At 32.9% G+C, this 144179-nt stretch overlaps 5 protein-coding genes across 8 annotated transcripts in view; 3 read left to right on the top strand and 2 right to left on the bottom strand.

Annotated features, from left to right (window-relative positions):
• The window catches only part of LOC134708356 (organic cation transporter protein-like), a 16203-nt gene extending 1968 nt beyond the window's left edge, over positions 1-14235 (bottom strand). The window contains exons 1-10 of one of the 2 annotated variants that reach the window (XM_063568825.1): positions 13956-14235; positions 13194-13354; positions 7933-8119; positions 6925-7028; positions 6372-6526; positions 5061-5229; positions 3308-3529; positions 2646-2872; positions 830-1011; positions 133-287 (exon numbers count right to left, since the gene is read on the bottom strand). In XM_063568825.1, the coding sequence (XP_063424895.1) occupies positions 133-287; positions 830-1011; positions 2646-2872; positions 3308-3529; positions 5061-5229; positions 6372-6526; positions 6925-7028; positions 7933-8119; positions 13194-13336 (1544 nt within the window). In that variant the 5' untranslated portion in view covers positions 13337-13354; positions 13956-14235. Of the gene's footprint in view, positions 1-132; positions 288-829; positions 1012-2645; positions 2873-3307; positions 3530-4398; positions 4568-5060; positions 5230-6371; positions 6527-6924; positions 7029-7932; positions 8120-13193; positions 13355-13955 lie in introns of both variants that reach the window. The other variant, XM_063568826.1, reaches the window with a different exon arrangement.
• A 19305-nt stretch (positions 14236-33540) lies between these two features.
• LOC134708355 (multidrug resistance-associated protein 1-like) lies at positions 33541-82286 on the top strand. 2 transcript variants are annotated; one of them, XM_063568823.1, is made up of 28 exons: positions 33541-33661; positions 34617-34745; positions 35095-35156; positions 35786-35920; positions 38223-38462; positions 39598-39778; positions 40513-40833; positions 42056-42193; positions 43170-43316; positions 47132-47216; positions 48302-48371; positions 49459-49585; positions 49946-50122; positions 51214-51381; positions 59933-60119; positions 60859-60955; positions 61230-61311; positions 66097-66111; positions 67812-68043; positions 70395-70705; positions 72743-72942; positions 75844-75964; positions 76879-76980; positions 77309-77452; positions 77884-78042; positions 78760-78926; positions 79360-79554; positions 79953-82286. In XM_063568823.1, the coding sequence occupies exons 3-28, from the start codon at positions 35149-35151 to the stop codon at positions 80731-80733; spliced, it is 4590 nt and encodes a 1529-aa protein (XP_063424893.1). In that variant the 5' UTR covers positions 33541-33661; positions 34617-34745; positions 35095-35148; the 3' UTR covers positions 80734-82286. The 2 variants fall into 2 exon arrangements, with proteins under 2 accessions (XP_063424893.1, XP_063424894.1); XM_063568824.1 differs by lacking the exon at positions 66097-66111 and adding an exon at positions 61471-61485.
• A 10602-nt stretch (positions 82287-92888) lies between these two features.
• On the top strand, positions 92889-98471 carry LOC134708354 (putative gamma-glutamylcyclotransferase CG2811). 2 transcript variants are annotated; one of them, XM_063568821.1, is made up of 3 exons: positions 92889-93445; positions 94324-94338; positions 97798-98471. In XM_063568821.1, the coding sequence occupies exons 1-3, from the start codon at positions 93263-93265 to the stop codon at positions 98146-98148; spliced, it is 549 nt and encodes a 182-aa protein (XP_063424891.1). In that variant the 5' UTR covers positions 92889-93262; the 3' UTR covers positions 98149-98471. The 2 variants fall into 2 exon arrangements, with proteins under 2 accessions (XP_063424891.1, XP_063424892.1); XM_063568822.1 differs by lacking the exon at positions 94324-94338 and having other exon boundaries at positions 92907-93445; positions 97798-98466.
• A 3782-nt stretch (positions 98472-102253) lies between these two features.
• On the top strand, positions 102254-109533 carry LOC134708353 (heat shock cognate 71 kDa protein). The gene is made up of 7 exons (XM_063568819.1): positions 102254-102430; positions 104349-104560; positions 105019-105224; positions 105608-105760; positions 106119-106674; positions 107209-107610; positions 108806-109533. Exons 2-7 carry the CDS (start codon positions 104353-104355, stop codon positions 109243-109245), a joined length of 1965 nt encoding a protein of 654 aa, XP_063424889.1. The 5' UTR covers positions 102254-102430; positions 104349-104352; the 3' UTR covers positions 109246-109533.
• A 6257-nt stretch (positions 109534-115790) lies between these two features.
• Positions 115791-142182, bottom strand: LOC134708352 (vacuolar protein sorting-associated protein 16 homolog). The gene is made up of 22 exons (XM_063568818.1): positions 142059-142182; positions 139740-139831; positions 138825-138925; positions 137963-138091; positions 137444-137588; positions 135430-135548; positions 134968-135087; positions 134610-134665; positions 131486-131560; positions 130462-130556; positions 129998-130074; positions 128611-128736; positions 127979-128106; positions 127526-127670; positions 126581-126715; positions 125872-125980; positions 124066-124163; positions 123468-123572; positions 121751-121998; positions 117077-117173; positions 116668-116771; positions 115791-116008 (listed from the first exon to the last, which is right to left on the bottom strand). The coding sequence occupies exons 1-22, from the start codon at positions 142100-142102 to the stop codon at positions 115864-115866; spliced, it is 2493 nt and encodes an 830-aa protein (XP_063424888.1). The 5' UTR covers positions 142103-142182; the 3' UTR covers positions 115791-115863.
• Between the last annotated feature and the right edge of the window lie 1997 nt (positions 142183-144179).

Here is a 144179-nt window from a genome sequence, read left to right as displayed (position 1 = left end):
GAGTTACTGATGAGTTTAATGTAGACAAAACGCGCTTCTGTATCAAATTATGAAAAAATCGCTTTTTTTTCGATTTCATTTACATTATACCGGGGTACATTATTTTTTATTATAAAGTACAAATGTACATACTTATTAAGAGTTTTTGCGTCTTTTATTGACTCTGGGAGCAGCGTTTTTACCGTTTCTGGTAAGGCGAAAGCAGCTAGAAGTCCTGCAACCAGTCCTACGGCTCCGAATATAATCAATGGTAAAGCTTTACCGAACTGTGTTGAAAAAACTGAGTCCTGTAAAATATAAACAAGCTCCAAAATATTTTGTTTTCTTTTCTTTAAAAATTCAATCTATAGTTGAGCTATCGCAATGCTATTTTAATATACACATGTATTTATAAAATCGATATAGTACAAAATTCTTAAAACCAATTATATAAGAGATGAAGTATTGTGTCATTTAAAAGAAAATTTAAAATCCATACCATTTATTTGTAATATACGTTGAATATTATGTGTATTCTATTTATTTTAGTAAGCTCTGTGTTCTGTGCAACTTGTCATGGCAGTCATTGTTAAACAATTTTTATTTTTTTGCTTTTCCCTTACTGACTTCATTTTCGTAATTTGTAAATTGTTCAATTTATTTTCACAAGATAATTTGTTTGCTTGTTTTTGTTTTATTTAACGGTGTCTATCCATATATTTCCTGTACATACTTTGAAGCCAAGTCGACATGACCATTATCAAATGCATCACGGGACAAGAATATTTGTCTTCTTGGTTTCTAAAACAGCAATAATTACACAATTAGAAAAGCAAAACTGAAAACTTACCAATTCTCCTATGTATGCTGAGGTTATTGATCCTATTCGACCTGACATGCTGCATAACCCAAGCGCTGATGCTCTTAATACAGTTGGAAATAATTCAGCCGTTATCAGATATGCGAAGAAGAAGGCAATGGTTGTAAAGAATTTCCCGCCCATTGCCAAAGTAATGGTCAACCAACTAAGAGCTGTAATTAAAAGTATACAAACATTATGTTGGATGTGTATGCGTGCGTCTTGTACAATTTGTAAATGTGGTATATTGAATTTCTCTTCAGTGTCGTAAACTTTTTTTCTTTTCTTGTATCGATAAAGAGTGGTATTTTGGAAATATGTCATTATTCGTTAGCTGATGTGTTCATTTGCCTGATGGGAGACGCTTAACCTGCCAATATACTGGGTCCCGTTTCATGCGATTCCACCAGGGTTTTTTTACCTCGATTTGCTACTTCTGAATTATATAAGTGTGTGGCACACCTTTTCAAAATTTTCGATTTCGAGATGAGGAGTCAGCATTTATCCTTATCATTGTTATATTATCTCTAAAATGATTATTTTCTGCAAATTTAGTCTATAAAACTGAATTATTATTAAAAAATTTAATATGTTTTCTTACCTAAGAAATAGATTGAATAAGCAATGTTTTCGGCACATTTCTTCAGAATTACGCTTGTTACAACTTCGTATCTGACTTTGCATTACAACTGTATGAACACGAGCGCCATTGATGAGTCTTATGTAGACGAAACGCGCGTCTGAGGTTTAAATTAGAAGCCTTGTATCTGTGGTGAGTAAAAATTTTAAAAAATGATGTTGAATTATCCAAGATTATCAATTTCTAGATATAAACTGCACTATCCTCCCAGAGCAACTAGATCATCTCCGACTCTTTGGTTAGGTTGGTATTTGACCAGTATTTCAGTGTTTGCCGTGGCATTTTCTTTTCATTTTGGACTTAAACAACTTTTTTATCAGTTTTTTACACAAGCTGACTGTTTTGATTTTTAAAGCTCTTAAACTTGTTATCTGATTCCGACTTCCAATGGGTTTTTTTAAAGAACCACTGGTTATTCGTGACAAAACGTCTAACGTACGAAATTACCTGCTTGATATCCTGGAGGTTTTATGTAATGTATACATCGGTAAAGCTACTACTGCCTCTTTTTTATAAATTGGATTCCCTTGTCAATTCACAGGCACTTGTCTCAGAAAACAAATATTCCTATATACCTAGGATTGCTACGGCTGATTCCAACAACAAAGTAGGCGTGTTATATACCATTGTGTAGATAAATCAATTAAGATTACGGCATAACACAAGTTAAGTACCTTGTGTTACATTAAGGTACACTGAGACAAGTGCATGAGGGCCAATTGCGTTCATATATCGAACGCGAGAATAACTGTGTTACACTAATAATTTTCGTTCAAGCAGATTAACTTTTCTATTCACTAACTTTATTCACCATTTTGATTGCTTTCTTCATTCCCCTTTTATTATGCATGTAAGTAAGTCAGATTAATGCGTCTCTCTCAGTTTTAGTTTAAAACCAGGATTTGATTTTTCTATCGATTTATGAGTTTCGAACAACGGTAAACTACTGTTGCCTTTATTTATTGGTTCCGGAAACCAGACGTTTACAAAATGTTTTGGAGGATTTTCTTGTATACTTGATACAGAGTATGTAGTTATTTGTTTATAATTTGAAATTTAATACATTTATAATTTGTAATGACAATTGTCCGACTTTTGTGGTTGCTCCACAGAAAAGTTGTTAAAAAATGGTCTTCGAACCCCTCGTTGGTGTCACCATATACTTACATTCAGACGCATAAAGAGACGGAAAAATAGTGCAGAAACATGTCAGACCTCCGATGACCATGGATGAACAGAAAAACACTTTCCGCCCAAATCGGTCTGGACCTAATAAACAAAAGAAACAAGCAACTGTTTCCACTGTACTAGATATCCCAAAGTTGACGTAAATATTTCCATCAAATTTTGCTACATTCATTGAAATTCCATAATATGTCAAACTGAGTGCAAACCTGTAAAACAAAATTAAAAAGATTTTCTTTCAAAGTGCTAATTCTTGTCACATGTTACATTTTTGTTATTATGTTGTTCTTACTATTTATCATATTTTCCGACCGAAAAGGCAATCATGATATTATTAATAAAACAGAAACCATCATTTAACCGTATGATTGGCTACATTATTGCTGTTACAGAGAATGTGATTGGTTGCAGTACAGTCATACTCATATGTTATAGTATGATACTTCTTGAAAACAATTCAGCATTATAGAGATATATATGCTACTCCGTATTATGTATTATCATTGTATCTTTTTTCTTGAAACAAATGAATAATGAAGATAAAAAAACGTACACAAAGCCATTTCATATTCTTAGCCAAGCATAATTTTGTTAACAATTTCATTTTCATTTCAAATTCACATTTTGAAAATTATTTTTCTTACCAGTTCAGTGCTACTATGCACAGTCGCATGCATAATATCTTCGATTTCATTAATGCTTTCACAAAGTTGAAAATTGATGCATTTTTCTCCTTGTGGATAGTTATATCTTCTGATGAAAGGTTTATGTTTTCTCCATTTGTCTTGGCAATCTTTTGCAGAATTGCAATTGCTTCTTTCTTCTTTCCTTGACTCAACAGCCAACGAGGTGATTCAGATATAAAACTACAAATAAAGATTAAGTAATTTCACTAAGGTGTGTTAATTCAATTTTACTTCGGATGATTTTAAAATGTGATTTACATTTTGCAAGAACTAACATTCAAGCATTTTAAACCCTACTTGTGCTAAAGTAAAATTACAGACCTTATTACAATGAGGTGCGTAAAGGCTAAGCTTAAAACATTGAAGTATTAAATGATCTGTATGTGGGAAAAAAATAATTGCTAGGTTTGTGATGATTTTAAGTTTGTTATACTTCAATTTTGAAAAAAAAACATAAAAAAAAATTAACACTTTTGAATTTCAATTGAAAGTAAGGCACACAAATGACCTTATCGCACCCTTTCGTTTACTTGTCCAAAAAGAAAAGATATAAATGTATTAATAATATTAAAATGTGAACGAACTTGCTCTCTTCAACAAAACAGTCAATAGCAACAACACATTATACCACAAGTTACATTGCAATGTATATGAAATAAAGACGAATGTGTACGGTCCTTTATGTTTTATGTTGTAATGGGGTTGTTTTCGAATTCAAGTGAAATTATATATAACTGAAGGTAGTGATTATAGTATATTAAAAAATTCATATGCTTACTTATCTTATTGTTATATGCATTTTGTTATTAGTACCGCCCATACATTTTTCCCCCTTTATTCCCTTTTTAGTCAATGCCCAATTTTCCGTTAGAAATTACTGTGGTATTTTAATCTGATTTGAATATTACGAAGCATAAAGACGCCTTTCCCCAAAAGCATGTTTAATTTTTAAAAATTGACATAACCAAGCACATATATGTCTATCCCCAAAAGCTTGTTTATTTTCAGCATTAGAAAATTGCTGCTTGATCCTCAGACATTATTCTTACAACAAAGTTATAATGTATCCACCAATAAGTACACTGATGGTAAACATTAAATGTTCCCAATTGCGGATGAAAAATGCCAATAAAAGTAAAATGTAGAAGCCAATACAAAATGTAAAATACACACAGAACGAGGCTAAAAGTCTGTGTTTAGGCCCAACGAGTTCTGTTGCTAAAACAATATAAAGATAAATAGCATAAGAATAATAACTGTAAGCTATCGTTAAATATATGAATGATGAAAAGGTAAAGAATATTTCTTTAAATTAGAGAGAAAATCATAATGGTCATATTCTTCTCCTTTTGTCATGAGTGGTTTAATATCGTAAGTTACAAGAAGAGTAGTAGTCTAATCTGATTTTTTTATCATGTTTTATGTTCCCGATTGTGATCTTTTGACTGTGAGTGAATTTGGCGAGTGATGCATGTATAACAAGAGACTATAATCCTTTGTAAACTCTCGGTCGCGTTTCATTTGGAGTATATTCCGTAAATTTTCGATGGCTAACTTAGTTTGTATATTCGATATCGACATAAGACATTTGAACAAAGATAAGCTAATGTTGCTCAAAATTAAAATAGTCTTCTTATTTGAACGGTACCACACCTCCTGATTTAAAATACAAAACAAAAACATCAATTAAAAAAAGACTGTGTATTCTTACAACAACACAATAATGTATCCACCAATAGGAACACCAATGGCCCACATTAGATGTTCCCAATTCCGGAAGAAGAATGCTAATAAAAGCAAAATGTAGTTGCCAAAACAGAACGAGAAATACACACAGAACGATACAAAAACTCTGTGATCCGGCCCTACCATCTCTGTAGCTAAAAATAGAATAATATAAGGCCATACAGCATAAACCCTGAGCTTCTCGGGCCCGTTGATTTTTTGCAAAATAAAACGGATCCTTGCAGCAGGTTTCTGTGAGGATTTCCTTTGATATAACCTTTTGACATAAAATAAAGGGCATATACAAGTAGTTGATTGGTTTGTTCCGTTTGATATGGGTTTTGTTTTGTCATCCGGAGGAAAATACTAATGTACCTTTCTGTGTTCCATTCTATCAATTTACGGGTGATGTACTCATAAAAATCCACAAACAACGACAAAAATAAAAGACTTAGCCAAGTAAGGACGAATGTACATCAGGAAAATTGGCCCTGGCTGATTCTTTTAACATTGTAATAAATATGATTTCGGTTTTCGGTTTATTAATTGACGTCACAAACTATGGGAATACCCGTAAGAGTCTCTGATTGATTAAGTATTCTTAGTTCTTGAAAAACAATATATCAGCTACAGTATAAGTAAATTTAGATTTCAAAAACTTGTAAATAATATGCATTTATATCAAAGCCTTTTTACTGAAGCATGATCTAATGTTTATACATGTATATACATATATTCTCCCATTCTTGAAGTACAGTCCTCTGGTCGGAATAATTTTGAACTGTTGACGCTCATGTTCGATGTGAGAAAATAACTGTGCTGATATATTTGCAAAAATATTGCATACAGAGCAACTATTTCCCGCTTCATAGATATAAACAAAATTATAGTCGCTAGAAAATTTGATTTATGGTATATCAGAGTTATTGTTTCATTTGAGCGAAAATATGTAAATTATACACAGTTTGAATAATAAACTTTCTTTGAATATGACCAGCACAAAAAATCTACTGAAGCAAAAACAAAAACGTTATTTTTTTATATGTCAGAGTTATGATATCTGTGCGGATATGTGCAAATGTGTGAATACCTTTCTAATATGTTTCGAAATAAGGTTTATTATAATTTGAAGCTAAAATATGTGATTAATTGTTTCAACTGTTCTAATATGTTTCTTGTATATATTGTGCGGATATGTGTATGATATATATTGCGCGGTTATGCTATATTTAAATACGTGTTATTGCATCCGCAGAATTCAAGTAGAAACGGCGGAAAACTAATTTTAATTTCTTACCTAGAATATAAGGAACTATGTAGTAAATAACACTCCCAAAACCGTTGAAAAACTCAAAGATCGTCACTACGTCTAAGCTAGGAATCATAGGTCTTACAGCCGTTGATATCAGTAATAGAGCAATTCCAAAACCAAGTAAAGGTTTACGACCAAATCTGTTAAAATAATCTTCACACTTAGTTTTCATGCAAACTTATCACCTTCAGAAGCCACAAAATAAATTTAGGAATATTTAAGGTTTAAAAAAGAAACAGTAGAAATATTTTCCTGATTACAACTGGATTTACAGTCAGACATTTGTTTTGTTCGTGGAATAACAACAAAAATGAAACAGATTGACTATCTTTAGTGTAAAAACGACTCCAGATTATGTACTGTAGTTCTAAAAACGATAAAGGTTTGTCCAGGCAAATTAATTCTGTATTTTTAATAACAGATAATTACGCACAACATTTTGTAAAAATGTATAACTTACATGGAATAATAGGGTAAACATTAATGATATTAACACCTCAAACGAGTAAAAGTGGGAAAAAAAAACCAGCATACTTACGTGTCCGACAGAAAACCAGTGAAAATTGATCCAACAAGGAGACCAAGATAGTGACTCATTAAGAAATGTGCCCGGTAAAACTTTTTGTCACACACAACATCAAACTGAAAGCAAAACGTTACGGTATAAATTTGTAATGTTTGATTCCCTATATTATAACAGATCACCAATGAATTGATGATCCTCTACAAAACTAGCTTTATGAAACAAAAAAGTGCCTGGATCGATCACCAGGTATATATAACCATTACATACCATGATATCTATTCTCCTTTCGTGTATTTTGGTACTAGACATGATCTATAAGAAACTTTTCTTAAATTGTCCGTTTAAAAACTAAGACTATTCTTCCCATGAATTTGGCTAATAATTTGTGTTCTTTTTTAACTAATTGTTCTTCAACTGGCTTGGTAGTAGTTGGTACAGATACATCCTTCGCTTTCAAATATTTTGATTTGAGCGTTCCGGAGGAAGGTAACTACTCTAGTTAAAGGACTCATTGCCATTGATAGATAGATATAAGCAGGTCAAATGATTAGCAATACAATATTTTTAAAAATGTCACAAATAAAGTGTTATTTAATTTTTTCTGCAATCAGTTATGATAGATTATCTTTGGCATTTTTAAACCTTGTTCTGATAATCATTTGACCTGCTTTCAGTCGGTATCATTAAACTATCGATCGAATAGCCTGAAAATTCAAGCTTCGGTTTTTACGGCACATGTTTTGTGACAGATATGCGGGTTAAAGAAATAGAACAGAATGGAAAGTCTTTTGAGCATATTATAAAATTGATAACTGCTTTAAGTATCTTTTTGCTCACTGAAACATTTACATCATTTATAGAGCTGTCAATCTTAATCGTCTGCCTCCTATTCGACAACCATGCAACAATTTGAAATCTTTTTATTATTTTCATTATATTTTAATGTAACTTTCTTCATTTTCTATGCTTATGCTATGTATTGATGTATAGATTTACAAGATAGTATAATTTCTACGTTACCTTAGATATGATGGTTTCTACAAATACACTTTGGTCATATACCCAACTACTGCATTTGGTTTCAGATCCATTAATAATTATTGTACATTCTGTCACATTATACCCGGTAACTTCTACAGATGTATTATCCCAGTATATTTGTGTGTGTAGAGATTCATTTCCTTCCAGATCATGGGGAGTTTGACACCTGTGTGAATAAAAGTAAAGATTATTCTTATCAACATATATATACAGTTACTACATTTCCAATTGTTTAGACAAAATGTAAAATAACAAAAATACCGAACTTAATGGAAAACTCAAAATCTGAAAGTACTTTGATGTTGTTTTATTCCTTGATTTTGCCATTTGATTAGGGACTTTCAGTTTTGAATTTTCCTCGGAGTTCAGTATTTTTGTGAATTTAATTGCAGGTTTAATCCACCATTTTCTACATTTGAAAATGCCTGTACCAAGTCAGGAATATGACAGTTCTTGTCCATTCGTTTTTGATGCGTTTTGTTTTTTGATTTTGCCATATGATTATGGACTTTCCAAATTGATTTTCCTCTGAGTTCAGTATTTTTGTGATTTTACTTTTTACTTTTTCCCATAACAAACGGCACTATCAAACACTCAAACACATTAAATGTATGGAAAACAACTGTCATATTCCTGACAGGTATAACCATATGTAGAAAATTGTTATTTTAACCTGGTACTATATCTAGCTAATCCTCTCACTTGTATGACAGTTGCATACAATTCCATTGCTAGTATATTAGCAACAATGTGTGAACAAAACAAACAGACATAATAGGTAAAAAAGTAAAAAATAGGGAGCCAGTAATCACCATCGTGTTATCACTTTAATCACTTTAAAAACAAACAAATATGTCAACAAAGAAAGACAAAAGATACCTTATTAGAAGATTTCAGTCTAAAAGACGGTAAAAGGATAAGTGTTATCAATTTTGGGAAGCTTATTACTATGGTGGTAAAGGTAAATTAAGAAGTCGAGTCAGGCGTCAGTAGTTTACTCATGTTGAAATTTCAAAAATCAATAGAACCAAAACCGGGTCCGTCGCCAATACAAGCATACACTTTTTAAAAACGTGTATCCCTACCCATCCGAGTCCAAACTTAGTCAATACAGTCTCCTACAATACGTGCATCACTCGTTATATAAATAAACACTTATTCAAAATGTTACAATCAGATTTAGAACCTGCATATCAAATGACTTCACTACAAATATAAGATCCCAAAAACATGTCGCTAGTGAGTTACGCATCATTGTAAATATAACGGAATTTGATGCGACTGTCATATAATAGAGAGCTTTAGCTAGCTATACAACAAGGTTTAATCCACCATTTTCTACATTTGAAAATGCCTGTACCAAGACAGCAATATGACAGTTGTTGTCTATTTTTGGTTTTGCCATTTGATTGGGGACTTTGCGATTGAATTTTCCTCGGAGTTCAGTATTTTTGTGATTTTAATTCATACAAATTTAAATTTCCAAGACAAAGCATTCTTTAGTTCTTGAATGAACGTATTAATTAAAGAAACGAATAACAATTTGATGTTACCAATATTTGGTTTTGTTTAAGTAATACTGGTGATAAAACTTAAATGTCTACTTAAAAAATTAAAGGTCAGTTTCATATTTCAAATAACATCTAGTCAGGCTCACCTTTTTTTTTAAATATTTTACTGCTCTTTTTATTTTTTATCATACAAAAACCCCATCGTTTTGTAAAGTTGTTAGCACAGGAGAATGCTACATCTGACTCACAAAAGAAAATAGTTTACTCTTTTAGATAAAGAAATGAAAAAAAAAACTTTATTGAAAATTCTATAAAAACATTCTTCGTGTAACATAATATTTTTCAAATATTGGTGTTTATTGTGAGATAGGAAAGATAGGCCTTGTATCCCGATATTATCGCCAAGATGTTATTGTATTGGTGTAACCTTGAGGAATCTACCTGTTTAACATTTGTAAAAAAAAGCATGTAAATAAACTCATCATAGATACAGGACTAAATTTAGTATATACGCCAGACGCGTTTCGTCTACAAATGACTCATCAGTGACGCTCGAATCCAAAAAAGTTAAAAAGGCAAAAAAAAGTACGAAGTTGAAGAGCATTACCCCAAAATTCCTAAAAGTGTTGCCAAATACAGCTAAGGTAATCTATGCCTGAGGTAGAAAAGCCTTAGTATTTCAAAAAATTCAAAAATTTGTAAACAGTAAATTTATAAATATAACCCTATCAATGACAATGATATCAAACTAATGATACAGCCTCAGGAAACGTAAATAAATAAATGTCTTAGTAACTGGTGACCTTCTGCTGTTTTAAAGTTAGAATAGCATAATTCATCAAACATACCAGTTTTTAAATTTTGTACGCCAGTCGCACGTTTCATCTAGTAATAATAATACTTTATGTCCGCTGTATCCGTAAGCAAATACAGCCTATAAGATTTACGCTATATAAATATCCAATAGACAATATACAGTTTGTTAGTTACGATGGAATAAAAAAAGTTTAAGACTGAGCAGTAAAATTTTGTTAAATGGTGCTTTAAACAATATTTTTCTAAAATATAATGCAATGTTTAGTTTTCAGCCAATTATGATGAAAGTTTATTTAAGTTGCGCCCATCCACTTTAATTTTAAGTTGATGGTTGATGTGTGCCATTTGGCATACAAACATGTACAACATCTCATTTTTGTAATAAAGAATAATCATTTCAAATTCTATATATATATTTAACATTCCAGTCTTTTCGTTGATTTTGAATTTGAAAATTACCTTAGATAAACAAGTTATGCTTTCTATCTTCTGATTAGTAACCAGTCTCTACATATAGCGTGGTCAATATGGCAGAAACTTAATTTTAGCTCTAATTCCTTGGTCGGATTTAGCAATACGTCAGGTCTTTTTTTTTCATTAGTTCTTTAAATACTAATATACGAAATATTGCCATGATATATAATAACCATTATTTTATTTAAATGTTTGAATGGCTAAATATTTCTGTTGTTTTTTTACACGTATGTTTTTACGTTCAGTATGTTCGCCTCTAACACCACTGAGGAGACATGTATGTCAAAATTTACACCCTGTACAGTAAAATGGGTACATTTAATGTTTTCAACGCTGTTGTGCGTTCAAGAGTGTTTATGTGAACAGGAAGTAGACAATCGAAGGAATTGAAAACGATTCAGAGGGGTTCAACCAGATGCTACCACATATAAAAATTGTATGACTTTTAATTGTTTAACAACTCGACGGAAACGTGTAATATGCGGAAAGCTAAACGTAAACTAGTGTAGCCTAAATTCATTTTGAGCTGATGAAAGTATTTGTAATATCTGTTCTGCTATATCTTGAGAAAAAATATGTTGATGATATATATCGAAAATTTTCATGCTGGTTTTTTAATAAGTTAAATATAGGAGAGGGATAATTATACAATAGTCAATTTTTGCACTTGTTAATTGCTAAAAACTGTAACTTAAAGGATTATTAAAAAATATCATCTTCTCAGAATCAGTGACATATTGTGAAAGGTCTTGGTACATGTTAAGATCTCAAAGTAGACTTTCTGTGGCAGTTTTAGTAGTTTTACATTATTTACAAGAATGTTAAGCCCTTAGGGTGACAAATAATTGTCTAATGATTAATGAATATCTGAAAAATGTAGTCATTTTAGATAAGGATTTTCTCTCCCAATCCACGTCAGTAAAGAAAAAACAACGTTTCTCCTGTATTACAGCAAAATGCATTGAGTGTTTAGCTAAAGGTAATATCTTGAATTACCTTGCTTGCTAGCTGAACCGTGAAATCGTTATTATGTTAGGTATACTACCCTCCTTTCTGAGTAGTCTAGTCCTTCAGACATATAAATTGGTTACAAGTCAGACTACTCTACTCTTAAATGAGGGTAGTATATCTTACTTAATAATGACTTCACGATTCAGATTTCAAGTTAGCAATCTTTCTAAAGGCATTTTGCTGTAAGATTAAATTAGAGTTATCACTCTTTGTACAGCTGACGCCCGACCTCGACTCTAATAAGCATCAATATTTTTATAAAATGTGCGTCAATCAGTGTTATATTTTTTTCTTGATAATATGTTTGTTAATTGCTTATGACTTCTGTGATTAGGTTTATGGTTAATATACTAGTATGTGTAATGCATACCGGTATAATAAGCACAAGCAAGTGGTCACATCTACTTTTGTTGTGGTAAAATTGTAAAGCATAATTAAAACTTCACAAGGAGCTTGAGTTTTTAAGAAGGTCAAGTAACAAATGATTATAAGCAATAAAACTAACCTTTTTTTGTTTTATTATTATTATTATTTTAAATTATCTAGACGATCAACATCTATACATATTTGTTAATAAATAAATGTCTACGCATGTAACATTAAAACGCTAGCTTATGTTATTCTTGTTATATTTTGTAAAGTATAACGCAATATAGAGCTACACAAACTTGCTTCATCGGGTGCATGCAGTTATAAAGGTGAACTCGGTTGGAAATATGAATTATGTAGCTAATCGCTGTGTAAACTGTAAGACGTCAAAGCCTTATCCGTTTGTAATTTATCATAAAACTGATCCTCATCTTTCATTTAGTCCATTAGGTTACAGTGTACAGAATGACAAATTAAAACAGCTGATGAATCAAAGTATATCTTATCAATGAGGGTCTTGAAATTGGGTCTTCGTGTCTGTATTCTTTGTTCTTTTAAGTCAAGGCTGGGTACTGACATAAATTAAATTATAATTTGGAAATAAATTCAAGATCATGAAATATTTCATTGTACTCAGTAAAAGGTTCATCTGTCCTGGCAAAGTTAATCGACCGTTTTGTGACAGTTGTTAGGTTTAAATGCTTGCAAATTTATTTTTGTACTGACGACTCGGATGTGGATGGAAATACTCAGGCTTTCTAACTCTTGTTTCTCGAACTTACCTGAAGATATTTAGGAAATAACATGCAAAAATACTGAACTCAGAGAAAAATCAAATCGGAAAATCCCTAATCACATAGCAAAATCAAATGACAAAACACATCCAAATCAAATAACAAGAACTGTCATAGGCATTTTCAAATGTAGAAAATGGTGGATTAAACCTGGATTTATAACGCTCAACCCCTCACTTTGTTAAAAGTCTCATCAAATTTCGTTATATTTACAATGATGTGTGAACAATTGGAATGGCCATCATGCAGTTTTCTATGTTCTTACCTGTGTTCATGCTCTCCGAATGTAAAATTCATAGCAAATGTAGTCAATGCATTAAATATGGGTGCTATAGACAGGAGGACGATGATCATCTTTTGATATTTACCAAATCCACCAATTTTGTTTACAATGGCGTCGTATTCCATGTTTCTGAATGTATTCCCCTAAAATACCAAATTTTTAAGATTTGTACCTAGCGTAAGACAAAGCAATTATCAAAATGTTTGGCTCTTCGCAGCATTAGTCCAATTAAATATGGCATCTGGAAACGCTATTTTTTTCCCGATACCCTTCGTGTGCTAGTGTAACGCCTACCTGCAAAGGAAGGTGTCAGCAAAACAAAATTGAAAAAAAAATAGCCTTTCAAGACTTCATAATTAACTGGACAATACTTTAGACTATGTTATGGTCATAGATAATTGCTATCTCGAGATTGCTTGTATAATGAAGATAACTACTACAAAATATGAAACTTTCTTGTTCTATTTTTAATCTTTTAATATACTTTCATATCTATTTTTATAAAAATCGACCTCATTACACTCTAGATTACACTACACACTTTTTAATGTAACCCTATCTTATATTGCTCATATATCATTTTATTTCTTTGTGTATTGTAGAGCTTATTGTTGGCAATATAAAGATCTATTAACGCTAGCACTTAACGTTACTCTAGCTTTAAGAAAAGTTAATAAAACGATGTGTGAACTAAATGCTCGTTTTTGTCAGTCCAAACTTTTAAATATCAAAATGTTCACATACCTTATTCAATATCTCTGTATAAACTACCAGTTTAAGGAATTATATGCGAAAGCGATGAGGAAAGCGAATATTTTACACTTATAACTTTTATTATACTGAACTTCTAATATCCTATAGTGATCTGACAACCTCTGAGGTGTCCTCGGTTTGTAAAGATTTCAAGCGAAACGATAGATTACATTGTCATATAGAGGCTTTGTTAATAAATATTAGGTTCATTTTCAGACGCCACAGGAAATAATACACGAATCTTGATTTTGTTGTATTCCACTTCACTTCACGCATCCTACAAACCGGTACAAACTTGAACAAACTAGTGAGATCGATCGATATGAACATACAAAGCATTGCAAATGTTTAAAAGTGTAGCTTGTTCAGAAATACAAAAAAAAACAATAATGAATTTCATTAATAGATACAGGCTTTTATTTTACATATAATATATATAAACGTGTTTGGTTTTATATGTTTTAATTATTTTTTTAAGAAAAAGGGCAATGTCTTCATTTTCATCCGTTGTTCGTAATCTTTCCTCCCTTCTTTAAAAATTGTAATATTTGTAATATGGGTTGAATTACATTTTATCTACTTCATCTGAATCATACCTTCAAAAGAATGTACTTAGGTGAGATTTTGGGATTTGTGTCACGGCTAAATGTTCGGTTTCCTTGGTGTTTTTTCCTACGATACAAGGTCAAAATTTTGCCCCATAAGCTGGGGTCACACATTCACGATTTTTACTACCGTCCTTGACAGGACCATTCCCGATTAAAATTTATTAAAAGTCTGATCAAGATCCTGTGAATCGTGGATGGAAATACAAACTTAAATTAAAATTTGTAAAAAAAATAATTTGATCACGACAACAATCAGATAGTGTTCAGGAAGCGCCGATATTCAACCGTTTCTAAGCGAATTAGTCCCGATAATCCCGTTCTCAATCAGCTTCTAATCCGATTTGTATTTTTCGCCAGGTAAAATTCGACCGAGTCTGACACGACTGCGTCCCGACTCTACCGAATGTAATCCGACAGAGATCAGACAGTGACCAGACAGTGAACCGACGTTGACGGAAGTTATCCGTTTAAAACTGTCGGCATATTCGGGATGATCAGGTACTGTCGGAATGTAATCCTATCACGGTCCGCTCTATCGCATTGCAAACGGCTTTGTCGGGTCTCAGTCGTATTGTATTCTGTAATTGTCGGGACTCTGACGTGGGTATCATTGACGAATTTCGTATTAATAACGGGACTGTTTCGTAACGGTTTCGGCAAAAAGCGGTTCGCAATCGTCAAGATCTGGATGCTATCTGGACTCAAACGGCAGAAAAACAGCTATGAAAAATTACTCCAGATCATTCCCGTTCCACAGGACACCGTCCAGAATACACAAGACATTGTTCGGAATTCGATCCGATACAGCAGAATCTGTCACGACATAGCCACGATTGTAATCCGACTAGACAAAATCGGCTGAGTTGCCCCGAATGTTACGGGACGCACCTAACTATCGGGGTGCTTTGCCGAACTATTCGGAACCTTCCCGACCCGTAGGAATCTATTACGAACTAAAACGACTGCGTTCAGACAATGATAGGACATTCCAGATAATTGAGGATATTAATCCGACTTTTTCACCTTTCGTGTCGTATTGTTGTCTGATCTCAAACGGGAGCAATAATCGGCAATGTGTGAACCCCGCATTAAAACCAATTTGTCTTTTCGTATAAGACTATGGGTGCATTTGAGGGCACTATAGCTTCGAGATATAGATAAAAGTCTAAAATAGGATTGTTTTTGTTCAATCATTTATGAAATTGATAAGTGAAATAAGGTAAATCATTTGATTGACTGGTTCGATCCACGAAAGTCACTTTTAATAAGGTAAAAAAGATGATTAACATATATTTTTATCTTATGAGATTAAACAGACCTAGAACATCTAATTGCACTATTCTATATATATATATTTATATCTATCTTTTTGTTTATATTCTTATATGGCCATCGGAGGTCAACTCGATAGTTAATTAGATATCGTCTAAATAAACTCATGAAAAAAAACTACATTGTATCGAGCCCTTGTCCTGTAATTTTGTTTGTTTTAGACTTTTTTTTATAATTTTGATAAATGTTTTACATTGTTATAAATCAAATATTTGAGTCAAATCGATGAAAATGAATTTGACAGTTAGTGCCCCTTAACAGGTAATTTACCAAATTTTAAGCATAATCTTGATTTAATGTCTTTGAGACACAAATAATACCAATGCCATTATAAGGTAAGTCCGAGTCAGCCATTTCCCGCCATATCCCAATAATCAAATATCTCGAAAAGGAGCTCCATGATAGTTATCAAAGGTACTAGGATTATAATTTAGTACTCGTGACCTACCTGATTTTGATACTTAACTAATGCTCTTCCGGCATATAGTATTAATTTTTAATTCTTGATTTATTTAATTTCACCTAAGTACATCCTTAAGATGAAGTTTGTGATTATCGTCTGCAGATCGTCCAAAAACTGTGGCTAAAGTTAACCTAAAGGTCAAACTGCAGTTTTTGTCTAATATTTCGAAAACTGCACATAACGAACAAAAGAAGAGAGAAACTGGAATGGTAAAAAAAATTGTCAGTTCTAGCTAATCCGATAATTTCAGAAAAAATCAGGTGACCATTTTGATATAATTGCCACATATCTGCAGTAACTTCTGCGGAAAGGGTTATCTTGTTTTCATTTTTATGTTTTTGATTTTTTCTTCTTTTTGTGTGTGGGGTAGGATGGGAGTTAACTTCTTCATACTTGGAGTAATGCATGTTAAGGATGTGTAACTGGCTGAATACATCAAAAATAATTAGGAATAATTAAGGTTATCATTCATTTTAATAGAATTTATCTTTTGTTGTCGAGACGTCTGCAAAACTGTGACAGATGCATTTGATAAAGGTGTACTAAACAATACTAAATATTAAATTCATTCATCGTCAATACTAAAGAATTATGACTTTTTTCTTTACGTTTGTATGTTCAAGCATACACAACAAAGTATCGGTGTACTTGGATCGTCTCTATTATAAAAAAAAGTGTTAGTCTAGACGCCATCTAATTAACCACCGAATTGACCTCTAAAGTCATCCGATGACCATATAAGCGATGTAAAGATAAATATAGATAAAAATAGATTAAGCAGACTCGTGCTGTTGAATTTTTCTAGTCCTATAAATTTAATTCTCTATTCTCGATGAAATATAAATGTTCATCATCGTTTTTACCTTATAAGAATGATTTTTTTGTGAATCGAATCAGTTTATAAAATGATTTATCTTTGTTTCACTTTCAATGTTGACATTCTTTTCCTTTAAATATCTTTACACAAACAATTCACGTGTTATCCATCTCAGGCTAAGGAATTACATTGAAGTTCACATGAATACGGATTCAATGAGGTCGAATTATTGACTTGCAAGTGAAAAATTCATAATCAATGTTTTTTTAGCTTATTTTGATAAAATTGAAACATACTGGCTGCTTAAAGAAAAATTATTATTTCGCTATTTGCATGATTTGCATTTCATAAATAATTGAGCAAAAAAATAATGTAATAGATTTTTTATATCTCTCGTTTCTATTGTCCCTTTAACACATCATACGAATTTTGGGTCTAAAAGAAAGCTATTATCTGGTACCAAACGAGGGTGTTTGTCTCGATGTGCATGGTTAGATAAATTTTCCATTGATAAAAGCTATGCAAAGTTTTGGTTTTTAAAACATTGTCACACTAACATTAAACTTGACAAAAAGTCTATAATTCTGATTTCAAGGTATAACATTGAAATAAAGTAAGTGTTTAAATTATCAGTTTATTTTCTTTGGTTACATCTTCGGACTTTTCTTGAACTGAATTTTAATGTGCATATTGTTATGCGTTTACTTTTCTACATTGGTTAGAGATATATGGTAGGGTTGAGATCTCACAAACATGTTTAACTCCGCCGCATTTTTGCGCCTGTCCCAAGTCAGGAGCCTCTATCCTTTGTTAGTCTTGTATTATTTCAATTTTAGTTTCTTCTGTTCAATTTGGAAATTTGTATGGCGTTCATTATCACTGAACTAGTATATTTTGTTTAGGGGCCAGCTGAAGGACGCCTCCGGGTGCGGGAATTTCTCGCTACATTGAAGACCTGTTGGTGACCTTCTGCTGTTGTTTTTTTATTTGGTCGGGTTTTGTCTCTTTGACACATTCCCCATTTCCATTCTCAATTTTATCATCATCACTGCTGGTGATCCGATGGATGAATCTGTTGTAAAGTTGTCACTGGCTCAGACGTACTTAACAAAAAAATATTTATTTTCTGTGAATGTATATCTTACATTAATTTGTAGGATCCTTTACTATAGATAATTTAGCGAGTGATCTATAAGAATAACATCTTCATGCCTTATATACATAGTATGTACTGTACTAGTATGTCGCTAGATTAAAACTAACGTGGAAAGGAAACACCCGGCCACCGAAAGCCTAGGCTACATTTTTATGAAGCCCATGCAGGTGGTCGTGTGGTCTAGCAGTTTATTTAGAAATTTTTACTCTCAATTCGAGTGTCACTGATGAGTCTTTTGTAGACATTGACGAAACGCTTGCTATATTGCACAAGGGTACAAGCCGGGTTATCAATTTCTAGGTCTACCCATATTCCTTTATTACCTGGGTTGTCTATTTGTTTTGGTTTCCATTCTCTCTAAAAAGAAATATACCAGTTATGTCACTTGATTGCTAACATGTATACATCCTTAATAGATATATTTCACACTTTAGTAGTGAATGTTCTTCAGTATTTTACATAATACATCGGTCTAAAAATGAAATAAATGGTACGTCATTGTATATGTATATGTTGTGTACAAGTTATCATTTTGTACAAATTTGTATTTTGACTGTACAAAACATGTCAGTACAAATTACAATTTGTACAAAATTTGACCAAAATTCACTTACAACTTGTACAACAGTTTGAATCTGAATTTTGGTGAACAATGCATTGATTCACACGATAGAACTGTAATATTAACTGACAACACACTTAACCTTATTAACAAAATACACCGTTTTTACACAACCACAAAAGGCATAGTTTGAGTGGGGGGAAAAAGTAAACAAATAAGATTTTTTGCAAATTGTTAAAAATATAAATTACTTTTTCTTAAAGAAAATATCATTCAATAGTGCTGCTTCATTAGGTCTTATCGTTATTTGAGGATTTTTTTTTGTTATTCCGAAACTTTGCAAAAACGATTATATTTGTAGATTTTGATATTTTGTATCGTTAAAGATCGTGTACAGCATTTTGATGATCGTGAAAAGGATCTCAAAAGATTCGTTTCCACTAATTCGTTATTTCAAAAAGTCCATGAAAACAATCAAATCTTTCTTGAAATACGTGATAATTTATATTTGAAATTGGTACATCAAAAGATTGGATGTACATGACTTATTCTGCTTCACTTTTGTTTGTGAAAAGATTGATGGTTCAATGCCATTGGGTCTGATGATTTTATAATACTACACCAACTAGTTTTCTTATAAAATAAAAGTCCGTCTCGACTCTGTCTACTCTGCATAAGTTTTATGTTGTTTTAAAGTTTAGATTGTCTCAACTGATTTACGTTAAGTTTATGCACAGTCACAGATATTCATAAAACAGAGATCCTTGTTGAAAAAAAACATTGATACAAAACGGAAGAAAATCAACTGACATATTCATGACTTTAGCATATTCATATTCCTTACCAAATGGGGTTATTAATCTCGCTTTCTTAATGGGATATTTATTTGTCTAAAAGTCTAACTGAAGCAGTGAAATACACATGTTTATTCACATCAACAGTTCCTGAGCTTCAACGTTCGCTATGTGAAGCAGTTAAAATGCTTGTAAAACAGGCCATCATCGATTTGAGAGTCAAAAGATGGTTTGCAATACCTGATTCCATAAATCACCAGTAAGATCACCTGCTCAAACGAATGTTAAAGTACAACTTTTGAATTTTGTAACTTAGGTGTACCGTGTGGGCATTTAATAGCAATTATATAATGTATATCAATGTTTTTTTCACCAAAATCCATATGATAAATTATTGTACAAGTTATAAGTGAATTTTTGTCCATTTTTGTACAAATTGTAATTTGTACAAGCACTTTTTGTACAAATAAGTAACTTTACAATTCGTACAAAGTCAAAATACAAGTTATAATTTGTACAACATTTTTGTACAAATTAAATTTTGTACAAAATGATAACTTGTACACAACATATATGTATATTTCCTATCATTTTCCGAGGACATGTTAATTAAAACAACGGTAGATGGGGGGGGGGGGGGGTGGGGGGGTATGGGGGTCCTGATCCCGAAATCACGGACTTAAAAAACGAAATCCCGAGGTCCCGAAGTTAAATATTTTTTTTAGTAAATCCCGACGTCCCGAAATCCGAAAAATAGGATTCCCGGATCCCGAAAGGATCAATCCCGAAATCCCGAGCTTAAAAACACCCGATCCCGGAGTCCCGATAAAGATCCTATCCCCCCTCACAGTAGTCGAAAAGATTTCCTCAGAATTCTTGTTTATTATATTTTCTTTTTGCCATCTTATTCATTTTGTTATTTTCTTTCAACAATGAAACTTCAAATAAAGCTAACAAACCAAATGTGCTCTATCTCGTTTAAAAAATTTATATAACCCAAGCTGAGACTACTATGTGTTATAGTAGTCTCAGAACCCAATATACAACTATTCTCTATTATATATCTATATTTCCCGCCGTTTTAAACTGGATCGAGTTACTAAGGGGAGGAAACCTATGCAATATAAAGCCAAAAAATAAAAATAAAAAATGGCACACGTGATAGTTTTACATATATATTTCGTGTAAACCAAGCGTGACATTAACTTATTATTTATACTATAACCACAAGAAAGCCAATGCAGAATGAAAGTATAAGTTCATCAGACAGGGGGCCGCCAAAAGATGCATGAAAAAACTGCGAAGTCAAACTGAAAGTGAAAGTATACCGACGACAAAGAGAGATGTCAACATTTGAGGAATTTTGTGGTAATTCCTCATTCTGGGTAAAGTTACTTTTTATCATATCTTTAATTTGGAGAACATAACAATATTTATTTATTTCTTATAATATAAGTCCTGTCTGATATGGATATAAATACTATGATCATCTATTATTTTTTTTTTTTTAATTTTGTGTATAATATTATACTGGACAGGTGTAGTCTACAATAAATAAGGATACATTTACAAGTTGCATTCATTTAACACATTTGCTATCAGTTTAAAATAATAAATGATTATGTTGATTATGACTATTCTATTCATTTTTTTATTTTATTTGATGTGACTTCTTCAATAGAATATTCATTTAATGTTATAATATTAAAGTAGGGTCCCATATTAAGTGTAATATATCATTATAAGATTAGCATATTTATTGGAAAACATTTTTGGTACTTCAAACTGACAAATTCTGTTATCAATATTAAGAGTATTATCATGATTATTTTTTTGTTCTATTTGCTGTTTTTGATATCTTAATTTATTTGCTATATATTCAATTTCAATGTGTTGCATTTATATCCTAAAAAATTAAAAAACAAAAAATTAAAAATGGATAAGATTGTCAGAAGACTAAGTGGTATCATGGCGCATCTTTTATGAAGTTGAAAAGAAAAATATTCGAAGATTCTTATTTCAGTTACTATATGACTAATAATCCAAGTCCTTATGCCAAAAAAATATTATTGATTCATACTTAACAATAATAAAAAAAAATCACAAATTATCTATTTGTCAATAACTTTTTGTTTACATACAAAATCAGAAAGTTTAGAATGTCAAGGTTAACCTTTTTCCTACCAATATTGTAGGATTATTTCATAAGATGAAATAAATTGTCCTTAAATAGAATTTTAGACAGGTGCTGCAATTTTTACTTTAGATACAAAAAAAATAGATCTGTTTTCGAAATTACTATTTAAAAATCAATTGTTTTAGCAACATGTATTTGGTTTGTGTTTCCTATTGCAATTCCAATACAATGGATTTTGCTGTTTTGTTCAACAGATTTTGATTTCTTTGCCTATAATTGCATCTAAGTACTAATATCAGGTAATCAGGAGTGTATGATAGCATGTCAATGTATTCCATAAGGTAAATTGACCTTAAAGTGTCCTAAATTCAGATTTGTTATAAAACTCAAGTTTGCATTTTATGTAACTTTTAAAATCTTTACATTTTATAATACCAAATTAAATAGAACATGTTATGCATATAAAAAAAAGAAGAGAAAAACTGTTTGAAAAGGATTTAACCGTCACATGTTCTCATGTGATGTTCTAGTCTGATGGTTTTCTTAAAAACAGCCATATGAATGTTCAGTATTCTAGAAAAATTAGGCCAATTACAAATTCTTTTTAAATCTATGCCTGATGCAAAAACAGCTAACTTTATATATATATTTTTTTAAAGTGTCAACTACAATACCTTTAAGTCAGCTGATGTTAACATGTAACAGACCTAGTTATGTAAATACAAATTCATTTAGGCCATAGTTATTATATTTTTAGTTTTACGATTTTTTTGACAAAACCAATGGGTAGGAGGACGAAAAAACAAAACAAAAAAAACTGCTGCTGCTGATTTATTTTTTAATACCAACCGTCAATATCAAATTTTTTTTTTTTTTATTTCACCAGGAGATTTTCTACTAGTGTAACAACTATTTTTTTTTTCTTGACAAGGTTTGAATTGAAAATCAATATGCAACAACTTACTAAATCATCAAGAGCATAAATTTAGATTCTTTCATGCAGTTATGAACTAAAATATTTATTTTTTTGCATGAAAAACACTGGGTCGGAGGAGAAAAAAAAAATCACCATTTTTAATTTTATTTTTTTTCCTATTTGGCAAAAATTAGGGTAGGAGGGTTCGTAAAACTAAAAATAAAAAAAACTACGGCCTTACATGTACAAATATTTGCATATTTAACTATTATTTTGTTCTGAAAGATGCTGATCAATTTCCACATCTCAGGAACCTTATCAGCTGTTGTGAAAAATTAGTCACTGTTTGCTTTACATCTCAAGTGCTTGTACATGTACATGTCTGTCTGTATTTGATAAAAGGTCTTTGTTGATTTTATTTTGCAACTTATCCAGTTTAGGATTTATTTTAAAAAATCTTGAAAATGTTATTCAAACTATTCTGTTGTTTTATTCCATTCTTTGACCTTTAAACCAATGCTTTGACTTCGAAGTGGGTCTCATTGGGGTCTAAGTGTGACACGGGATTGCTGATTTTTTGTAAGCGTCACACGTGAAAGTCAAATTATTGTGTCGTGAAAACGGGAAATGAGGTCTTGTGGGACCCTGGAAATGACAAAAAAATGAGAATTGCTTACGTACATAGTGTATGCGGGATAAGGGAATCTGATAAAACAGTAAGCGGGATCTGGGATCGGAACCCCCCAATGAGACCCCCTTCTAAATGTTGTTTCTTTTTATACATTATAGTTAAGGTGCTGTATGATCATGATGATATACGTTCTTCAGCTCCTGTTATTTACAAATCATCTTTGTCCCAAAAAGGTCAGATTTACCTATTTTTAAGGCTTCTTCTTTTGTTTGGGTCATTTGATATTTTTCCAGTGATCCCATACTTTACCTTTACATTTTCCAGGTGTTCACATGTTAATGAATAATTTGGCATTGTTGCCTTAAAAAAATGTGTATGACCTTAACCTAAAATGAATCAGGTCCTGCCTGTTATTGATCTGAATAATTTATATCAGAGTTCTCAAATTTGTTTAACCCTGGTTGCCCTTGAAAATCTGCTATTCCACACTATTTTTTCTATTGCAAGATTTGAAAATTTGTTTGCCCTGAAGTTTGCCAAATTTCATGTGTTCAAGGTACTTTTCTCGATTACCTTCATCAGGAAAGATTAAAAAAAACAGAAATTTGAAAAACAGGGATGATTCAGACTTAACCCTTTCTTCCATTGAATTGGAGTTTTTTGCATACTTGATTCGCATAGGATTTTTCAATAAATACGGAAAATATGCTTTAAAGTATTAATGCATTGTGAAAAACAAATATTTCATCAAATAATGCTGTTCCTTGAATTGCGTTTTTCTTTATTATTTGAACAGATGTATATAAGTAAATACAGAGCTTTTTTTAACATATATTTCATAATTACAATCTTTCAAAAACTGAAATGTTTTTGACATACAGATAGCCAAAAGTACTTATTAAATTGACATTTTAGTTGCTAGTTGAACATGTTAACTTGGTAAATGAACAGCTATGCTTGTAGTGACAGGCTAAATGAGATTTTAATGCAACTTTCTTAAATTGGGACTAATCTTTTTTAGAAAATTACTAGTGTCAGCAGGTATTGAATGACCTTGATAATAGGACCAATTTATCTATCCTATTAAAAGATGGACAAGTTTAAACTATTTGAATAATGCTTTCATCACAAGAAAGTGAATGACACAGTCTAACATTTTGAATATAGTAATTTTCAAAATTTGCCTAATGATTAAATTCAACAAAAAAATGAGAATTGCTTACGTATATAGTGTAAGCGGGATACGGGAATCTGACAAAACAGCAAGCGGGATACTGGAATCTGACAAAATAGTAAGCGGGATCTGGAATGGGAACCCCCAATATGAGACCCCCTATATAGTCTTTTTACCAATTTATGTTTCCCCCCCCTATTATGTATAAAAGTAAAACAGAAAGAAACTAAACAGCAAAAAAGTCTAGTATTACTGGTACTATCAACTGACTTCTTTAAGGATTCACTTTCTTTTGAGATTTCCCCCAAACTGGAAACAAGAACTATAGCCATTTAAAAGATCTCATTGGCAATCAGACCACATTTTCCTATTTTGTATGATATGTGGCTAATGTATTTAGTACAATGTTACATAAACAATAACTGTTTAGTGTCTTTCAATATCAGCTGTATATTTATATGAGGCTCAGAAACAGGTGTAATGGGAGCTTTAGCGAGCTATTAGTTCTGTTTTCCAGCTGAGTACAAATACAGCTGATATTTAAAGACACTAAACAGTTATTGTCTTTATCCTGCAATTAATTCTGCATATTATTTGTGCTTTGAAAGACACAAAAACTCATATTTATTGCATTCATTTTCGATTAAAAATCCCTTGAGGCTCGCATAGTAATATAAAAATTGATCACACATTCGGCTGAAGACAGGTTAACAAAAAAAGAGTCTTGAAAAGTCAACAAAAATTCATCGCTCAGGGTGAATAATTACCTTTTTTAACATAACAACTAATTTCAACAGTTAAAACAAATAACAAAACATTGTCCAAATTGAAACAGAAGTGTACCAGTTGTCCTACGGCTCAGAATTTTGAACTGAACTTGACATTCCCTCCAGCATGCATGCTGAAATTGATATGGCTGATTTTATTACACATGTTAACATTCAAGTTTTGAAATCTATGATTGTCGTCGTAAAAAAAATACTGCTGTTAATGTTTGTCTGTTATCAGAAAATTAATTTAATTCTTATTGCTCTAAAGAAGTGTTTGAAAACAAACAGAAGTAAAAAAAAATAATTGTGACTTCCCATAATCTCAAACAATGTGTCATACGAATGGGACTGCATTACACATTCTGAGGTCATGCAGGTTAATAAAATACTAGTCCCAGCAGTGGGGAAGCTTTAGAGCAATATCTGTATAGTATACAGGTACAGCTTAGCGATATCTGTAGGGCTGTATCTGTATAGTAAGACACCCAATTGCAGGATTAAACTAAATCACATAAGAATGTATTCTAGAAGACCATTGTAATACTGTTATTCTATTAATTTATTTGTTTAGCAACAAGGTGAGTAATTCTTGACATTGAAATGTACAATGTATGTTTTTTTTCGTATTTTCACAGGATGACATAGGATTTTCTGACAACAGTACATATCCAAACTTCACTAAATGCTTCAGGAACACTGTATTAGTATGGTTACCATGTGGCTGGCTTTGGTTGACTTTACCAGTAAATATATATCTAGTCAGGACTGACAAAAATCAAAGATTGCCTGTAACTGCATTTAATATGTCAAAATTGGTAAGTTTACAATGGGTCATTGATATTCTGTGTGGAGTTGCATTACTATCAATACATCAAATTTGAGAATGGAAAAGGGAAATGTGTCAAAAAGACAACAACCCAACCAATCAGCAGAAAAACAGCCAGAGTCCACCAATGGGTCTTCAACACAGCAAGAATATCTGGCATCTGGAGGTGTGCTTCAGCTGGCCCCAAAACAAAAATGTCAGTTTTACAACTCTTGTGAAGCCCTGCACCTTAGGCCATGGTCCAGAAACTTTGAATTAATTATCAATTTTGAATGTTAAGTTTTCTGCTCAAGTTAGATTGATAAGAACAGTGGAACATTTCCGGATGATAAATCTGACAATTATATTTTTGTATAAAATTGCATTACTACCAATACATATCAGTTTGACAATATTTTGAGATCTTGGTAAGTAGGCCATAGTCCAGTGCAAGATTCAATCAATTAACAATTTTCAATGTCAATTTTTCTGATGAAGTTAGTTTGATAGGAACTACTTACAACAGACTGTATCTTTTATAAAGTTACATTCTTGTCTGTACATCTCTGTTTGTAAATCATTTTTTGGATTCTACCCTCCAGTTAGCTTTGAACTAATAGTAAACCATTTTTGGATTCTACCCTCCAGTTAGCTTTGAACTAATACTTTGAATTAATAAGTAATGTTGCTGTCCATCAGGTTGTTTTTTCCTGAATTTTACACCGACAGACGGCATACCTGCCAACTTTTCAAAATGCCAATGTGGTTTTTACATGTAAGATGGATCCTATAATCCCACAAAACCTTCAAGGGGCCTTCAAATGTATTTTAATGCTGTTTTTTTGGCTTCTTTATACTTCTCCAAGCCTATAGCCATTGTAAAATTAATTGTTTTGTTTAAATTGGGGACAAAATTGCTCTTTCTAAACTTCCATTGGGGAGCCTCCATGGGGGAAATCCCCCGCAAATAGTGACAGTTGGCAGGTATGCAGATGAGACATATCTCTGTGTCACCAGTTTCGTCTACACAAAGTTTTTAGTTTTCTGAGTTGTATATCTCAAGTAATTTTGTCTCATAATTTTCCGTTTTTTTAGATTTTAGATTTAATATTGGTTGTCATGACTGTAATTGATACTGTTAGAGAAGTCTCGGAAGAAAATCTCAGTTACACAGCACCTAATGTTGTCATTGTTACTGGCTTAATCAATGCTGTCTCTTATGTAAGTCAATTTAGATTTATTTAATTACAATTATAGTTGATTATCAAATGTTATGTCATAACAGGTCAGTTCACACATTTATTTATAGAGATATATATGTCAGGTGCATATATTAATAGGGGGTCTAAAACTGCTCTAAAGTTGGAGGAAATTATTTCTGCAATGTCCCTAACAATTCTTTGGAATTTTCAAATTTAATAGCAAAATTCCTTACATTATCAAACTAATAATTATTTAGATACATTTATTTACACCTTTATTTTGACTTCACTAAAAAAACTGATTTACTGAAAATATTTAGAAGAGTTAAACCTCATATATGGTAAAGAGTAATATAATTCTGGAATCTGAAATCTAATTTGTACATAAACAACAGTGTATCATATAAAGCCTCTAAAGGGTGTTTGGTATTAATATTACATGTTTATTGACTTTATACATATGTTTCAAATGGTATCATATTGTATTTCATGTACATGTACCAAGTTGTACTTTGATTAGAATAAAAATATCTATTATGTCTATACATACTTTTGTTTAAAAAAAATCATATTTTTTTTGTTTAAGATTTACCTGCAAGGAACCTCATGATAAATATTTTGTCAGTCACTTTTGAGAATCTATCAATGAAAAATCTTTGATAATATAAGTCTCAGTTAAATTATACACTTATTTAGACAGAGTAATTTAGACATATTGACCAACAATACCAATCTTTATGTCAACATCTAGTTATCTTTTTTTTTTGTGGGGGAGATGGGGTGGACATTGTGTTTCATTCAATTTTCCAAGGTGATCATTATTTATTCAATAAGGCAGAAATTTAAATTGATGCATTGTTACAAATTGGAAAAGTAGGGATGAGAATATTTCAATGTTACAATACAATACAATGTCTTGACTTAAAACAGTTATAGCAATCTACAAATGTATCAATACTAAAGATAAAGCTTGGATAGAAACTTAAAAAATGCAAAAGAACTTTTCTGCAGATTATTCGACTGTTTTTCTTATGGAAATTAAACAAGGAAATGTCATTAATGAGAAGATACACAATAACTGTCTTGTAAAATTTGTATGCTTGGTCATGATTTGTCTATTATCAAACTATTTATATCACAAATACTAGTTGTTGGTCATTTAGAGGTACATACCTTAAATGGTTTTATCCTGTTTATACTATATTGTCTAGGTGTACACTGAATATCATTTTACAATTTAATAGTTTATTTGTATGGATAGTGTAATTTGCTTCATGAATCGTGCACACAATACAATAAAATCAGTAATTATAGTAAGTTAAAGGTAAAACTTTTGTACTGCTATATGATTAGACTTTATTCATCTGTCCTTAGTTTTCCAAAAAATTTCATTAATAAATTTTCTTAAATTTTTTGCTTTTCCAATGTACTAATATTTGTAAAAATAACAGAAACAAAAAAATTGCATTAAAAAGCAAACAAAAGAAAAAAGTAAACAATACAAAAGATTTCAGTATTGCAATAATACAACCTATTACCAATATATAATTCTCAAGTTCGTTACCTTTGTAAGTAGACTTGTGATTGTTGTCCCCCTCCCTCGGACAAGCAAGAGCCACTTAAATAAGTAAACTCCAGGTTTAAATTGTTACAATCTTGAAGGAAAGTTAACTGTTTAATGCATTCTATACATGGTTAAATCAATGTAAAACAGTAAACATTCCCAAAATTGCACGGGAATATATTCGATTTTACTTCTTTTGGTTGCTCATAATTGAAAGAGTATGTGCTACCACAGAGTAGGTAACCTGTTGAATAAATGTGAAACCCGGGTTAAAAATTGTTAATATGAAAATGTTCTATTTGTTTTCTGTGCAAAATATGCAAATTATATCCATACATACAATTAAGAATTGCTATGCATAAAAGCTGCAAATAATATTTTAGTTCTTTTACATATTGTGATTGTTATCCCCCCTGTTTAAAGAGTTTTATTGTTTTCTGTGCAATGTATACAAATCATATTCTTACATACAATTTGGAATTTGAAAATTGTTTTTCACTTTTATGCCCCACCTACGATAGTAGAGGGGCATTATGTTTTCTGGTCTGTGCGTCCATTTGTTCATTCGTTCTTCCGTTCGTCCGTTGGTTCATCCGTCTGTCCTGCTTTAGGTTAAAGTTTTTGGTAAAGGTAGTTTTTGATGAAGTTAATGTCCAGTCAACTTGAAACTTAGTACACAAGTGCCCTATGATATGATCTTTCTTATTTTAATGCCTAATAAGAGTTTTGACCCTAATTACATGGTTCACTGAACATAGAAAATGATAGTGCAAATTTCAGGTTAAATTTTTGGTCAAGGTAGTTTTTGATGAAGTTGAAATCCAATCAATTTGGAACTTAATATACATGTCCCCTATGATATGATCTTTCTAATTTAAATGCCAAATTAGAGTTTACCCAAATTTCACAGTCCACTGAACACAGAAAATGATAGTGTGAGGGGGCATCCATGTACTATGGACACATTCTTGTTTAGTATATATAGCTCAAAAGTAAATAACTACTAAAAATTTTGTAGGGACTGGCCGCAGTGTATACTCAGTTAGACAGAATCCAAGGGAACATAACGTCTATGTCTTTGTTTGTTTTGTAGGGACTGGCTGCAGTGTATACTCAGTTAGACAGAATACGTGGGAACATAACGTCTATGTCTTTGTTTGTTTTGTAGGGACTGGCTGCAGTGTATACTCAGATAGACAGAATACGAGGGAACATAACATCTACATCTTTGTTTGTTTTGTAGGGACTGGCTGCAGTGTATACTCAGTTAGACAGAATCCAAGGGAGCATAACATCTACATCTTTGTTTGTTTTGTAGGGACTGGCGGCAGTGTATACTCAGTTAGACAGAATCCAAGGGAGCATAACATCTACATCTTTGTTTGTTTTGTAGGGACTGGCCGCAGTGTATACTCAGTTAGACAGAATACGAGGGAGCATAACATCTACATCTTTGTTTGTTTTGTAGGGACTGGCCGCAGTGTATACTCAGATAGACAGAATACGTGGGAACATAACATCTACATCTTTGTTTGTTTTGTAGGGACTGGCTGCCGTGTATACTCAGTTAGACAGAATACGAGGGAACATAACATCTACATCTTTGTTTGTTTTGTAGGGACTGGCTGCAGTGTATACTCAGATAGACAGAATACGTGGGAACATAACATCTACATCTTTGTTTGTTTTGTAGGGACTGGCAGCAGTGTATACTCAGTTAGACAGAATACGTGGGAACATAACGTCTATGTCTTTGTTTGTTTTGTAGGGACTGGCTGCAGTGTATACTCAGTTAGACAGAATCTGAGGGAACATAACATCTACATCTTTGTTTGTTTTGTAGGGACTGGCTGCAGTGTATACTCAGTTAGACAGAATACGAGGGAACATAACATCTACATCTTTGTTTGTTTTGTAGGGATTGGCAGCAGTGTATACTCAGTTAGACAGAATACGTGGGAACATAACGTCTATGTCTTTGTTTGTTTTGTAGGGACTGGCTGCAGTGTATACTCAGTTAGACAGAATCCGAGGGAACATAACATCTACATCTTTGTTTGTTTTGTAGGGACTGGCTGCAGTGTATACTCAGTTAGACAGAATATGAGGGAACATAACATCTATGTCTTTGTTTGTTTTGTAGGGACTGGCAGCAGTGTATACTCAGTTAGACAGAATCGGAAGGAACATAACATCTACATCTTTGTTTGTTTTGTAGGAACTGGCTGCAGTGTATACTCAGTTAGACAGAATCCGAGGGAACATAACATCTACATCTTTGTTTGTTTTGTAGGGACTGGCTGCAGTGTATACTCAGTTAGACAGAATACGTGGGAACATAACGTCTATGTCTTTGTTTGTTTTGTAGGGACTGGCAGCAGTGTATACTCAGTTACACAGAATACGAGGGAACATAACATCTACATCTTTGTTTGTTTTGTAGGGACTGGCAGCAGTGTATACTCAGTTAGACAGAATACGAGGGAGCATAACATCTACATCTTTGTTTGTTTTGTAGGGACTGGCTGCAGTGTATACTCAGTTAGACAGAATACGAGGGAACATAACATCTACATCTTTGTTTGTTTTGTAGGGACTGGCAGCAGTGTATACTCAGTTAGACAGAATACGTGGGAACATAACGTCTATGTCTTTGTTTGTTTTGTAGGGACTGGCTGCAGTGTATACTCAGTTAGACAGAATCCGAGGGAACATAACATCTACATCTTTGTTTGTTTTGTAGGGACTGGCTGCAGTGTATACTCAGTTAGACAGAATACGAGGGAACATAACATCTATGTCTTTGTTTGTTTTGTAGGGACTGGCAGCAGTGTATACTCAGTTAGACAGAATACGAGGGAGCATAACATCTACATCTTTGTTTGTTTTGTAGGGACTGGCTGCAGTGTATACTCAGTTAGACAGAATATGAGGGAACATAACGTCTATGTCTTTGTTTGTTTTGTAGGGACTGGCTGCAGTGTATACTCAGTTAGACAGAATCCAAGGGAGCATAACATCTACATCTTTGTTTGTTTTGTAGGGACTGGCTGCAGTGTATACTCAGTTAGACAGAATATGAGGGAACATAACATCTACATCTTTGTTTGTTTTGTAGGGACTGGCTGCAGTGTATACTCAGTTAGACAGAATACGAGGGAACATAACATCTACATCTTTGTTTGTTTTGTAGGGACTGGCAGCAGTGTATACTCAGTTAGACAGAATACGTGGGAACATAACGTTTATGTCTTTGTTTGTTTTGTAGGGACTGGCTGCAGTGTATACTCCGTTAGACAGAATACGAGGGAACATAACATCTACATCTTTGTTTGTTTTGTAGGGACTGGCTGCAGTGTATACTCAGTTAGACAGAATACGAGGGAACATAACATCTACATCTTTGTTTGTTTTGTAGGGACTGGCAGCAGTGTATACTCAGTTAGACAGAATACGAGGGAGCATAACATCTACATCTTTGTTTGTTTTGTAGGGACTGGCTGCAGTGTATACTCAGTTAGACAGAATATGAGGGAACATAACGTCTATGTCTTTGTTTGTTTTGTAGGGACTGGCTGCAGTGTATACTCAGTTAGACAGAATCCGAGGGAACATAACATCTACATCTTTGTTTGTTTTGTAGGGACTGGCCGCAGTGTATACTCAGATAGACAGAATACGAGGGAACATTACATCTACATCTTTGTTTGTTTTGTAGGGACTGGCTGAGGGAGCATTACATCTACATCTTTGTTTGTTTTGTAGGGACTGGCAGCAGTGTATACTCAGATAGACAGAATACGAGGGAGCATAACATCTACATCTTTGTTTGTTTTGTAGGGACTGGCTGAGGGAGCATTACATCTACATCTTTGTTTGTTTTGTAGGGACTGGCAGCAGTGTATACTCAGTTAGACAGAATCCGAGGGAACATAACATCTACATCTTTGTTTGTTTTGTACGGACTGGCTGCAGTGTATACTCAGTTAGACAGAATCCGAGGGAACATAACATCTACATCTTTGTTTGTTTTGTAGGGACTGGCTGCAGTGTATACTCAGTTAGACAGAATACGAGGGAACATAACATCTACATCTTTGTTTGTTTTGTAGGGACTGGCTGCAGTGTATACTCAGTTAGACAGAATACGAGGGAGCATAACATCTACATCTTTGTTTGTTTTGTAGGGACTGGCAGCAGTGTATACTCAGTTAGACAGAATACGAGGGAGCATTACATCTACATCTTTGTTTGTTTTGTAGGGACTGGCAGCAGTGTATACTCAGTTAGACAGAATCCGAGGGAACATAACATCTATGTCTTTGTTTGTTTTGTAGGGACTGGCTGCAGTGTATACTCAGTTAGACAGAATACGAGGGAGCATAACATCTACATCTTTGTTTGTTTTGTAGGGACTGGCTGCAGTGTATACTCAGTTAGACAGAATACGAGGGAACATAACATCTACATCTTTGTTTGTTTTGTAGGGACTGGCTGCAGTGTATACTCAGTTAGACAGAATCCGAGGGAACATAACATCTATGTCTTTGTTTGTTTTGTAGGGACTGGCTGCAGTGTATACTCAGTTAGACAGAATACGAGGGAGCATAACATCTACATCTTTGTTTGTTTTGTAGGGACTGGCTGCAGTGTATACTCAGTTAGACAGAATACGAGGGAACATAACATCTACATCTTTGTTTGTTTTCTGGTTACTGAAGGTTGTGTGCAATATCGTTGACTTTTACACAAGAATTGTTAATCATGTAAGTTTTAATATGATCACATGTTCAATATCAAATGAGAGTGATGCCAAGGAGTCATCTACTGTGGATTAATTTATTTTTTTAGAGGGTACCAATTTTTTGTGGATTAAGGAAAACTAGTGTGTTTGTGGATATTCAATTACATGGTTTTGATGAAGTCTACATATAAGCCTGTATAAAACTTATCATTCATTGAACATTTAATTTTGTGGTTCATCTGTTACCACGAAATCCACAAAAATTGGAATCCAATGAAAATTAATGAATTCACAGTATGTGAATAATAGACAGGTGAACATTCGATCAGCACAGTCCCTCAGTATAGAAATATGATGGAGATTTAGTATGATTGCCAATGAGACCAAAAAGACTAAATAAGTTTTTAAATCAATCAGATTTGCTTTTTGTGAACGTCAAAACTAATCATTTTAGTCCAGTAGAACTATAGCACACAATAAATTTAAGATGATTTGGTTTGCCTCTCATGAACCAGATTTAAAGAGCTATTGGTTAATAAAAACAATATTTGACTACCTTTAGCTTGCATTTATACATATTTTTTTGGTGATTGTTGAGGACCTTTCAGCATAAGCTGCAGTGAAACTTTCATTGAGTATTACAAAACAAACTTAAAAATAGTGTCTTCATTATCAAGAACAGCACAGCACCATATGCAAAAAATGTGTTTCTCCCAATTTTTTCTGTATTTCACTGGCAAATAGAAACTGATAATAAACCTAATTTTTGGGTAGTCCAAGTTACATTTGCACACTTCGGGGAGCAGCAGTTGCAGGAAAGACACAGTCCCATAGAGCCATTTAAAAAAAATCTATATGAAATTTTGTTTTAAAAGTAGCTAGTGATTTTGATGAAAAAAATTAATACAATTTTTTTTATTTGCTAATATCATCATCATGAATATATATGTTATTTATGATTTGAATTTGTTTTGCAGACTTATGAGGAGAATCCATTTAGATTTATACTATTTTATATTATATATACCATACTGTTAGTGCAACTTATCCTTCATTCATTTGCTGAAAAACAAAACATTGTTAGTGAAGATGGAGACAGTCATAGAGTAAGTATGTCAAACAGTGATTTCTTTTAAAGAAATGCAGGACCAGTGTGATATTTGTAAAAGACCCATTGCCAATGTGATTTTTTTCTACTATTCCAAATTGATTGTCTTATAATATTTCTCATTCAGCAAAAGTTTCTTTTAATTGAATGCATTTGGGAGTAGTAACATTAAATAACAACATCAATAGCACATTTGAGCAGATGAATTCTTGGTGTGAAACCTATATAGACTTGTATGCAGAATTTATCAAAAGCAAAAAATCAAGAATCAACATATTAAAAATGCACTTTTTATCTCAAAACACAAAAACTGGTATCAACAAAAATAAACAAAATTTTATTTTCAGGAGACATGTCCTGAAGAAAAAGCTTCTATACTCAATCTTTTATACTTTTGGTGGATGAACTCGTAAGTAAAAACATGTAAAAGTGGCTAATGTATTAAAAAGACTATATCAAATATAGAAGTAGCTGCATAGTGGTTAAAAATCTTTAACTGTGGATACAGGAGTTCTCAGTTTTTTATGCCCCACTGCTGATGATGAAATATACCTTTGTCAATCTGTACGTCCATCTCTCTATCCTTAGGGTTTAAGTCTCAAATTTTGATTCCATTTTTAAATGTTTGTTTACCTCAGTCAGATGTTATCAAACTTATAGACAACGCTTATAACCACAAAACAGATTATGTTTAAATTTGGGTTGCTTCAATTTTATTGTTCCTTATAACATTATATGAAACTGTGGGCATCATCTTTGTGTCCCATGGATATTTTCTCCATTTATTTGTTTCAATATGTATTGCAATCACCTAGTCCCTCAGCTCATCTGTCTATCTGTCCACCAAATACTTTTATCTCTTTTTCTCAAAAACCACTAAACAGAGACTTGAAATTTGATCAGCAGCTTGAAAGTGATGTTATATTATGTGTGAGTGGTGTATTTTAGAGCTGTCAAACACCTTCATCCTGTCTACCAATATCTGAATTGTTGCAGTTCGACAAGCAAAGAATTGTAATATTTGAGGTTTTTTTACAGGATTATTGTAAAAGCGTATAAAAAGCCATTAGTAGAAAAAGATTTATGGCCTTTGATGTCTCGGGATCAAAGTCAAAATGTAGTAAAGACATTTGATAGAAACTGGAGATGTGAACTGTCTAAAGCTCAGATCAGGTAGGTAATATGCTAATAATAAAATTCATATTTAACATGAAAATATCTATGGTAATGTGAAGCATAAAGCACACAAGTTTAGGAATTGTCCTTCACATCTTTTGTCTTGGTTTTATAAACTTATGGACAAGGTTGTAATGGTGATACTGTATAGTGGGTTATTTTTGTGGGGGTAAAATTTTGCGATTTTCATTGAATAAGGTATACGAAATATTTTGACGGTTATTATTTTGGCGGATTCAAAACTTCTATCAATACTTTTGCATGTGCCCTTTTTAATTTGTGGAATTTATTTTAGCAATTTTGTTCTATCAGCAAAAATAAGCGAAAATCTACACCCCACAAAAATAAGCCATTATACAGTATTTTTGTTCAACAATGGCATCTTGGGTATTTTTATTGACTAACATCAATTACTAGATTTTGAAGTATGAAACATTAATATGTCTTTTGTTTGTTTTTTCTGTACTTGTCCTTGTGTGCAACATTCCAAATGTAGTCAGTGGTTGTCTGTTTTAAAAAAAAAATAAAAAATGTTTTTTTATTATTTTGGAATCTAATGTCTGTGGATGTTCTCTGATGATGCATGTTAAATTTATATAATTTTTTTTGGGTTAGGTTGATTAAGGGCTTGAACTTCTGTTTCAGCACCAGTCTAGATGATGAAGATGATGCATTTGTTTTTAGATGACCTCTGACAAATGTTTGTGTCATTTGGATGCTTTTGACCTATGTATACCCCCAAATCTTCCATTATTAGGGCCCCGAATAAAAGTCGGGTCGCCCTATAGTGATCAGTCTGTCCGTCAGTCTGTCCGTCCGTCCGTAACACTTTCGTGTCCGCTCCATATCTAGAGAACCATTATGATTTCATACTTAATACTTAACATGATTATCAACCAACACCAGAGGGTGTGTCATGTTGTATGTACAACTTTCTAGGTCAAAGGTCAAGGTCAAAAACTTTGGTTTTAGTTGACAACCCCGTGTCCTGTGGTGAAGATCGTGTCCGCTCCATATCTAGATAACCATTATGATTTCAAAGTTTATACTAGACATCCATTTTAACAACCACCAGAGGGCGTGTCATGATGTATGTACAACTTCTTAGGTCAAAGGTCAAGGTCAAAAACTTTGGTTTACAGTTGACAACCCCGTGTTCTGTGGGATTGTGTCCGCTCCATATCTAGATAACCATTATGATTTCAAAGTTTATACTTGACATCCATTTTAACTACCACCAGAGGGCGTGTCATGATGTATGTACAACTTCCTAGGTCAAAGGTCAACGTCAAAAACTCTTTGGTTTCAGTTGACAATCCTGTGTCCTGTGGTGAAGATTGTGTCCACTCTATATCTTGAGAACCATTATGATTTCAAATATTATACTTGACATCCATTTTAACCAACACCAGAGGGTGTGTCATGATGTATGTACCACTTCCTAGGTCAAAGGTCTGTCTGTCTGTTGGTCTGTCCATCGCTAACAAATTTGATCCACACTATATTTTGAGAGGACAGCTGTTATTATTTCATACTTTATACCTGACAAACATTTTCAACTTAACATATATATAAACCAACACCAGAGAATGTGTCATAATGTATGCATCCTAGGTCTAAGGTCAGTCTGTCGGTCTGTCCATCCGTTCGTTGTTCTTAACAAATTGTGTCCGCTCTACCTCTTGAGAACCGTTAATATTTCATACTTTATACTTGGTGGGTCATAATATATTGAAGGCATAATTCTAAAAATATGTGACAAATATCAATTGGGCAGTACCTTTAAACATACTGTTCAAACATCAATCCATATATCCAGAAGTCACCTTAGAGTAGTCAACAATTAGTTCACATCATGCAGTCATATCACTATTATACTATGAAAGTAAGATAAGAATATTTATCAGTTTTAACTTAAAATCTTAGATTGAAATCACACATGAGACTATGTAATAACTTCAAATAATGCTTCATATCAGATTATCCATACAACTAATATTTACCCCACGTTATTGACAGCGGGGCCAACAGAAATGGCTTCCATCTCAATGATATCTAGTTCATATATAAATTACTACACAGTAGTTGAATGTATTCATATTGGCTTTTTCTATGCCTAAATTTTATGCCTGCTGACAAGATATAAAATCTGAGTTGATATGTATTAAAAATGAGGAAATAAAATTTTGTTTCCCTTTTCGTCATAAATATTTAACCAGTTGTTGCTTTTTTGTTGTTGATTCTTGTACCAATTAAAAAATATCTATTTATTATACTTTTCTGATTCTTTTTTATTTAGAAATGCCAGAGAGAGAACACAACATGTGTATGATATTCAACAATCTACCTCGGCCACCGAGAAAACACCATTACTTCAAACGAAGCTGTTACCAACCAAAATAAATGTGGAAAAATCAACAAGACATAAAGGATCATTGTTCAAGGCCCTGTTTAATAGTTTTGGATGGACTTATTTATTATCATTATGGTTTAAATTTATATCTGATATTCTTCAATTTGTTGGACCTATACTCATAAGGTAAGTACATTTTTTTGTACAGTTTTTTAAAAAAGGACTTTAATAAAAGTAAATTGTTGTTGGAACATTTACATGTATTTTGACATTGTAATTTAATATTTTGAAAGCTCTTTTTACAAAACATCTTACAACAAAACTTTAGCGTGACTTATTCTTATAAATTATCATTGGTCATCTCAACTAGATTGATTTACTTGTTTTGGCCAATGATGATCTGCTTATTGCTATTTTAACAATGAAGACGTTGTTAAATTTCATTGACAACAGCAAGTGAGCCCTTAGTTTCTAGGGATAAATGTTCATATCGCAGAGAAAGGAAATTATCAGTCACTAAAATCAGAAAAATTTCATAATATAGTGATAATGTATGTGCATGACTTAGGAGTATTTGATCTCATATGCATTGAAATATTATCTGAAAATTAAAGAAATAGTTTTAGATATAAACTTTAAGTCAGATTTTGGGCCACTATTGACTTATGTAAAGTCTATTAGTATTAGTCTTAATAGATATAGGAAGATGTGGTATGAGTGCCATTGATGAAACAACTCTCCATCCAAGTCACAATTTATAAAAGTAAACAGTTATAGGTCAAGGTATGTACGGTCTTCAACACAGAGCCTAGGCTCACACCAAACAGCAAGCTTTAAAGGGACCCAAAATTACTAGAGTAAAACCATTTAAATTGGAAAACTAACGATCTAATCTATATAAAAATCTAGTAATTACATAAACAGACGACAACCACTGAACATCAGATTCCTGACTTAGGCAAGTGCAAACAATCGCAGCAAGATTAAAGACTTCTTACTACCTTAACTACATGATTGTATTGACAACAAGTTTTCAACATGTTTTTAACAGCTGTTATTATATGTAGTAATTGAAATTCAAATTTAGTACATAAGAATGCTTTATTAATAACTTTATACTTTGTTGACTTAGCTGTGGTTTTCTATAGCAGTTAGTTTAAATTTCTGATCCCTTGAACAGTTTGATTTGATTAAAAAAAAATTGCAATTGTATCAGAACTTCGAATGTCTACACTTACAGTCAAGTCACATTAAATCAGTTGTTAAATATATTGTTGTTGATAAATATCTTATTTAAACTAATAAATTCCTTTTTCAATAGTTTTTTGATAGCTTACGCTGATGACCGTGATAACAAGCCGTCGTGGAAGGGTTATCTCCCTGCTGTTGGGTTATTTGTCAGCGGAATCATACAATCTGTGTTTTATCATCAGAATTATAAACTAGGAATGGCTGTTGGAATGAGGGTCAGATGTTCCCTTATATCAGCAATATATAAAAAGGTACCGTAACCTTGGTGGTTTTTATGTTTCTGTTTACACAAAAAGGATGACAGTTATCACCTAAAAAAGAAAATTTATATTGTAAATAAAACAAAACAAAAAATATACCTATAGTGCAGATTTCCTTACAAGTAAAGGAACTGTTCACTTACACACAATTTCTACCCTTAAACACTAAATATTTATGACTCACAGACTTTTGAATTGTTTTAAATATAAAAAAGAAGATGTGGTATAATTGCCAATGAGACAACTGTCCACAAGAGACCAAAATGACACCAAGATTAACAACTATATGTCATGGTACAGCCTTCAACAATGAGCAAAGCCCATACTGCATAGAACATAGAAATGATACAAATTAAATGTAATTGTTTTAACTACTGTTGTAAGACTACTGACTTTATTTTATACAGGCATCTAATAAAAATTATGAAAAGTACAGACTATCTAAGAAGAAGATAATTGATACATATAAATATGCATCTCAACATTTCTAAACTTTGGGTGAGAAATCAAAATCAGAAATTTATTGATATTTTGTATTTTTGCACTAAATTTAGAGTTCATTTTGGAAGCATAATTCAAGAACCTCAGTAGAACATTCACTAACAAAAATGATGAATTAACAATATTGCATACCTGGTAGATTCATTCATTACTAAAGATAATTTCTTTACCTCACATCTTTTTATATTAATATCCCACAAATTTGGATTTTTTTATTATTTTAGTCATTGACCATGAACAGCGATGCCAAAAAGGAGACAACATTAGGTCAGATAGTCAGCCTGATGTCGGTGGATTGTCAACATCTCCAGGATATGTTCACCTATCTATCCACCGTAATGTCTGTCCCTGTACAAGTAGCCATCGGCATGTACCTCCTCTGGGGAACACTTGGCATTTCTTGTCTTGCTGGGTTAGGTGTATTGCTTCTTCTGATACCGCTGAATTCCTTCGTGGCTGCCAGACAACTTACTCTCACAGCAGATGTTTTGGCTCTAAAAGGGGAGAGAATCAAATTGATGAATCAGATTCTCAACGGCATGAAGGTTGGTGTCTACTTATCTGTCTTTATGCTTTCTCTGATTCCTAATAGCAAATTTTCATTCTTCATTTTCAATCAAATCAGAATATTTATACAATGAATTATATAACTTTATCCTGATATACGGAATAATGATAATATGATAAAATAAGTGCTTTCTGTCATATCTTCTTATTCTGATTATATGCTAGTTCATGAAAATTAGGATTATAAAGAACTGCAAAATGCTGTGTAGTATGAAGTACAGTTGGTTAATTTTTAACCGGGTTTTCGACCAAAAATGTCAGTTATTGAATTTGCAATGTATGATGGGCCGGCAGGCAGGGGGGGTGGTCAATAGCCAAGTGTTTTCCTTGCATTTACTCATGAACTGTTCAGTTAAAGCTTTTAAAATTTTAATATGCTGTTACTGACAACAAAATGGAGGCCAAGTTCAATAATGACAATTTTTTACTTTTACCGTTCAGGCGTTATGATTCTTGAAGGATATAAAAATGGTGTTTCCAGTAGTGTCCGTGCATTTACTCATAAACCTTTCATCCAAAGCTTTTAAAGTTTTAAAATGTTGTTACTGATGACAAAATGGAGGTCAAGTTGAGTAATGACGATTTTGAATTTTACTGTGTTGGAGTTATGGTTCTTGAAAAATTGAAAAGTGGTGTTTCCATTCATGTCGTTGCATTTACTCATGAACCATTAAACCAAAGCTTTTCAAATTTTAGCATGTTGTTACTGATGACAAAATGGAGGTCAAATTCGATATTGACTATTTTTACTCTCACCGTTCAGAAGTTATGGTTCTTGAAAGATGAGAAAATGGTCTTTCCAGTCATGTCCCTGCTTTAACTCATGAACCTTTTAACTAAAGCTTTTCAAATTTTAATATGATGTTAATGTAACTGATAAAAAAAAATGGAGGTCAAGTTTGATATTGACGATTTTCACTTTCACTGTTCAAGAGTTATGATTCTTGTGATATTGAAAAATACCAGGACACAAATAATTGTTAATAAATCTGGTTTGCTGTCACTCTGACAGCCTCTTGTTTTTATACATTTTAACTTTTATATGGGTTGTTTGAGTTTCTGGTACAAAAAAGATTATTCAAATACATTTGTTAAAAAGATAAAGATACGAAATATTTTAGACTTACAATGAGAACTATTCCTTAAAGAAGAGTGTACCATTCAGTTTATTCTATGATTTTAAAAATGTATAAATTTTAGGTATTGAAGATGTATGCCTGGGAGCCTTCTTTTACTTATCAAGTATCAGTGATCAGGAGAAGGGAGCTTGACAATCTAATGAAGGTTGCCTATCTACAAGGAGTGGCAACATTTGGGTGGTTACTGGCACCATTTGTGGTAGGACATCTAGAATTAATGATGCTTGTATATTGAAGCAAGGAAAGCTATCATTTTATTTTTATGCCCCACCTAAGATAGTAGAGGGGCATTATGTTTTCTGGTCTGTGGCTCCATTCGTTCTTTCGTTCATTCTTTCTTCCGTTCATCCGTTCAGGTTAAAGTTTTTCGTCAAGGTAGTTTTTGATGAAGCTGAAGTCCAATCAACTTGAAACTTAGTACACGTGTTGCTTATGATATGATCTTTCTAATTTTAAAGCCAAATTAGACTTTTGACTCCAATTTCACGATCCACTGAACATAGAGAATGAAAGTGGGAATTTCAGGTTAAAGTTTTGGTCAAGGTAGTTTTTGATAAAATTGAAGTCCAATCAACTTGAAACTTAGTACACATGTTCCCTATAATATAATCTTTCTTATTTTAATGCCAAATTTGATAATTACCCAATTTCACGGTCCATGGAACATGGAAAAGGATAGTGCAAGTGGGGCATCCGTGTACTTTGGACACATTCTTGTTTTGACCTTTTTCACTATTCAATGGTATTTATTAGAAGAATGACCATACATTGTGCAATGGTGACAAACAACATACAGATAGCAATTTTAACATTTAGGTGTGGGGTTTTTTCTTTCAAAAGTAGCAATAGATTTCTACCTGGTTTATAATATACCCTTTCAGAAAATATTAAATACTGGGTAATATTTTCAAAATCATACACCGAAATGTTGCCATTAGCTACTAATGTTCTCAACAATGGGAATAAAACCAATGGCACTACATTATTTTCATTTTAGAGTACAAACAATGAAATTCCCCACAATCCTATAGATTCTGAAATAATGATTTATGTTCTCTAGCAGAATAGAATAAGTCTAAATTGTCGCTTGTGAAATAAGTTATGAAATCAATGAATGCTTTATAAATGCTTAGCAATCCACAATTTACTATGTTTTATTCTTTTCATCTTTACAGGTTGCTTTGGCAACTTTTGCCACCTATGTCAACATCAGTGATGACAAATATCTTAGTGCTAGCAAAGCTTTTGTTTCTCTTGCCTTGTTCAACATTCTACGTCTGCCAGTCATCCTGTTAGCACAGTCAATATCTGCCATTATACAGGCAAGTTTAAAGTCATTCATTGTTTCCTGTCATACCAGATAGTTAATTACAACATAGTAAATTGCCACCTACATCTATTCTATTTTGAACTCATTGATTAGAAATAAATGGACAGATGAAGAAAGTTAGAAACAGTTGATAGGCAAATCTAATAATTCAGTTTATATAATTTTGCTTCGTGAATATGAAAGAAGGATACTTTATATTGTAATGGCATAAAGTTAAATGAACAACTTCTATGGCAATAAAGTCATTGGCTAGTATGACAAATATAAGGGTTTGACTAAAATATGACAAATATAAGGGTTTGACTAAAATATGACAAATTAGGTATCGTATATATGACATGATTGTAATGGTTAATATTTTCTAGAAATTTATATGTTTGCTCTATATATTGTCATGCATACTTTTGATCTATCTCCACATATACCAATTTACATAACATTTTTAATCTTTGTATGAAATACATTGCAAATCTGCAGAGATGATGTCTGAGTGCATATAAAAAAATAAATCACAAATCAGTATCTTTACAAAAATAGTTATTTCATAATAAGAAGAATGTCTTTATTTTTGTTTTATAATAATATGAGTTGTTGTTTATTTCTTTTCATAAACTTAAGATATTTTATTTTTGCTTCATGTGTATGAAAGTAGGATAACTCTGACCATGTTAAGGTGTCATGGCCAAATTCTGGTTTCTTTTTTTTAACTCTTTCCTAACCCATTCAAGGTTATGTTGTATTTCATTCACAGGAGACCACTCAAAGGGCATGATACATGAAAAACAATAAGTTGGGCTAAGTGTTTTTTTCCAAAGAAGTTTATTAACATTTAAAGAGCTTCCTGGGTATAAGATTTTCTGAAAAAAAAGAGAAAAACTTTATTTTTTTTATTACAAATTTATTATATTACCTTTAGTAGTTGTAACTTTATCATATGATACAAAAATCATTCCAAAAATCAATTACGTTAGCCCCATGTGGTCCAAGGACACAGTTATCGTCCTTTGGTTTTCGTTGTCTACGAATATAGTCCCTAGTGTAAACAGTGTATAACTTGCATGTCTTATTTGATACACTTTCCCAATTTATTTCTTGATATTAAATGCATGAAATATTAAGTAGATGGATGTAATTACATGTAAAAAAAAATTGGGTGCTGAATCTTTATGTTAAGAAGTAAATTGGTCCAGTTCTAAAAGGTCAAATTTTAGCACGTCTGAAGCTGTCAAACTGAATTTTACACCCCCTTAACACAGAATTGTCAATATTTTGAGTTAGAGCTGGTAGAAGTTTCTATAATTTTGATATTATTTGTCTCACTGGTAGTACACTACACTGTAAAAATCTTTTTGAGAAAGAGCAGGTGCGATTTTTTTAATTTGAATTTATTGTCTAAAAGAAATGCACTAAGAAATAACTGTGTTCTCGGGCCTAAGAGATGGATTCCTGAAATCTAGATTCTGTACTTTGGCAACTTTCCTGAATGATTTGCTGGTTTCAGTTTGTCAAACTCAATCAAAGTAAAGGATTTACATCTTTGGTTTACAGAAATTCTGTAAAAATGTGCCATTTTGGCATTCTACGGCTATAATAAGCATTTTAAAGCAGTTTACATTTTATGGCTAAGAGGCATGCTGACTTTCTATCTGACAGCTTTTTTGTTCCTGATATTTGTGTTTCTATGATTAAATCAAATTTAATTAACCATTTGTGAACTCTGGATATAGAGAAAAGTAGATTATCACAGAAAAAAAGTGCAGATATTTGTATTCACGGCCATGGTTAAACGGCCTAATAGATGTATGTAAAATGTGAAGAGCTTTGTACATCAAATCTGTAGTCCATCACAAATATTTCACTAAATCTGTAAAAAAAGCACTTTATTATACTCAGTACACCTTACTCCTTTCATAGGCTACCATTTTTTTTCTCTGTATGATAGTAAGTGGTCCAACTTTATGCCTATTAAGGCTAAAACTAAATGCAAGTTTTCCATTGAAAAGTGAAAAAACTGGCCATCAGACCATATTGTTTCTAAAAAAATTAAATGCAAGAGTCCTTTTGCAATTAGACTTCTTGTATCATAACGCCTTAGCATAGAAATGAGCAAAAAGTTACACATTTTCATTTCTAATAGCTTCTGTGTGCATTTTTATATGTCAATATGGGCTACCGCCTAAATCGACTCTAAATAATTCTCAGTACTACATGGCCCAAGACCATTTTATACTCATGTGGTATGCTTTTTGACACTTTTCTATACATTTAAAGTACATTTTATATATATGAAAGAATAAATTAGGCATAAAAAACTTCAAAATCTTCAAATTGGCTGAGAAAAATGCATATTTATATAAGGCGTCCCTAAATTGGAAAATCTCTATTTTCAGGCATAGGCTTATATAAATTTAACTTTGGAATAATTACAATACATCTGATAAATAAAATGAGTGTTCAGATGCTTTTAATACTTAATATTTGATATTCAAGAGCATTTAAAAAGCAAATTTTTGCAAAATTTAAAATTTTAAGGCCAAAATCTTGACAGTTGAAGATATTTGATTTACACGTCAAAAATAAACATTCAAATGTCTATATTAAAATGACCCTAGTGTCTCTAATATATGTCATATGGCCATGAAACTTGGCAACCTATCTCACAATTGCCTAAGCTTAGGTTATGCAAAGTTTTATAAAGATTGGTCAAGTCTTTCTGTCCTATTAGGTCCAAGGACACAGTTATCGTCCTTTGGTTTTCGTTGTCTACGAATATAGTCCCTAGTGTAAACAGTGTATAACTTGCATGTCTTATTTGATACACTTTCCCAATTTATTTCTTGATATTAAATGCATGAAATATCAAGTAGATGGATGTAATTACATGTAAAAAAAAAATTGGGTGCTGAATCTTTATGTTAAGAAGTAAATTGGTCCAGTTCTAAAAGGTCAAATTTTAGCACGTCTGAAGCTGTCAAACTGAATTTTACACCCCCTTAACACAGAATTGTCAATATTTTGAGTTAGAGCTGGTAGAAGTTTCTATAATTTTGATATTATTTGTCTCACTGGTAGTACACTACACTGTAAAAATCTTTTTGAGAAAGAGCAGGTGCGATTTTTTTAATTTGAATTTATTGTCTAAAAGAAATGCACTACGAAATAACTGTGTTCTCGGGCCATGTGACTTTTAAAATGTTGATATCATTGAAAAAGCTCCAAATTATCTGCCTTTGGTGCAAAAATGCCATTTTTTGGCATTAAAATTGAAATATCTTTTTTAACTCATCAGTGACCTATATTTTTTATTGTTGTTTTCGAAAAAGCTGTAAATAAACTAGATAATTGTAAAATTTAAGCGATTTCTGTAATTTAGTTCTTTTTTTATTTTAATATTACCGATATTTCTTCATAATAAATCGAATTTTTAATGAATGTAAGGGAGCTACCATTTGATTTTTATGGGGGGGGGGGGGGGGAAAGATCAGTTCAACAGAAAAAAAGGACATTAACAAAAATGTATGCTTCTTTCGATGGCAGATTGTGAGTGTAAATGAACGGTGACCCCATTTTTTTATTTCATTTTTCTGTTAAGTATAAGATAAAGTTCATTTATAGACAAATATAGAGAAATCCTATATCAAATTGAAAGAAAAAAAATTGACATTCGAGCCCCCTTAAGATTGTCATTGCAGTACTGGTTCATTTAAAACTTTTAAAAAATCATGTTTATTCCACATCTCCTTTTATTCATTTAAAATGCATTGTTGATCAAAACTATAATTGTGTATAGTATACTGTTAAATTTAGGGTAAAGTTTCTTTGAAGAGAGTTGGTAATTTTCTGTCCAGTGAAGATTTAGATCCCAGCAGTATACAGCATGTCTTTGATACAGGTATTAACTATATATAGTAATAATTATAGATTATCGGTGATCATCTGAACGAGATTGATTTTCTCGCTTGAGCGGGGACAGCGAAAGCGAGAAACGCAATCGAGTTGAGATGAACAGTGATAATCTTTTTATCGCTATTTTACCTATGACGACGCTGTCAATTTCGTGTCAATTTCTTGTCAATTTCGTTAGTAACGCCACGTGCATGCTTAGTTACTGGCGATAATTTTTCCATCTCAGGTGAGTAGCATGATATGAAAATTATCACAAAAAAAGATCAAAGGAAAAATGCACAAAATAGCGATAATACCATATATTTCAAAAGATTTGTAACATTGTGTTTTATTGAACTCTCTTTGCAAAGGAAATGGGGATTTCAAATGGAAACCTCTGCATGCACTTCATGTTGTTTTACCTACCTTATGAAGTGGCTGTATATCATAGTGATACTGACTTACATTTATGTATTCATCCAATCTTTTTTGTCTGTTTGTCCATTCTTCTTTCCTTTAATTCTTTCTATTGGAGATAGTTCTCTAAATCTAAAGACTGGATTTCAATGAAACTTTCAAAATATGCTTTTGTGCTCACCTCCCATCTTATATTATGCTTGATTGATATTTGTTATGAATTTTAATGTAAACATGACTTTGGTCACATCTATGAAAAAGGGAGAGTAGGGTATCATTTGAGTTCTTTGGTTGCATAGTAGACCTAGATTTAACATGGGGTTTATCATTTATTTATGTTGGTAAAAGTCCAGTGTACTGCATTCTCAGCTTTTTAACATTTTCCTGGATTACTCATCAGAAATGTTCCAAGTCAAAAATTAAGTAAGCTGATGATGTACGTAACCAGTTTTATAATCAAAAGAACCATGTAAAGGAAGATCGATTTTGTTTGTTTAAATTCCAGTTGCATATATTTCATTCCTTTTCATGACAAATAGAAACAAAGGTCCAATATGCAATTAAATATTTAGCCATAGTGCATGGGAAAAAATTTTCTTTGCAAACATTTGAAAAAAAAAATAGAAACTAAAATGTGTGTTGTAAAGAAGACCATTTATTTTGTCTTCATTGCAGATTATGCCATTAAAATCCAGCGAGGTACATTTACTTGGGATAAAGAAAATCCACAGTCTACATTGAGAGAGTAAGTACAAGAAAGTAAGATAAACCTTTAAAACAGAATAAAAAGCATTGATCTTTTCATAGTTTGATGAATAAAGAATAAAGAAATGATACATAGTTTGATGAATAATGAATAAAGAAATGATACATTGTTTGATGAATAAAGAATAAAGATATGATACATAGTTTAATAAATAAAGAAATGATACATAGTTTAATGAATAAAGAAATGATACATAGTTTAATGAATAAAAAAATGATACATAGTTTAATGAATAAAGAAATGATACATAGTTTAATGAATAAAGAAATGATACATAGTTTGATGAATAAAGAAATGATACATAGTTTGATGAATAAAGAAATGATACATAGTTTGATGAATAAAGAAATGATACATAGTTTAATGAATAAAGAAATGATACATAGTTTAATGAATAAAGAAATGATACATAGTTTGATGAATAAAGAAATGATACATAGTTTGATGAATAAAGAAATGATACATAGTTTAATGAATAAAGAAACGATACATAGTCTAATAAATAAAGAAATGATACATAGTTTAATGAATAAAGAAATGATACATAGTTTAATGAATAAAGAAATGATACATAGTTTAATGAATAAAGAAATGATACATAGTTTAATGAATAAAGAAATGATACATAGTTTAATAAAACAAGAAATGATACATAGTTTAATGAAAAAAATGATACATAGTTTAATGAATAAAGAAATGATACATAGTTTGATGAATAAAGAAATGATACATAGGTTGATGAATAAAGAAATGATACATAGTTTAATGAATAAAGAAATGATACATAGTTTAATGAATAAAGAAATGATACATAGGTTGATGAATAAAGAAATGATACATAGTTTAATGATAAGAAATTATACATAGTTTAAAGAATAAAGAAATGATACATAGGTTGATGAATATATCTCTCAAATGCTTCATCAAATCATCATGTTAAGTGAAGTCTTTAAGACATTAAACATGCGGGTGTTAATTGAACACATGTCTATTCATCACAAAATTTCAATCCCATGATATTTTAGATAGGTTTCACTGTATTTGAATAGCACTCACTTTGTTGTAGTATAAACCTAACAATACCTGATGGACAGCTAGTAGCAGTTGTAGGCCATGTTGGGGCAGGGAAGTCTTCACTGTTTTCTGCAACACTGGGAGAGATGTTGAAAATTGATGGCAGTGTAGCACTTAAGGTAATGTATTTATCTTTTTACATTTTCCAATGCAAAGAGGTTTGATTTTATTTATAAAGATCAGAACTAGTTTGGATTACAGAAGTAATCTTAAGGAGGTACTTAGGTGAAATTATAAAATCAAAAATTTACCATTGCTTCTACAAGTCAAAAGGGTATTTGATAAGGAATAAAATAAGTTAAAAATATTGATAGGTTATGGAGCTCCTGTTCTAGATATTTGAGTTTTTAAAAAATGGCGAGAAAAGGCGGACTCAGACTATTTATTACCTTCAATATGTGTGCATTGGTATTGTTAAGGTCTAAATCGAAAGGAAAGAAATATAATATCTGACTTTTTGTTTTAATATTTCTTTGCAGGGTTCAGTGGCATATGTACCACAGGAAGCATGGATACAGAATGCCACACTGATGGACAACATATTATTTGGAAAAACCTTTATGCAGAAAAAGTATAAAAGAGTGTTAGAGGCATGTGCTATGACCTCTGACCTTGACCTTTTACCAGGCAGAGATCTTACAGAAATAGGAGAAAAGGTAATACATGTATAAGTTAAACATGACTTTTCAGCACAGTAAATGTTATGGTGATACATGACCAGGTTAAGCTTCAGCTGTACTTGATTCCATTAATTGTAGATCTGATGGAAATATGTATAAAGAATAAGTGTACTTTGGTTTTCCTGTTTGAATGGTTTTACACTAGTAATGTTTGGGCCCTTTATAGCTTGTTGTTCGATGTGAGCCAAGGCTCCATGTTGAAGGCCGTACATTGACCTATAATGGTTTACTTTTTTATGCCCCACCTACGATAGTAGAGGGGCATTATGTTTTCTGGTCTGTCTGTCCGTTTGTCCGTCTGTCTGTCCCGCTCCAGGTTAAAATTTTTGGTCAAGGTAGTTTTTGATGAAGTTGAAGTCCAATCGACTTCAAACTTTGTACACATGTTCCCTATGATATGATCTTTCTAATTTTAATGCCAAATTAGAGTTTTTACCCCAATTTCACGGTCCACTGAACATGGAAAATGATAGTGCGAGTGGGGCATTCGTGTGCTGAGGACACATTCTTGTTATTTCGATGGAGAATTGTCTCATTGGCACTCACACCACATCTTCCTATACCTAACTATTCAAGATTAATTTTTAAAACAGATGATGTGTTTGAATGCAGAGTACAGGTACCGGTTAACCCTCTTACTGCTGGATGGACACATGTGTTCACATAGACTGTTACGAAGGGACACGTATGTCCACGGTTGAATTTATTCAAGCTTCTCATCATTGCTGTACCACTTTCAAATAAAAGCCTGAAGGTTAAACAGCTGTAATATATTTTTTCAATGGCTCCCAAATGTAACAGTCATAAAGGCATGACGTCATATATCAAATAACATCATTGTTGGGCATGTGACGTCATAAAAGTCAAACGGTTGTATTTTTCTGGCACGCTAAATGCAACCTTAAAAAACAAGTGGCAGCAAGAGGGTTAAAAGAAAGAAGAAAAGAAAAATAACAACCTTAAGTTACTTCAAATCTTGAAATCCAAACCTCACACACACAACCACAGATTTCAAACCCTTCACCATTTAGTGCCATATTTTTTAGCATATTTCTTGGATATTTTAGGGTATCAACCTTAGTGGAGGTCAGAAGCAGAGAGTTAGTTTAGCAAGAGCTGTGTATAGTAATTCTGATGTTTATCTGATGGATGATCCTCTTAGTGCTGTCGATGCTCATGTTGGCAAACATATCTTTGAAAAAGTCATTGGAAACAAAGGCCTGCTGAAAAATAAGGTATACCTTGTGTATCAATCATTTGTATTTATTTTAACATTCCTCACAACCATATCTGTCAATGGATCATAATCCTCTGCAAACAAAGTTTTATGGGTATATGGGTCTAAGGACACAGTTATCGTCCTTTGGTTTTCGTTGTCTACGAATATAGTCCCTAGTTTAAACAGTGTATAACTTGCATGTTTTATTTGATACACTTACCCAATTTATTTCTTAATATTAAATGCATGAAATATTAAGAAGGGGGATGTAACTACATGTTAAAAAAATTTGGGTGCTGAATCTTTATGTTAAGTAGTGATTTGGTCCAGTTCAAAAAGGTCAAATTTTATTACGTCTGAAGCTGTCAAACTGAATTTTACACCCCCTTATTAAATATTCGAAAGAAACCATCAGATATAAATTCAGGAATTCGATATACCAGATAAAAGATAACCCAAATCCATTGAAATCACTCGTAATATTTCCAATGACTCCAGATTACCTTCGTTATACAATTGAAGATAAATTGTAAGACAAACTAAATAATAATCATAATAAAAAACAACAAATAGTAAGTTTGAATTTTGGCAATTTTTTGTCATGGATTTATTAGGACAGTTCAACTATATATCAACCGGCCTATGAATTTGCATTCATCGACAATGTCTCATTAATGTCCAAGATAAAAACATAGAAGGGCAACCATCATATGTTTTCTCCAAATGGCAACTGGGCTACCAGACGCCAACTGTAATAAATTCAGCCATTCAGTAAATCAATACATTCAGATCATATTCTGTCCAATCCATGACGCTTCTTTAACGATATCTGAAAATATACAACAGAGAGCAGAAAATATTCTCAAGGGTGGGATAGGGTGGGTTTTGTGTTCCTTCAGTTGAAATCACGCAATGAACAAATCACGAAAAGCATGCAATTTTATACCAAATAAAAGCGGGAGAACCGCTTACGAAATTATGTAGGTAAATAAAAGACGCTCAAGTCCTTCAAAATTAAAGAAAAGATAACTCTAGTTTAGCAGACGATAATCTTAATTTATTAAATTGATTTAATGCTTTATGATTAAATCTTATTATTAAATATTCGAAAGAAACCATCAGATATAAATTCAGGAATTCGATATACCAGATAAAAGATAACCCAAATCCATTGAAATCACTCGTAATATTTCCAATGACTCCAGATTACCTTCGTTATACAATTGAAGATAAATTGTAAGACAAACTAAATAATAATCATAATAAAAAACAACAAATAGTAAGTTTGAATTTTGGCAATTTTTTGTCATGGATTTATTAGGACAGTTCAACTATATATCAACCGGCCTATGAATTTGCATTCATCGACAATGTCTCATTAATGTCCAAGATAAAAACATAGAAGGGCAACCATCATATGTTTTCTCCAAATGGCAACTGGGCTACCAGACGCCAACTGTAATAAATTCAGCCAAATGCTAGCAAACTTGTTTGAAAGCATCGCCCAACAAAATTTATCAATCCATGACAAAAAATTAACTTTAACACACAAAACAAATTAAAAATTTAGGTTTTGAACAAACATATTAATTGAACGGAGTTTAAAAACTAAACATTAGTTCATCGAAGTATATCAACTATACTAGACATTAGTTCAACGAAGTATATCAACTATACTATACAACAGTTCAACGAAGTATATCAACTATACTATACAACAGTTCAACGAAGTATATTAACTATACTATACAACAGTTCAACGAAGTATATCAACTATACTATACAACAGTTCAACGAAGTATATCAACTATACTATACAACAGTTCAACGAAGTATATCAACTATACTATACACCAGTTCAACAAAGAATATCAACTTTACTATACAACAGATCAACGAAGTAATCAACTTTACTATACAACAGATCAACGAAGTAATCAACTTTACTATACAACAGATCAACAAAGTAATCAACTATACTATAAAACAGCCCAATGAAGAATATCAACTAAACTATACAACAGATCAACGAAGTAATCAACTTTACTATACAACAGATCCACGAAGTAATCAACTTTACTATACAACAGAACAACGAAGTAATCAACTTTACTATACATCAGATCACCGAAGTAATCAACTTTACTAAACAACAGATCGACGAAGTAATCAACTTTACTAAACAACAGATCGACGAAGTAATCAACTTTACTATACAACAGATCAACAAAGTATATCAACTATACTATACAATAGTTCAATGAAGAATATCAACTAAACTATACAACAGATCAACAAAGTTATCAACTTTATTATACAACAGATCAACGAAGTTATCAACTTTATTATACAACAGATCAACGAAGTAATCAACTTTACTATACAACAGATCAACGAAGTAATCAACTTTACTACACAACAAAACAACGAAGTAACCAACCATACTATACCACAGATCAACGAAGTAAAAAACTTTACTATACAAAAGATCAACGAAGTTATCAACTTTACTTAACAAAAGATCAACGAAGTAATCAACTTCACTTTACAACAGTACAAATATAAACAACGTGCACAACAAAAATAAGATTTTTAAACTTTGTTTTTACAACTAACAACAAAACAGTTGTATATTCAACAGAGCTGTTAAACTTGATGCATGCGTTTAACAAATGAAATAAATTATTCAACTGACATACAACTTCATGTGTCCATGCACGATGGCTTGCAACTTTAAATAGGTTAAAATTCATTTGGATATAAAATTATGTTTGGATCTTAATAAAGAACTCTAATGCTGACTGAATAGCATTACTAAAAATGTCACTGCCAATATATGACAGATTCGCCATGATCAGCGAAAAGAGTTGGGTGGATATCATCAAAATCAGTATGTTTAATAGCCTTGCCCCAGACTTTGTGTAGGTAAGATCTAACCCCCTTTGTTTAAAACAATCTGAAACTGAAATCTTGTCAATGATTTCCCATTTATTTGGCAAAAATGAGGACCATCATATCCAGGTCTTATTTGCAAAAAGGCTTCCAAACTTTGTAGAGGACAAATCTCATTTGATTCATTTTTATTTATTTTTTACAACTAAAGTAGTGGATCTCCATTTTTGATCAGTTTTGAAAAAAAAAAAATATCGTAATAAACAGCTAATTAAGATGGTCAATATAAACATCCCGCCTATGTAAAACATGCTCTTGCATAACATTCGTTGTAATGGCAAATTCACTCACACGTAAAAATGCAGCAAGCTAAGTTTAATGCTGTTTGAAACAATATTGTTTCATAAGAAGAGCACACGTGCCTCAAAGCCACATTTAATCTAATCAATATCAATAGTCAAAGGTGCCCGAAGATCTTAAGAATGTAAAGTCTATCACAACCACCCAAAAGTTTCTGAATGATAAAAGATTTAGTTAAATCTTCATTCCCTTGAATTTTCAATTTGTAACTTACTCCAGATATATATGATCTAATTGTAACGATGAATAATGATTTAGTGACAAAAAAAAAAAACAATGTAACCAATAATTTGTCTGTTACTTGGTGGCCAACTAAGGGGAATAGAATATTCCATCCTGAACATATTGAACGAATGCAATGCATTTTTATAAACATTTCTGGTACTTTGAGAAATTGAATAATTCAACAATTTTGAAGCTTGTATAACAAAAGATCTAAGAACTCATGTTGAATAGTTTGTGGCGTCCGGTCGGCATTGCGCATTACTTCTCTGAACTTCTTCATCTGTCCACGAGATAAAGCATCAGCAATAAAATTGTTTTTGAAAAAATATGCAACGCTTTAAATTAAAAATTAAATGATAATGTCCACAAAACTATTTTACTTAACAAACAAAAAATAACCCTGTCATTTTTTGAAGATTTTGATTTTAAAATTGTAACAACAGCCATATTATCACAATGAAAAATTATATTCTTATTCGTAAACCTTTCTTTCCATAAAAAGATGGCCAAAGCAATAGGTATAATTTCCAATTAAGTAATGTCACTTAATAAAACTTTGTCCCAATTATGGCCATTGTAAAATTGCCCATGGTCCATTTAAATAAGCTGCACAAACCAGTGAATGACCACCTGCACTGTCAGTATACAAATGTAAATCAGCATTTGAAACCCAATTCAAATCTTTGATATATGTTTAGCCATTAAATTCTTTATAAACATATTGCCACCTATGCAAATCATCTCGTATTCCTTTGGTCAATCTTATAAAATGATGAGATATTTTAACATTTTTAAAAGAGCCATATAGATGCCTCATAAATGCCCTTCTGGAGGGAAGAGCCCTTGCACAAAAAGCCAATGAACCTGTTAAAGACGCACTTCTTTCAGAGTAACTTTTCTTTTGCTATAGGAACACCCAAGTTTGAGCAAACTTTTGAAAATGCAGTCATAAGACAGAGACAGTCATCTTTATGAGCTTCTCCAACAAATATAAAATCGTCAAGATAATGTTTCAAATTTCAGAATGCGTTTTATTTTTAACTGACCAATGCAAAAGGTTGACAAATTTTCAAATGTAGCACAACTAATAGAACATCCCATGGGCATTATTTTTTGGATATAGTAAAGACCATTTAGTTTCAGATGCCTAGTAAATCAAAATCACCAGGATAACATTTAAGTAAAGGAAATGCCGATTTAATATTCAGTTTTGCCATTAAAGCCGAATTCTCCATTTGTTTTACAATTTTGACTGCATTGACAAATGATGAATAAGTGACGTTGATAAACTGAGTATCAATAAAATCATTGATACTTTCATCTGAAAGTAAGACAAATAAGTTATCAATCTAAGTCCACCAGTTTTCTTAGGAACTAAACCAATAGGAGAGCACCGAAGATTTGAAATAGGTTAATGTTTGAATGGGCCTGCCAATCGACCTAATGATGTCTCATTATTCCACTTCTTTTGAGCTTCAAAAGGGTTTTTCAAAAAAGACAACAAATTTCTATATTCACAATTCACATGAACGTGTAGACCTAATGAATTTTAAAATCATATTTAAATCCATTCAAAAGTTCAAAAGCGCTTTGCTTATCATGATATAGTTCCAGAAGCTTAGAGAGTTCATTTACATTAACCGGAGATGTTCATAGGGCTCAAATATTAAACTGGTCTGGATGTAGTTCTGAAAAGTTATAAATTATCTTTGCTTAAAACCTCCTTTTTGGTTTTGTCTATTAGCAGAGTTGTTAACAAAACGTGAAATGTTATTTCTCTTAAACCTAGATGGACCAGTATTACATTCATAGTCCATAAAGCAACGACAGCTTAAAGCAGGATGATAAAACCCACATTTGAGACATGCATGCCTGTATTGGCAACTGCGTTTATTGGAAAAACCTTTAAAATTAAAATCACAGCATTTATATCCAACATTAGCCTGCTGTTGTTTTTGAGTATTGTTAGTTAAAATACGCAACAACAAAAAAATTAAATAAAAATCTATGGATGACCATTTTTTAGTATGATCCCTTGATACAACTCAAACGAAATTATTGGTCATAAGAATACCATTTTTCGACAGGATGACCAGCCGCTGCACCGCTTATGATTGACATATATGAGAAAAGTTCACTTGCTTTTCCCGGATACTTTTCAATAAGGACCTGGAAATAAGCAATACAACCATCAGTCCAATCCTCAACATAATTAACAGTATGGTTTTTCTTAACTTTGTTTTGTATAACCAGCATACCGTCATTAATTCCAATGGTGTTTTCATTTTGTTTGACTGTTGAAATTGTTTTGATGCATAAGGGACAAATCAATATATTCAATGCCAAATTTTTTCCTTCAGTTTTTGAGTTATCAATATAACAACCTCATTAAAACCAGGCAACATAGAGGTTCATCAAAAACTTCAATAACCTCACCTAAGGCAGCTAATTCAGGTTCAATCTCTTGAATTCTACATCTGGTTGCAAGGCAACTAGTTGAGGTTCATCAACCCTCCGTCGTCTTACTACAGGGGCATCTTCATCAACATCAACTTTGGGACGCCTTTTCTCATTCCTAAATGGTGGTTGAAGTTGTTCCCTGGGAGCCATTCTAAGACGAATCTCTAACCGTGTCCTGCCGACAACGCCTGCCTCTACCTCTTGGCATTGTTATAAACTATTATAGTTATTAAAACAGATTAGCTACATACATCAAGTCTTGAAATCCCATTCATCTTTCAAAATATAAATTCAACTTCTTATTCTATCATTCAAGTTAGATAAATAAAATACCACATATAACCCACTACGTTGTCTTAAATAAAATTAATATACATTTGAATGCATTAAACAACTGAAGTTGGTAACAAAGCACAATTAAAACAAGTGCAATGTTCCTTCAAACCAAATATAACGTCGATATAAACGATAAGTTAAATTACCAAGCTTATTTAATTATCCGCAAATCAAAAAACTTATAAAAGATGTACGTGTAACAAATTAAACATTAGCGGGCATGTAAATGTTAAAACGGCTTACACTACAAACATGTAATTACCTGTTTAAAGAATATCGCTCATACATTACAATCAAAACAAATATATCACCTGTATTAAAGCATTTTAAATTTAATGCTATTCAATGATTAATATATGTGTGCACAAATGTAACTATTAAATAATAGTCTAAACAGTATAAATGCTATCCAAGTAAGCGATACATTGAATTAAGAATCAAACTTTTTGCAAGAACAACTTTCAAATAAAATAGAATTATTCTTTATAAATTACAGAAATAAAATCATTCGGAAAATTCAACTGCAACAACTATATCTATTTATCACTAAAACATATGAACTTATCTTATGTCTGAATCAGCCTATCCCTTTTGTGTTCCTTCAGTTGAAATCACGCAATGAACAAATCACGAAAAGCATGCAATTTTATACCAAATAAAAGCGGGAGAACCGCTTACGAAATTATGTAGGTAAATAAAAGACGCTCAAGTCCTTCAAAATTAAAGAAAAGATAACTCTAGTTTAGCAGACGATAATCTTAATTTATTAAATTGATTTAATGCTTTATGATTAAATCTTATTAACACAGAATTGTCAATATTTTCAGTTAGAGCTGGTAGAAGTTTCTATAATTATTTTGATATAATTTGTCTCACTGGTAGTACACTACACTGTAAAAATCTTTTTGCGAAAGAGCAGGTGCGATTTTTATTCGCCCGTCTTTAAGACGGGACGTATAATGGTATACCATTGTCCGTACGTCTGTCCGTCTGTCCATCCGTCTGTCTGTCAGTCTGTCGTCCACACTTCGGACAATAACTCAAAAACACTTACACCAATTTCCATGAAACTTAAGTGAATTGTTTATATCTATTGACATAAGCTCCCTTTCGTTTTTTTTTTAATTTCAGATTTTAAGTTTTGGATTTATGGGGCTTTATTCATAAAAAAGGGGGATTTTCAACACTTTGGACAATAACTCAAAAAGTCTTTCACCAATGTCCATGAAACTTTGGTGAATTGTTTATATCTATTGATGTAAGCTCTCTTTCAATTTTTATAAATTTCAGATTTTAAGTTTGGGATTTATGGGGCTTTATTCATAAAAAAAGGGGGATTTTTAACACTTCGGACAATAACTCAAAAAGGCTCATCAATGTTTATGAAACTTTAGTTAATTATTTATATCTATTGATGTAAGCTTCCTTTCAATTTTTATAAATTTCAGATTTTACATTTCCGTGTTATGAATTTTTATGCTTAAAAAAGGGGGGATTTTCCAATTTTCGGAAAATAACTAACACTTTCACAAAACTTTATGCAACTTTGATAAATTGTTTATATCTATTGACCTGAATAGTGCCAATTTTTGTGTGCATTTTATTGGGGGGTGGGGTATGTGACAGGGCTCACACTATTTCTAGTTGATCATATAAATTCATTTAAAGCATAAAAGACAAGTTAAAAGAGCAACGAGCGTATCATGTGCTAAAGCGCAGCCCTTTATTTTAAATTTAATTTATTGTCTAAAAGAAATGCACTACGAAATAACTGTGTTCTCGGGCAATATAGAAATCACACTGTCTGTCCATGTTACTTGTAAGTACAAGTTTTCCTATACTGATGAACAGATTTTGATGAAACTTTTAACAGTTGTACACCACTACCTGAGGATATTCATTAAGAAGTATAATCCCTTTTCCATATGTTACAGGGGAGATAATCAAATCTGCAAGTAAGTTTATGGTAGTTATTACTATTGTTCAAACTATGAGCTGTTATCTCATCATATTTTTCATTCCATTAATAGAAAGTGAAATGGCAAATATTACAGCCATATTCAGGGAAACGTATTACTGCTTTATCAACCTACCCGACTTTGAATTAGATCAGCACAGTGTCAGATTATAATGTGCTAGGGCACAAAATAAAGGTTTTAATAATTCCAGGACACACTATTTTAACTTTGAGCTGATTAAAGACAATAATATGTCCGTCCCCCATGATATTTTTGTATTACTTGAAAATGGAAGAATTTATTAATCTGGAATAAATATACATTATTTTTTTATAGACACGTTTACTTGTGACACATGGTATCCATTGGTTACCAATGGTAGACCATATAATTGTAATGACAAATGGTAGAATAACTGAAGTTGGAACCTATGAAGATTTAATCAACCATGATGGCCCGTTTGCTCACTTTTTGAAACAGTATTTTATAGAAGAAAATGATGAGCCTATTGATGACCCAGAAAGTAAGTGTTGAGAAAAACCGTTTACTCCATTTTGTTTGTCTTTTGTGATGGCTAATTTCACTTTGACACAATTATCAGAATTTAAATCATGGAAATAAAAGGCAGAGATAGCTGTAGTGTAGGATAATTGTTAAGTATAAAGAAGAAATTGGAAGATGTATATCAGAATGGACAATAGCAGAATGGAATTTATCCTGAGGAAAAATTATTGTAAATAACTTTTGATTAGCAGACCTATTGCAAGATAGTTTTGAACAGGTTTCAGATTGGAAATTGAACCAATGGTTGTCTGAAATTGGAAATCTTTCAAATCATTATGGGTGTCTGATACTGAATATCTAAACCAAGGATTTACAACTGGAAATATTGCTTGATGTTATTAGAGACTGGTTATAATTACGGAGGGTGTCAGAGATTGAAAGTCTTCCCAAATGGTATATTAGACGGAAAACCTTACTCATTGATATTGAAGTCTTATTTAGAGAAGGGTGTCCAATGGACCGGAAATGTTGTCATACTGTTTTAAAGTCAAGTGAAAAAATTCCAAGGTTGTAAGTGATGTGAATATAACCCAGTTGTTGCTTATACAAAGAGTCCTTCATACCTATCCAGACCTAAGAAAATGTTTATATTCAAGTAGAAAGTGACATTATATACATTGCTACAGTATATAGTAGCAAACATTTTATTTACTGTCACCTGATATTTTTAACATTTTATTACCTCTTTTTTTTTACAGTTCAGCAAATTAGAAATATGATATTAGAACAAGTTGAATCAGTGACCTCAGATGGTTTGACCTCTGATGAACCAGCACTAAGTCTGATAAGAAAACAGTAAGAATTTGAATATGTTGAAATGATTCTGAGGTTTTTAAGTTGTATTCCATTTATACAGTTCTTATTTAATGAACTAAAACATTAGAAAAGTAGATAGAGGATAAAAGTAATTAGGATAAGGCAGAAACAGAATTTATAAAGGTGTTGATTTTGCACCTACAATTTGCTTCATTGATATTCATGTATACTAAAATTCTTTTAACAATTAAATGAACTTAAAATTTCACATGCATATTTACGTAACAATGAATTAAGCATTCAATTGTTTTAGGAACAAAGAAATAAAGAAGAAAGAGTATATAGCAGAAACCCCAGCCTTGTTACTACAGACCAGATTGACACATGATGAGCAGGTTGAGACGGGTGGGGTAAGTTACTACAGACCAGATTGACACATGATGAGCAGGCTGAGACTGGTGGGGTAAGTTACTACAGACCAGATTGACACATGATGAGCAGGCTGAGACTGGTGTGGTAAGTTACTACGGACCAGATTGACACATGATGAGCAGGCTGAGACTGGTGGGGTAAGTTACGACAGACAAGATTGACACATGATGAGCAGGCTGAGACGGGTGGGGTAAGTTACTACAGACAAGATTGACACATGATGAGCAGGCTGAGACTGGTGGGGTAAGTTTCTACAGACAAGATTGACACATGATGAGCTGGCTGAGACGGGTGGGGTTAGTTACTAAAGACCAGATTGACACATGATGAGCAGGTTGAGACGGGTGGGGTAAGTTACTACAGACAAGATTGACACATGATGAGCAGGCTGAGACTGGTGGGGTAAGTTTCTACAGACAAGATTGACACATGATGAGCTGGCTGAGACGGGTGGGGTAAGTTACTACAGACCAGATTGACACATGATGAGCAGGTTGAGACGGGTGGGGTAAGTTACTACAGACAAGATTGACACATGATGAGCAGGCTGAGACTGGTGGGGTAAGTTACTACAGACAAGATTGACACATGATGAGCAGGCTGAGACTGGTGGGGTAAGTTACTACAGACAAGATTGACACATGATGAGCAGGCTGAGACTGGTGGGGTAAGTTACTACAGACCAGATTGACACATGATGAGCAGGCTGAGACTGGTGGGGTAAGTTACTACAGACAAGATTGACACATGATGAGCAGGCTGAGACTGGTGGGGTAAGTTACTACAGACCAGATTGACACATGATGAGCAGGCTGAGACTGGTGGGGTAAGTTACTACAGACAAGATTGACACATGATGAGCAGGCTGAGATGGGTGGGGTAAGTTACTACAGACAAGATTGACACATGATGAGCAGGCTGAGACGGGTGGGGTAAGTTACTACAGACAAGATTGACACATGATGAGCAGGCTGAGACGGGTGGGGTAAGTTACTACAGACAAGATTGACACATGATGAGCAGGCTGAGGCTGGTGGGGTAAGTTACTACAGACAAGATTGACACATGATGAGCAGGCTGAGACTGGTGGGGTTAGTTACTACAGACAAGATTGACACATGATGAGCAGGCTGAGACTGGTGGGGTAAGTTACTACAGACAAGATTGACACATGATGAGCAGGCTGAGACGGGTGGGGTAAGTTACTACAGACAAGATTGACACATGATGAGCAGGCTGAGATGGGTGGGGTAAGTTACTAGACCAGATTGACACATGATGAGCAGGCTGACACTGGTGGGGTAAGTTACTACAGACAAGATTGACACATGATGAGCAGGCTGAGACGGGTGGGGTAAGTTACTACAGACAAGATTGACACATGATGAGCAAGCTGAGATGGGTGGGGTAAGTTACTACAGACCAGATTGATACATGATGAGCAGGCTGAGACTGGTGGGGTAAGTTACTACAGACAAGATTGACACATGATGATCAGGCTGAGACGGGTGGGGTAAGTTACTACAGACAAGATTGACACATGATGAGCAGGCTGAGGCTGGTTGGGTAAGATACTACAGACCAGATTGACACATGATGAGCAGGCTGAGACTGGTTGGGTAAGTTACTACAGACAAGATTGACACATGATGAGCAGGCTGAGACTGGTTGGGTAAGTTACTACAGACCAGATTGACACATGATGAACAGGCTGAGACGGGTGGGGTAAGTTACTACAGACCAGATTGACACATGATGAGCAGGCTGAGACGGGTGGGGTAAGTTACTACAGACAAGATTGACACATGATGAGCAGGCTGAGACGGGTGGGGTAAGTTACTACAGACAAGATTGACACATGATGAGCAGGCTGAGACGGGTGGGGTAAGTTACTACAGACAAGATTGACACATGATGAGCAGGCTGAGGCTGGTAGGATAAGTTACTACAGACAAGATTGACACATGATGAGCAGGCTGAGACGGGTTGGGTAAGTTACTACAGACCAGATTGACACATGATGAGCAGGCTGAGACGGGTGGGGTAAGTTACTACAGACCAGATTGACACATGATGAGCAGGCTGAGACGGGTGGGGTAAGTTACTACAGACAAGATTGACACATGATGAGCAGGCTGAGACGGGTGGGGTAAGTTACTACAGACAAGAATGACACATGATGAGTAGACTGAGACGGGTGGGGTAAGTTACTACAGACCAGATTGACACATGATGAGCAGGCTGAGACGGGTGGAATAAGTTACTACAGACAAGATTGACACATAATGAGCAGGCTGAGAAGGGTGGGGTAAGTTACTACAGACCAGATTGACACATGATGAGCAGGCTGAGACAGGTGGGGTAAGTTACTACAGACCAGATTGACACATGATGAGCAGGCTGAGATGGTTGGGGTAAGTTACTACAGACCAGATTGACACATGATGAGCAGGCTGAGACGGGTGGGGTAAGTTACTACAGACAAGATTGACACATGATAAGCAGGCTGAGGCTGGTTGGATAAGTTACTACAGACAAGATTGACACATGATGAGCAGGCTGAGACGGGTTGGGTAAGTTACTACAGACAAGATTGACACATGATGAGCAGGCTGAGACGGGTGGGGTAAGTTACTACAGACCAGTTGACACATGATGAGCAGGCTGAGACGGGTGGGGTAAGTTACTACAGACAAGATTGACACATGATGAGCAGGCTGAGACGGGTGGGGTAAGTTACTACAGACCAGATTGACACATGATGAGCAGGCTGAGACGGGTGGGGTAAGTTACTACAGACCAGATTGACACATGATGAGTAGACTGAGACGGGTGGGGTAAGTTACTACAGACCAGATTGACACATGATGAGCAGGCTGAGACGGGTGGGGTATTGTATTGGTGATTTTGAATCTGTTCAAAGTTTTGATTTTTCTACCCTGTATACCACATTGCCTCACATTCTCATTAAGAAAAAATTCACACACCTTATTAAATGGGCATTCAAAAAATCAGAATGTGAATATATATGTTCAAACTCTTTTAGGTCATTTTTTAGTAGCAATAAACAAAAAAACTATGTTAATTGGACATGCTTTGATACTATATATGCCCTTGAATTTTTACTAGATAACATTTTTGTTCGCTTTGGGGATTCCGTATATCGTCAGATTATCGGAATTCCAATGGGGACTAACTGTGCACCACTTATTGCGGACCTCTTTTTGTATTGTTACGAGTTACAATTTATGACAAAAATAAGCAAAGACCCATCAAAACAACATCTGATAAACAAATTTAATAATACTTTTAGATATTTGGATGATATTTTGGCTCTCAATAATGACGACTTCAGTATGTATATTAATGAAATTTATCCTGGTGAACTCACTTTAAATAAAGCTAATACTAACAATGACCACTGCCCTTTCCTCGATCTTGATATCTATATCACTAACGGAAAGCTGAATACTAAAATTTATGATAAAAGGGATGATTTTTCATTTCCTATCGTTAATTATCCGTTTTTAGATGGTGACGTTCCCTTGTCACCATCTTACGGTGTTTATATATCTCAACTTGTACGATTCGCTCGTGTATGTAACAATGTTTTAGATTTTAACGAGAGAAATTTATGTATTACTGAAAAATTATTACACCAGGGTTTTCGATATCACAAACTAGTCAAAACATTTACTAAATTTTATCATCGGTATAAAGACATCATTCGTAAATATAGCTCAACATGCAGACTTTTTATACGTTCAGGTATTTCACATCCAATTTTTTATGGAAATATTCTTTATAAAGCACAAAGGTGTCAGTATTCACCTCATAAACTTACAAAACCTTTGAATAGACTTATTAAGAAGGGATATAATTACGATACTGTTGTCAAGTCATTAAAGATTGCATATTTTGGCGTTAATATTGAGTCACTGATAAGGTCTTTGCGTCGGAACTAAACACATTTATTCTAAAAACAGTTGTTGGCATGACACGGGTTATGTTCTTCTCATATATGTTATGATGGTATGATACTAAACCCCTTACGGGAAGGATTGTGCCTGATGTTCATATGATGAAATCATAATCTTTCAGTCAGTTTAATTGAAGTCTGGAGCTGGCATGTCAGTTAACTGCTAGTAGTCTGTTGTTATTTATGTATTATTGTCATTTTGTTTATTTTCTTTGGTTACATCTTCTGAACTCAGACTCGGACTTCTCTTGAACTGAATTTTAATGTGCGTATTGTTATGCTTTTACTTTTCTACACTGGTTAGAGGTATAGGGGGAGGGTTGAGATCTCACAAACATGTTTAACCCCGCCGCATTTTTGCGCCTGTCCCAAGTCAGGAGCCTCTGGCCTTTGTTAGTCTTGTATTATTTAAATTTTAGTTTCTTGTGTACAATTTGGAAATTAGATTGGCGTTCATTATCACTGAACTAGTATATATTTGTTTAGGGGCCAGCTGAAGGACGCCTCCGGGTGCGGGAATTTCTCGCTACATTGAAGACCTGTTGGTGACCTTCTGCTGTTGTGTTTTTTTTATTTTGGTCGGGTTGTTGTCTCTTTGACACATTCCCCATTTCCATTCTCAATTTTAAGTTACTACAGACAAGATTGACACATGATGAGTAGACTGAGACGGGTGGGGTAAGTTACTACAGACCAGATTGACACATGATGAGCAGGCTGAGACGGGTGGGGTAAGTTACTACAGACCAGATTGACACATGATGAGCAGGCTGAGACGGGTGGGGTGAGTTACTACAGACAAGATTGACACATGATGAGCAGGCTGAGACGGGTTGGGTAAGTTACTACAGACCAGATTGACACATGATGAGTAGACTGAGACGGGTGGGGTAAGTTACTACAGACAAGATTGACACATGATGAGCAGGCTGAGACGGGTGGGGTAAGTTACTACAGACAAGATTGACACATGATGAGCAGGCTGAGACGGGTTGGGTAAGTTACTACAGACAAGATTGACACATGATGAGCAGGCTGAGGCTGGTTGGATAAGTTACTACAGACAAGATTGACACATGATGAGCAGGCTGAGACGGGTGGGGTAAGTTACTACAGACAAGATTGACACATGATGAGCAGGCTGAGACGGGTGGGGTAAGTTACTACAGACAAGATTGACACATGATGAGCAGGCTGAGACGGGTTGGGTAAGTTACTACAGACAAGATTGACACATGATGAGTAGACTGAGACGGGTGGGGTAAGTTACTACCGACCAGATTGACACATGATGAGCAGGCTGAGACGGGTGGGGTAAGATCATATGGGTCTTAATACAACCATGTTTATCAGACAAATCTGAATCTGAATGTCTATGAATGAAAAGATAGTTTTGATTTCGGTCTCTAACAGTACAGAAATAAATTTTGTCATTTTATTTGGATGAATTTTCTTTAAACAACAATTTGCAGTTTTAATTTAATTTGGTTAAATCCTTGTTATCTTAGTTTAGTAATTCGAACATTGTTGGATTTTGTGGAATCTGTATATTATGACTCTTGAATTCATGTTGATTCCAAATAACTCTAATTTTGTGAAAATCTGTAAAGTTCAATAGTTTGTGTCAATTTTGTTTTATTTTTAACCGGATTTTTGTGACAAAAATGTCGGTTATTGCTTTGGGGATGTACGGCAGGGCGGTAAGTCAGTCGGTCGGTTGGGCGGGCAGCAATCAAATGTTGTCCGTGCATTAACTCATGAACCGTTCAACCAAAGCTTTTAAAATTTTAATATGTTGTTACTGACAACTAAATGAAGGTCAAGTTCATTAATGGCGGTTTTGACTTTTACCGTTCAGGAGTAATGGTTCTTGAAAGATTGAAAAATGGAGTTTCCAGTCGTGTCCGTGCATTTCCACATGAACTGTTCTACCAAAGCTTCCCAAATTTTGATATGTTGTAACTGATGACAAAATGGAGGTCAAGTTCAATAATGATGATTTTGACTTTTACAGTTCAGGAGTTATGGTTCTTGAAAGATTAAAAAAATAGTGTTTCCAGTCATGTCCGTGCATTTTCTCATGAACCATTCAACCAAAACTTTAGAAACTTTTATATGTTGTTACTGGTGACAAAGTAGAGGTCAAGTTCAATTATGACGATTTTGACTTTAGGAGTTATGGTTCTTGAAAGATCGTAAAATGGCGTTTCCATTCATGTTGTTGCATTTACTCATGAACCATTCAATCTAAGCTTTTCAAATTTTAATATGTTGATACTGATGACAAAATGGAAGTCAAATTTGATATTGATGATTTTCACTTTCACCATTAATCAGTAATGGTTCTTGTGATATTGCCAGGACACAAATAAATGTTAATAAATCCGGTTTGCTGTCGTTGTGACAGCCTCATTTTTAGAAATCTACCTAAAATAACCCCAATTTTGGTACATTCTAAACATATGAGTTTGTCATTTTTTTCAGGTGAAATGGCCAGTGTATAAAGCCTACACCAAAGCATTAGGGATGGGAGCGTCCATTATAGTGATGTTTGTGTTTTCTATGTACCATGCTGCCAGTGTATACGCTAACTTCTGGTTGACTTTCTGGAGTAATGATCAGTATCTGACCAATCAAAACAACTCTGGTACTGAAAAGTTCATAGACCAAACTAACTACTATCTACTGGGATATGGGGTACTTGGTATTATTCAAGGTAAGTCAAAAGATTTTACTAAAGGTCAAAAGGTATGCAAAACATACAGCAATTTGTGGTTATACTTATAGATTATCGTTGATTATCTCAACGAGATTGATTTTCTCGCTTGAGCTGGTACAGCGAAAGTGAGAAAACCAATCGAGTTGAGATGACCAATGATAATCTGTTTATCGCTATTTTACTAATGACGACGTTGTCAATTTCAATGTCAATTTCGTTAGCAACACCACATGGCCTCCTTAATTTTTAGCGATAATTTTTCCATATCAAGCGAGAAGCATGATATGAAAATTATCACAAAAAAAGATCAAAGGAAAAATGAACAAGATAGCAAAATAGAGTTTATTGGTTTTCTCTGCACAGCATTTCCTACAATTCCATATCATGGCCTTTTAATATCAAAGGTTTTTTTAAATGACCTTAAAAATTTTAACATGATACTACATGTAAACTTATTATATAATGCTTGAGCTGAGGTTTAACCAAAATAATAAGTCATGTTACAATTAGCTTTTAAATGCCGAATTGAATTATTGTGTCAAGCAGGAAAACCTTACTAATACTGTTCATTAAGACAATTATATATACATTCCTTAACCCTTTCACGTTCCGCCAAATTGGACGTAAACTTATGGAAAGACACTATCAAAGTTCAATCGCATATAGCATTCGCACTGAGGCTTACATAAAGGTCGTTTTAGGTCCATTTGAGAGATAAATGATAAAATATTTCAAAAAATATAATATATCAGAAATTTTGTCTTTTGAAGTCACGTGTTATCTGTCCAAAAGTCACGTGACTTGCGAAAAAAAAGTAAAAAAATACAAAAGTCTTCCGAAAAAGGTCGTGTGGAGACTTTTATAAGGGCTAATAGGATAAAGTTTAAGTGTCAAAGCAATGTCCTAAGTCTGATAGACACAGGAAAGTTACCATTATGGTATAGTTGGAGGAAATACGTGCTATATGCCCCCCAAACGTGGATGCCCGCAACATGCAAAATAACGGTTTTCAGCCGTTTTTTCGTCAAAATCTTATACTTGACACAAATCTTAGCTTAAATTATGTTTTTTCCAAGCAGCACATAGAATTTTGACTTTGAAAGAAAAGATTCAATGAATTACCAATAATTACTTTGGTGTTTTGGGCCTATGAGGTTTTAGTTTTTAGGGGGGGGGAGGTGCAATTAGGACACACATTCTTTAAAAACATACAAACATTGTTTTTAAGTTGACTTTTGTATGTATTCATGACCCTCTTTTTGAAATTGAAAGTAAAGTTAAGTTTAGTTTCATTTAATATAGGAAATTATTTTTTCACCTCCGGCTTTGAGGTTCGAACATGCAATCTTCCTGCTATGGGCTAGTGCAGCTTCCCACTGGACCAAGGGAGTTCCAGTTTAATATATCGAAATTTTAATACTTAACTCTTTCATAAATCAACGAAGTGAAAGTAATCAAATAATCAGCCTGTTTACTGTTTTCGTTTAGAAATTAAGTCTCGATATAACATAGAATTGTTGTAAAACCCATTATTTTGAGCAAATATAGGATGATATCATACTTTAGTCTGCCATTTTTATTCTAGATGTTTACCGGTTTCTTTATTTGAACAAAAGTGTTTTCGACATTTCCATAACCAGGCACATCAGAAACAATGTTCTGTTACATCTATTTCAACTTCGAAAAAAAAAAATTCATGACTTTTTGTCTTTTCTGTCTTTTTTTCAATTAATTTGAAAAGAAATGACCACAAATTGAGAGTGCATTTCAAGTAAATGATTGCGTTGGTACACTTTCAATCACTTTTTTCACTTAAGTACAAGTTTTAATCATACTTTGAATAGTTTCCCTCAAAAATACACGGCGAAGTTTATAAAAAAAAGTCATATTGCCCCTAAAATCAACAGTTTATTTTCCCATACTCGACGGAAATATTAAGTTCAAATAAAAAAAAAAACACGGTTTTTACAGGAGAAAACATTGTCCGTTAGGGGCGATTTGATACCAAACCGTACTCGGAAGAAGTTTTAGGCACCACTAATCACACAGCTGTGATATAGGGGATTGATTTGAGCCATCAACCACTTCTGTACGTCAACAAATGTCAAAGATTCAATACTTTGCGCAAGTTAGTTACCCAAAAATATAGCCCATCGGTACCAGAGTACCAGAGTACCGATGGGAACAGGAAGGGGTTAAGTGAAATATTTGCTAATCTTCATAATATGAATGTTATTTAATCTTAATTGGTGTGTCACTCAGTATATCTCTATATATAGGTAATGATGGAATGGGTTTCCTAAAGTAAAGTGATGATCATTTCTATTTTTTTCCTTATTTTATTGTAGCTGCCTTTGTTTTGATATATGCCACATTAGTGTCAGTGAAAATGGTTCAAGCAGCTGGGAAAATCCATCAACACATGTTAGACAAGATAATGAGAGCTCCAATGGAATTCTTCGATACAACACCATTCGGACGTATTATTAACCGATTTTCAAGTGATGTTGAAATGATGGATACAGCACTGCCATTGACCTTCCGTATCACCTTGAACTCACTTTATCTAGCAGTAACCACGGTTATAGTCATCTGTATTAATACACCAATAATACTAAGCACAGTTGTACCTCTTATGATCTGTTATGGAGTTATCATGGTTAGTATATGAAGTGAATTAGTTGTCTTTTAAGTTTAGCTTATGCCACATAACATGTATTTGTTGAAATGAAAATTATAGATAGCAATCATTTTTATACGCCCGTCTAAGACGGAATGTTTTATGGTATACCGTTGTTTGTCCACAATTCAGACAATTACTAAAAAACAATTCAACCAACTTTTATGAAACGTTGTGAAATTTCAAATTTTTCGTTTCCATGTTATGAAGTTTTATCCTTAAAAAAAGGGGGATTTACCAGTTTTCAGACAATAACTCAAAAATACTTCAATCAACTTTAATGAAACATTGGTGAATTGTTTATATCTGTTGACTTAAGCTACCTTTCAATTTTTATAAATTTCAGATGTACCGCTTTACAGTTATGAATTTTTTTAATTAAAAAAGTGGGATTTTTCCAGTTTTTGCAACAGGCGTATCATGCATTTATAGCGCAGCTCTTTATTATGTATGAAATAATGAATACTAATAATCCAAAATATGATGCTGAAAGAATCTTTTTTTATACATTTTTTGGGGACCAAAATTTAGAAAGGGGACATTTTTCCATTGACTGAAAAGTTGTGTACCATTGCTAGTGTCCTTAATTAGCTCACCTGGCCTAAAAGGCCATGTGAGCTTTTCTCATCACTTGGCGTCCGTCGTCGTCTGTCGTCGTTAACAATTTTTCAAACATCTTCTCCTCTGAAACTACTGAATGGATTTGAATGAAACTTAGCATGATTGTTCCTTAGAGTATCCTGCACAAAGTGTGTGCTTCGTTTTTTGATCCATCAAAAAACATGGCCGCCGTTACTTAAAATAGAACATAGGGGTCAAATGCAGTTTTTGCTTATATCTCAAAAACGAAAGCATTTAGAGCAAATCTGACATGGGGGAAAAGATGTTCATTAGGTCAAGATCTTTCAGCCCTGAAATTTTCAGATGAATCAAACAAACCATTGTTGGGTTGCTGCCACTTAATTGGTAATTTTAAGGAAATTTTTGCAGTTTTTGGTCATTATCTTGAATATTATTATAGATAAAGATAAACTGTAAACAGCAAAAATGATCAGCAAAGTAAGATCTACAAATAAGTTAATATGACCAAAATTGTCAATTGACCCCTTAAGCGGTTATTGTCCTTTAATGACAATTTTTCACAATTTGTTCATCATATTTGCTAACTTTAAAAAATCTTCTCCTCTGAAACTACTGAATGGATTTGGATGAAACTTAGCATGATTGTTCCTTAGAGTATCCTGCACAAAGTGTGTGCTTCTAATTTTGATCCGTCAAAAAACATGGCCGCCGTTACTTAAAATAGAACATAGGGGTCAAATGCAGTTTTTGGCTTATATCTCAAAAACGAAAGCATTTAGAGCAAATCTGACATGGGGTAAAGATGTTCATTAGGTCAATATCTATCAGCCCTGAAATTTTCAGATGAATTAAACAACCCATTGTTGGGTTGCTGCCACTTAATTGGTAATTTTAAGGAAATTTTGCAGTTTTTGGTCATTATCTTGAATATTATTATAGATACAGATAAACTGTTAATAGCAAAAATGTTAAGCAAAGTAAGATCTACAAATAAGTCAATTTGACCCAAATTGTCAATTGACCTCTTAAGGAGTTATTGCCCTTTAAAAACTTTTTTCACAATTTGTTCATCATGTTGACTTACTTTAAAAAATCTTCTCCTTTGAAACTGCTGCATCAATTTCAGCCAAACTTAGGCTAAATGAGTTTCAGAGTTTCAGAGTATCTAGTATAAATTTTATATTTCATTTCCTTGTATGTCAAGAAACATAGCTCCTGGCTAAAATAGAACATAGGAGAAAATGATTTTTTTTTTTGCTTTTGAAGAAAATAGGACGATTCAAAGAACATTTAAATAAATTGAAAAGCCAAAATAATCATTGATGAGAGATTAAACAAAAAAAATTCAGGTGAGCGATTCAGGCTCTTGAGAGCCTCTTGTTTATTATTGTCATCTGTCTGGTATTTTTCTGTTAAAAACTTATTTATTTGTAGAGATTTTACCTGCCTACCTCCCGTCAGTTAAAGAGATTAGAATCTATACACAGATCACCAGTTTTCAACCACTTTAGTGAGACCATAGCTGGCGCTATTGTTATCAGGGCATACAAAGCTTCAGAGAGATTTATGTGTGAAGCTCTAAAGAGGCTGGATAAAAATATGGTTTATTATTATGCCTTCTTCAATTCTGCAAGGTAATTTTGATGATAATAGTTGTTGTAAACGTTAAATTCCGAGCGTTCATAATTTATAAGTAAACACCATATTTGTAGAAAATATCAGTCCTGATGATTTATTTCACATTACATGTATGACATGTATTATACAGACTTTACATAAAATACAAAATACACGGCAAACACTCCAACAAAACAAACATTCAGCCATCTTGTCCATCCGGCAACACAAATCTCCCTCTCTCACGTCACTATCACACAACGTCAAAAATACGGGAAACAACGTTAGCACTGTTTTGCGACATTACGGACATGAAGACAAACTCACAATCACAACACTACTCCCTCTTTTCAAGAATATTTCGTCCTCGAAATAAAAGTTAATCAAGACGAATTGCGTTTTCTTGTTTTCCAGTTCATCTCGGGTAACATTGACGATCCACAGATGCATACATCACGTGCATAACTGTTCTCATAGACGTTACTATTTCTGAATTGGGTCAACACATTTCCGCGTATGAGTTCTTTATGTGTGAAGTTCTTTCCGTATACTGGTCTCGATAATCCAGTATCGGTTGAAACTCTAGGTTTGTCATAATTGTTATCATCATTGTTTTTAGAAGTATCAAACTGTACGTCACTTTGCTCAAAGTGTGTCCATTTTCGAACGCTAACTACTTCTACCTCACCAAGGGTCTTTTGTTCAACGTTCGGACTTCCAAACTTAAAAACTTTTGCAACTGCAGCCTCAGTTGCCTCAACAATTTCATTAAGTTCCTCATATTTCAATTCTACCTTTCTAACGCTAACAACTTCTGTTCCACCGGTAACAATTGTCTGCTTTTCAACGCACGGAAGCTCCAAGATAGCTATCTCTCCGTCCAAAACTTTCGCAACTTCAACCTCAGTTGCCTCAATAACGTCACAAAGTTCCTCATGTTTCAATTCATATGATTCACCGACGTAATAAACATACTGTTCACTCGGATAAACAAAATTATTAGGTACATTTAATTTACCAACAGTATAATTGTCTTTTTCAAATTTCTGGTTACTAGAATATAAACTAATGTCATTTTGCATATCAATGTCAGTATTTTCAGAAACTTTATTCCTCCGAACATCATTCTCTGTGAAAATCATATTACGCTTATTACCTATTTCAAAATGTTTCTCAAAGTTACTGTCTTCAGTGCAACGCGATTTTTCTACGGACTTTAAAGATCGTCTACAATGTTCCTGCCACAATATTTCTTTGTTAAGTTCACTAACTGTTGACGGTTCTTTAGTCAGAACTCTATATCCAATGTCACCATCAGGGTATCCATATATAGCATACTCAGTAATCAGCTTCACTAATAAATCTTCGTCCACACCAGGGAACGATTTCCGAACATTTATCTCAGTTCTACATACGTACTCTTGAACGCTTTCACTTGTAAGCATAGTTATATTTCTCAATTTCATTCTACAAATCTGAGCAGTCTCAATATCACCAAATCGACTTTTCAAAGCAGAATACAAAACAGATACATTATAAAGATCTCTGTGTGGTAAATACGACACATATTCTAAAGCTTTACCTCTCAGTGAAGTAACCAAATAAAAAGCCATATCACTAGATGACCATTTAAAACGTTCAGCAAAGATAGAAAACTTCATCCAGAAACCTTCAAAAAGTTCAGTACCGTCAAACTCTGGTAAGTCACACCAGCTCATGGTTAATATATATCAAAATGCTGACGAATATAAGTTATAGACATACACAATTATTTATAGATAAACGAAACAATGTTGATTTCTTTCAAATTTGCACCTTAGAATATCATTTTATTCTTAATGCTTACACCGAACAAAAAGATTTAATTAATTTCCCTCCACTTTTGCCGATTAAATACTTCTCTGTGAATTATGTGGTCGAATCTGTTTTAATTCCAATATCAATTTTAAAATGGTGAATCTTCGTATTCCAGTGCCGTATCGTCCTTCTGTTGTAATGTATACATTTGGTCACGATCGTAGTGTCGAATAAACTTGTTTACGGTACCTTCATTGTTTAATTTCATATTTCCTCCCCTCTTTAAATGCATTCCGTCTGTATAAAAATATAAATCATCTGTTTGCGTAGATCCGTTTCTGTTCGCTGCCACCAATGTTGTAAACGTTAAATTCCGAGCGTTCATAATTTATAAGTAAACACCATATTTGTAGAAAATATCAGTCCTGATGATTTATTCACATTACATGTATGACATGTATTATACAGACTTTACATAAAATACAAAATACACGGCAAACACTCCAACAAAACAAACATTCAGCCATCTTGTCCATCCGGCAACACAAATCTCCCTCTCTCACGTCACTATCACACAACGTCAAAAATACGGGAAACAACATTAGCACTGTTTTGCGACATTACGGACATGAAGACAAACTCACAATCACAACAATAGTATTGAAACTGTTAGTTAAGAGAATTACTGACCTGTGGCAAAAAAATGAGAGATTGGTTAATGGGATGTATTTAACTCCTGCAGAAAATATGCAAATATTTTAAACTTCAGTCATTTGCAAAAAAAACTTGTACACAGTTAGAGAAATATTAGATTTTTACAAAGAGATAATTTTGAAAATTAAGATTTTCATTTAAATCATAGGGATACAGATATTTATAAGGCCAATCAGTTTTAGTAACTGGTTGTTTATGGGAAGCTACAACTGTGACTTTGAATTTATACATATTTTAATTCAGGGAAATTGCCTCAAAGCAAAGCAAATACATAATGTATCGACAAGATGAACTTAAGTTAAGTTTGAGCTTAACATATTTTACATGCACCTGTCAATGTTAAGTACTTCTCTAAATATAGTTTCTTTTTTCTGAATACTATTCAATTCATGATTGCTTTATTTCAGGTGGCTTGGTATAAGATTGGAACTATTAGGTAACATCTTTGTGATAGCAACAGCTTTGTTCAGTGTTTACTCAGACTTGGATGGATCTTTTGTTGGTTTGTCTGTTGTTTACGCAATTCAGGTTTGTATTCTGAAAGGCAGGTTATAAAGCACATTATCTTGTATTTCAGATTCTTACATTATGCACATTGCAGAAAACTTATTTCAGATAATTTTATGCTGTGTATTTTATAAAACTGAAATATTGTGAATTATATACTGGATTCTTAAATGTAGGAGGGGGAGATAATATCATACACACAATCAGATAAAAAGTCTGAACAAAATGAAACACCATGGCCAAAAGAAAGATGTTGAGTAGACAAAAACAGTGATCAACACAAACACCATAAAAACTAGGGGTTAACACATTTATGCCAGAATTATAAGCAGTTCCATTTAAATACAAACCTTGTGATAAATCTTAGTCATAAATTTCATGTTGTTTTCCCTGCAGATGAGCATCTAATAGTTTTTGAAAAAAAAGTAACAGCATTCTGATTTTGGCACCAAACTCATCTCCTGTTAAAAAACAATTTATATAGTTGTGTTACTGATTCTTCAACATTTAAGATGAATGGCATTATTCTACACTATCAACATAGGATTTGGAAACAAACTTATTGTAGATTATACAAGGCTTTTTCTTTGAATGACAAGCATCAATTCTATTAAGTGACCATATTAGACATTGTGATAGTGATATATGGAAACAGGATCAATGCCATACATAAATTTTATTATCTTCATACAGGTTTGTTCTAGTAATAAGTACAGACTTTGACTTTCCCCATGTCATAAATCATTTGGGCATAATTATCATACTCAAACTCAGAAATCAACCAATCAAAATACTGGATTTAGGGTTTTGAGCACAAAATTTGTACTCTGAGTATTGAGTAAAGTTGTATGGTAGAGAGAGAGCCAAGGTCTATTTAAAGAAGTGATCAACTTGTAATGTAAACATACTTATCCATATTTGACTCTTTATTTTAGGCTACTTACATACTAAATCTACTTGTGATAAACATGAGTGACCTTCAGAGCAATATTGTGTGTGTAGAAAGGATAAAAGAATATACAGAAATTGATTCAGAGGTAAACATCTTTTCTTATTAACCTCAACTTATACATAGTGTTTATGGTACAATAACTTCCACTTGTAAGACCAAGTAATTTTTTTTAAATTCAGTTCTCAAAAACTATTTGACCTTCAAAACAACTATGCCAAGAAGCATGTTTCAACACAAATCATTAATTACATATTTTCTCATAAGTTCAATGATGAAATCATTTTGCAGTTTCTCTTTTATATTCAATGTTGGACCACTTTGAAAAACATAAAAACCGTTGAAATCATCAATGATAAAATGAAGATTAACAGACACAATGTCCAGTAATAAGAATACTTTAATAATGATCATAGGCTAATTGGAGATCTGCAAAGAAACCACCTGACAACTGGCCACAGAAAGGTGAAATTGTATTTACAGACTTTAGAATGAGATACAGAACTGGTACAGAGCTGGTTTTACATGGAATAAATCTAAATATACAACATGGAGAAAAGGTAATGTAAAGGAATACAAACTTGATTTGAAACAATTGGTTATGAGTATGTAGTCTTTATTTTATTTAAAATCTGTATGTGGTAAGCAAAATAATCTAAGCATTTTATTAATTCATCACTATCCCCCTTACCTGTACCTCAAAACATGCATATTCTACTTCTTATTAAAATCTCATTTTAGTTGTGAAACTATATACACAGAAAATATCATCTCAAATATGCTGTTACCCAACTGAAAGTTGTGAAGCATCAAGTCCCAGCAAAAAAACATTGTTCTTTAATATATCTGAAAACAATGAGGCAATTGTTCTTGAAAATAAATGACATTTTATGACAAATTCTACTGTTAATTTACTTTATCTATACAATGTTCATGTTAAGTTTGTGGTAAACAACAAAAATGTATATTAAAATTGAACATTATTTTATAGATTGGCATTGTTGGAAGAACAGGAGCAGGGAAGTCATCATTAGCTTTGGCTCTTTTCCGTTTGATAGAGGCAGCCAGTGGGGACATTACTATTGATGGAGTCAATATAAAAGATATTGGTCTTCATGATCTTAGAGAAAAAATTACAATTCTACCTCAGGTAAATTAATAAATTAATGGTAATATGGTTTAAATTATTGAGATTTTTTTTTATTAACATAAATTGAAATGAAGTTTTCTGGTTGAAGATGAATGACTTAATTTTGTAATTTGATGATGAACTTTTGTATGAAATGGTTGTAAATCTTAAACTTTTATGTGATTTCAAGAGGTGATAAATATTACACTTTTAAGCTGTAGCAGAGGGGTTACTTTCCCTTGTCTTCCTGTCCCTTATGTCCCAAAAATTGGTTTCCATTCCCTTACTTTAGATTTATACAAGTATACACAATGCTAATTACTACAAAACACTGATCAAATTTGAAATTGATTGGCATTACTTTCATAAGTTTTGACCTCTTATAGTGCTGAATTTTTAGTTTCTGTTCTCCAACCTTAGACTGCCTTAACCAAATGATATAAATTTTACCATTCATGAGTTATGTCCCTTTATAAAAGTAAACCTTGCTGATTTTACTGTTTTTCACTTCAATGTGCCTCAATCAAATGCTTTGAAACTTAAACACAATGTTTATAATAAAAAAAAAATGATCTTAACTACTTGAATCCTGCATCTTTATGTGGAAGTGCACTCATGCATATTTGCAAGCAGAGGCATCTATGGCTCATAGACATATTCTTCATTTATTTAGAAAATATTTTGTATTGAATGTGGAAAAAGTATTTAGTTGAAAAAAAGGTCATTGATATATTACAGGATCCCGTCCTGTTTTCTGGATCTCTGAGGCTCAACCTTGACCCTTTTTGTTGCTATGGTGATGATCGGTTGTGGACTGCTCTGGAGCATGCTCACCTTAGAGAAAGTGTAAATAATTTGCCTGGAAAATTAGATTTCCAATGTGGAGAGGGAGGTCAAAATCTGAGGTGATTATATGAAGAAATGAAGATGTCGGGTAATCATCTAATGAGACAGCAACCCAACAACACACATTTATCGTTCAAAATTTACAATATGGCATTAAAAATGACTAGTTGTTCACTATCTGATTTTATTAAACACACAAAATCTAAAAGATAACATCAAACACCTATTTAGGTATTGGTATAAATACAGCATCATCCTTATTAAAACTTAAGTTATGAGTAATGTCACTGTAAAATAGGTTTTGTTCTGGGTGACTTTGTCATATTTTAGGTTTTGGCAAATATTGATTTTGTGATGAATTTTTTTTTATCTTTATATAGCTCTGCAATACAAATATACGACTTATTTGTGATACTAAAATCAAAGATTTATGTGTTTAAAGCTTAAACTATGCTACAGATAACTCTCAGGTTAAATTGTTATTGTTAACAGTGTAGGACAAAGACAGTTGGTATGTCTGGCTAGAACGTTGCTGAAGGAAACCAGAATTTTGGTTCTGGATGAGGCTACTGCTGCTGTTGATTTGGCTACTGATGATTTAATACAGCAAACCATCTTCAGAGAATTCAAGGATTGTACTGTACTAGCTATAGCTCACAGACTGAAAACTGTCCTGGATTATGATAGGTAAGTCATTGTTGTAAAGACTTCAAACCACAAACTGATAAAAAAAAAAGTAAATCATGATAAAACACATTCCATATTTATTTGTCTTTTTTTCACTGCTGATACACATTATTAATATAGCTAATATAAGTAAAGAAAGCTCCTCTTGAACTATTTTGTTTTCAGACCTTTTGGTGTTTGTATGGTTAATATAAGCTTTCACTTTAAAAAAAAACACAGAATGGAATATTTAATCTGTTTCTTAAACATGGGTGAAAATAACTGCCAAAGAAGGTGCAATTGGAGTACCCTATTAAGAGTTGGTCATATCTGCACTCTATGGTACACAACTCTATAAACAAATGTTTGCAGGTATGAAGTCAAGTATGGGCACTTTATATATTTTTACACTTTTGTAGAATTGTTGTAATGGATAAAGGAAAGATAGTTGAATGTGACAAACCAGATAAACTGTTAGCCAATGAAAATAGCATTTTCTATGGACTAGCTAAAGAGGCTGGTATAGTAAATAATGGAAACAGCCAGGAGCAGTTGAAAACTTCTATCAAGTATTTAACCAATCAACAACCAATTAAGAATGTAATATCATCCAATAAAAATTCACATGACAAACAGGTAGCGGAAGTTATATCACAAAAAGACAAAGAAGATAATATCTCAGAAAAAAGTTCAAATGGTTGGTCTAGTTATTCGGGTAGATCAGGCAATGAGGGGAGTGCTGAATTGTCAAATGGTCAAGGGAAAGACGTTAAACATTTTGTGGATAACATCTCTGTTGATTCAGTCAGGTTTGGAGATGTTACCATAGTTACACCACAACAAATTCTACCTCCATCTTTAGAGAGTGAAATATCTGAGACAACAGCCGATTCTGAGACTGGATCTGAGTATGGCGAATCAAAAGAGGAATTAGAAGATAGAAAGAGAAATGATTCTGGCTCTGACAAAACTTTACAACATCATGTACCAGTCAAACAAGGACGGTCCTCAGAATCATCATTAAATGGGTCAGAAAGTAAAGGCAGTAGTGAAAAATCAGAGTATTATTCCGCTGATTCACAATGCCCTGATGAACTTTTAAATCAACGTCTAGTACGACAAGAAGGGGAGGCAACTCAACATCATTTATTTGAGAAAGAGCCTCCTAATGAGATTACAGAGAAGACAGATATGTGTTAATGTTCTTTAAAACAAACAACATCATCACTTGGCAGCCTGTATCATCTGTTGATTTTACCGAAATATTACACCTGATTTCACTGCCCTAGATTAATGGTACAGATTTTTTACATGAAACTGTATGGTTCAAAATATTTTTTACAACTCTTAGTCAAATACAAATTTAATCTTAATAGTCCTTAGCTATAAATAGTTAATGCTTGTTTCTGTTCGTAGTGCCATATAAAACAAAGTTTCAGTTAATATAAATGCATTGTATTATATAATTTTTAAACCCTATTGTTGTGAAAATTGGTCACAAAAAAGTTTAATAAACTTGAATGTCTGATGTGCTGATAAAGTTCCATAGATTTTGTTCTATTATTAAAATGATTATTTTTTTTTACGTCCTTATTGTAAAATTAAATATAAACCAAAATTCAAAATTGACAAAAGGAGGAGATACATGAGTTAATTCAGTTATTACAGAGTTATTAGATTTTAATCTACAAATACTCAAAAAATAATCACCAATTTATTGTAATCACCACTTTTCCTACACTTTGTTTTGGAATGTAGTGAAATATTAATCAATCATGAAATACCATTTAGATATGTGCATATCATTTTTTTAATAATTTTTCAACTTACTTTTTTCTGGAGATTCCTCTTTCGGTCTTTGTTATTTGTTTTTTTCCCTGTTGATCAATGTTAAAACAACTTTTTTTAGTCTCTGAACTTTGTAATCTGAAAGAATATGCAATGGCAGATCCATAAATGTTCATAAATGTGGGCCTTCTGACTGCCCACTGCGGTCATGTTTCAGTGATTCCCTATAGAATCAACCAAAGTTTTCCCTCAAATAAGCCTCCAATATGAACACAAAGCAAATTAGATTTGTCCAAATTCAAAATTGAATCTGCCTTTTAATTTATTTTTCAGCCCATCTCCTGGTAGATTTTTTTTTTTAACATACTTGTTGATTTGCAAGTTTTGATACCAGCTATTGTCAATTTCTGTTAGGAAAGCTGTTTTTCTTGTAATTGACCAAATAGTATTGGAAAGGTCAATTTGTTCAATTTAAGCCACATTTTGTATAGTTACATATTATGATGTATCAACTTTGTAGCTTGAAAGATTTTATGGAATATTCTTGATATCTCAGAATGAAGATTAAAAAAATATCAAATACCTGAAATTGATCAATAACAAAAGGGAGGAGTGTAATAACAGTGACATTGATCTTTCATATATACTGCAAACTAACTAATATTTGGGAGTGATTTATTTTCTTGACTTTTGCGAATATATTTGTCACGAACTTGGATTTTTCTTTTCTAAAACTATTTCAAGTAAATTTGAGAATCGCAAAATGGGCTAGAAAGGGCTAAACACGAAATAATGTTTCCGTGAAAATAAGTTGGTTTACAGTTTTCATCATATCATCAAAGGTCTGGAACACTGGGTACTCATTCATTTCGTCTCAGCTTATGTTGGTAAAATTTAAGAATTACCTGTAGTATGTGATAGTTATTTATATAATTAAATATTTTTGTAAAGTATGTATATTTAGATCTGTGTGTTTTTATATTTATTTAGCTTTGTTATTGTTGTTGCTTTTTTAATAAACTTTGAATTTATGAAACTGTTCATCTTTTTCTGAGTGTTTCTTTACAGACCAGGCAATTCATTGGTTTAAAAGTGTTGAATAAAAACCTTGTTACTGAATACTGAAGTAACCCATCATGATAATTGTTGTCTTATTTGGATTATCTATATCATTGGTGAACACGAATGTGGACAATTTGTTGTACCCACAATCCTACTGTTATCAATGTGACTTGCAACTGACACATTCTTGCCACTGACACATACGCGCCACTGACACATACTTGCAACTGACACATACTTGCCACTGACACATTTTTGCCATAACTAACAGAACATTTGTTATTAGTTGAGTTGGAACTGTTTGTTATTGAAGAGTGGCTGAGTTCATACTTGGTAGTTTGTTGGTTTGATGTTGATCAATTTTATGCTTGGTTTTGCTCAATTTTATGTTTGGTGTTGCTCAATTTTATGTTTGGTGTTGCTCAATTCTATGGTTTATGTTGCTCAATTTTGTGTTTCGTAATGCTCAATATTATTATGCCCCACTGCCCCACCTACAATAGTAGAGGGGCATTATGTTTTTCTGGTCTGTGGCTCTGTTTGTTCCTTCGTTCGTCCGTCAGTATGTGCGTCCATTCAGGTTAAAGTTTTTGGTCAAGGTAGTTTTTGATGAAGCTGAAGTCCAATCAACTTGAAATTTAGTATACTTGTTGCTTATGATATGATCTTTCTAATTTTAGAGCCAAATTAGACTTTTGACCCCAATTTCACAGTCCACTTAACATAGAAAATGAAAGTGGGAGTTTCAGGTTAAAGTTTTTGGTCAAGGTAGTTTTTGATGAAATTGAAGTCTTATCAAATTGAAATTTAATACATATGTTCCCTATAGTATAATCTTTTTAATTTTAATGCCAAATTAGATTATTACCCAATTTCACCGTCCATAGAGCATGGAAAAGGATAGTTGGAGTGGGGCATCCGTGTACTTTGGACACATTCTTGTTAGGTCTGTATTGCTCCATTTTATGAGGTGCTCTATAGTGATCAGTCTGTTTATCAGTTGTAACAAATTGTGTCCACTCTATACTAGTATCTAGAGAAAACATTTAACACCAGAGGATGTGTCATAATGTTTGTACAACTTCTTAGGTCAAACTTAAAGGCCAAAAACTTTTGTTTCAGGTCTATATGTGACAAATTGTGTCCGCTCTATATTCCTTATAATTTCATACATTATACTTAACATACATATTAACCAACACCAGAGTGTGTCATAATTTATGTAAAACAACCTATGTCAAATGTCAAGGTCGAACATTTTGGGTTTCAGTTGACCACCCCATGTCTGTCCCTTTGTAACAAATTGTGTCCACTCTTAGAGACCCGTTATAATTTCATACTTTATATCTTACATATACATGTATATTAACAAACATCAGAGGGTGTGCCATAATGTTTTTACAACTTTTTGCTGAAAGTTCAAGGTCAAACACTTTGGTTTCAATTGACAACCCCATGTCCTATGGTAAAGATCGTGTCTGATCTTGAGAACCATTATGATTTCAAAGTTTATTCTTGGCATGCATGTTAAACATCAAGGTATGTCATAATGTTTGTATAACTTTATAGGTCAAAGTGTAAGGTCAAAAACTTGGATTTCATTTTACAACCCGATGACCTATGGAAAAGATCGTGTCCACTCTTGAGACCAATATGATTTCAAAGTTTATACATGACAATGATGACAAGTATATGTTAACCAACATCAGACGGTGTGTCTTAATGCATGTACAATTTTCTATGTAAAAGGTCATGGTCAAACACTGATTTCGGGTTACAACCCCATGTCAACATCAACCCATATATCCTGAAGTAACCTAGTGGTCAACAATGAATTCACAACATAAAGTCATATCACTATTATACTATGAAATGAAAGTAATTTCTGAATATTTATCAGTTTAATTGAATTGCCAAATATAACACTCTAACTAAAAAAAATAGACGTTGACAGTATCAAAAGAAGTTGTTTATGGGCCATCCTTAGAGCATATGGTGTACCATTAAAACAATCACTTTAATACAAGCTTTCTACTACAACCATGATTGATGTGTATTACAGTCAATAGTCAGAATGGTCCCAAATTAAAAAAAAATGAGTGTTTGAACAAGCTATTCTACATTTCTTATTTATTTATAACATTATATGGTTTTACTGTGTCCTGTCATTGCTATGACTTGTGTGTATGGTTATATGAACTGTGTCCCCGAATTTTATCAGCCTGGTAATTTAAACGCATGTCAATTACAAGTAGTAGAAAAAAAAGGAAACACTGGAATATGCAAAAGTAAAATCACAAAAATGTTGAACTCCGAGGAAAATTCAAAACGAAATGTCCTTTATCAAATGGCAAAATCAAAAGCTGAAACGAATGGATTACAACTGTCACATTCCTTGCTTGGTACAGGCATTTTCTTATGTAGAAAATGGTGGATTAAACCTGGTTTTATAGCTAGCTAAACCTCTCACTTGTATGACAGTCGCATCAAAATCAATATTATTGACAACGATGTGTGAACAAAGCAAACAGACACAATAGGTAAAAATGTCTCAAATAGGGGTGCAACACCGAATGAAATAGGTGTCCTTATAATACATGAATTCAAAGTCAGAGACTATCTCGATCTTATTTATCCCATCGGTATCAATCCAGGATACAACAGATACGTTTGCCTTTAACATCAACTTAAGTCTTTAAAAAAAAATGTCAATGAGGGTAGGGTTGAGAACAAAAATTTACGACCAAACAATTGGCGCTCACCTTACAAATTATGAACTTTCCATTTTCTAAGTATCAACATTCCAGTAGCGCCTGAATGTTGAGTACATATCTCTTAATTGATACAACATTCAATACCTTGTATTGTTCATCATAATTTTCTTGATGAAAAAGTAAAATGACAAAAATACTGAACATAGAGGAAAATCAATTCGTACAAGGACGTTTTTAAACCAAGAGATCCAATTTCGAAAGGAGAAACAACTTTACGGACTGCATCACAAGTTGGTTGAGTACATATCTCTCTATGTATATGTAACATTCAATACCTTGTATTATCCATTTTAATTTTCTTGATGAAGGGTTGCTTCGTACAAGGACGTTTTTAAACTAAGAGTTCCAATTTCGAAAGGAGAAAAAAAATTACGGACTCCATCACAAGTTGGTTGTTATAGAATGTTTGTTCTGTAGAGAACGACGGATATGTTAACATTATGGTAAACACAATACCGTCCACTTTTCTTAACTTCGAATGTATCGATCTTTTTCTGTTAAATCTGAAATAAGTTCTATCTAAACTTTTTACTTTCCAACCCTGTATACCACGTACCATTCCCCATGTGAAATTTAAAAATCATTAAAAAATAATCCACAATGCTTTTCAACATAAAAATTGTAGCATACGCTATAAATATATTACTACAGGATATTCTACAGCATATTTTGTTTACAGTGAACAAAAATGTAAAACATGCTTCACAGAGGAACAAGTGATCATTATGCTTGAGTTTCTTATTGGCAATATGTTTGTTGAAATTGACATTTTCAACAACTGAATTCAGTCGGCATTCCTATGGGAACGAAATGTGTGCATCTCCTTGTCGACCTCTTCAAGTTGTTTTCATATGAATCTCGATCGGAGTTCCTAAAGATCAAAGAAGCAATGTCATATAATTTTACATTCAGATATATTGATGTTCTTTCCATTAACAATACAAACTTTTCTGATTCGGTTCCATTAATATATCCCCAGAACTAGAAATTAATGAAACAATACACTCGGATTTCTCTGTCACATTTTTAGACTTATACCTTTGATTTGACATACAAAGACGATTGGTCATTTAAGTACCAGAATCTAAGACAAACAAGACGATTTTAATTTTGAATTTATTAAGTTCCCCCACCTAAGTAGCAATATACCTACTTCACCTACATACGGGATATACATTTCCCAACTAATTCGGTATTCAAGAGCTTACAGCTATTACTTAGACTTTGTAAAATATCACCCGTGTCTTAGCAGAAAGTTGATGAACCATGGATATGTCAAAGAACGTCTCGTCCTTTTTTGATAAACATTCCGTATCAACTTCACAATTAATACCCGATGGTCTTGATATAAAGGTTTCGGGTTACTGACGTTGTTTATCATCTTAGTTATAGTACTCTTGTATTTGTCTTTATAAATATTACTTTAACTGTTTAATCTGTTTTTGGTGATATCCAATTGACGTGACTGTACTTGTATATCCCGTCATTGTATTATTGTTCTATGGTAGCAATAAACAGTTAGGAAAAAATAATAAAATTTGCCCTTATGAATTTTACCATTCCCTTTTCATTGCTTTCTTGCAATATCAAGCTTACTGTTTGTGTCATATATGGGCATATGTATGTAATCAGAATCTTTCATAGATTTTGTTTCCAGTATATAAAATGGTAAAATATAATTTCTTTTTGGTGTATCCATGGCAACAATCTGCATTTATTTGTTATAAAATATTGCAAAAAGGGGGGGAAAGATGTCACATATTTCCCCAAAATTTGACTAAAGGTAGACTTTCAATTGCTTGAAGTTATACCTTTTCTGAAACTGTGTACATATATCATTCAGCAAATCCTATGAAAATCATATGTCTTTCATCTCATTTTTTTGTAAAATTGCGTCAAAAACTTCGTGTAGAAAAAGAGTGTTTGTAAACAGTACATTAATTTCTGGACCGATGGCCGGTCTAGCTATGAAAATACGGACTGTCAAACAGAAAACAGCCCATAAAACATGTAAAAAATAATCTTGATGCTCTTATAAACCACCTTTGAAGGATAAATTAGCACTCATCTGTCTAAAAATTAATTTTATTTCACAATAACTTTCCTATTTGAAAAATCCACAGGGGCCATAATGCGAAACTAAACTCCTAACTGTGTATTGCTACCTTAATAGTAAATATTTTTTTCAAATTCTCCCTTTTAACTTATTTTCTGAGTTCTGCTAGCTAAAACGAGTAAATTGGCCTTTTATTTTTGAAAATTGGTTGAGTAATGAATATTTTATGAAGGTTAGCACTTGATACTGAAACGCGACAAAAACTGATTTTAAGAAAGGGGCCAAGTCAAAGTGTAAAATCTTGTCTCTACCTCAATGTTTAGCCAAATCTTAAAAATTGTACCTCTTTTGTCAGTTTTTTAATGTTGAATATCATAATAAGATCTCTGATGATGCACCATTGTACAAAATTGAGCAATTTTAAGCATAAAAATGTTAATCTTTATGCTTATTGCATACCAAAGACTTGATTAAAAACTTGGTGATAGGGAATCAATTTCTTACATCTGATTTAACTATACATCTAATATATGCCAAAATGTAACATGAAATCTTGATAAAAACAATAATATGATATATTCGCAAGAAAAAAACCAACGCGTTCAATACTTGGGCTACTACATGCAGCCCAACCCATCAGAAGCAAGCGTTAAGCCGATAGAGTACAAATATAAGCCTAGTGTCAAAATGTCTAATTTTGGTTGCTAAGGACTGTAAACAATAAAATTGACACATATTGTCATTGTTAAACACTTAATTTACTCAGAAGTTGATTTTGAATCTAAATATCAATAGATTTGTGGCATGAAAAGTCTGAAATTATACAATTCTGAGCTTGGTAAGTATGCCATAAGGTAGCAATAAACAGTTAGGAAAAAATAATAAAATTTGCCCTTATGAATTTTACCATTCCCTTTTCATTGCTTTCTTGCAATATCAAGCTTACTGTTTGTGTCATATATGGGCATATGTATGTAATCAGAATCTTTCATAGATTTTGTTTCCAGTATATAAAATGGTAAAATATAATTTCTTTTTGGTGTATCCATGGCAACAATCTGCATTTATTTGTTATAAAATATTGCAAAAAGGGGGGGAAAGATGTCACATATTTCCCCAAAATTTGACTAAAGGTAGACTTTCAATTGCTTGAAGTTATACCTTTTCTGAAACTGTGTACATATATCATTCAGCAAATCCTATGAAAATCATATGTCTTTCATCTCATTTTTTTGTAAAATTGCGTCAAAAACTTCGTGTAGAAAAAGAGTGTTTGTAAACAGTACATTAATTTCTGGACCGATGGCCGGTCTAGCTATGAAAATACGGACTGTCAAACAGAAAACAGCCCATAAAACATGTAAAAAATAATCTTGATGCTCTTATAAACCACCTTTGAAGGATAAATTAGCACTCATCTGTCTAAAAATTAATTTTATTTCACAATAACTTTCCTATTTGAAAAATCCACAGGGGCCATAATGCGAAACTAAACTCCTAACTGTGTATTGCTACCTATGATAGTTTTTGTATTCATGCTTTCGTGTTTGCTAATGTTCTTTGTCTATATGCCCTTTTTTAACATATGCCGTAGCTCTGTGACATCTCGTCATTTTGTTATTGTGCTATGGTAAATTTGTGTATTGTCTTTTATTTTTTAAATAAATTGTGCTTTGTCTATATACTGTTTTGTGTTTCTTTTGTAAATATAACGTGGCTCTGTATTCCTGTCTTGCTTGGTCTATATATCTGGTTGTGCTTCTTTGTTATACAGCTGTTTATTTTTATGTGATTATGATTATAAAACAATGTTGACTGATGTTTCCCTATTTTTGACATGTTTACTTTTTGTGTCTGTTTGTTTTGTTCACTCATCGTTGTCAATATAATGGAATTTTTTTGCGACTGTCCTACAAGTGTGAGGTTTAGTTAGCTATAAAACCAGGTGTAATCCACGATTTTCTACACAAGAAAATTCCTGTAACAAGTCAGGAATATGACAATTAATATCCATTCGTTTAATGTGTTTAAGCTTTTTATTTTGCCATTGGATAAGGTACTTTCCGGTTTGAATTTTCCTCGGAGTTCAATATTTTTTGTGATTTTACTTGCTACCGAATTCGTCTTATCGTCGGATGTCACACACAAGTGTTATCCTATTGTTAAGAGAATATAATAATATCTGTAATCTCGAAATTTTATATGTCATTTTGGCTGCACATCAGTCTGCTCATTCTGTTGAAATAGGTGCTTGTTTATAAAGCACATTCTAACATGACGTCCTTCAAACGCTTTGAGTACACACCCGTGGTAAAATATGAATATATTTGTTGGGCTGTTGCGATTGTACTCCCACGTCATATGATTGTTTATGAATGAAGTACACGACGTCATAATATGATGACGTAATAATTTAATAATTTTACGGGAAAATACACGCCTCTGATACCGAAAATCATCACAAGGAAACGTTAACAAACGATGCTAAAATGTGGTATAAGCCCTTTTTTATATACATAGAAGATATATATGTAAATTATCATTAAAATTCATTCAAATCTATCTTAATATGTTATTGTAAATAGTTTGAGCATGTCACTAATTCTGTTTGCTCCCGGTTCTTTACCGCCAATCTAAAAGTGCGTTAATTTATGGGAACGGCAAATGTTGTCTCCACCTAGAGCGCTTCGATCCAAAAGAATTGCCGTATTTGTCTTATTAGAATCGAAATAATTCATGGGGGCTTGAATATATCTAGATTTTACCACGGGTTGTCCCTTTATGCCGATATTTTACCCCTCGCTATCGCTCAGGGTAAAATATTTGTCATAAAGGGCCAATCCGTGGTAAAATCACGATATATTCAAGCCCCCATGAATTATTTCTTAATTACTAATGATAATCTCAATATACAATAGCGCTAGGGCTAAATTTGGATCTATATTTGTAAGGATCTCGTCAAAAGTTTTCTTTTTATGCCCAACCTCCGATAGGAGAGGGGCATTATGTTTTCTGGTCTGTTCGTCCGTTCGTCTGTCCGTTCGTTCGTCCGTTCGTCCTGCTTCAGGTTAAAGTTTTTGGTCAAGGTAGTTTTTGATAAAGTTGAAGTCCAATTAACTTTAAACTTAGTATACATGTTACCCATGATATAATCTTTCTAATTTAAATGCCAAATTAAAGTTTTGAGCCCAATTTCAAGATCCACTGAACATGGAAAATGACAGTGCGAGTGGGGCATCCGTGTTCTATGGACACATTCTTGTTCTTTTATCTTTCTTAATCCAATATGACGTTATGAGATTTAACCATTGGTCAACTACTGTTGTCAAAATATAAATCACCATTTGGTGTCTTTCGCCTCTTTGAACTAGTCATTTAAGGTTAACAAAATCCCTAGCAATATTTCAGTAATTATGTAAAATTTGTGAATAAAAAATATCTAAAATTTTCATTTATCATGTAGGTCCGTGATTTCAAATTGTTTCTGGAAATAGTCGATGGTAAGATATGTTTCCAGAATCTATAAATTTAGGGGTTAGTGGTTGGGTGTGTCCGATTCCGAAATCACGTATATAAAGACACGAAATTCCGTAGTCCCGAATAAGTAAAGACAAATTCCCGTTTTAAAGGTCCTACCGTCCATCAATAATGTCAAATTGGAATACAGGGTGTTCTTTCAATTTTTAAGGTAAAAAAACATTGATAAAAATTTGTCCATGCATGTTTATCTGTAAACATAGAACAAGTAAAGTTGGTGAAACGGAGAAATGAATACGCAGACAGGACTGTCCCCTTGCGATGCTCAGTACTTGATTTGTCAGTCTACTTATCGTTTTTGGATTAGTTCCAACACTGAATGAAGTTATATTCAATACTCAGATTTTGTTCACAAACAGCATTAGTTGACTAGAATTATTCTTTATTTACCTTCAGTGTCGCTTTTATTTTTTCTGCAAGAGCCTGTTTTAACCAGGGATTCATAATGATTATCGGCGTTAATAGGTTGATGTAATCGAGAAACACCACCCGTTTGGATGCTGAGTTATATCCACGAAGAATAATTTAAAAAGAATGATGACAAGTTATGGAAATTAAGGTTGAGTCAGAACAACAAATGGCAATTATATTTCGTATTTAATTACGGTAACCGTAAAAAAATCACTGTCGAAATTTTAGTGCCTCACTTGCCTGAATGGTAGTTACGGCCTTGCGGTCCAGTAGTTTCAGTGGAAATGTTAGTAAAAATTGACAATTTTATGAAAATTGTTAAAAAATGACTTTAAAGGACAATAACTTCTTAGGGGGTCAATTGACCATTTTGGTCATGTTAACTTTTGTTTAGGTCTGACTTTGCTGTACATTGTTGCTGTTTACAGTTTATCTCTATCTATAATATTATTCAAGATAATAACAAAAAACGGCAAAATTTCCTTAAATTGACTAATTAAGGGGCAGCAACCCAACAATCCGGGTTGTCCAATCCATCTGAAAACTTTAGGGCAGATAGATCTTGACCTGATAAACAATTAATCCCGTCAGATTTACTCTCAATGCTTTGATTTTTGAGTTATAAGCCAAAATCTGCATTTTACCCTTATGTTCTCTTTTAGCCGTGGTGGCCATCTTGGTTGGTTGGCCGGGTCACCGGAAACATTTTTTAAACTAGATACCCCAATGATGATCGTGGCCAAGTTTGGTTTAATTTGGCCTGGAGTAGTTTCAGAGGAGAAGATTTTTGTAAAAGTTAACGACGGCCAGGTGAGATAAAAATGAATACTCCGTCCCGAGAGATCCTCGGCGCCCCTCAGGATATCAAATGGTCGTCCCTTTTTTTGGTCAGTGTATGGAAAAGTCAGTTATCGAAATGACATAAGCTGTCAATTTCTAATTCACTTAATGGACTCAAGTTCTCCTTTTTGATTTATGACATTCTTAAACATACATGTATATCCAAACTATGAAAAATCTAAAATAAACAGTTAAACATACATGCACTCGATATATGTATCAGTATTGTGTGTATTTTAGTCTGGATGCCATCTTCCTTCGAAGTGAACACCGGAGACTGCTGACGGTTATTCAAATCCGGTATTGACAAAAATATAGATCTAAATAGATATATATAGCGAACATGTGCAATTTGATCTGTCAGTCTAGATTTGTTTATATCATAAGTTAAAAAATGTGTTAATCATCATTTTTAACTGTAAAAGAATGAGTTTTTGTGAATCGAATCAGTCAACCAAATGGTTTACCCTTGTTTCACTTTCAACCGTTAAGATTATTTTCCCTATTAGATGAATATGCCTAGTTTATGAGTCGTTTATGTGTATTTATATCTACTGCGAAGAGCCTAGATTAAAGGTCTGATGAACACGGACTCAAATAAAATCGAACTATTCAGTTGCAAGTGAATAATTTATTAGCGATATTTCTTACCTTATTATACAAAATTGAACAAAATTGGCTGCTAAAATGAATTATTATTTTGCTATTTCACTTTCAATTATAATGATCTATGATTGAACAGAAGAAAACAGAATCAAATTGCATATCTAGCCAATGTTCATTTAAACGACAATCGTATTGCCATTTGTTATGTAAATTTTCTGTGTAAAATATCTAATTTATTCGAATATCATATGGTTTTATTGATTATTTGAAAAACAACATTAATTTGATATGCCAATGAAAAGACCGTAGTGAGGGATCAGAAGACCTTAAAGAAATTAAATAACTTCTCTTAAATCTGGAGGTCTATTTAACAAGTTGAAGTCGGTTGGTTTATGAAGGAATCTGTGCACCAAATACCTGTCTTCTAACATAATTACAAAAGGGAAGTAAGTCTTTCTCAAATTGTGTCTATAAAGGATATATATTTGTTACATCAGGAACAGATAATTATCAAAATGTCAAGGTGAACTTCTGTAACAAGAAAGAAATATACGTTGACTGATCATGCTTATAAATATTTAGTCTACCACTTCTACTTCTGACACGCTTCCCGTATCGTACTTTTGTCATAAATATTGAACCTGCCTATACAATCATGATCCGAGTGTTTGTTTATGGGACATTAAAAAGAGGACAACCAAATCATCATTTGATTGAGAATGTTGTAAACGGAAAAGCTTTGTTTATTGGTGAAGGAAAAACGGTTGTTAAATATCCTCTTATTATTGCAAGCAGATGTAATATTCCATTTTTATTACCGGTTGAAGGAACAGGGGAGGTAAGTCTGTATTGAAATAACATTTGTGGTGTCAGAATTTGCTGTGAAACCAGCTATATATATACGGTCGTTGTTGTAGAACCTACAGTATCTTGGTCGTTTGTCTTTAATATGTCATCTTAATTACTAGTCATGAATGATTTATGTAAAATAAAATATCGTGTAAACAGGTGACAAAAAAGTAAACAAAACGTACTACATATGACATATATGTATAAATTATAATGTAGAGCTTTCAAATGCGACGATACTCTCAGTAAGTCCGACTGCTTATATGGTCAAGCTTAAGTATTATAGTCTACGTCAAAGTGCGGTCATGGTGGTTCTTTATGGTTTTAACACCGCGCCGGCTAAAGTGCGACGACAATTTGTCAAAGTGCGATGATGCCACGACAAAGTGTGATCGTAGACAAGACAAAGTACGATGGTATAACAGTGCACCTCAGCAGTACACACTAGCAGTTAAGGCAATCGTTAATCGTCATGACATAACTAGGATTACAAAAAAAGAGTTTCTAAATTAAACCTTTTGTTTGTTGGCACTAAATTTAGACTAGCAGTTTTGCTAAAATTCCTTTTTACAAATAAGTAAACCTCTACCGGCGCAAAAAATATCCGGATTGGGATCATTTGGTTCTCCCTTCTTGCTATTCTCAAATACCACGCATTAAAATTCATCAAACCATCGCGTGTTAGCGTCCCCATCGCAAGTATAGAATGATCTAGAGTTCTCCACAATGCATATATACGCCAGAACCTCTGGAACTCCCTAGGTATGGTTGTTCTAAAACCCATTTCTGTGACTGGTTTTACAACATTTATACATTCTAACACAATTTAGCAGAAACTACTGCATTTTTTATTTTTATTCTTTGCAGAATATAACTGGAGAGGTATATGATGTTGATGAGGACATGTTGAAATGTTTAGATATTTGTGAAGATTATCCAAATTTATACGATCGTCGTCCAATCAAAGTTGTGTTAAACACGGCCGTAACTGTTGAATGTATATGTTATTTCCTTATGAGGTTTAAAAACAAACTGCTAGATCTTCCATTCATTGATAATTATTATTCTGAAGGACCACATGACAGACCGTATTTACCGGAACTAGACGAAGAATATGATGACTACAGCGAAGTACTAGAAACCGCATGACAGAAAACTAAGGAAAACATATCTTGGTCTTATTATTTATCATTATATAAGAAAGAAAAGCATAACAACTTTTTGTTTTTAGCAATGTCTTCTTTTTTTCTTATGGATTTCACATTATATTATTATAAGATCCTTCCTGTAATTTCATTTTTACCCCTTGGACGTACGATTTACAGACCCGACAGATGTTTTGGTCCAAAGAAAGACAGCTCATTGATTTGTCAAATAAAAGAACTTCACCCACAGTGAGCTTTGAATGATCGGAAAATTCAGAAAAGAAAGTTATCGAAACACACGAACAGCTTGTGTATCATGACTAAAATGGACCTTAAAAATAACCAAATCCGGTCAAAAGCGAGAGTTTGAACCTTAGTTTCATTATAATTTAAATGTTTATAAACAAAGCACGAACTATATCAAACTTATGATCACTTGGGGACTGAAAGTCCGTCGACAGCTGTGGTATTTACATATTTTTAATTTATTGAATGAGAGTAAGGTGTTTAAAATTATTAATGTAAGTATAGTGGATATTTGTCTCACTAGCAATCATATCACATCTCCTTACTTTTAAAACTTTGTCATTTGTGCTTTGAAATACAGTCGGCATTTGAAGCAGAATAGTTGTTGGCATCTATGAAAGTACGGAGCTTTATTTTTCTTCAGATATTATAAGCCAGTAAAACAGATGTAGATAAAAGATTCACTGTACTAAAAAGGAAGTAAAAAATAAATATGCTATCTGCTGCTGCCCTTTGGTAATCTTTTTGGTAACCCAGTTTTGCCAGAAAGAAAAAAAGAAATCTTAGTCAGAACTTTTTTACAGTGCGAAAACTTTAAGGCGTCATTGATATTAAGATAATGAATAATGGAACTAGCTAAACAACCGACATGGCTTCCGTTTATATATAAAGGTAGTGAATATATGCAAACCTGAAATTGGCCATTTTTGCATGTTGAGCCTGCGATATATGTGGCAGAAAGCTCGACTTGGGGTAGTGGTCAGGAGGCGGCGCTGGCGTCAACTAACTATTTGATAGCTTATAGTTTAGAAGGTGGAACACCTGGATGCTTAATACTTTGTATATGAATGCCATTAATATGTTATACAGTGTCCGTCTGTCATATGTCCATAGTTCTTGACCTCAGTTTTCATGGTTCATTGACAACTTGAAAAAAAGGTGCAGAAGTTTTCTAATGCTAATTTCTCTCTTATTGTGAGTAATAGCCTTAGGATAACCATATTTCGAATATGGGTACCTTTCTATGTCCTCGTGCTTGTCGGGCGGTTTTCGTTTAACCTTATACCTGTCAGACAATTTCCATCTGACCCCGACCTCAGTTCATGTATCAGTGAACAAGGTTAAGTTTTCGTGGTCAAGTCCATATATCAGCATCATTTATATAGGTAGACTATATTTGGCGTATGGAATGATTGTAAGGTGTAACCGACATTGACCTCATTTTCATGGTTCATTGGTGATAAAGTTAAGTTTTTGCGTTCTTGTCTTTTTCAATACTATATGCAAAGGGTCAACTTTGTCTGGTGTATGGGAATTATTTACGATGTAAATGTCAGTTTGACATAATCGGATATCAAGTTTTTGGCTTTGATCGTTCCTGATGAAGGTAAATCTAGAAAACCACTTCGGACTCATGAAATTATTAAACGTGTTGTTTTCAATTTTTTTTACATTTTTCATTTGACCTCGACCTCACTTTCACAGTTCATTCTTCATTGTTAAGTTTTTGTGTTTTGGTATGTTTTTCTTAAACTATAAGCAATCGGTCAACTATATTTGGGGTATGGAATGATTGTAGGGTGTACATGTCCAACTGGCAGGTGTCGTTTGACCGTGACCTCAATTTCACGGATCATTGGTCAATGTGACAATTTTCATTGTGAAATTTGTTTATTAGATACTATAAACAATACGTCAACTATATTTAATGCATAGATTGATTGTAAGGTGTCTGGCATGGTTCATCTGACCTTAATTTCGTTTTCATAATTCATTGATCAATGTTAATCTTCTTGCTTAGGTGTGTTTTTTTAAAATTATATGCAATAGTTCAACTATGTTTTTGTATAGAATGATTGTAGGGTGTATAATGTATGTTCCTGTTTTTGGTTTATCTGACCTTGGCCTCATACACCATATCGCTAATCCCGGCTGACCCTGCCGCTTGAACTTTTGACGTCAACAACAATCACTTTTCTATTGTGGCGTCAGATATTTTGTTTTATGACGTCAACATTTTACGGGAACCTGTGTGAAATCCAGCAATGGCGGATAAATAGCGATAATTAAGGTGTATTTACTTGGATCATGTTAAGTTTATGTGATACTCGTAGTATAAAGCCTAATATTTAGGGCATTCAACACAAAATCAATGATCAGTAAAACAGGCGAGACATATATCAGGTTGTATACTCTTGTTAATTAAAAGAGTAAGAGAAATGTAACACATGTAACATTGAACAATAGACCACTTTCGAGTTCATCCGTCACCGGCAAAAACTCGTCAATTATACACGCCTTTATGACGTCATTTACCAGATAGAGGGGCTCGCCTGTATCCCTGCACTATTTACGTTCATCAAGCGTCTTAGTGATCGTCTTTGTGCAGGATAAACTAGAAATAATGTTTGCTCTGTAGGTACTTACTGGCATTTCCCTAATGACAGCAGTGTTGATTGTCAATTTCGAGGATTCAATTTGCCGAATAATTCGTACAATATAGAATTATAGTTTTCCAACCACTCGCTCAACATTGGAAGGAAGTGACGACGCCCCTAAACGCACAAATGACGATGATAAAGGCGCGTATAATTGACGATTTTTTTCCGGTGACGGATGAACTCGAAAGTGGTCTATTCGACTACAACTCGTACCTGACAAGACCAGCATTCTACTGTATAACTGATTTAAGAAACTACTTGCTTTTTGGTCGAGTTGTTCTCTCTTTGACATATTCCCTATTTCTTTTTCTATTCTCAATTTCAGAAACATGTAATCGCTTGGAAGTATGACCGACGATCACCAATTGAACTGCATGATCTGACAATTTTCTTTCTTTTTCTGATTAATATTGGAATATACATGTAAACTGAACCAGGTTAAATTAGATCGATATATGTTTCTTTGGGTGTAATTTTTATCGCATTTAAAAAACTGTTTTACTTTGCAGATAATTCACGGAGAAATGTTTGACGTAGATGAACCTATGTTGAGACGTTTAGATGCACTTGAAGGTCATCCCGCATGGTATAAACGAGTAGAAATTCCGATTGCTAACAGCAACGGGTGTTCCAAATGTTGGTGTTATATGCTGGAGCATTTCAAACCTGGCCTTTTACACTTGCCATACCTTTCGAATTTTGATTTTCATAGTCTGCCTAAAGACCAACAGTATATGGCACCAGCAGCGAGATCTAAACATGATACAGAAAACTTTTGGATTGACGTAAAACGAGAAGAGTTTTATATTTCACCATTGCAGTTCGAAGAGCTATATCCTTACGCCAAGGACAAATACTAAACTATACTTTTGTGCTTTGGTAAACGCTATTAACTGTCCTTTCCTATAGCTAGATTTAGATATTCCAGTTTTACACGGGAAACTCTACACTAAAATATACGGGGATAGGGACGATTTTTCGTTTCCTATTATTAATTTTCTTTTTTGGATAATGATGTTCCTTTTCAGCATGATCATCTTGCTTTGTGTATATTTCACAACACGTTCGCTATGCCTGTGTCTGTTGTGACGTTTTAGGTTTTAAGTATCAGTCATTTATGTATTAAAATAATGGTAATATTCAGGGATTTCGTTACCACAAATTACTTCAAACTTTTACTAAAGTCTTCCAACGATATAAAGATTTGGGATGGAATTCTGGTTGTACCTGTCACTGAGAAAACTTATTTCAAACGAAATTAACTGCACATCCTCATTTTTAAGGAGATGTGCTTTACCGTGTCCGCAAATTAAGAAACGTTCTTGGGAAATGTATAGATCCTTTAAATATACTTATTCTAAAAGATTACCAATTCAACCATCTCATTAGATCTTTGAAAATTGTTTTTATTGGTATTCATATTGATTTTGTTATCAGTAAATTAAAGTCAAACTTTCTATAATTGTTATATACATATGCACTTTTATGGATTTATACAATCTGTCGATTACTGTGTCTTGGCATTGAACAGGGTCGCGTTTTTCTCGGACTGTTTATGACGTCTTTACACTAAATCCAGTGGATGTTGGATATGCACTAATTGATAATTTAGTCTTAGATGCATGCTTATTTTTTATTCGTTGATGAGCTTTAACTAGCTGTCAATAACTGCGAATGCTCTTAGATCTGTTCTTGGTGTCTTTTCGTTGTTGGGATGTACACGTAGCTGGCCACGTCCACTCTAAGTTTTACATTGTGTCATGGATCAAATGTATTCGTTAATTCGGTGTATGTTCACTTGTGTTAATATGTCTTTTGATTGAGTTAGGCTATTTCAATCGATAATTCATATTGTGCTTTTTCTATGTTCTGATGTTACACTATTGTTTCAGATAATCCCGGGTGATGATTGGAACCCATTTTAAATACGTTTAAACCTGGTGCATTTGTTTATACCTGTCATAAGTAAGGAATCTGATGTTCAGGTGTTGTCGTTTGTTGCTGTGGTTCATAAGTGTTTCTCGTTTTTTGTATAGATTAGACCGTTGGTTTTCCTGTTTGAATGGTTTTACACTAGTTATGTTTTGGGCCAAAAGTGTATGCTAACCAATAAACCAAAAACAAATATGGCAGAGATCTTATTAAAATATTTTTGTGTGCTAACACCCTCATTTACAAGAGACAGTGCTGTAAACATTACATCATTATAACAAACTGTAACAAAAATCTGTTGGGAAGCTCTTCTAGTAGATTGAAGTTGTTCTGAATTATTCTGTGAGTCACTTTGATAAAAACTTTTACAAAGGTGTTTTTCGAAGGGACGTATGTGTATTGAAGAGGATTAAAATTTCTAGAAAGATGTTCGATTATAATCATGCAGGTTAAAATATTTAAAAAACCAATGTTATTGTGGATTTCATTCTGACAAACACTTCCGGGAGATTACGGAGAGAAAGAGCAATTAGACCAACACTTATCAGGCTTATGGATATACTAAAATGTGTTTATTGTTTCCTTATCTATAAATCCCAACAAAGCCGGATCGTGGAACAGAACATCACTGGTGAACACAATTGAAAAATTGAAAAACATAGTTATCGGGTGCGGGAATTTCTCGTTACATTGAAGACCTGTTGGTGACCTTCTGCTGTTGTTTTTTTTTATGGTCGGGTTGTTGTCTCTTTGATATATTCCCCATTTCCATTCTCAATTTTATGTTCTTTTCAAATCGTGGTATATGTGGGTTTTTAATTACTTATTTATATTTTCTAATGATACAATGCCTGCGGCAATGCGAACTAATATATTTATTTGATAGAAGTATAAGTATATAGGCCGGATAGGTCACATTTCAACTTAAAGATGTCTTTTCCAGAATAAAAGTGTAACAAAGATTATAATGTAGATTGTTGAATTATATGAATTATCTCCGTTTGAATGGTTTTACACCAGCAATTTTGTGGCCCTTTATAGCTTATTGTTCGGTGTGAGTAAAGGCTCCGTGTTGAAGGCTGTACATTGACCTACAATAGTTTACTTTTTTAAAATTGTTATTTGGATGGAGAGTTGTCTCATTTGCACTCACACCACATCTTCCTATATCTATCTGTTTCACTGATGACGACGGATATGTTCCAATTATCGTAACCACAATGCAGTAGTCTTTTCCTAGAATGTGACCTACCAAAATTCTCTTATCACCCGGTGTTTACATACACGAGAAACACGACGGGTTCCACATGTAGAGCAGGAATGCTGGATCTGCTTCACAGGCACATATCTCAAAAAAACATTTCCTGTATACCTTAATATAACACAAGGTATAATGTGTAAGAAATTTTTTTTTGAGACAAGTGCCTGTGATCTGCTTACCCTTCTGGAGCACATGAGGTCAGCCCATCTTTTGGTTTCAATAATGTGTGTTGTGTACTGTTGTTTTTTTTGGTCTTTTTGCTTTTTTGCCATGACATTGTCAGTTTGTTTTTGATTTATGAATTGAATGTCCCTTGTGTATCTATCGCCTTCATTGCACTGTATACAGAGAAAACCCAAAAGGTTGTCAGAACTTATAATGTTTTAAATAGATTTATCAAATATGTCAAAGCATCACTACTAGGTTTTCCATTCAAATCTCCAAGACAACCACTGGCGAGGCTCTTGGCATGGAACCGACGATGATTGTTTGTTTGTTAATGTGTGGTTGCAAATATTTCATTCATATTCATATCGAGGTATGGACATGTGGCATGGCGGATTGAACCACAGTGGTATATATATATGTCCCCGACTTGTCCGTCCAAACATACGTAAGTCCAGTAATTTGTTTCACTACATCATACACACCTCTCAAAAAGACAGAATATAAGAAGAGAGGCGAAAAATATACCAATCTTTTAATTAGAGTGTAGATATACGAGAGGAACATTCTAACTAATAGATCGAAACTAAAATGACAGCGACATGGCTATAAAGAGAAAGACAAACAGACAATTTAATAGTATACAAGACAAAACATAGCTAGAAAACTAAAAATTAAGCAACACGTACGAACCCTTACCAAAAACTGGTGGTGATATGAGGTGCTCGATGATTAAATAAAATCAATAAATCACATCTTGGAATTCGAAAAAAGAAATCCCGGATCCGAAATGGTCAATCCCGAAATCCCAAGCTTAAAAACACCCGATCCCGACGTCCCAAAAAAGGTCCTGTCCCCTCTTTAAAAAGGCTATCATTATCCCTTATGGGCCAGGAAATACTACCATACCATTAGAGGAGACAAACTTAGTATATTTTCTTTTTTTGCCGACGTCGGTGCTTGTCCCGGCAAAATATATGGAATAGACGGGTTTCCCGTTAATTTGAATGTTGCCGGCTAGTAATTTTGGGGCACTTTATATAGTTAGTTTGTTTTCGTTCGTGTGAGCCAAAGCACCGTGTGGAAGGCCGTACATGGCGGCTATAATGGTTTATTTTTATAAATTGTTATTTGGACGGAGAGTTGTCTCACTGGCACTCACACGTACCACATTTTTTAAATTCCTATATCAAACGCCGGTCAAATTATAAATTTAAAACGGATAAAATAGAATTCATAAAATTATGCGGACAGTAAAAGTGTTTGATGTGTTTGAGCTTTTGAGCTTTTCGTAATTTTCCATGTTTTGAATTTTACTCGGAGTTCAGTATATTTGTGATTTTACTTTTCTTCCTGAACGATTTGTTCCTCTACTTAAAGTAAAGTGAATTAACTTTAAGTCAACAAAAGGAGTTAATTAAACATAAACAAAATCTAGGTTTATATCTTAGTTTCGTTATCGTATTTTTTCTCGAATTTACTTTTAATGATTAATCAAATATTTGCAAAAAAATCTAGGATCATCTAGTTTCGTTATCGTGTTTTCTCGAATTTACAACTTATGATTAATCAAATATTTGCAGCAGTGACCCCTATCCGTGACCTACAGTTGCTAATGTAACTTAAAAATGATTGGTTGAGACTCCTGTAACCTTTCTGGAATATTCTGAATTACGTCACTTCCTTTCCCGATAAAACTGTGGTACAGCGTCACGCGTGTTCCAAGAATAAGAGACACAGGGCGTACAAGAACAAGGAAGAACAAAGCCCAACGAAACATTAAGGTAAATTTTGTTTCCTATCAAGTAATGAGTATTAATTAATGTTGTTGTCAGCGTAAAACAAGTATTAACGAACATTTTCATTCAAAAGAACGACGGATACCGACCGGTACACGTGTTTCCATGATAAAATTATTTCCATGCCTTTGTGTGCCATGCAAATCGTTTATATTTTAAAAGTGAAAGAAAAACGATTCGATTTCATCTGTGAACTTCTATTTGCCGAAGCTGCAATAGTATACACTACAATATAAGTCCAGTGAGCTTATAGATTTATAACATTTTCGTCTCGAACGATTTCCAATAATTCCTTTCTAAAACTTCAAGGAAATTGCGTCGCAGTAAAATGTATGATCTCGAAGAACCTCTGGTACATTGCTAAACTAGATACAAGTAAACATCAACGGATTGATGTAATGAATAAAATGGATCCAAATTTCTATTCCAAGCCTTTGTTCAGTTTTAAAAAGGGGGGTTCTAACATGTGCTTTTACGGCAAAAATTTGAACAAGAAATTGTGAAATATTTCCAGGTACAAGTATTTCTAACTATTTAACAAGATGACACCTGCTTGTTTAATAAGATTAAAAAAATCAGACTAAAAATATTTCTCAAAATGATAGAAAGCATCTAAAAATTGTACTTTGTGATTTCTATTATAATTCCTGACGAGGAACCAAAAACCATTTATGAAAGTGAGACCGCAGCATTTTTAATTCCAAGCTATTGTACGTGTATTGTATCTTTTTATGCCCCACCTACGATAGGGCATAATAAAATTATGTTTCTGGTCTGCATTTGTTCGTCCGTCCGTCTGCCCCTCTTCAGGTGAAACTTAGTAGGGTCACTTGTTGCATATATGATATGATTTTTCTAATTTTTGAGCCAAATTAGACTCTTGGCCTTAATTTCATGGTCCACTGAACTTAGATTAGAAAATGAAAGTGGCAGATTCAGGTTAAAGTTTTTGATGAAGACCAAACAACTTCAAACTTAGTTCAAAGGTATATGGTATGATCTTTCTAATTTTAATGGCAAATTAGATTTTTTACCCAATTTCACGGTCCATTGAACATGGAAAAGGCTGGTGCACTGCGAGTGGGGCATCCATGTACTTGGGACACATTCTTGTTTATGTAGGTTCTGATGTACTGTAGCTTGTTAACTTTATCAGTGAGTGAAGTGAAAATGATATGGAAATGTGAGCCATTGTGTTTAATTTTGTCTGAATGGAAACAGAAAGGGCCCTGTAATTAGGAAAAAATGAATTAGATTTGATTTGTCATGTACATGTAGCCCTGTTTTTAAAAACAAATTAAGGCCACACTTAAAAATATTTTGGTTTGCCCAAACTCTACCCAAAGGTTGAGGCAGTGGGTAGGTAGGTAGGCATTTTCTTTTTTTTTTTTCAAAAAAAGAAATTGAAGTATCAGATATCACAAGTCTTCATGCCTATTTGATTAAAAAAAAAACTTCTTCAAATTAGGACAATAAAAGAATTTGAGTAGGCAGTTTTTTTCTGGGTAGGTAGCGTTTGGGCAAACCAACCTATTATTTATTATGGCCTAATCTGGGAACACTGCACTTTATGACAATTTTTCTGTTGAAACAAATTTAATCAAAAATAGCTTTCAGTATAGCAAGTTGAAATTGGCAGAGCTATGAGGTTATATGCTCACTAGGACCTCGAAAAAGGGCAATGAAAGGGAAGTAATAATTGCCAAAATTTTGTCAATTGAAACCCGAGGTGTCTACAAATGTTCAGTTATCCTAAATTACATCTGTACATGTTTATATTCTTAGATAATTTCAAAATAATATTTATTAAAGTTATTTCATCTTCAAGCATGTAAAGAAGATTATGTTCTGGTTCATTTCTAATCAAGATACAAATACAATTATGAAATATTCTGTATTACAGCAACATGGCAAAAACAGGACCAGCAATTGGAATAGATCTTGGAACTACATACTCCTGTGTTGGAGTATTCCAGCATGGCAAAGTTGAAATCATTGCCAATGATCAAGGAAACAGAACAACCCCAAGCTACGTTGCATTCACAGACACCGAAAGATTAATAGGTGATGCTGCCAAGAACCAAGTGGCAATGAACCCAGTCAACACAGTTTTTGGTAAGCTATTTTAAATAGATAGCATTTACATCATCAACATATACATTGAAAATAGCATTTAAATCATCAACATGTACATTGAAAATGCTCATTATATTATCTAAATGCACATTATGTTTTATATATTAAAGAATCTTCAAATTTGAATTTTTATCCATCTTTAATGAAGGTAATTTGGACCATGTTTGGTAATGATGATACAACAACCATTCATTCGCGGTTTCCACCAGAGGACATGCATGTTGTCTAAGTGATGGTTTTAGCCCTTCCTTGGAAGTCTGAATCATCATGGTTCCAAATTTCACTTCATTTTGTGTCTGTCTTTATAAATTAGTACAATTATTAAAAGTAATGTCTTGAACATGTATTAATTATTTTCCACTGGACATTAAACAAACCATAATCAATCATGTTGTAAAAATTGCAATTTAACCATTCCTTTTCTTATGTTTTAACAGATGCCAAGAGATTAATTGGTAGAAAGTTTACTGACGCTACAGTACAATCAGACATGAAGCATTGGCCTTTCACTGTTGTGGATGATGCCACCAAACCTAAAATCACAGTAGACTACAAAGGAGAATCAAAAACATTTTTCCCAGAGGAAATTTCATCAATGGTGCTTGTAAAAATGAAAGAAACTGCAGAAGCATATCTTGGAAAGGTTAGTAGTTATATCACAATCTTTTGATGATAGAAAAACGCATGTCCACAAGTTGAAGGGTTGGTTACTCATCTGTTGCCACATGAAGCAACCATAAATAACACATATCATCTGATCTGAAACATAGAAAAAAAATAAAAAACGAAAATAGTGAACCAGGAAAGTTCCAAATTGAAAGTCTGTATTTTAAAGTAAAATCAAAAGCTTGTATGTACATCAATGAATGTATAAAACTGTTGTATTCCTGACTTGTTCATGTTGGCATAGGCTCTTTCTGGTGGATTGAACCTGATTTTATAGCAGACTGAATCTCTCAACTGGATGACAGACGCACAAGATTTGAAGATTGTATATTAATGTTAAAATGTTTGATTCTCTTACAGTTAGTCAACAACAGTGTCATTACAGTCCCAGCTTATTTTAATGATTCACAAAGACAAGCAACAAAGGATGCTGGTACCATCTCTGGAATGAATGTTCTACGTATTATCAATGAACCAACTGCAGCTGCTATTGCTTATGGTTTGGACAAGAAAGTAAGTAGAATATTTTATCTTCTGTTAATAAAAATAATGGGAGATTATTTTGTTTTGTCTATTTACTTGTATTATTTATTTGGCTCAAGATGTATAAATATAGCAAATAAACATGAATAGTTGATAGTAAATTAACACTTCTGACATGTCATAAAGTTGTGTAAGAACAAATATCAGTTTAGCCTCTGAAAAGTATGTGTTTAGAGTTCCCTTGCATATATGTAAAAGCCTTTGTATAGTGGCCACTGATGATAATTATCCTTTGAAAAGCTTGAAATTGAGTGTCAAACCTTGTTTCTAAAGTGCTATGATTGCATTGATTAATCAACAATAAAGAAATTATTTTTAATTAATCTAGGTTGGTGGAGAAAGAAATGTACTCATCTTTGACTTGGGTGGTGGAACTTTTGATGTGTCAATCCTTACAATTGAGGATGGTATTTTTGAAGTAAAATCAACCTCTGGTGATACTCATTTGGGTGGTGAAGACTTTGATAACAGAATGGTCAATCATTTCATTCAAGAATTCAAACGCAAGCACAAAAAAGACATTAGTGAAAACAAGCGTGCTGTCCGACGTCTGAGAACTGCTTGTGAAAGGGCAAAGAGAACCCTTTCATCAAGCACACAAGCAAGTGTTGAGATTGACTCTCTGTTTGAAGGAGTTGACTTTTACACAAGCATCACAAGAGCCAGGTTTGAAGAATTGAATGCAGATCTTTTCAGAGGAACCATGGAGCCAGTAGAAAAAGCTCTACGAGATGCCAAATTAGATAAGGGTGCAGTCCATGACATTGTCTTGGTAGGAGGATCAACAAGAATTCCAAAAATCCAGAAGTTACTTCAGGACTTTTTCAATGGCAAAGAATTGAACAAATCAATCAACCCTGATGAAGCTGTAGCATATGGTGCAGGTATGAAACATTTAAAGTCTTGTTCTTTTTATCAGTTTTTAAATGACGGAAATTTGGACCATGTATGGTGATGATGATACAACAACCATTCATTCGCGGTTTCCACCAGAGGACATGCATGTTGTCTAAGTGATGGTTTTAGCCCTTCCTTGGAAGTCTGAATCATCATGGTTCCAAATTTTACATCTTATGTCTTCACAGAAACCATAATTATTTTTTTTTAAATATTTTCCTAAACATGCATGAAATATTCACCACTGGACATATAAGCCTTAAAGGAAATGGAAAAAAACCAAACACCAATTATATTAAAAATAGGTTGAAATTATAAAAAAAAAATGTGTATCATATTGCAAGAAACACAACATTGTCAATAGAAGTATGTGTCCAGGATGTATATTTTGTTTCAAAGTAAATGGTGTCCGTCATACAGAAGTTACAAATAGTTCAACATACATGTACAATTATTTTACATCGGCATTGAAGCCATGTTTTGTTGGGTACAGATTGTACATAGATTATTTTCTTTTTCAGCTGTACAGGCAGCCATCTTATCAGGTGACAAGTCTGAAGAAGTACAAGACTTGTTGTTGTTAGATGTAACCCCATTGTCTCTTGGTATTGAAACAGCTGGAGGTGTGATGACAGCTTTAATCAAACGTAATACAACCATTCCAACAAAACAGACACAAACCTTTACTACCTACTCTGACAATCAGCCTGGTGTATTGATTCAGGTTTATGAAGGAGAGAGAGCTATGACCAAGGACAACAACTTACTTGGAAAGTTTGAATTGACTGGAATTCCTCCAGCACCAAGAGGAGTGCCCCAGATTGAAGTAACCTTTGACATTGATGCCAATGGTATTCTCAATGTATCTGCAGTAGATAAGAGTACTGGAAAAGAGAACAAAATCACCATCACAAATGACAAAGGTAAATTCTAAATTAAAATGTTATCTCAGTTCTGTTTGACAATTTACAATGTAAGACGATTACTAATGACATTAATAAAATTTTCGTGATTGCTTCGTTTCATTGTGACAATGTATGGTGATGATGATACAACAACCATTCATTCGCGGTTTCCACCAGAGGACATGCATGTTGTCTAAGTGATGGTTTTAGCCCTTCCTTGGAAGTCTGAATCATCATTGTTCACACTTACATTAGCTTATTTATTTAGTGAGAATTTTATATTAAAGATATTTTTACAGAAATCAGTTATGATTGTTAATATTAAGATGTGATTTCATGCATGCTTAGTTTTACTAAAGCAATGACCTGCAGACAGGCAGTTATATTGAATCCAATAGTTAACTGTTATTGATAAAATGAAAATTTGAGATTGATTTTGTAAGGGAGTGCAGATCATATAGCGTGTTTGAAATAACCACAATCAAATGAGTATAAGTTATTAAAAAAAAATTCACTTTCTGTGCCACAAAAAAGCATTGTTGCTAAAATACATGTTTGAAAGTGACAAGTTTCAGGTACCGTGTCAAGTGTTTTGTTGCAATCTCGTGAATTCTATGAAATTCAGGAAAGCTATTAAAATTATTGGTATAATGTGATACAAATCATGCACTTTTATACAATCATTTGAAAAAAATATTATAAAAGAAATGACATCTCTGCTTAGCTGAACCACTATTAGATTAAGATAAATAGTAATGCTGAATTTAAAACTAAGAAGCTGACATCCCAAAAGGATGTGTAAAAAAAAATCATCACATTCTTTCATCTGTACTCGAAGACAAAAACCACTTAGGCTAAGAATTTTGGACCATGTATGGTGATGATGATACAACAACCATTCATTCGCGGTTTCCACCAGAGGACATGCATGTTGTCTATGTGATGGTTTTAGCCCTTCCTTGGAAGTCTGAATCATCATGGTTCCAAATTTCTCTTTAGTCGGTCTTAAAACCACTTTATTTAGGTTAAAATAAATATTGACCTGAAATATTTTTCAACTTGACATTAAGCAAACCACAGTAAATATCATATTAAAATAGTTTCTCGCCTGCAAAATAGGGTAACAGTGTGAACTATTTATTTGAATCGTTACATTTCAGAAGCAAGAGAACGAAATCAATATGATGTTTGACTTATTTCTTTTCTACTTCAGGTCGTTTGAGCAAAGAAGAAATTGAACGCATGGTCAACGATGCTGAGAAATACAAGGCAGAAGATGAGAAACAGAAAGATCGTATCGCCGCCAAAAATAGTCTCGAAAGCTACTCATTTAACATGAAACAAACTGTGGAAGATGAAAAGCTCAAGGATAAAATCAGTGAAAGTGACAAGAAGGAAATCATGGACAAATGTGATGAAATCATTAAATGGTTGGACGCCAACAATCTGGCCGAGAAGGAAGAGTTTGAACACAAACAGAAAGAACTTGAAGGAGTTTGTAATCCAATCGTCACCAAACTGTACCAGGCTGCTGGTGGAGCCCCAGGTGGTGGTATGCCAAACTTTGGTGGAGCTGGTGGCGCCCCAGGAGGTGCACCTGGAGCAGGAGGCACTGGTGGAAGTGGTGGACCAACCATTGAAGAGGTCGACTAAAGAACAAACTAAGAAACATTCAAACACTGGTGTATTGGACTAAATAAACAAATCATCGGAATTTTTTTACGAACAAAATGAAAACAAATGTTGTCCATTGTTCATAAGCTTTAATTTGTTCATTTTTGGCCATGTTATTTAATAGACATTCATCCCTTAAGTTACAACTTACATATAAGACATAAAATAGAGAGCAGACTAACAAATTGTTTATGTCAACACTTTTTGTTGTCTTACTGTTACACTTTTGATACGTCAGTGCTTGATTAAAGAAATCATGAACATTTATTTGTTTTATTCTGTTACATAATGTTTTTTTCCAACCACTAGAGTGATGTTAGTTTTCAAGGTCAAATAATATAAATACTGGAAAGTTTTACAATATGGGATTCTTTTCTCCTTCTGTTGCCTAGTTCGCTAACTTACGAGACAATTTGGTAACGGTCTTGGCATGATGTATGCTGCTCATCATCAGTAAACCTTTAATTTCTCGTCACTTAGCACTGCCTGTTGTCATGTTTACATTTGCAAAAACATCTTCTGGGACTATTTATACTGGTATGTCAAATTGGCAATCGGGACTTAATTTGGGCACATCTAAAACTGGTGTATAGAAAAGGTGAACAGGTTTTTTCTTGCAGAATGTGACCAATATAAAAATGTGATCATGTGGTTTCATTTCTACTCATTTAGAATACAAATGATGTAGATGCAAGTGATAAAATGTCACAAGAGAACAAAAATACAGTTAATTGTTCAAATCTCTACGCGGGACAGGTAAAATTTTAAATCAGTTGGCTAAAGAGGGACACTGGCAGAACAACAAAATATAAAGCACAAGATGAGTAGCAAAGGTCGGTTCAAAATCAACAGAATGTCTTTAAATATGTAGCAATAACTATTGAGCTGTGTTTTAATATAAAGTTTACATTTCAATTCAGAAGTTGCAAGACCTCGTCACATCTAGCCTTGTATGCGTTTTACCTAATGTGACCTAATTTTTAACATTTTGCAACTTTTATGTCGTGTGATTTATCACTCAGAAATAAGATAATTGTATGTAGCAAATGGGTACTTCGCGACTTGTGTCGAAGTTCACCTAACCTCTCATTTCATGAATCAGTGATCAATGTTTTTCTCAAATACTAAAAGCATTAAGTCTACTTTATTTGTTGTATGGAATGATAGTATTGTGTTATTTCAGTCCAGTAGGTTTCATCCAACTACCTAATGTTTATTGTGTAATGGCCAAGTAAAGTGGATTTTTTTTGTCTTTAAGTACAATATATCAACTGTGAATGGAGTGATTGTAAGAGGTACATGGGTAACATCTGGCCATGATCTATTTTTTATGGTAAAAAGGTCCCATTTAGAGTTTTTTTAGTTTTTGATGAGCCGGAGACAAGTTGATGTCGGAAAGCTTTTTATTTTAGAAGGCACAAGACCTGGTTGCCTTATGATATGAAGTTTCCATCCGTCGCATGTCCATTGACCTTGACCTCATTTATAATGGTTCAGCAACTACTTGGAATAAAAGTGAAGATTTTGTAATGTCAATTTATCCTTATGAGTAATAGGATAACTATATTTGGTATTTAAGGTCCTCGTGCCTGTCTGCATGGATCAGTTTTGGTGGTCAAGTCCATATCTCCGATACTTTTAAGCAATAGATTTATGTATTTTTTGTATGGAATGATTGTAAGGTATGCATGTCCAACTTGCAGGTGTCTTCTGACCGTGACCTCATTTTCATGGTTCAGTTGTTATAGGTAATATAAAAAAGATGTGGTATAATTGACAATCAAAACAAATGGAAGTTTTTAATGACCTTGACTGGCTATACAATCCTTGCACAGTCGGTGATGAACAATGAACCAACTCGCCACAAGAGACCAAATGACGCAACTATTAAGATCTATAGGTCACTGTACAGCTTTCAACAATATGCAAAATCCCAAACCACAGTATACTATAAAGTGCTCCAAAATGATAAATAAGAAAACTAATGGCCTAAATTATGAAAAGAAAAAAAAATATGGAACGTCTCGTCTAAAGACCACCACTGAATTACAAGCTCCAAACTTGGGACAGGCACTCGCCTACAGAATGTGGCAGGATCCCAACCCTCCCTGTAACCAGAGATGGTGGTGTAACAGTACAACATAAGTTTTTGTGTTTTGGTCTATTTTTCTTATACTGTATGCAATAAGTCTTGTATGATTTATATTGGGTGTACGAAAATAGTTTTTGATATACATGTCAGTCTCGCTGGTTTTCTATGACCTTGACCTCATTTTCACAGTTCATTGCTCAGTATTAAGATTTTGTGTTTTGGTCTGTTTTCATATAGACTAGCAATAGATCAACTACATTTATTGTATGGAAGGATTATAAAGTGTATATGTCTGTCTGGCAGGTATCGTCTGACTTTGACCTTATTTTCATGGTTCATTGGTCAATGTTAAGTTTTTATACGACCGCAAAATTTGAAAAAATTTTCGTCGTATATTGCTATCAAGTTGGCGTCGTCGTCTGTGTCGTCGTCCGAATACTTTTAGTTTTCGCACTCTAACTTTAATAAAAGTGAATAGAAATCTATGAAATTTTAACACAAGGTTTATGACCACAAAAGGAAGGTTGGTATTGATTTTGGGAGTTTTGGTCTCAACATTTTAAGAATTAGGGGCCAAATAAGCATTTTCTTGGTTTTCGCACTCTAACTTTAGTTTAAGTTAATAAAAATCTATGAAATTTTGACACATGGTTTATGACCACAAAAGAAAGGTTGGGATTGATTTTGGGCATTTTGGTTTCAAAAGTTTAGGAATTGGGGGCCAAAAAAGGGCCCAAATAAGCATTATTCTTGGTTTTCGTACAATAACTTTAGTTTAAGTAAATAGAAATCAATGAAATTTAAACACAATGTTTATGACTACAAAAGAAAGGTTGGTATTGATTTTGGGCATTTTTGTTTCAACAGTTTAGGAATTAGGTGCCAAAAAAGGCCCCAAATAAGCATTATTCTTGGTTTTCGTACAATAACTTTAGTTTAAGTAAATAGAAATCAATGAAATTTAAACACAATGTTTATGACCACAAAAGGAAGGTTGGTATTGATTTTGGGAGTTGAGGTCCCAACAGTTTAGGAATTAGGGGCCAAAAAGGGAACAAATAAGCATTTTTCTTGGTTTTCGCACCATAACGTTATTATAAGTAAATAGAAATCTATGAAATTTAAACACAAGGTTTATGATCATAAAAGGAAGGTTGGTATTGATTTTGGGAGTTTTGGTACTAACAGTTTAGGAATAAGGGGCCCAAAGGGTCCAAAATTAAACTTTGTTTGATTTTCATAAAACATTGAATAATTGGGGTTCTTTGATATGCCAAATCTAACTGTGTGTGTAGATTCTTAATTTTTGGTCCCGTTTTCAAATTGGTCTTCATTAAGGTCCAAAGGGTCCAAAATTAAACTTAGTTTGATTTTGACAAAAAATGAATCGGTTGGGTTCTTTGATATGCTGAATCTAAAAATGTACTAAGATTCTAGATTATTGGCCCAGTTTTCAAGTTGGTCCAAATCGGGGTCCAAAATTTAACTTTGTTTGATTTCATCAAAAATTGAATAAATGGGGTTCTTTGATATGTCAAATCTAACTGTGTATGTAGATTTTTCATTTTTTGTCCTGTTTTCAAATTGGTCTACATTAAAGTCCAAAGGGTCTGTCATTATACTTAGTTTGATTTTAACAAAAATTGAAATCTTGGGGTTCTTTGATATGCTGAATCCAAACATGTACTTAGATTTTTGATTATGGGCCCAGTTTTCAAGTTGGTCCAAATCAGGATCTAAAATTATTATATTAAGTATTGTGCAATAGCAAGTCTTTTCAATTGCACAGTATTGCGCAATGGCAAGAAATATCTAATTGCACAATATTGTGAAATAGCAAATTTTTTTTTAATTAGAGTTATCTTTCTTTGTCCAGAATAGTAAGCAAGAAATATCTAATTGCACAATATTGTGCAATTGCAAGATTATTTTTTTTAATTGGAGTTATTTTTCTTTGTCCAGAATCAACTTAAATCTTTGTTATATACAATATACAATGTATATTCACTTTTTACTACCATCTGATAAATTAAAATAATCTTTACCATCCAGTGATAACAAGCAGTTTTTTACATCTTAATATTTTATGATGTATTTAAATGAGTAGTTATTGTTGCAAACTCCATTAGAAATTTTAATTGAGATTAGTTTTGGAATAAGGGAAAGGGGGATGTGATTAAAAAAATTGGGTTCAATTTTTCTCATTTGAAATTTCATAAATAAAAAGAAAATTTCTTCAAACATTTTTTTGAGAGGATTAATATTCAACAGCATAGTGAATTGCTCTAAGAGAAAACAAAAATTTCAAGTTCATTAGAACACATTCATTCTGTGTCAGAAACCTATGCTGTGTCAACTATTTAATCACAATCCAAATTTAGAGCTGTATCCAGCTTGAATGTTGTGTCCATACCTTCCCAAACCGTTAAGGGTTCAACCTCTGCGGTTGTATAAAGCTACGCCCTGCGGAGCATCTGGTTCATGTTTAATATAAAACAGAAGATAAGGTATGATTTCCCATGAGACAACTCTCCACAAGAGACCAAAATGACACAAATTAACAACTATAGGTCGCCTTACGGCCTTCAACAATGAGCAAAGCCTATACGGCATGGTCAGCTTTAAAAGGTTCAGAAATATTTTAGATACTATAAGCAATAAGTCAACTATATTTAATGCATAGATTGATAGTTAGGTGTACATGTCTGTCTGGCATGGTTAATCTGACCTTGACCACATTTTCAAGGTTTATTGGTCAATGTTTAGTTTTCTTGGTTAAGTTTGATTCTTTAAAACTATATTCAATAGGTCAACTATGTCAACTATATTTGGTGTATTGAATCATTGTAAGATATACTTGTATTTCTCATTTGGTTTATCTGACCATGACCTCATTTTCTAGCTAGGATCATGTTAGGTTTATGTGATACTTGTAGTAAAACTTGATATTTAGGACTATCAACATAAAATCAATGACAAGTAAAGATGGCGTGACATTTCAGCGTGTGCACTCTTGTTCAAATACAAATGAAAAGATCAGCTATAGTAAGTGTATGGAATAATTAAATGGTGCAAATGGTTGTCTGGCAGATATAATCTGACCGTTACCTCATTTTCTTGGTTCATTGGTCAATTCATATATATATATATATATATGTGAAGTTGTTGTGTTCCTGTGCCCTTTATGCATGTATTTATGATAATAGTAAATATCTACAGCCCATACCAGTAACATAGTGGTCAGCAAAAGACTCCTACCGCCACCTGAAAATGGCTACTTTTCACTTGTCATATTTTCACAAACACACATCTGGGAAGAGTTTACAGAGCATGAATTACATAATTGAACTTACCGTTGTCAAGAAGATAGTTCAGCTGGGGCAGTTCTTATAAAGTATGGAGGGACATAAGAGTCATCAAAGAATGGTAGTTGCAATCATGACTACAGTCAGGATTGGGGGTGAAGTGGTTAAGATGAAACACCAGGATATAATATCGTACCTGTATGCACATTTCCTCCTTTAAACATGATTTGAAAAAAATAAATATTGGTCAGCTCTCAAGGTTCTTTTCTTTGTAATAAATTAGAATTTCCTTACCTGGAATATGTCTTATTATAAATTGACTGCATTGATAACATATAGAGGTGGCACTTGGATGGTGGAATTTCCAATAAATTTTGCAACATACGATCACATACCCATTCAAACAAAAACATTTTTACTATAAAAATAACCAACTAATCCAGTATGACGATACTTATCTTTACAAAGTCTGCCTGTTAAAATATGAGGCTGGGCTAATATTCACATTTATTAAAAGGCATTCATGGGGTAATGACTACATGCACAAGTTTATTTTATCTGTGAATTAGCATGGCCAAATAAACCTAAAACCACCAAAAAAAACAGTTTCCATAAATAAAAAAAGTTTTTCTTCAACACACATTAATTTGAATCAATAAAAATTAATAAGATCTTATAGACCACTTTCAAGTTCATCTGTCACTTGAAAAAACTCATCAATTATGCGCGCCTTTATGACATCATTTTCCAGATAGAGGGGATTGCCTGGATCCCTGCACTATTAACATTCATCAAGGGTCTTAGTGATCATCATTGTGCAGGATAAACTAGAAATAATGGTTGTTCTGTAGGTACCTAATGACAGCAGTGCTGATTGTCAATTTTGAGAATTCAATTTGCCGAAAATTTGTACAATATAGAATTAAAGTTTTCCAACCACTAGCTCAACATTTGAATGGAAGTGAGGAAGCCCCTAAACGCACACATGACGTTCACTAAAACCAGAGTTTTTGACGGAAATGCATCAAACTCGAAAATTGTCTATTAATATTCAGTAAATATAGTCATGCTATATATATTCTGTGTAAAAGTTCTCTGCAGCTATCAAATGACACTTTAAATTGTTGTGTATAAATATGATTTAATATTAAAATGTTTATTGCACAAGTATGACAAATAAATACATCTAATTGTCTTGGATTATCTTTTTGAGCCTAACTGTTGTTTCATTGTTTTGATGCCCTCTACTAATTGTCTATCAGAATGTCCACATTTCGACAAAACAAAATTTAATTCCTCTTCATTTCTGTTCTCGAATGCTGTATCTGCTGCTGCTTTCTTGTTCCTGTTGATGATAATTATTGAAATCATTACAGAGGCGGATTTAGGGGGGGGCCAGGGGGCCCGGGCCCCCCCTTTTTGGAAAAAAAATTGGTTGCTTATATAGGGAATAACTGAAGCGTGACTGGACCGGGCCCCCTCTTAGGTCAGTCAGTGGGCCCCCACTTATGAAAATTTCTGGATCCGACACTGCATTAAAATAGTTGTTTAACATAATAAAATTACATTAACAATTTAAAAAAAAAACATCTAAAAATTTCACATATAACTTTAATTATAAATTGCAAGGATACTAGCTCACTGCATGAAAGGAGGAAGAAAATGACCCAGTTATGTTTACTCAATGTAACAATAAAGTTTTATAAGGGAATAAAGTGGCTTAGCTACCAATTATACAATAATGCATTCGCTTGCACCTATCCAAAACCAAAAAAATGGAAGAAAATTTTAAGATTAACAGTGTTTAGTGAGCTAAGCATCAATAATTACCCTGGATTTTTTTAAATCTTACTTACATTTCGCAGAAATATTAACTGGCAATTAATTTGATAACATTATTTGTATGCAGAATCGTCTAAAACCACAACAATTAATTATTTTTGACCATTGTCCAAACCAATCACAATTAAAAATTGATAATCTGAAATATTTGATTACACTTACCCTACTTTAACAAGACATCTGACTTTTTGTTCTGGACTGACTCTGGACATATACTTCATAGCTTCATTTACATTATGGTGCTTTGCACAAACCTCTACAAAAGCCTGAAAATAAAATAAGGTTTCTTTATTTATCAAATGTATAATTTAAACAAGACCACAATATACTTATTCAAAATGTAGGTGATTATGTTCACAGGGGAAATAAAATTTAACGCAAAACTGTAACCACTACTTTAATATTGGGCAAAACATGCATCCAATTTGGATATATAAATGAGTGCAAATTAGATTACATAAAACAAGTTCTAAATTGTTATATTCTTAAAGTCTAAATCAATTGGTTTAATTCATTACCTAAGCAACAAAATATATTTTACAAACTATTTGTTAAATGTACAATTACTCACTTCCATTCCAACTGGTGGTTTCTTGTTGCGGGAGAATTTATCTAGTTCTACCCATTCCCCTGCCTCTGCTAGAGCTTGGATTTTTATCCACCAGTATCTGAAAATGGTAAAATCTTTATAAAAAGACTAGAAAAATTCAAAATTCCAATTCATTCAAACAAAAAAATGGTGAAAGTATGCATAGGACACAGATGATGTCCCTGCTTGCATATAACATTATAAAGGGGCATAACTCAAAATCGGTAAAAATAACAACACCCAAATTTAAAATTGAGTATTGTGGTAATAAGCATTGTGTATGATTTCCACAACATTTGTTTGAGGCACATAAAGTTAAATAATCGCAAATAATTTGAGACATATGTTTGGACAAGGGTAACACTACATGCCCCTCCTCTGCTGATCAAATATATTAAGGCATTTTTGTTAGGTATGCAATTAAATAATAGATAAAGACCAATAATGGCAAGTGAATGTTTAGTATATGTGCAGTTGTTTATAGGACATTTTAAACAAGTAAAAAAATAAAGTGACCTACAATATGATGTGTTTGATCCCCTTTTAAAGTAGTTGATAATTAACCAGTCGTAAGCAGTTGAGCTAGGTGGGTTCTTATTTAGCTTAGTCAGTTAGACTGCAGACTTCAAACACACAAATCAAGTCCTGATGAAGACGATGTGGCTTTTATAATAAGAATTATGCTCTTCTATAACAAGAGGAATATGTGATGGTATTACTATTTAGAACACTAGTCCTCTGATGCAGGTAACGTAAGGGTACCCAAATTGAACGTAAGGGTACCCAAATTGCACCTATTCAGAAAAAATAGCAACGGAAATCTTACAAGATTTTCTAGAGACTAAACAATTTGTATTTTTATGATTTGATATTATGTACGTTTTTCAACATAGGTAAACATATTTACAGATATTCACAAAACGTTCACAGTATTTATCAACAGATGGCTGTGTACTGAAAAAGCAAAATGTACGAAAACGTCACCATGCGACGTCATCAAAACGTCATCTTTTAAAAATTAGCAAATACAATATATAATAAGTATCCATTTCGTACAATATGAAGAGTAAGCATGGACTAATATCCAATTGTTCAAAATATTTGAAAAAAATAAACAGAAGCTCGGTTATTAGACTTTTGACGATGTGAATTTAAGCATGAATGCAATTTGGGTACTCCTCATTACAGAATCATGGATAGTTTGGAGGTTGATTCAAACCCAATTTTTAATGACTCGATATGGATTAAAAATCAAACTGGTGTACCTATACAATAAAGAAGGACAGGGCTACAAATAAACACAGTATGGACATTTTTTTCTTGATCATAAACTAGAGGCTCTAAAGAGCCTGTGTCGCTCACCTTGGTCTATGTGAATATTAAACAAAGAACGCAGATGGATTCATGACAAAATGGTGTTTTGGTGATGGTGATGTGTTTGTAAATCTTAATTTACTAAACATTCTAGCTGCTTACAATTATCTCTATCTATAATTAACATGGCCCAGTAGTTTCAAAGGAGAAGATTTTTGTAAAAGATTACTAAGATTTACGAAAAAATGGTTAAAACTTGACTATAAAGGGCAATAACTCCTAAAGGGGTCAACTGACAATTTCGGTCATGTTGATCTTACTTTGCCAACATTTATTGTATTGTAAAGTTTATCTCTATCAATAATAATAATCAAGGTAATAACCAAAAACAGCAAATTTTCCTTAAAATTACCAGTTCAGGGGCAGAAACCCAACAACAGGTTGTTCGATTCATCTGAAAATGTCAGGGCAGATAGATTTTGACCTGATAAACGATTTTACTTCATGTCAGATTTGCTTTAAATGCTTTGGTTTTTGAGTTACAAGCCAAAAACTGAATTTTACCCCTATGTTCTATTTTTAGCCGTGGTGGCCATCTCGGTTAGTTGACCGGGTCACGCCACACATTTTTTAAACTAAATACCCAAATGATGATTGTTGCCAAGTTTGGTTTAATTTGGTCCTGTTGTTTCAGAGGAGAAGATTTTTGTAAAAGATTACTAAGATTTACGAAAAATTGTTAAAAATTGACTATAAAGGGCAATAACTCCTAAAGGGGTCAACTGACCATTTCGGTCATGTTGACTTATTTGTAAATCTTACTTTGCTGAACATTATTGCTGTTTACAGTTTATCTCCATCTATAATAATATTCAAGATAATAACCAACCAGATGCTTCGCAGGGCGTAGCTTTATACGACCGCAGAGGTTGAACCCTGAACGGTTGGGGCAAGTATGGACACAACATTCAAGCTGGATTCTGCTCTAAATTTGGATTGTGATTAAATAGTTGACACAGCATAGGTTTCTGACACAGAATGAATGTAATCAAATGAACTTAAAATTTTTGTTTTCTCTTATAGCAATTCACTATGCTGTTGAATATTAATCCTCTCAAAAAAATGTTTGAAGAAATTTTCTTTTTATTTATGAAATTTCAAATGAGAAAAATTGAACCCAATTTTTTATTCACATCCCCATTTCCCTTATTCCAAAACCAATTTCAATTAAAATATTCTAATGGAGTTTGCAACAATTACTACTCATTTAAATACATCATAAAATATTAAGATGTAAAAAAACTGCTTGTTATCACTGAATGGTAAAGATTATTTAAATTTATCAGTTGGTAGTAAAAAGTGAATATACATTGTATATTGTATATAACAAAGATTTAAGTTGATTCTGGACAAAGAAAGATAACTCCAATTAAAAAAAATTCATGCAGATATTTCTTGCTTACTATACTGGACAAAGAAAGATAACTCTTAATTAAAAAAAATTTGCTATTTCACAATATTGTGAAATTAGATATTTCTTGCCATTGCACAATACTGTGCAATTGAAAAGACTTGCTATTGCACAATACTTAATATAATAATTTTAGATCCTGATTTGGACCAATTTGAAAACTGGGCCCATAATCAAAAATCTAAGTACATGTTTAGATTCAGCATATCAAAGAGGCCCAAGAATTTAATTTTTTGTTAAAATCAAACTTAGTTTAATTTTGGACCCTTTGCACTTTAATTTAGACCAATTTTAAAACTGGACCAAAAATTAAGAATCTACATACACAGTTAGATTTGGCATATCAGAGAACCCCAATTATTCAATTTTTGATGAAATCAAACAATGTTTAATTTTGGACCTCAAATTGGGCCAACTTGAAAACTGGGCCAATAATCAAAAATCTAAGTACATTTTTAGATTCAGCATATCAAAGAACCCCAAGGTTTCAATTTTTGTTAAAATCAAACTAAGTTTAATTTTGGACCCTTTGGACCTTAATGTAGACCAATTTGAAAACGGGACCAAAAATTAAGAATCTACATACACAGTTAGATTCGGCATATTAAAGAACCCCAATTATTCAATTTTGATGAAATCAAACAAAGTTTAATTTTGGACCTTTTGGGCCCCTTTTTCCTTAACTGTTGGGACCAAAACTCCCAAAATCAATCCCAACCTTCCTTTTATAGTCATAAACCTTGTGTTTAAATTTCATAGATTTCTATTTACTTATACTAACCCTATGGTGTGAAAACCAAGAAAAATGCTTATTTGGGTCCCTTTTTGGCCCCTAATTCCTAAACTGTTGGGACCGAAACTCCCAAAATCAATACCAACTTTCCTTTTGTGGTCATTAACATTATGTTTAAATTTCATTGATTTCTATTTACTTTAACTAAAGTTATTGTGCGAAAACCAAGAATATTGCTTATTTGGGCCCTTTTTTGGCCCCTAATTCCTAAACTGTTGAAACCAAAACTCCCAAAATCAATCCCAACCTTTCTTTTGTGGTCATAAACCTTGTGTCAAAATTTCATAGATTTCTATTATCTTTAACTAAAGTTATAGTGCGAAAACCAAGAAAATGCTTATTTGGGCCCTTTTTGGCCCCTAATTCCTAAAATGTTGGGACCAAAACTCCCAAAATCAATACCAGCCTTCCTTTTATGGTCATAAACCTTGTGTTAAAATTTCATAGATTTCTATTCACTTTTACTAAAGTTAGAGTGCGAAAACTAAAAGTATTCGGACGACGACGACGACGACGACGCCGACGCCGACGACGCCGACGCCGACGCCAACGTGATAGCAATATACGACGAAAATTTTTTCAAAATTTGCGGTCGTATAAAAACAGTAAAATTTCCTTAAAATTACCAATTTAGGGGCAGCAACCCAACAATGTGTTGTCTGATTCATCTGAAAATTTCAGGGCAGATAGATCTTGACCTGATTAACAATTTTACCTATTGGCAGATTTGCTCTAAATGCTTTGGTTTTTGAGTTATAAGCCAAAAACTGCATTTTACTCCTATGTTCTATTTTTAGCCATGGCGGCCATCTTGGTTGGTTGGCCGGGTCAAAAAACACAAATTTTAAACTAGATACATCAATGATGATTGTGGCTAAGTTTGGTTTAATTTGGCCAAGTAGTTTCAGAGGAGAAGATTTTTGTAAAAGTTAACGACGACGGACGCCGGAAGCCAAGTGATGAGAAAAGCTCACTTGGCCTTTTAGGCCAGGTGAGCTAAAAAACGTAGGTGAAAAAGTGTCAAAATAGGTGCAATTTGGGTACTGTCACGTTAGGCTAATAATCAGAAAATATATACCTTCTATCTGGAACTTTAAACTCTTTTCTTAACTGTTCTGAAACTTTAAAGTTGTTTTCCACTGTTAGTCTATAAATAGTCTGATGCAATGACAAATCCATATATGGTCGATTAAATTCTTCCTCTAAACGTTTTTGATATTTTAAAAGTTTAATTTGGTCCTCAGTCTGTTTTATCACAAAATCATGTCTGCCTTTCTGATAGCATTTAATAGCTTGGTTCAGAGTTTCTGTTCTATCATCCAATCGCTGGAAAATAACATCAATATATTGAATATAAACATTGTTGGTATTGAATGTTACTAACAACCAATTTTATTTGAAGATTTGATGTGAAAATATTTGTGGACGAAAATCAGATTTTTCTAGACTATAAACAACATATCAGTATATTTACATGCACATGTAAAAAAACTTTTAAAAAAAACAACAACACAGCTAGAGTTCTATAAAGCTTCAACAATAAATTATTTAACATCAGATGTCTCCAATAAATATTATGGCCATCAAACTTACTCTTCCATAGCATGTGACACAATTTTAATCTTTTATTAGGTGGGGGTTTTCATTTTCTGTTTTAGTTGAGACACTGTCTAAAATTTGGAATGACCATTTTTGTCAGAATATATATATATATATATTAGTCCAGTCAAACTAAGATTTAACCTCAAACTAATTGCAACAGAAAATGTTTTAGATCTAATCTATAGCATGATGCCCTTAATATACACAGAAAAAAGTCCCATAAAATCTAACTTGAGGAAAACTCAAAATCAGCATTTTTAATTTCCTATGGAAATTTACATTGGAAGGGAGATAACTCTTGCAAAAATGAGTCTTTTTTGGTAAGTTTTTGGTTGTTTTTCTTGAAATTTAAGTAAAGTATGATACTTGATGGGGTTATAAGTTTGTATTTGACTAAATCATGTAATCTTCTGATCATGAAATGTACAAAAATGAAGTGTCATGGGTAGTTTTATTTTTTTTGTGCATTTTTCATTAAAGAAATTGAAAATTTGAAGCTTTGAAACCATTTTAAAAAAATAATGAGAAAATTTGGTATTGTTTATATCTGTATATTATATTTTTTCAGCAACTAACTTATCAAAAACTTTAAACCACAAAAAGAAGAATACATGCTTAATTATTTTTATTAAATTTGAGATTCTTTACCTTGACATGTTGAAAAATTCAATAAATGGTCAACTTATGAATTACGAAATCTAGATTATAGTTTGATAAAATATATGAAAACACCTTAAAGTTGTGTGTTATACTCTAAAGACCGCTAAAAAATCAAGAATCAATACATTCTGATGAATAGAAGCGGTAAAGTTGTAATTTTTATTGATATTTCTGCCTTTTTTGCAAGAGTTATCTCCCTTTTCAATGCAAATCTCCATAGGAATTTTAAATGGTAATTTTTTTAGTCTTCCTCAAGTTAGATTTTATGGGACTTTTTTCTGTGTATATTTGGGGTATAATGCTAAAGATTAAAACTTAAAAATCTTCTGTTGCAATTACTTTTGGGTTAGGGTAAAATTTGTGCTAGATTGACTCTATAATGTGTTCTGGCTCAGATAAATACCATATCACTCAGTTATCACTCATATTTAATCAGGAAGAAAGGAAAGGGAATATCATTGCCTTACATATATGAGGAACTCTCTTCCTCATATCATGTCCAATACCAATACACTTATATAAAGAATTCTTACCTCATCATCAAAGCTCCTCATGACTTTACAGTTACCCTCCTCTATAAAATTATCTTCCTGGTAATATAAATCTTCCAGTAACTTAGGGTTCTGTTGTCTACAGTACTGCACAAAAGAAAATAGGTGAAAAAAGTAACTTTCATACAAATAATATACATTTAAAACTATAAATACAAAAATATTTTCCTATTGATATCTATATGCAGTATTTAAACCAATGCATGTATTCAAACCAAAATTGTAAAATCTAAGTAATCAAGTCCTGTATTACCCTGTCAAATAAGAATTCTAGCTCCTAATGAAAATGTGTGCAAAAGTTGAAATTTTACAGCAAAAGTAGGTACAATGTGAATACCAATAACTAACTTACAAAAGTCTTATTGAAATGTTTTTCTAGCTGTGGCAATGAAAAACTTCATCATCATTTAGCAGACTTGATTCAGTGTAATCAATAAGAATACTGACAGGAGAATTTGTTACCAGGCAATTTCATTAAAACCATTGCAAATGATTTTATTTAGAAAGTATTGATACTGTTTCTAATATTCCTTATTATAAAATAAGATTTTACCTAAGGTTCATGTTTTACACTACTTACCTGTAGGAACAAGGAATATGATATAGGCATACTTCTAATAGACATCAGAAAGTCACCTTGTGTCATGGATTCCTTCAATCTCAAGAGTACTGTATATACTGAAAAGTAAGAAATCTGAGTGAATAAAAGGAGATATGGGTTCTAAATCAATGAGTCTGCAACCAAATGACAAAAAGACATACAAAGGGAACATGCAATCTTCAACTGTAATATCAAGCCAAATCATAATTCTACTGTTGGTAAATTAAATCTTACATTGAAGACATTACATTATCTAATTTTCATTTGTCACACTTAAGCACAACTTTTACAATTTATCAAAAGATTTCTACTTTTCATTTGAACCTTCAAGTTGGTCCTGAACGTGAATGAAATATTTGACAACAAGAATCAATTGATAAGAACTTCATATAATATAAAATAACTCATAACTGCAAGCTTGATTAAACTTGATTATAATAAAGTTGTTAATACTTTGGTCCGAGATGGTCTGTTTTAGCGTGCCCAATTTCATTTTACACACAAGTCATGTGCTAATGTCAGAAACTTATGTAGTGTTTGGCTCAACACTGTCTACACTAGGACATCCACATATGGGATCATGTTACCTTACTGAAGGTTATCATGATCATTGTAAGGTTTTGTAAGGTTGGTCAACCTTTTTTCATGGTAATGTATTTTTGAAAATCATTATATTTGCTTACAATATTTGATCTATCAATATACCTAAATCTGTATCCCAACTTTCTATAGCTTTTGATAATGCTATTTAATCTATCAATATACCTAAATCTGTATCCCCACTTTCTATAGCTTTAGATAATGCTATTTGATCTATCAATATACCTAAATCTGTATCCCCAATTTCTATAGCTTTTGATAATGCTATTTGATCTATCAATATACCTAAATCTGTATCCCCACTTTCTATAGCTTTAGATAATGCTATTTGATCTATCAATATACCTAAATCTGTATCCCCACTTTCTATAGCTTTTGATAATGCTATTTGATCTATCAATATACCTAAATCTGTATCCCCACTTTCTATAGCTTTTGATTATGCTATTTGATCTATCAATATACCTAAATCTGTATCCCCACTTTCTATAGCTTTTGATAATGCTATTTGATCTATCAATATACCTAAATCTGTATCCCCACTTTCTATAGCTTTAGATAATGCTATTTGATCTATCAATATACCTAAATCTGTATCCCCACTTTCTATAGCTTTAGATAATGCTATTTGATCTATCAATATACCTAAATCTGTATCCCCACTTTCTATAGCTTTTGATAATGCTATTTGATCTATCAATATACCTAAATCTGTATCCCCACTTTCTATAGCTTTTGATAATGCTATTTGACCTATCAATATACCTAAATCTGTATCCCCACTTTCTATAGCTTTAGATAATGCTATTTGATCTATCAATATACCTAAATCTGTATCCCCACTTTCTATAGCTTTAGATAATGCTATTTGATCTATCAATATACCTAAATCTGTATCCCCACTTTCTATAGCTTTAGATAATGCTATTTGATCTATCAATATACCTAAATCTGTATCCCCACTTTCTATAGCTTTTGATAATGCTATTTGATCTATCAATATACCTAAATCTGTATCCCCACTTTCTATAGCTTTAGATAATGCTATTTGATCTATCAATATACCTAAATCTGTATCCCCACTTTCTATAGCTTTAGATAATGCTATTTGATCTATCAATATACCTAAATCTGTATCCCCACTTTCTATAGCTTTAGATAATGCTATTTGATCTATCAATATACCTAAATCTGTATCCCCACTTTCTATAGCTTTTGATAATGCTATCTGATCTTTATGCATCTTCATCAGTAGTGGAACTTGATGGGCAGCTCTTGGTTCATAATCTAACAACTAAAAATACAATGATATGTAGAATTGTAAAAAAGCAGAAAGTTTGTCTCTTGCACGTTAAAGACACCCTTGTAGATTGCGAAAAAGAGCAGGCTAATGCCGCTACAAGGCAGCACTCGCACCCGCAAGTGGAGAGGGATTAATATAAGTTGCAAAACTTGTTTCCCAATCCACTATAAATAAATATGTTTAAACTAAACGAACAATTCAAGTATACATTGAAAGTTTGTGAGTCATATACATGTAATCACTTACTAATTTGTCCTCAATGCTTGTTTGTATTTAATTACCAATTTCTACATATTTGTGCAAATTTGGTAAATGTGAAATCTTAGAAAAACATGGTACTATATCAGATTATGTTTAATTGTAGTAGTATCCATAAAGCTTGTGATGGTGGCATCTGGATGCTAAGTGGCTACAACAGCTTTAGCCAAGCGTCTTGACCGTCCCGTCCTGGTGAACAGTTTTGAGCCTGGCTGATGGGACAACAATGACTTTATACACTATAGTGTTCTTAGTTCAAAGCTGCTTTTTTTTTCAACATTTTGATTAATTTTTTTACATGATTTGACTATATCATGTATATAAAGTACCTACTCTAATGGCTAGTTCTTCTCTGCCACATTCCAGAGCTTCGTTGGCTACTTCTGAGTAAGAGACACCTGGTGTATCACCAAGTTTTTGGGCAATCGCTCGTGCAATGACTTCATCATCCTGATTCTTCTGCTTAACCTATTCAGAGAATCAACATATAATGTTTACCATGTGTGATGTACAAAAAATATTGGAGTCCTTATCTTTCATTCTTATCATATTGTCAAAACAAAGCTTATGGTCTTTAATAAACCTCGCCCCATTTTTGCGCCTGTCCTAAGTCAGGAGCAATTGGCCTTTGTTTGTCGTGTATGATTTTTAATTTTAGTTTCTTGTGTATTATTCAGAGTCTGGTATGAAGTCCATTATCACTGTACTAGTATACATATTTGTTTAAGGTCCAGCTGAAGGACTCCTCCTAGGGCATGAGTTTTTCACTGCATTGAAGACAAATGGGTGGCCTTTGGCCATTGTCTGATCTATGGTCAGGTTGTTCTCTTTGACACCTTCCCCATTTCCATTTTCAATTTCAACTTCAAACATTTGATCAACATAGAACATCATTTTAATATGTTAATAAGGACATAAAACAGTGGGTTTAGAAAGTGACTCTTTTAAATAACATACCATGTTGAATCTGTTTTGTTCATTAATTTTCATGATAAAAGGTGAACAATGAAGTTTAGTGTAAAACAACATTTCCTACATGGTTGTTTGCAGAATTTGTCAAATACAACAAAATCAAGTATCCACCAAAAATCTATAAATCCAGGAAAACTGATTATAAAACGGTTGAATAATCAAAAAGCCAGTAAATTCCAAAGAAATGACATTTTAGTGTTACAATTTTTCATCCCAATCTGTGAAAACCTAAATTCCTAATCATTAATGTCTACTAAACATTTCCTCCTTTAACAGATAAATGTGTAATATTTTGATATTGAGTACCTTGTAACATGCCCAATGGGCCAGTATTCTAGAACTTCCTTCAGCTTCTGGTATCTTCAAATATTGACTTATCTTGATAGCATATGCAAAGAATTTCCTCAATACTAGTCTATCTATCAAAACAGTTGTTGTTAATTTTTCTAATCTGGATAATTTGTTAAGAAAATACAATCTTAATACTGGTTATATCTATTTCTTTACTAAATTTGATAAAAAATAAAAACAACTGATCAAAAATAATTCAAGATAATACCATGCTTTATAATACCTCTCAGGCAAATAAACAAATATACAGTGGCTAAGAGTTGCTTACATCCATGTCTTTTGGATGCTATCAGATCGTTGTCTCAATGGCAATCATACCACACCTTTTTTTTAAAACAAAATTATAGTAAAGGAACTTTTTGTGTTTCTCATTGCTGCATTGGTAGGTGATAAAACAAAAAAGGATACTGTGTATATGTCAATGGTATTCCAATGGCATGATTCCTGACTTGGTTAAGTACTCGTAACATCTGACACATGTCAACGAAGGCTTGTGGATTATAATCTGTTAAAAAACACTTCCCAAAAGAAGCAGCCTGAAATACACAACATAAAAAATCCACTATTAGAATTTTCTTTTTCTTTGAAATTTTTTTTTTGAAAGCATGTTTTTTTGTAGTGTGAGCTATAATAAAGAAGGAACAGACTTATAAATATTAAGCATAATTCAACCAGAATCCTCATTGCAATAAAAGTCCAGGTTGTGATGATTAGTTCATAAGGTCTCTTTTTAAATTTTGGTTCTTCTAAGGTGAATATGGGAACAAGACATAAAGGTATTTGCCACTACTATTGCCTTTGTTGTTGTTTTATGAAGTCCGACTCAATGCCATGAAAGTGTAACAACCGGTGGAAAATGCAAACAACATGATTGTAACTCATCATAATTCAACAGCATACTGAACCGTATATGCGGAAAAGAGCTTTGACAAATTAATATGTTGAAAATATGGAGTGAGTGACAATAACTATATGCTCCATATACTTAATAGTTGAAATAACATTAAAACGACTTTTTAAGTGGATATATATATTGTTACCCTTAGTAGCTGTTTCTGTTTTGTTGGTTCTAATTCATGACCTGATGCCTGGATACATTGATCTACTGCTACATCTAGTTTGTCTTTGATCATTCTGACATATTCATCTGCTTTCTGGCTTCCTTTCTGAAAAACAATATTAAATCAATAACAGAAGGGTTGCTACTTGTTTGATGACCAGTGACACATATTTCATAAAAATTGCTGACCAGATCATATTTACAATTAATATAATAAGCAGGTTCTGCATGGAAATAAAGAGTCGGAAATTCTGACTGTTAATGGAAAATGAGGGTATGTTAGATAGAGAAAGACATTTAATACTTCAACAGATCATCTAGATCCCTTAGAGAGTTGTTGTATGGATCCTAAAAATGTGCATAGAGTTTGGCATATGTCTGCACATATTTTCATCCCTCACAGCGAAATAGAAACATCTCTTTAGCTAATATTTGAATGCTAAACAGGAGAAGTCTAGGGATGCTAATCATGACATGTTTCTATATCCAAAGTCAACCCTTGGGGTTAAATCAATGATATAGATAGAAATAAAGCAACATATGATACTGTAAATTCAGTAATTATTGCGAGGTTTTTATTATTGCGAACAATGAGAGAAACTTGTGAACACAATAATTTAAACTCCCATGAAATTTTTTATATGAATTAAACAGGATTTTTCTCAAAATCTTAAAAATTAAAATCGCATTTCAGTCTAAAATGACAAAACCCCAATAGTAAATGCATGCAATAATTTCTGAATCTACAGGAGGGTATGGATGGGGGGGGGTCTGTTATTCTGTAAACATTTAATTTTCACCCCATTTTTCTCTAATCTTTAAAAAATTAACCCCTTTTTTCTCTAAACTTCCAAAAATTTACCCTTTTAATCTCTAATCTTCTATTTTTTGGCTCATTATTCTCTAATCTTCATTTTTTAAGGGCATTATTCTTTAATCATTTAACCCCATCCAAACCCTCCTACAGTAGCAGTTTCTCCAGAAAATAAGAAATTTGCTCTAGGGAACAGCCCTTTACAGGAAATTTAACTCCATGTAACAATGAAAATATGTCACATCTACCTAAACTAGTTTTGGTGATTTCACAGAATTCATATTTGTAATACATGTATACATAAAACTCAAGGCAGTTGCAACCTAATAGAGCTTAATTTTTATTGGGATATCTTTCAGTGAAGAAATCATTTTTAATTTTTAATATTTCTTTTTTTTTTGGGGTTTACAAGTCAAGTTTTTAATTTTTTGGCCTCAATAGACATTTATTGTTGAAAATTTGGTAAATTTAATACTGGTAGGGATGATGTCCTATTAATTCTGATGTTTCCCTCATGTCTTTTAAAAAAAAATATCGATGTAATTCTATATACCATAAATTCTCTGTTAGCTTCATACAACATGGCTCCTGGTTCCATAGAGCCTATTTTGAATATTTTCTCTGTTACATCTAAAATTTAATAACATGTTTGATCTTGTTACAACTGAAAGACATAATGACATTATGATGGAATAAATAAATTTGGTGTATTTACTGTCCTCTGATTGGTTTAAAGAATTAGCTTTATTTTCAATGTTATCAATTTTCATGGTGACACGCTCACCATTAATTTTTGACTCTTCACAATTAACATAATCCCCTTTGGGATTATTCAATGTGAAGAGGCAAAAATTAATTTTATGGTTCAATTAATTCAAAATAAATAACAGCCATTCATTAATTGAGTGTAGTGGTTTCTAGACATGTGTGTCATCAGAGTGCTATTAATAACTTCATGTTTCAAAATTTATTTCATAACCCTGAAAAAACTTTCTACAAGAAAATAGTAAATTTTACCTGGAACTTTATGTAAAAACTCATGCTGATAATTTTGTATAATGCGAAGTCCATCATCCTCTTGAGTTAGGTGTACAGGGGAATCAAACTGAAATCTAAAAAAAAAAAAAAAATAAGAACAAGAGGCATGCATCATGCACATCACTTCAAGCATTACCCCACTTTAAATTCATAATATCAGAAAACAGTAAGGTGTCTGACAAATCATTAAAAAGCATTACATTACAATGCATTACTAATGAGCTACTAACCAAATATGAAGTAATTCTGTACAACAGTATTGGAGAAATGTGTGACAATTATTTTTAGGTTTAACATACTGAATGAACGGATGTGCCAAGAGCACATGACACCCCGTTATTGGACATATTGAAATTGCTGGAAAAATAAAATGGGGTATCAAAGGCATTTCATCATAAGCTAATTAAATGGTGCTTATGGGTATCGATTTGTAAATCCAACAGCTTGTACCAATTCCTACAATTATTTACAGTTTCCCCTCAATCAATTCCCACAAACTCAAATTATGGTACAATAATTAAATATCTGACAATCAAAGTCCCAAAACTCTTGAGTGTCAAACCCGAAAAACAAAAAGAAAAGAAAAAGTGAGCCTCCCTTAATTTTACATTCACAACAATAATGTAAAGTAAGAGTAGAATATCTTTCCATGAATACAGGAAAGAAAAATTTCCTTTAATCTAAGTGTCAAAGTTCGCTAACTCTGGAATGACAAAACGAAAGAAAAAAAAAATCTAAAGAAAGCTTACTTTCATCAATTCTACTATTGTGCTCGAGTTATATGAGAATTGGTCAAAGCAAATTGGAGTTATTGTACAAAGTATTTACAGACGGACAGATGGACTTACATTAGTATAAATGAATACCATCCAGGTTTTTTTAAAAGTATCTTAAGTATTTGCAAGCAGTAAAAAGTTATCTGTCAGATCTAAAAAGTGCTTAAACAATAAATAATAAACAAATATAATAGTTATTTATTGTAAGTTTTCAATGTCTTACTTACTTGATCCAATCTTTATCTGGTCCCACTACCAACATGATTTTATCCCACATGGCAACAACAGCTCCACTGCCACACCTTCAAACAAAACAACAAGTATCACTTATATATATATTCAACAAGAAGGCATTTTCAACCAGATGCTCCGCAGGGCGTAGCTTTATACGACCGCAGAGGTTGAACCCTGAACGGTTGGGGCAAGTATGGACACAACATTCAAGCTGGATTCAGCTCTAAATTTGGATTGTGATTTAATAGTTGACACAGCATAGGTTTCTGACACAGAATAAATGTGTTCTAATGAACTTATTTTTTTTGTTTTCTCTTAAGAGCAATTCACTATGCTGTTGAATATTAATCCTCTCAAAAAAATGTTTGAAGAAATTTTCTTTTTATTTATGAAATTTCAAATGAGAAAAATTGAACCCAATTTTTTATTCACATCCCCCTTTCCCTTATTCCAAAACTAATCTCAATTAAAATATTCTAATGGAGTTTGCAACAATAGCTACTCATTTAAATACATCATAAAATATTAAGATGTAAAAAAAACTGCTTGTTATCACTGAATGGTAAAGATTATTTAAATTTATCAGTTGGTAGTAAAAAGTGAATATACATTGTACGAATATGAATATACGGGACGGCTGCAGTGCAGGCGATTTGGTGTCACGATATCACAGTAGCATGGGTAAGAATCCCGGCGAGGGAAGAACCAAAAATTTGCGAAAGCAAATTTACAGATCTAACATTGTTGGGTTGATGTTTAGACGAGTTGTATATACATTATGTACACAGCCATGTATCACCATCATTGATGGCGATCCGATGGATACATCTGTTGTAGGGTTGTCACTGACTCAGACGTACTTATGAATATAATTATTTTCTGTGACTGTATCTTACATTAATTTGTAGGATCCTTTACTATAGATAATTTAGCTGATCTGTAACAATAACATCTTCATGCCTTATATATCATGTACTGTAGTACGCCGCTAGAATAACACTGACGTGGAAAAGTAACACATGGCCAGCGAAAGCTCTTTTTTTGAGAGCCCAGGTGGTCGTGTGGTCTAGCGGGACGGCTGCAGTGCAGGCGATTTGGTGTCACGATATCACAGTAGCATGGGTTCGAATCCCGGCGAGGGAAGAACCAAAAATTTGCGAAAGCAAATTTACAGATCTAACATTGTTGGGTTGATGTTTAGACGAGTTGTATATACATTGTATATTGTATATAACAAAGATTTAAGTTGATTCTGGACAAAGAAAGATAACTCCAATTAAAAAAAAATCTTGCAATAAGATATTTCTTGCTTACTATTCTGGACAAAGAAAGATAACTCTAATTTAAAAAAAAATTGCTATTTCACAATATTGTGAAATTAGATATTTCTTGCCATTGCACAATACTGTGCAATTGAAAAGACTTGCTATTGCACAATACTTAATATAATAATTTAAGATCCTGATTTGGACCAACTTGAAAACTGGGCCCATAATAAAAAATCTAAGTACATGTTTAGATTCAGCATATCAAAGAGGCCCAAGAATTTAATTTTTGTTAATATCAAACTTAGTTTAATTTTGGACCCTTTGGACCTTAATGTAGGCCAATTTGAAAACAGGACCAAAAATGAAGAATCTACATACACAGTTAGATTTGGCATATCAAAGAACCCCATTTATTCAATTTTTGATGAAATCAAATAAAGTTTAATTTTGGACCCAGATTTGGACCAACTTGAAAACTGGGCCAATAATCAAGAATCTAAGTACATTATTAGATTCAACATATCAAAGAACCCAACCGATTCATTTTTTGTCAAAATCAAACTAAGTTTAATTTTGGACCCTTTGGACCTTAATGTAGACCAATTTGAAAACATGACCAAAAGTTAAAAATCTACATACACAGTTAGATTCGGCATATCAAAGAACCCCAATTATTCAATTTTGATGAAATCAAACAAAGTTTAATTTTGGACCCTTTGGGCCCCTTTTTCTTAACTGTTGGGACCAAAACTTCCAAAATCAATACCAACCTTTCTTTTGTGGTCATAAACATTGTGTTTAAATTTCATTGAGTGTTTAAATTTCATTGATTTCTATTTACTTAAACTAAAGTTATTGTGCAAAAACCAAGAATAATGCTTATTTGTGCCCTTTTTTGGCCCCTAATTCCTAAACTGTTGAAACCAAAACTCCCAAAATCAATCCCAACCTTTCTTTTGTGGTCATAAACATTGTGTTTAAATTTCATTGATTTTTATTTACTAAAACTAAAGTTATTGTGCAAAAACCAAGAATAATGCTTATTTGTGCCCTTTTTTGGCCCCTAATTCCTAAACTGTTAAAACCAAAACTCCCAAAATCAATCCCAACCTTTCTTTTGTGGTCATAAACCTTGTGTCAAAATTTCATAGATTTCTATTAACTTATAAACTAAAGTTATAGTGCGAAAACCAAGAAAATGCTTAATTGGGCCCTTTTTGGCCCCTAATTCCTAAAATGTTGGGACCAAAACTCCCAAAATCAATACCAACCTTCCTTTTATGGTCATAAACCTTGTGTTAAAATTTCATAGATTTCTATTCACTTTTACTAAAGTTAGAGTGCGAAAACTAAAAGTATTCGGACGACGCCGCCGCCGCCGCCGACGACGCTTACGTGATAGCAATATACGGCGAAAATTTTTTCAAAATTTGCGGTTGTATAAAAATGACTAAGGGTCACCAACTGAAAAAAGCAGCTGTGGAATTCAGTGTTGAATGCAGTGTACAAAACACCAAAATGTTTATTTATAAGTGCCTTCCTTTGGTACCACTTATGTTTTATTCATGAAACACCCTTAGAAGAAAAAAACATGAATCTATTAAAAAAAACATTATTTTAACGAGAACATATATAAATAATTTCATTCAAACATCACTTCCTAAACTTTTCCTTAATCATCAATTCATTAATTTTTACTATGGATGATGTGCATAAATTATTGTAACATTAATTTTATTTTATCAAAAATTTTAATTATTTGACTGCCATTGTATCCACGGTCACAATACTTCAAATCATATCTAGTATTTGAGATAACAAACATTGCATTAACATAAACAGTATTTACCATGCTAATTGTTGTGGGCACTGTGGTGACTTTGTATTAAATTCACAATAACATTTCTGTAAAAAAATAAGCATTTAAATTATCTCAAATATGTAAATACTGAACTTAATTTAAAAATAACAATATTCAGGCAGCTCAATATCAAAAGATTTGTCAATGTCTGTTGGAAACCTTTCATTAACGATAAAAAACATGAATAACAAAAATTTGCTAAGCATGCCCTAATCATAATTCAAATTTTCAGAAAACAAGAAGGTGTATGACAGATTTGAAAAAGAGAATTCATGTTTAAATCTGCTGACCAAATATAAAGGCATTTTGTTCAATTGTTTCTGTGACAAGTGAAGTTGGTATTTACCTGTAAATCTGAGGAGCCAATCCAAATTACACCTGAATCAGTAAACATGGCCAGGTATTTATTACTGTAAGATACAGACATCATAACATATTCATTAACCTCTGCTGAAATCTGGGGACTCTGAAAATTGAAAATAATAAACATTCTGAAGGTTCTGCACTTTAGTATTACAATGTACCTACATCGGACATGTTAACACTTAAATAACATTTGATTTGATTTGATGTGTGATAGTTCTCAGAAAAATATTCTTGGCTAAGAATTTTTACAAAAACAGCTGTATCTCATCTTTACAATTTTCTTTTATAAAAAATAAAAGTAAAAGCAATTCACTTTTAATGTATTGGTAATCACTGATCTTAGGAAACATACCATTGTATGCTTCTTATATGTTTTATCATAATTTCAAATTAAAAAAAGGGGGGAAAAAGCGAAGAAGAAAGAAAGGTATATGTCATCTACCTGATACTGGAACTGTCCACCATGATCAATTAAATAGAGTTCTTTCCCTTTAGCTACAAGTGCTCGGGACTGACGATCTAAGTTTATAATGGTCCAGCTACTAGGTTCTGTCTGCAATCCTAAAAAATTCAAATAAGGAGCACATTTTAATGTCTAATGCATTGTATATCATAATTCGTTGATCAAAATTTCATAACCTACCATTAAAATCATTAAGGTCAAGGAACAGTAAATGGGCTATGTCGCAGATTTTGCTCAAATTTTGCATACAATCTTGGCTCGGTGAACTACAACTGACAATCGAAAAAATAATGCATTTATCTCTTTTATTATCTGAAATATTGCAGATTGATTTCTTTTGATATGGGTGAATATTTGTATAGAAAGCACATACAATCAGCGAAAAAACATACAAAATTTGTCTTAAAATCGCCAAATCTTTTATTCTACTCCATAGATTTTTCTTTAAAAACTGTATGTTGTTGACACATAAAATTTCGTTATAATGATGCAAAATAAAGATAGGGTCACCGACTCCGTTTGTTCTCTAATAATCAATTTCTCACCTTGTTGGTAGTGAAAAACGTCAAAAATCAAGGTTTAACAGCCTGCAACACGGCGATGTTACGATTATTTCAACGTTTTATAGGATTTTTTCACAAAGAACACAACATTGAATGATGTATACCGTAAAAACGAAGTCGGTGACCCTATCTTTATTTTACATCATTATAACGGTAATTTAAGAAAAATCTATGGAGTAGAATCAGAGATTGGGCGATTTAAAGACAAATTTTAGAAGGTTTTATGCCGATTTTATGTGCTTTCTATACAAATGCTCACCAATTTTGTAAGAATTCAATCAGTAATATTTTTAATGATTAATGAAATAAATGCATTATTTTTTAGATTTTTAGTTGAAGTTCATCGAGCCAGAGTTGTATGCAAAATTTTACTGAAATCTGTGACATAGCCCATTTACTGTAACTTGACCTTAAGGAACATGCCATCAGTAATTCATGTATGAGAACAAAAGTAAACTGACCATGTTTTTGTTGATAGCAACAATGTCTTACTTTAAAATCGCAGTAATGTTACTAGTCAAATCAAATGAGATTAGAACCTAAAACAAGGTAATACCCAAACTTAATTGTGCATAAAATAAATTTTCAATAAATATGTAACCATACGCAGTTACAAACATTTCATTCTAAATGATTTGGAAATGAAGTTTTATTAATTGGGGGAAAATATAATTTTGTTGATATTTAATTTTTCTAGTTTTCTCATACAAACCTATAGGAAAATTGAACTTTATTGAACATTTCAATTTTTTTTCATCAATACTGTGAATCCATTTTTGTCGTTGGATAACATTTTTTTTTGTGGATATCATGTGTAAATAAACTTATCATAGATACATGTAACAGGATTAAAATTTTATATTTACGCCAGATGCGTGTTTCGTCTACAAAGGACTCATAAGTGATGCTCCAATCAAAAAATATGTTTAAAAGGTCAAATAGAGTATGAAGTTGAAGAGCATTGAGGACCAAAAATTGTTAAAAGTACAGCTAAGGTCATCTATTCCTCAGGTAGAAAAGCCTTAGTTTTTTTTTTAAATTCAAAGTTTTGTTAACAGTTAATCTTTAATTATGAACATATCAATGATAACTTAAGTCAACACAGAAGTGCTGACTACAGGGCTGGTGATACATTCGGGGAAATAAATCTCCACCAGCAGTTGCATCGACCCAGTGGTTGCAAATAATCTCATCATATATAACAGGATTGAAATTTTATATTTACACCAGAAAGGTGAACCACAAAATTAAATGTTCAACGAATGACAAAATTTCTAAAGTCTTGTATGCAGACTTTCACAAAACCATGAAATCAAATATCCACGAACATACAAGGTATCCTTTATCCAAGAAAATTGGTACCCATTAAAAATAAATAAATCCACAGTACCCTAAAACACCACAAATAATAATGACTGGACATTATTTACCTGGAACTTCGGCCAATCTTCGTATCCTAGGGTCGTCCACACTATTGATTATAAATATTCTAAATGTACTGGTTAGAATTGCTATCCCAGTTCCTTGGAAACTATTAAAAATCTGACAGTCTATCACCTTCACATCTTTGGCTTCCTTAAACACAAATATACAAGAAGGTAGAATACTGATTGATTGATTGGTGAGTGATGTCTACTTACTTGGTACATATATCAAATCATTTTCAAAACATAATTAATTTATTTAAATACAGTAAATTTCTGGTAGATTGAATTTGAATGAGAGATAACAATACATTTTCTTGGAAAAAGATGAGCACAAACATTGCTGATGATAAATCTAAAGTGGCTTAGTGTCACATCTGGAAAAGATGGGTACCTGTTATACCCCTGCTTTGATAATGCAATTTTGAAGAAAATCAACAAAATATTGACAAACTGGTACATTTGGGAAACAATCTTGTTAAAAAAACTTGGTAAGCAATTTATAAGGTTAGTAAAATTGACTACCTGTCCCAATCCAAATGTTCTTTTGAAATTAAGGAAGAAGTCATAGACTAAGACAACACCATCATCCTGTACACAGAGCAGATCTTCAGTAACTGTCCAGCCCATCTTTACAATCTGTCCACTGTTCCACTGTAATAACAAGGACATAGTTAAATGATATGATACAGGTATAAAAGTATGGTGCTGTGGTATGATTGCTTATGAAACAATCAATAAAGCCAAGAGATGTGAACAATAACAGTTGACATAGGGTTTGTTAAATAATATGCCAAATAAAAAGCTGTCACTTTTTGTATATAAATCCAACTGTAAATGTACATACTATCAAATAGAATTTTATATAACTCTGGTTATCACTATTTGTGCAATTTTCCTTTGATCTTTTTTGGTGATAATTTTTCATATCATGCTACTCGCTTGGGATGGAAAATTATCGCTAGAAACTAAGGAGGCACATGGCACTACTAATGAAATTGACATGAAATTGACAACTTCGTCATAGGTAAAATAGCGATAAAAAGATTATCATTGGTCATCTCAACTCGATTGCTTTTCTTGTTTTCACCGTTCAGGGTCAAGCGAGGAAAGCAATCTCGTTGTGATGATCAATGATAATCTATAATTAAATCCTGTTTTTTGTAAGATTCAAAATGTCTGTAGTGCAAATAAAAGATGGAAATTAAAAACACAAAACAATGCGAACAGACCAGAAATGTTCCATGTATTCAAAGTGAATTTGAAATACAATATCAATTAAATCTGCTTGAAGTCTTGCTTTGTTACATCGAGCAGTTCAGGTAGCATACATGTATGTCTCTTAAAACTATTTTTACTTCTGCTTATGACTGAAATAACCACTCACCCTCATTTGTCCTATTTGATAACCAGCTGCTGTATAGGTGGTGATAACTGGCTTAGTGCTGACCTGTACCCTGGCTGTTTGTGCATCATCTCGTAACAATGCTATAAACAAAAGAAACAGTATCAGAAATTCAGATAAAGCAAATGAAATGGTATCAAAATGATTTAAATTAGACTTACTGAGACAACACCAACCATCACTACATGTATATTTCTGCTGCTTCAAAATAGTGAGGTATAGTAAATTTAATAACTCCACCTTTCCTAAAAGGCATGTGTATTTATGAATGAAAGTTTCATTTATTCTTAAACTTGATCAACTAGCTGAAAAATTCTAGTCCATTGCTACTAAATGGTGCAGGTGCACTGAGTGATCAAATTTAGCCATTTAATTTCAATACAAAACTACATACAAATAGAAAGATAAAGCAGAGTAAACTCTATTTAAAACTAGGGATTAAATCTTGAGGCTCTTGGAGGGCTTGCACTTCCTACCCACTGTTTTCATTGTGTCATGTAAATTTCTGGTGATTAACTTTATTGTTGAATTCAGTGATAGTAATAAACCAGACATGGAGAATAGAAATGGCAAACTTAATTTCTTGCTACATTGAAGACCTGTTGATGACCTTCTGCTGCTGTTTTTTCTATGGTCGGGTTGTTGTCTCTTTGACACATTCCCATTTCCATTCTCAATTTTGTTAAACTTAGTATGGTCATATGAGTGATAAAACTACACCATATATCATGTACATGTGTATTAGACAACCAATTCATAAATGATAATGGAATCTGTAAAACATCTACATACATTACATGTACATCAACTTAACCAATAACAATGTGTGAGTCAATAGACTCTGAACTGTACAAAAGGGATATGAAAATAATCTTACAGGATTTTTTATTTACTTACCAATTGGTCCACCATACTGACATGATGCCACCGCTACAAACTTATTGAGATCTACTATGTCAGCCCATCCCATAGAATACAGCTCAGTCTTTCTGAAAATAAATATTCAAATAATTTAACTGTCTGTTGTGAAAAAATTTCTGCTTCATAGTTTTGGCATGTTCACTGTCTGGTGAGTGTCTCTATTACATTATGTATCATGATTATGCAAAGCAGGAAGCCAGCAAAAAAGAATATATACATTTGTAACTTAAACTACATTGTACGAGTTGTAATATTGCTGAGGAGGAGGGTCACATTTGGGTATGTACAAAATATAGGAAATACATTTATGTTGTACATGTACATGCATACACATGCAGTCACATTTAATTTGATTTCTATTGAAAGATTAAAGCTGTGCGTTCAAAATAAAAACGAACAAAATGAAACTTGCCAAAATAAAAACACAACAGCAAAGAACTGTATGCTATAATTCTTATTGTGTCTCTATTATAATTAGAGTTAAAAGGCATTGACCAAAGCACAATTTGTATGAGCTAAAATTGTGCATAATCAACACAATTACAAATCTATAAAATTACAAAATGAAGCCTTCATTTTTAATAAATATTTTTTGACATTAAATAACAATGGCTAAATAGGTCAGTTTTATCAAATTTGTTCTAACGTCTTTAAAAAGCGCTGTTGAATATGTTTTAAATTTGTCAAGTTGTAGTAGTGTTATTGTTTTAAATATAGAAACCGAAAAACACACAACAATATATGCGTATGCAGTTGAAACCGACAAAATGTGGTTGATACGAAAACATATGACATACGAAAACATATGACACGACGATATATATGAATATGCAAATATGTGTACATGTGTATAGTGACAAACATGTAAAATTGAGAATAGATTCAGTGAATACGTCAACATGGTCTATGAGCATGATGAGACAACAACCGACCAAAGAGCAGAAAAACAGATTAACTCTTTAACCCAGGCAGAGAATCTCACATGACTTAGGAAATTGTTTCCTCAAATTCATACCTGCCAACTTTCACGATTTAGGCGTGTACTACACGATTTTGACCCTTTGTCACGATTGCACGATCGTGTTCCTGAAAAACCCTCTAAAACACGATTTGGTGAAAATCTACACGAAAAATATTGTTGTTCCCAATTTTGAACTGTGTCCATTGGAGGAAAATCGTGTTCAGCCAATCAAATTGCATGTTTCTCATGATCAAATTAATCAGCCAATCAAAAACGTTTTCTCTCAAGATTATTTTAACATGCTAGATATTGAACTTGTGTTGTATTCCTTTTTTGTTAGTCAGAATTGTAAAATCGTGAACATGGCAAATGATTTTTCAATTGCATGGAGGTTCTTACACAGAATAAGAATAAAAGCATGGCTGATTGACAAACTTCCATGATGCAGTAATACCATGAAGAAAATAAACAGTAGTTTATTCACTTATTTATTGACATTACACTTGCTGTAACATAATCTTATTTATGTATTCAATTCAATTACCAAATCATTTAAAGTATAATCTACTATTCATTTTTTTTCACATGGACCCCCCCCCCCCACACACACACACACACACACATGCACACACACAACATCAATATGAGGAATCACTCAAATGAGGGACTACCCTTAGTCAAGGGGTCATTTTACTCTTGTAAAAAATTAATAAGAAAAATGTAGATTTATTAACTTATAAATGGGAAATTTGGAGCAGCTTTTCTAAATGAAGGGTCCAATTATTTTGAATAATAAAGAAGATACAAGGCCAAGAACATATCAAAATTATTGGTCATGTGTTGACCATATAATACCAGATAGATCACAAGATGTATAGTTCTTTGGGAAAAGTTTCTTCCAATAATATGAATGTGTGCTCATTTGTACTTAAAAAGTGGTTTTTAATGTCCTAACATTGAGGGGGTATCCCTAGGTGTTGTTCCCAACCTTAGAAAGGTCCTTCTTTGTGTATAATTTTAAATTGTAAAAGTCAACAACTATTTAGTATCCTTACATATGAAAATAATTCCTGGTCTTATAGCTACATGTTCATATTTTCTGCTGATATGATAACTAGAATCATGCAAATAAACTTAAGAAAAAGGCATACAAATATGACACTTTTTCTAAACCACAATACAGTACGCGCAAAATAGTCGTCGCACAGAATTGTAACCTTTGAAATTGTTGTCGCGCGCTAAAACCCCCATGGGCATTTTCAAAAGTTGGCAGGTATGATTATACTTCATTCTTTAGAACAGTTTGAATTTAAATCAAACAATATAAGAATAACCTTAAGTAAACGTCCCCAAGAGGGTTCCAGTCGGCAGTTGCCATTAAGAACTAGTATTCCACCCTTTGACACTTGCTAGATCTGTTTTCTTCTGCTTTCTCAAACCGCCCCTTACATCAATGTAAATAAGTATTAAAATATGAAAAACAATTCAGGGTAAGGAGAAGGTCTGTTCCGGTCTCACTAATAAGGGACAACAAGAATTTTAGCGACAAAAAGCGTCAACAAGCGACAAGAAGAGACAACAAGAATAATTTTAGCGACAAGAAGCGACAAGAAACTATTTAGCGACAAGAAAACATATTTTTTTTAATCAAAATTAATTATTGCAATAAATATTAAAAGAATATGCAAAAGAAAATAATTTTAGCGACAAGAAAGTTAAAATTGATAAAAAAAAAAAAGGAAACATTATTTACATAATATTTCATCGTCTATTATGTATAACAGCCAGTATTACGTTTAATTGTTGTATTTATATATGAATGTACATATTACCATATAATGACTAAAACTAATTAAAAAATTATATGGCCCCCAAGTTAAAACCACGTCCTCGTCGTGGGGTCTGGAAACACGCTTAAATAATAAAGATGGCAAAGCGTGGCTGAGAGTTCTACAAATAAAGCACCGAATTGACATAACAAGAGTACACTTAGATCATAGTATTAAGCAAACGAATCAAAATATTATGTTCCATTATGCCCGCTCCATTTACATATCCATTCGTTTATTCATACTTTGACTTTGATGAAATTAGATATTATCAGATTATTACATGGCATTTTTCATATCGCATGTATTATCAACCATAGGTTTAATATAAGCCCAAGAGCCGCATGGCTCGAGGGCTGATATCGACCGAGGGCTGATAATACATACGATATGAAAAATGATATGTTCTGATCTTTTTATCATATGCTTTAACAGTGAAGAAAAATAACAGACTAAGGTATTGATCCTTTCACGTGTTTCCCGAAGTTTTAATAGTAAAACGTTTACGGACGTCGGACCCAAAATTTGATACATTCAATATGAATTTTTTTATCATATGCCTCAACAGAGAGAAAAACAAAACAACAGTTTAATATAAACGAATCGACAAAAAAAAATAATTCAAAAATAAACATAATTATGAACATTGTTTAGATAAGTATTTTTTTAAAGAAACTTTCTGAATTATGTTTCAGAAAAAATTAAAAAAATGCATTTATTTAATTATTTTTTTATTTTTATTATTTTACACGATATACTTTCAATTATAATTGTTTTATACACTACTTTGTAATGTTTTCCACTGAAAACGTAGCATTGAAGTGAACTTTCCGGAATTGGCCGAGTATCACCGGAATGCCATGTGATAACGTTACGGAAAGGCATGCGATAACAATCAAAGCATGTGATAAACTTTTCATATCAGCCCGCTAAGCACCAATTCGAAAAATATGAAATTTACGTCAATTTAATGCTATTATCACACGGTAAAATTTATATGTTATTTAGTCTAAGTATATGATAAATATGTATATATACATTATCTTATACATATTCTTCATATTTAAAAATAAAAAAAGAAGCTCAATCTCTTTCTTCTTCACAAATGATTAATTTCTTCATCTACCAATATACTAATATAAACTTCACAATCTCTTTCTTCCTCACAAATGTTTCATTTCTTCGTCTATCTATATAATGAATAGAGAATATCATATGGCTTTTTCAATATCGCATCCGTATCAACCCGAGACACCAATATATATGGCACGCCTGAACCACTTTTACAGATAATCCTAAATTATCTCAGATAAACCAGGATTTTCTCAGATAAACTAGGATTATCTCAATTTTTTACATTAAGCTCAGATAAACCGGGATTATCTCGATTTTTTCCAGATAATGCCGGTTTATCTCAGAATTTTCAGATAAACCGGGATTTTCTCCACATAATGAATTGTCTATATTTTCTCAGATAAACTAGAATTTTTTTCGAATTTGGATTAAGCTGAGATAATCTTAGTTTACCTGAGATAAACCGGGATTATCTCAGATAAACCTAATTTATCTGAGATAATCTAAGATTAATTAATAAAAGTGGTTCAGGCGTGCCATAAATATAACCTC

This window comes from Mytilus trossulus, chromosome 2, assembly GCF_036588685.1.
Source record: "Mytilus trossulus isolate FHL-02 chromosome 2, PNRI_Mtr1.1.1.hap1, whole genome shotgun sequence".
Taxonomy (NCBI): Eukaryota; Metazoa; Mollusca; class Bivalvia; order Mytilida; family Mytilidae; genus Mytilus; species Mytilus trossulus.
This window is presented reverse-complemented; position numbering and strand designations above follow the sequence as displayed.

Bases quoted from the DNA above. Each gene is read 5' to 3' on its own strand.
- LOC134708355 (XM_063568823.1), top strand. The intron at 43,317-47,131 runs GCAAGTTTAAAG...TGTTAAATTTAG, and splicing joins CAATATCTGCCATTATACAG to GGTAAAGTTTCTTTGAAGAG. The intron at 51,382-59,932 runs GTATACCTTGTG...ATTTTTTTATAG, and splicing joins AAGGCCTGCTGAAAAATAAG to ACACGTTTACTTGTGACACA.
- LOC134708354 (XM_063568821.1), top strand. From the start codon at position 93,263: ATGATCCGAGTGTTTGTTTATGGGACATTAAAAAGAGGACAACCAAAT.
- LOC134708353 (XM_063568819.1), top strand. From the start codon at position 104,353: ATGGCAAAAACAGGACCAGCAATTGGAATAGATCTTGGAACTACATAC. The intron at 104,561-105,018 runs GTAAGCTATTTT...ATGTTTTAACAG, and splicing joins CCCAGTCAACACAGTTTTTG to ATGCCAAGAGATTAATTGGT. The intron at 107,611-108,805 runs GTAAATTCTAAA...TTTCTACTTCAG, and splicing joins CACCATCACAAATGACAAAG to GTCGTTTGAGCAAAGAAGAA.
- LOC134708352 (XM_063568818.1), bottom strand. From the start codon at position 142,102: ATGGCAACTGCCGACTGGAACCCTCTTGGGGACGTTTACTTAAG. The intron at 128,737-129,997 runs GTATATAGAATT...ATTGTTTTTCAG, and splicing joins AAGCTAACAGAGAATTTATG to AAAGGAAGCCAGAAAGCAGA. The intron at 117,174-121,750 runs GTATATATTTTC...TACCATTTTCAG, and splicing joins TTTAAAGTTCCAGATAGAAG to ATACTGGTGGATAAAAATCC.